The sequence below is a fragment of the Mesoplodon densirostris genome, chromosome 16 (genome assembly GCF_025265405.1).
Source record: "Mesoplodon densirostris isolate mMesDen1 chromosome 16, mMesDen1 primary haplotype, whole genome shotgun sequence".
In the NCBI taxonomy this organism is placed as follows: domain Eukaryota; kingdom Metazoa; phylum Chordata; class Mammalia; order Artiodactyla; family Ziphiidae; genus Mesoplodon; species Mesoplodon densirostris.
Genome location: NC_082676.1, coordinates 70,582,817 through 70,721,127, shown reverse-complemented (window position 1 = coordinate 70,721,127; position 138,311 = coordinate 70,582,817). Strand labels below are relative to the sequence as shown.

At 43.4% G+C, this 138,311-nt stretch overlaps 1 protein-coding gene across 4 annotated transcripts; it reads right to left on the bottom strand.

Annotated features, from left to right (window-relative positions):
* Positions 1 to 21,408: 21,408 nt before the first annotated feature.
* On the bottom strand, positions 21,409 to 134,999 carry KIZ (kizuna centrosomal protein). 4 transcript variants are annotated; one of them, XM_060120287.1, is made up of 14 exons: positions 134,845 to 134,999; positions 129,492 to 129,554; positions 125,657 to 125,819; positions 116,950 to 117,042; positions 93,036 to 93,681; positions 92,340 to 92,655; positions 66,390 to 66,503; positions 59,070 to 59,220; positions 50,798 to 50,963; positions 49,870 to 49,935; positions 38,537 to 38,641; positions 34,703 to 34,799; positions 23,224 to 23,267; positions 21,409 to 21,547 (listed from the first exon to the last, which is right to left on the bottom strand). In XM_060120287.1, the coding sequence occupies exons 1-14, from the start codon at positions 134,931 to 134,933 to the stop codon at positions 21,441 to 21,443; spliced, it is 2,220 nt and encodes a 739-aa protein (XP_059976270.1). In that variant the 5' UTR covers positions 134,934 to 134,999; the 3' UTR covers positions 21,409 to 21,440. The 4 variants fall into 4 exon arrangements, with proteins under 4 accessions (XP_059976270.1, XP_059976271.1, XP_059976272.1 ...); XM_060120288.1 differs by lacking the exon at positions 134,845 to 134,999 and adding an exon at positions 134,456 to 134,572; XM_060120289.1 differs by lacking the exon at positions 66,390 to 66,503.
* Positions 135,000 to 138,311: the final 3,312 nt, after the last annotated feature.

Below are 138,311 nucleotides of genomic sequence, written 5' to 3'. Positions count from 1 at the left end.
TTTTGTTGTGCAGTGGCGGCTAACACAACATTGTAAAGCAACCATACTCCAATAAAAATTAATAAAAATAAAGTAGAAATGGAGATGAATTACTGAGGGGTTCACAAACCTCATTATCTCCCTACATAGTCCTTAAGTTCAATTATGATAGAGTTGTAGCTGTCTCTCCCTTATGCCAAATTGTTAACAGAGTCCAGTTTTAGAAACTGAAAATCAACATGAATCAAGAACATCCACAAAAACTGTCTGACTTCTCTGTAGGAACTGAGGGGGATCCAGGCTGTGATTCTCTCTTCAGGGACTTGCAGTAGCAGACGATATAAGGTGTAATCACATTTAAAATTAAGTAGCAATAAGCAATTTCAATAGCAGTACAAGAAAAAAAAAAAGGCCATGGTTACTTCCAAACAAATTAAACAGAACTTACTCTAAGAGTTCAGAGGAGAGAAAGAAGAAAAGGCTGTTGTGGGCAGGGAGTCAAGCAAGACTTCATGGAGAAAGTGGGACTGGGAACAAGTCTTGAAGGAAGAGCCAGATAGGTAAGATTTTCACTAGAATGACGTGCATTAATTAACTCCAGGCCACAGGGATCCCATCCCCCCCACACGCACACACGAATGCACACACACGCACTGTCCTCTCCCTTCTGTCCACATGCTTCCTGAGCCATGGCACCCACACTGCTGTCCATGGTGCTGCAGTGCGGGGCCTCTATGTCACAGGTTGCAACTCACCTTCAGACAAGAGGACAAGCACCTTAGGAAGGTCTGTCTTGTTTCCTCTGCCTTGTATGGCATTTTGCCCAAATACAGTTCTTTTTTTTTTAAACCAGCTGCGTTTAGGTATAATTTACATACATTAAAATACTTCCATTTAAGTTCAATGAATTTTGACAAATGGACGTACTTGGGAAACCAACACTACAACAAGGATATAGAACAATTCCATCACCCCCAAAAGTTCCCTGTGCTCCTGTGCGTGCGGTGGCAACTCCCTCCTCACCCCTGGCCTCAGGCAACTCTTAATCTGCATTTTGCCCCTATAGATTAGATGAGTTTTTTCGAGAGTTTCCTATAAATGAAATCTACCGTTTATAGTCTTTTGTCTGACTTCTTTTCCTCAGTATAATGTTTTTGAAATTCATCCATGTTGTGTGAATCTGTCCTTTGTTTATCGCTATGTAGATGTACCACAATTTGTTGGTCCATTCACCTGTTGATGGATATTTGGGTTGTCTCCAGTGTTTTGGAATAAAGCTTTCTGTGAACATCCATGTACAAGTTTTTTTGTGTGTGTTTGCAAATACACTTTAATTTCTTTGGAGCAAGCAAATACTGGGAATAAGGGCTGCTGGTAGGTATATGTTTAACGTTGTAAGAAATTGCCAAACTGTTTTACAAATAGTTGTACCATCTTACCTAAACATACATTTGATGATTATAAGAATGGCCTCCATGAGCATTCTTGTCATTGTCAAAAACCTTGGGAGGATCTCTGATTGCTATAGAGTGGAATTGATACTCCTCAGACTAGCATCTTTGGCCCTCTGCCATCTGCCCTTATTTTGCTTTTCCACCACCCTAGTATATGCTTACTTCACTCACTCACACACCATTGAACTACTTGCTCATCCACAACTGAGCCAAACATAAGTGACAGTGCTTCCAGGACTGCACATGGATTTGCACTAGTCCAGCTCCTCTTTTTGCCTCGTTGTCCATGTGACCACATACCTACCAGCCAAATGGTCAGGGTAAGGCACCACCTTATATGTGTGACATCACATTCTTAAGGCAAATTTCACAGACATCATTAATCTTGAAATTTTGTCTGTCTCTAAACATTCCAAACATGTTTCTAGGATTTCAGAAATCCTCTTTTTGAAGGGAAGGGAGTACAGAGAGCATTCTCTTGACAGATTCAGTCTACAAACATTTAGTGAGCATCTACTGGGAGCAAAGCATAGTGGGAGATACCATTTGTAGAGTCTCTATAGGATGGATGTGGGTCACTGCAGCAGTCTAAAAGGGGGAAGTAGCAGACGGCTCTAAGGGAGCCTGAAGTAACCACATGGGCTGATGCAATTTTACCTGAAGCACAAATGGGAAAACTGGAATATACAGTTCATGACAATTACGAAGAGGAAGAAAAAACGAGCAGCCCACCCTGTCTCATTATTCATTCATTGTTTAAGCAAATAAACCTCACGTGTCCATTTGGTGCTGCTGAATTGCAATGGTGTCTATTGCCATTAGGAACATCATCATGGGGACTTCCCTGGTGGCACAGTGGTTAAGAATCTGCAAAGCAACTAAGCCCGGGCGCCACAACTACTGAGCCTGTGCTCTAGAGCCTGCATCCGCAACTGCTGAAGCCCACGCACCTAGAGCCCGTGCTCCACAATAGGAGAAAACACCACAATGAGCAGCCCGCGCACCACAACGAAGAGTAGCCGCCGCTCGCCACAACTAGAGAAAGCCTGCGTGCAGCAACGAAGACCCAACACAGCCAAAAATAAATAAATAAATAAATAAATAAATTTTTTAAAGAAAGAAGCATCCATGAAAAGGATTTGTAATGTCTTCTGGGCTCAGATGCAGTCTCTTCCAGGTAAAGCCAATCATGAAGATGAAAACAGGATGGAGGGGAGAAGAATCGTGCATTTACAAAATTGCCAGCGGCCCATTTTGCTTGTTAAGACAATGTCAGTTTGAAGGAGAAAATACATTGGTATAGGAAGTGTGCACGTGCCATTTTTTCTTCTATTTTTTTAAACCTGATTCCCACTGTTCTGCAAATCCTCATGTTCTTTTCTGAAATGAATCTTCCACCTGGACTAGTGCATTTCTTTGTCCTAACACATTACTCAAATAGAATCACTGAAGAAACTTGAATAAAAACTAAGACATAGAATTGGATGCTTGTGTGGTGCAGAGATGAGTCATGATTTGGCTTCTGGCTGCACGATGTGGGAGTTAGTCCAGCACCATGGGAGAGCGCCTTAAAGTAGTGCTCTCAGAAAGTTAACAGAGGTAAGAATCCAAAAGCTTTTCTGTGTGTGAATGGCAGTCACATGTTTCTATCTTTCTATCGTGGGATCACTTGCTTAAGGAGAGCTGGCTTAGAAACTTCTATCTTTTACAGAGAGCAATTTAGCCAGTGGCCAGGGAAAACAGAGGCTTTTATGATACCAAAGACCAGTAGTATTTTTCATGCAGCTGATCCCACGACCCAAGGTAAATGAAATAAAACTCCAAAGACTGCATTTCCCTCGGTCTAGTACCCAGAGATCCCGCAGCATGCGAGCCTGACTTTTACTGTCCAATTCATAATCTCTTTCTAAAATCTCATTCATTTTTCCCAGCCAGCCAGCACTGTCAGGCTAGGGATGCTACAGTCCTAAAAGATGCTGCATTGGAGAGAGGGATAGACACCTGGAGCTTTAACTTTACCTAGTGACCCAAGTCACAGACCTGGCTCTAGACCTACTGTTGTGTGGCCTTGAACGATCCTCTCGCCTCCTTGGGACCTCATGCCCTCACCTGTAAAGCGAGTTGCTAAACCAATCACCTCTGAGGATCCTTCCAGCTCTATCCATCAGCATTAGACGCCACTTTCCTTGTCTGAATGCCTGTGTCATCATCTGTGGTCAGTATTTAATATGTTGACATACACAGCTTGTTGCTACTTGTTTTCAGCTGTGTCGGGCTTCCCTCCCTGGAGTCATTTGAATGCTTTCAGTAAGATTTGACAAATCTTGACTGTGCAGCTGTGTGCCAGCCTCTGTTGCAGGTGCTAGGTGTTCATCAAAAATTGCCTATCCTCCTAGATTCTACAGTCTTGCTTAGCATGGGGAGTGGGGTGGGAGAGAGACGGCAAATAAGTGAAGAAACAACGTATAATACTGTGTTGGGTTGTGATAAGTGCTCTGGAGTAAAATAAAACAGGGTGCAGGGATGGGGAGTGGGGCCTCTATTTTAGGGTCAAGGAAAGCCAAATTTCCATTTTTTAAATTGGGGTATAATTGACATATACGCTTCTGACACCAATTTCAAAGTGTAATTGCAATTCTCCATCAAGCAATGCTCAGACACCAGCTGGGTGTCCCACAATTCAACTCAATTCTGACACTGTCTACCTGGGGATGGTGTCAGATCCCACAGGCTGAGGGCTCAGTCCCCCAAGACTGCCCCTCCCCCCACTTCAGATGCCCTTCGCAAGTCTGGTCGTCACCTGTGCTTCTGACCCACTGGCTGTAGATCAGGGGTTCCCATGACCTCCTCCTCAGGTTAGACTAATTTGCTAGGGTGGCTCATAGAACACAGAGAAGCATTTTACTTACTAGCTTACCGGTTTGTTGTAAAAGAACACAACTCGGGGCTTCCCTGGTGGAGCAGTGGTTGAGAATCTGCCTGCCAATGCAGGGGACACGGGTTCGAGCCCTGGTCTGGGAGGATCCCACATGCCACGGAGCAACTAGGCCCGTGAGCCACAACTACTGAGCCTGCGCGTCTGGAGCCTGTGCTCCGCAACAAGAGAGGCCGCGATAGTGAGAGGCCCGCGCACCGCGATGAAGAGTGGCCCCCGCTTGCCGCAACTAGAGAAAGCCCTCGCACAGAAACGAAGACCCAACACAGCAAAAATAAATGAATTAATTAATAAACTCCTTCCCCCAACATCTTTAAAAAAAAAAAAAAAAGAACACAACTCAGGAAACGGCCAGATGGAAGAGGTGCACAGGGCAGGGTGGGGAAAGGGCGTGGAGCTCTGGGTGTTACCACCCTCCCCAATTTCAACATATTCATCAACTCGGATGTTCTCCGGACTTGTACTTTTGGGTCTTCTGCAGGCTTCATCTAGTGGGCATGACGGATCATTGACTGCATTTCCAGACCTTATCTCCGCCCCTGAAATCAGAGGGTGGGACGGAAAGTTCCAATCATCTGATCAAGGTTGGTTCTCCATCCTCATTAACATCACAAAAGACACCCCTATCCGCTCTGGGAAATTCCCAGGCTTTCAGGAGCTCTGTGCCAGGAACTGGGATGAAGACCAAATATATATTTTTTTATAGTAAGTCATAATACTACAACCTACCATAAGATGAACAGTTCTCAAATGTTCAGCCAGTGAATTTTGGCAATTGTGCAGATGTGTGGTAAAGTTAAAACGTGTCTGAACATTCCATAGCACTCTTCTCATCACTTCCTTCCTTTGAATTTGGACTGGTCTTAGTGACTTGATTCCAAGGCATAGAATGTGGCAGAGGGGACAGGATGTGACTTCTGAGGCAATACAGCTTCAACCTGGAGCCCTATCTCCCTCTCTCTCTCTCAACCCATCCACCAGGCTGTGAGGAAGCCAAGCAGCCACATGGAGAGGCCAGGAGTAGCCGTCCTGGCCGACGGCCCCAGCTGAGGTCCCCGCCAGGGGATATTGGTTTTCTCCTTATCACACCTGACGGGTGAGGAGGTGGGGAATCTGAGCACAGAGCTCAGGGAACCCCAGGCAGACAGCCTCATGAGGGAAGGGTCGGCAGAGGCCAGGGGCAGAGTGCTGGTGGCTGGGGACAAAGGTACGGGGGCTTCTCCCCGACCTGTGGTCTGCCTCTCTCGGGCCAGGGAGCCTCCCCTCCCCCCACCCCCATGACGGGAATGTGGCCACCCCAGAGCCCCTGTCTGTAACTACCAGGGTGGGGAAAGATGGCCATGACCCCAAACTGCAGCTATTATAATACTTGACATTATTAAAAATCTCAGAATAAAGCTTTCTGATGCCCTAAAAAAAGGAGCCGGTTGTGTTCGGCAAATGGATGCAGAGTTAGGATGGAGGGGTCAGGAAAGGTCACGGACCAGCTTTGCAACTAAGCCATGCAAATGGGGACCCAGTGTGCTATTCTGTACTCACGGGGGCCAACGTCACGTCATCATCTCCCACTTTCTGACAAGAGAGGCTTGGAGTGAATTGAACTTTAGGCTTCTGAAGGAAATGATAGAGCAAGGCGCTGTGATGAATGCTTTTCTGGACCGGGCAGCAGGGGCAGCATAAAGATGAAAACGCTCCACATTTGATGATGAGCTCGTGCCAGGATGGGCCTCCAAGGGGAAAGCTGAGTCTCCTTCTGCTCACTCGAGCAGGGCTCGAGTGTCCTACTGGGCTGAGAGGCTCTTCAAAGATCTCAAGTTTGCCCAGCAGGGGTAATACTGACCTTCCTTTTTTTTTTTTTTTTTTTTATTTTTATTTTTTTTGCGGTACGCGGGCCTCTCACTGTCGTGGCCTCTCCCGTTGCGGAGCACAGGCTCCGGACGCACAGGCTCAGCGGCCATGGCTCACGGGCCCAGCCGCTCCGCGGCATGCGGGATCTTCCCGGACCGGGGCACGAACCCGTGTCCCCTGCATCGGCAGGTGGACTCTCAACCACTGCACCACCAGGGAAGCCCGAGAATTCTTCATGTCTATGAAAACCAAATGCAACGAGCAAGGCTTGGTGGCTCCTGGAGTTAAAAAAACATTATAAGAGAAATTTGGGGGGCACAAATGGTGAAATTAGAATAGGGACTATATAGTGGAGGGCATTACGGAATTAATGCTAGTTGTCTTAAATATGATAATAGTGCTGTGATTAGGTAGGATATGGCCTTATTGTTCAGAGATGCAGGCTGGAGGATCAGATCATCAGGGAAGAAGAGGGGACCACAGGGGAAGGGAGAATGAAGGTAATGAGAAGTCCCAGCTGGGCTGCTCACGACCTCACTCAGCCAGACAGGAAACATGCGGTTTGGAGTATCTATCGCTGCACAAATCCACCAGCCCCAAACACAGAGGCTTAAAACAACAATTGCTTATTTGCTCCCAACGTGGACTTCAGGCAGGCAGCTCATCTTGGCTTCACTCAGACTCACCAGCTCTGGTGCTCACAAGGCTGGAGGCTGAACAGAACAACTTGCTTTTGGCTGGGTTTCTCAGTTCTAGTCCACGTGTCCTGCCCACAAGGCCAGCATCGGCTCCCTCACAGCTCAGTGTGGGCTCAGAGCAGCCAGACTTCTGACACGGGCCCTGGCTTCCCTCAAAGTGCCAGAGTGGAAGCTGCCAGACCTTCCTAGGCTTGAGGCCTGGAACTGTGTGGATTCTGCCTCAGGTCACAGGGCCAGGCCAGATTCAAAAGACTTAAATACCAGGGAGAGAGGGTCACTGGAGGCCACTAGATGGACAGTTCACCACACACAGGGATGTGGGGCTGTGGCCAGCGGCAATTTCCTATAGGCCAGCCAGCAACCACAGGAACAGGGCACATGAGAGATGGCGGTGTTTCAAGCACCTTCGGCTCCTTGATTACATCAGGGCCACTCTGTTGAAGCGCAGAGATCAAACTGCTCCATGAAAAAAAGGGTAAACAAAGGTTTCCTTATGCAGCACCTCCCCAAGGATTTCAGAAGCTCATATGAGTGGGAGGTTTAATATAAAGTGTTTCCTGAACCTATTTGACCATGGTGCACACTTAAAAAAAAAAAAAAAAGACTATCATTTGGTACATTAGGACTGTAATGACTCCAATTTAGTTGTTTTTTTCTTTTAATTTAATAACACTTTTAAAAATTGTGGTAAAATACACATAACAGAAAATTTACCATCTTCACCATTTTTAGGGGTGTTAAGTTCATTCATATTGCAGTATAACCATCACCACTGTCCCACCTCCAGCACTCTTTTCATCTTGCAAAACTAAAACATTAAACACTAACTCCCCTTTTCCCTCTCCTCCCAACCTCCCAGGAGCCACCATTCTACTTTCCATCTCTATGAATTTGACTACTCTAGGGAACTCATATGAGTGAAATCATACAGCATCTGTCTGTGACCAGCTTATTTATAGCCACCCCTGCTCTCTTTTGATTGCTCTCTGCGTGGAGTATCTTTTTCCATCCTATCACTTTCAACCCATTTGTGTCTTTAAATCTAAATTGAGTCTCTTGTACGCAGCATATAGTTGGCTCATGTTTTTTAAAATCCATCCTGCTGATCTCTGTCTTTTGATTGTAGAGTTAAAGTCGTTTACATTTAAAATAATTACTGATAAGGAGAGACTTACTTGTATCGTTTTAACTTTTTTTTTTTCTATATGCCTTATAGCTTTTTTGGTGCCTCATTTCTTGCATTACTGGCTTCTTTTGTGTTGAGTTGACTTTTTGCAGTGAAATGTTTTAATTCCCTTCTCATTGCCTTTTGTGTATATTCTGTAGCTACTTTCTTTGTGGTTACCACAGGGATTACATTTAACATCCTAACATTATAGCACCAATTGGAATTTATGCCAACTTAACTGCAATAACATAAAACAACTCTGCTCCTACACAATTCTGTCCCCACCCCTTTCCGTGACTGATGTTACAAAAATGTCTTTACACGTTGTGTGTCCAAAACATAAACTAGTCGTAATTTTTTATGCATTAATTTCTTACATTGTGTATAAGAGAAAATGTGGAATTACAAACAAAAGTTATAATAATAGCTTTGAAGCTAATATTTTGAAAAATGTATTAGTCTCTTCAATCATGTGGAATATAAAAAATTGAGTTATAAACCAAGGTTAAAATAATACTAGTGTTTACAATTGCCTACATCTTTATCTTTACTGAGATCTTGATTTCTTCATATGGCTTCAAGTTACTGTCTAATTTCCTTTCATTTCAATCTGCAGGATTCCTTTTAGCATTCCTTGCAGGAAAGGTCTAGTGGCAACCAACTTTCTCAGCTTTTGTTTATCTGGGAATGTCTTCATTTCTCCATCACTTTTGAGGGACAGTTTTGCTGGGTATAAGATTCTTGGTTGACAGTTTTTCTTTCAGTACTTTGAATATAACAGCCCCACTGCCTTCTGGGCAAAAGTTTCTGGTGAGAAATCTGCTGATAATCTTACTGAGGATCCCTTGTATGTGATGCATTACTCTTCCCTTGCTGCTTTTAAGATCCTCCTTTTGTCTTGGCTGTTCTATAGCTTGATTATAATGTGTCTTGGTGTGGGTCTCTTTGAGTTCATCCTATTGGAGTTTGCTGAGCTTCTTTTTTTTTTTTTTTTTTTTTTTGCGGTATGCGGGCCTCTCACTGTTGTGGCCTCCCCCGTTGCGGAGCACAGGCTCCGGACGCGCAGGCTCCGGACGCGCAGGCTCAGCGGCCATGGCTCACGGGCCCAGCCGCTCCGCGGCATATGGGATCCTCCCAGACCGGGGCACGAACCCGCATCCCCTGCATCGGCAGGCGGACTCTCAACCACTTGCGCCACCAGGGAGGCCCATGCTGAGCTTCTTAAATGTTTATAGTCATGTCTTTCATCAAATTTGGGAAAATTTAGGCCACTATTTCTTCAAATAATCTCTCTGTCCCTTTCTCTCTCTCTCTCTCTCTCTCTCCTCTTTCTGGGATGCCCACAATGTGTTTGTTGGTCTAGTTTATGGTGTCCCACAGGTCCCTTAGGCTCTGTTCACTTTTCTTCAATTTTTTTTTTCTGTTCTTCAGTCTCAATAATTTCAAATTGTCCTATTTTTGAGTTCACTGATTTTTTTTTCTTCTGGCTGCTCAAATATGCCTTTGAATCCCTCTAGTGAATTTTTAATTTCAGTTATTGCATTTTTCAGCTCCAGAATTTCTTTTTAGTTTCTTTTTTGATATTTCCATTTTGCTCATACATTGTTTTCTTGACTTTCTCCATGTCTTCCATTAGTTCTTTGAGCATCTTTAAGACAGTTGTCTTTGTCATCTAGCAATTCTGCCATCTGGTCTTTCTCAGTGATGGTTTCTGTCAGGTTCTTTCTTCCTTTGAACAGGCTGTTCTTTCCTGTACACCTTGTGAATTTTTGTTGAAAACTGGACATTTGAATCTAGTAATGGAGTAACTCTGGAAATCAGATTCTCCCCCTTCCTCAAGATTTGCTGCATTTTGGTTTTGTCTTGTTGCTTGTTGTAAGCTGTGTCTCTGCTGGGGATAAGCCTGAGGTATAGACGTCGATCTTCTCAGGTCTTTTTGTTGTTGTTGTTGTTATGTTGGGGGTAGGAGTTTATTAATTAATTTATTTATTTTTGCTGTGTTGGGTCTTCGTTTCTGTGCGAGGGCTTTCTCTAGTTGTGGCAAGCAGGGGCCACTCTTCATCGCAGTGCGCGGGCCTCTCACTATCGCGGCCTCTCTTTTTGCGGAGCACAGGCTCCAGACGCGCAGGCTCAGTAGTTGTGGCTCACGGGCCCAGTTGCTCCGTGGCATGTGGGATCCTCCCAGACCAGGGCTCGAACCCGTGTCCCCTGCATTAGCAGGCAGATTCTCAACCACTGTGCCACCAGGGAAGCCCCTCAGGTCTTTTTTTAAACCTGCATATTTCCTTGGGCATGTACCTTTCTCTGGTCTTATGTGTTGACTTTATAAATTCCCCTGTATTTGTGGTTTCTTTTCAAAGTCCTAGACTTTAAATGTCTGGCTCCCAAAAGGGAAAAGCAGAAAAATGAATGGAAGGGGAAAAAAGGGGTGCTGGCCCTTTAATTCCCTTGGAAGTTGCTTCAGCTGGAGGGGGAGGGGCTTGCCACCGAGGAGGGGTTCCACATGGGCCACCTGCCTATGTTTCTGCACCTCCAAGATCAGAAGCAGCAATCAGCAATCAGAACACAGAGCCCCAGTTTTTGGAGGTCAAGGTCCCTATTGCCCACTCTGGCTCCCCAAAGCTGCCCATAAGCTGCTCCAGGAACTCATGCACAGCTGCCTGCCATGTGGCTAAGGGTCGGGGGTGGGTATCAGCCACTATGCTGGGAGCTGAAATTGGCTGGAATTAACTGCAGTTTACCATCCAAACCCTCCCCTGGAAGTTGCAAGCCTTTGGATAGGCTCCAGAATTCAAACGCAGTTACAACAGCCACATCCTGCCAGTGCAGTTGTAGTCTGGGCGAGGAGACAGAGTCCTGGGGCTTCCTACCCCACCACCTTCCCAGAAACCTCTCTCCTCCTGTTTGGACTCTTGTCCTCCAGGCGTGGAGGATGAGTTTCCCATTGGATCATAATCTTGGCTTTTCTGCTGCCTGTCCTCAGTGCCAGCATGGCACCTGTGCCCTGATTCTCATGATGTACATTAATAGTCTTTCTTCTCCCACATCCTCCCAAGGGGATTTGCTGAGGTTCAAGGTCACCTTGGCTCAGAATGTGAGACATGAGAGCCTAGCATGAGCTCTCTTGTTATATGAAAATTCTAATTGCTCACAGGTAAATATGATCACCTTGTCATGAACCTCCCTTGGCACACGCATGCCCGGAACTACTGAGCTCCCAGCGTCCACCTGCTAAACTCCTACTGGTTCTCTGAGGCTCACCCCAAAGGTAATGTCCTGATTGAATCCATGCACAGGCAATCTATCCAATCCTTTAGGTGTGTTTCCGCAGAACAGCAAATAATACCGTTAGATAATAGTTACTGTGTGCCTTTGTTAAGTGAGTGATTGAATAAATCGTTACTTCTTATATTATTGCCAAAATATCTATGAGACATGTTTGAGCTGGAGACCGGATGCAGGCACCTCTGAAAAGGGAGAAAGAACAAGTCCTTGGCAAGCATTGGAACAAGGATGCAAGACTGACAGCATTCCCGTGGCTCTGGAGGGAGTGATGTGGTCTGCTTTCGGTTGATTTCATACCGTTGGCATAAGTACACTCACAAGTGCTAGGAAGGCCTGGCAACGGGACCCTGCAAACGCCACTTAGTAAACTACTATGGTGATTAAACTGCAGGATGCCGCAGAGTGCCTTCTTAGCTCTTTTCTCTAGCATGTTCCCTCAGTTGGGAAGCATCCGGCTCTAAATTTGGGAAAGCAGGAGATGGCAGGCGTCCTGTCCATCAGCATCATCTGTCACCATCTTTGAGCTGCCAACATGACAGCTGGGGAAGAGCGGGTTCAAGTTGACTGGCAGAACAGTTTACATCGAATGAGTTTGTGTGGAATAACAGTATAATAAATAAGGCTCTAGAGGAACCCCGTTATCACTTGCATTCCAAAAGTGAGATGTGGCCTCACCAGGAGCTCACAGAGCCATCTGTCATCAAATAGTCTTTGTGTCAAAGGCTGGACTGGCCTGAGGAAATGGAAAACATCAGCAGAGGAAAGCAAATGACGACACTGTGTCTTTTCAAAAAGATTTACAGGGAGCCACCTCCAGGAGCCAGAGATTTCCAGACGATTTTGAAATAAATATATAAAACCACTACCCAAAGCGGTGAGACTTGAAATCCTGGCTGCTGAATGCTAATGAGTCTTCCCACTGGATGAGTTCAGTTTCTGTCACTCGGGGTACGTTCTTGAGTAATATAATCCTTATCTGCTTGGATTTGGGGCTGGGATTACTGTGATCTCCTTTAATGTGTTTTTGCCAGTTTGATATATCAAAATCCGATCGTCCCCGAAGCACTCTGCTGATGACACAACTGCTGGTGACAGGAACACTGAAAGTGGATGAAATCTTGAGAATTGGAGAAAAGCTGTAGGGATTTGTGGTTGTTTGGTTTCCTCGTTTTTTTTGTTGAGGAAAAGGAGGAGGGAACTTACAAGCTGACGCGATAGAGAATTGGGCGTAAGCAACACCTCATGGGTCAACAGCACAACCACTAGCTGAGCGCCACAGACCATGTGTCAACGGGAACATCTGGGAGGGCAGAGAGGCGCTCTGGCCATTGGAAAAGGAAATGCATTAGAAGAGCAATTCATTGAGATGAAAAGTTCAAGGCTAGCCAAGTCCCAGGGGCAGCAAACGCGGGAGATTTGATAGGCCTTATCTGCATAAGGTCTTCACCCTGGACTGGCCCTGGTAAGGTTTAGTCCTGGAGGATGTGTGAGGTCCCACTGTGATGGGAGACCCTGCAGTGGCCGCCCTTGGGAATTACAGGGATGGGTCCCTAGGGCCAGAGTTCAGTGAGGTTGACTTTGGTGGTTCAAACTCACAGAATTCGCCTCTGATCGGGTTTCCCTGTTTGGAACAATCCTTCCCCAGTGTATCCCTGGACAAGGACCAGTGGACATTTACAGCACGGATGGCAGGGTGGTCCCCACCTCCATCTGCCCCCTGCAGGGCGCCTCACTGCGTGGCAGAGCCTGCAGAGCTGAAAACGGTACCCTCCAGCCTCGACTAGAGTTCGGCTGTGATTTAGGGCGGTCCTACCAATCAGACGGACCTGTGTGAGACTTGGAGACTGGTTTCGTTCTGGTGGCCAGGAACGGGAGTTACTGCATAATGGGGACAGAGTCCCAGCTGTACAAGACAAAAAGAGTTCCGGAGACGGACGGTGATGACGGCTGCACAGCAAGGTGAATGTCCTTAATGCCACTGAACTGTGCACTTAAAAATGGGTAAGGTGGTAAATTTCATGTTATGTGTATTTTACCACGATTAAAAGTTGTTTTTTTAAAAATAATTTTTGGCCTCGAGGCTTGTGGGATCTTAGTTCCCTGACCAGAGATTGAACCTGGGTCGCCGGCAGTGAAAGCGTGGAGTCCCAACCACTGGACCACCAGGGAGCTCTAAAAAAAATTTTAAAAAAAAATCATTCCACTCTTGTGCATATATAAAAAGGAAACTAATAGGCCGAATCAATAAGTTAATGCTTTTCTAAAACTCACGCACGTGTAGAACTTACTCCTTCTAAATCACTTTTTGATTCAGAGTCGCTGATGCCGAGGTTTACCAGCATCACCGGTCTCAGTGCCACGAGCAGCGCAGCGAGGGTGAGGCAGCCTTTAAGGCCGCTCCACCGTCTCCAGGTTGTTCATCCAGGTTCCTGACGCCCATTCTGCAAGTCCTGATGCATCAGCGACACCCACGCCCTGACTGCTGACTGGCCAGCACGGCATAGCCCAATCTCAGAGTTGTTAAAACATGGGGAAACAGTGTGTGCCAGAAGCAATGAAATACTCTTCTTCACTTTTATTAGCTGGCCTGGATGAGCCTAAAACGAGGCTGCCAAAACGCTCCCTCTAAATGGAAATCTCGTCCCCTGTTTAAAACCCTTCAATGGCTTCCGAACATTGACCAAAAGAACAAAGTCCAAGCCCCTCTGCATGGGATACAAAACTCTTCACGACCTGTTTCTTTAAAAAATTATTAATTATTTTAAGCACACAAACGTGTATAGAACAACATAACATAAATAATGTGGCACAAGCAACCAGATTGGACAAATATGACAAATGTTTGCACTTTGCCATATTTGCCTAGAATATTTGGTTTTTAATCTAAAGGAATAAGCTGTTCCCGGTGCATCGATGTTCTCTGTATGCACTGCTCGTCCTATTGTCTTCTTCTTCCCAGGGCCAATCGCTCTCTGGAAGATGTGACACACCCCTTCCATCCAGGTTTTACACTTTCACTTTATCTGAACCCTTTCCTCCTTCGCTGTAATAACACACTGGATTGTTTTGTGTTTTTCACTTTTATGTATATTTTATTAACTGTCTAAATCCTCCAGCAATGTGTGTTTCTCATCGTTTTCCTGTTGGTGGGCACTAATGTTTCCCAATTTTTACCATTTCAAACAATAGGGCAGTTAACATTTTGAGCATGTCTCTTTGTGTATGATAGTGAGAGTTTCTCCACAGCAGCTTTGTTAGTAGAAATATAATAAAGCCCCAAATGAGAGTTATATATGTAACATAAAATGTTCTAGTAGCCACATTAAAAAGTATAAAAAGAAACTGATGAAATTAATTTTAATAACATATTTTAACCCAACATAGCCAATATATCCATTTCAACATATAACCAATACGTTAATGAAACACCTTACAGTGTTTCTTTTTTTAAAAAAATTTTTATTTATTTATTCATTTTTGGCTGCGTTGGGTCTTCGTTGCTGTGTGCGGGCTTTTTCTAGTTGCGGTGAGCAGGGGCTATTCGTTGCAGTACACAGGCTTATTGTGGTGGCTTCTCCTGTTGCGGAGCACAGGCTCTGGGCACGCTGGCTTCAGTAGTTGCAGCACGTGGGCTCAGTAGTTGTAGCTCATACGCTGTAGAGCGCAGGCTCAGTAGTTGCGGTGCACAGGCTTAGTTGCTCCACGGCATGTGGGATCTTCCCGGATCAGGGATCGAATCCGTGTACCCTGCATTGGCAGGTGGATTCTTAACCACTGCGCCACCAGGGAAGTCCAGTATTTCTTTCATAAAGTCTTCAAATCCAAAACGAATTTCTCAGTTTGGATAAGCCACACTTCAAGTGCTCAAGAGTCACACGATGCTGGTGATTACCGTATAGGACAGCGTGACTGTGAAGTATGTATTTAGAGATGGAAACATAGGGTCACAGGATATGACAGGCCATCTGCAACCTTGCTTGATATTATAAACGTGCTCTTCAAAGTGTGCAAAAGTCCCCCTTCCCTGGTGTCCTTCCCGACACTCAAGAGTGATCTGCCTGCCAATCTTGGCTCATCTGTTGGGTATGAAAAGGCACCTAATTGTACTTTTCTTTGTTTGCTTTCCTGGTAAGTTTGAGTACTTTTTCATGTTTACTGATCACTTGGGTTACTTTTTCTATGAATTTCTCATTCTGATCCTTTGTTCATTTTTCTGAGTTAATTTTTCTTGTTGATACGTGGTTCTTTATATATTCTAGCTACAGAGCTTTGATGGGCATGTATCTTACGAACGTCACTTTCTAGCCCATGATTTGTCTTTACATTTTGTCAGCATCTTTGTCATACAGAAAATTTTAATTTCAATGTAATATTAATCAATATTTTCCTTTATGGGTTTGTGCATTTTCCGTGTTGGTTAAGCAATTCTTCCTTGCTTGGAAGTCATAAAGACACTTGCCTATTACTTTTTTCTTTAAGAGTTTTAAACTTTTCCTTTTCACATTTAGTTCTTTATTCTAGCTGGAATTTTCTTTGTGTTAAGCTTGATGTAGAAGTTTTACCACCTCACACCCAGTAGGATGACTGCTATCAAAAAACACCAGAAAATAACAAGTGTTGATGAAGATGTGGAGAAATTTGAACACTTGTACACTGTTGGTGGGAATGTAAAATGGTGCCACCACTGTGGAAAACAGTATGGCAGTTCCTCAAAAATTTTTAAATAGAATTACCATATTCCACTTCTGGGTACATACCCAGAAGAATGGAAAGCAGGGTCTCCAAGAGATATTTTTTATGCTCAAGTTCACAGCAGCCTTATTCACAAAGTACGGCACATACATACAATGGAATATTATTCAGCCTTAAAAAAAAGGACGTTCTGGCACGTGCTACAATGTGAATAAACCCCAAGGACGTTATACTGAATGAACTAAGCCAGTCACAAACAAGGCATACTGCATGATCCCACTTATATGAGGTACTTAGACTAGTCAAAATCACAGAGACAGAAAGTAGAACGGTGGGTGCCAGGGCTGGGGGGAGGGGAGGATAGGGGGTTATTGTGTCATGGGAACGGAGTTCCAGTTTTACAAGATGAACTGAGTTATGGAGATAAATGGTGGTGACGGTTGCACACCATTATGAATGTATTTAATGCCAATGAACTGTACATTTAAAAAATGGTTAAGATGGTAAATCTTATGTATATTTAACCACAATAACAAAATAGAAAAGGGAATTCCCTGGTGGTCCAGTGGTTAGGACTCTGTGCTTTCACTGCCGAGGGCCCGGGTTCGATCCCTGATTGGGGCACTAAGATCCCACAAGTGCACAGTGTGGCCAGATAAAAGAAAAAGAAAGGAAAAGAAAAATGTACTGGGGAAACTGGGAGGGCTTCAAATGTACCGTGAATGAATGAATGAATGAATGGTGGGAGAGAATAAGGCAGCGAGGGAAGGAGAAGGGACTTTAATCTAGAGAGAAGATGCCAGATGTGAAGAGCTGACAATGGAAGGAGGACTGGGAGCTTCGACCTCAGTCTCAGCAGAACAGGGGCGAGGCCATCTCCTGACCAGGGGAGGGCGAGGCCATCTCCTGACCCGCGGAGGGCAAGGCTCGAGGTGTGGGTGTGGGGCATGCTCCCCTCGGGAACGGACAAAGAGTCACTACAGATGCCACTATCCACTGAGAGATAAATCGAAGCAAAATAAATACTTTATGATTGCCATATAACACATTTAATTTTGTGTTTTACCATGTGGATTGCCAACTGGTCCAGCATCATTCACTGAAAAGTCTGTTATCGCCTCATTGATTTCTCAAACATCTCTCTGTACCCAGCTCTCACGCCTGGGACTTTTTCTGTGGCCTCTATTCTGCTCCAAGTTTCTAGCTTTGAGCTGGGACCACAGGCCTAAGTACGATTTTTATAATAAATCTTGACATTTGCTATGGGGAGACCTTCTCTTCTTTATTCTTCAGAACTGTCTCGGCCATTTTGGACCTTTAAATTCCTTCCGAGTTTAATGAGTAGCTTGTCAACTTCCGGAAATGACCTGTCGGGATTTTGATTGAAATAGCATTGACTTTTTGGATGAGCCCGGACAGAACTCGTGCTTTTAAGATGGAATCTTCCCATCCACGAACATGCAGTTCTCTGCTGTCAATGGATGTTTAAAATTTTGTCCTTCACTAATTTCTTAAAATTCTAAAAGATTTTTGACATGTAATTTTTATTACTGTAAATGGCATCTTAAAAAAAATTATTTTCAGGACTTCCTTGGCGGTTCAGTAGTTAGGACTCTGCGCTTCCATTGCAGGGGGCGCGGATTCGATCCCTGGTCGGGGAGCTAAGATCCCACATGCCGCGTGACATAGCCCAAAAAAAATAAATTATTTTCAAACTGGCTCTCCTGGTGTGTCACCACACTGCTGATTTTTGAAGTTGCTCATAAGTTGCTCTTATATCAAAACTCTCACTGGTTTGAAGGCTCTGCTCCAGCGTCTGGATCTTCTTTGGGGACAACCGTATAGCCCGTCAACCACACACACCTTGTAGCTTCCCCCTCACCCCCAATCTGCAGCCCCACTTTCTCTCGGGCACCCCTCCAGCCCTCATCCTTGCTTCACGTGTGTCTTGCACTAGCCTCCCGTGAGGATTCTTTCATTTGCACAAGTTCTGTTGTGCCTCTGGGCTTTGTGGGGGTCATTTCTCTGCCTGGAGTCTCCTAGCTCCACCAGGTTTCGTGAAAATGTCACCTCCCACGTGAAAGGTCCCTAACTCAGTCGTGGGAGGAATAGTTTCTTCATTCCTCAGGACTTCGGGGACAAAGGCATCTCCCGTAAGGGATCTTGCACGACGTGCTGTGCTTCAGGCTTTGTCACCCTTGTTGGAGTGAGGGAGCCCGAGTTCGGTGACTGTGTCAGATCCAGCTCTGTACTCCCAATGACTGGCCCCCCAGAGCCTGGCACACAGGAAGCGTCAGGAAAGGCTTGCTCAAGCTATATCCGAACTTCAGTTGGTAGAGCTGGGATGGTGGTTACCCCAGATCTAGAGTTGTATCCTTAACTCTGTGGGTTCCAGGGATTGATTTCATCACATTAACCAACCTCACAAAGTTTGATTTATAAGTTGGAAGACTAGTGTGAGAAAAATGGATTGTTAAATATATATTGATCTCTGACCCCGGTTCCTGACACAGAGCTCCTAAAACCCTTGGAATTTCATGGGTAAATGAATCTTTTTTTTTTTTTAATGAGATGACTCGGGTGGCGGGGAGGGTGTGGTTCTGAACAGCTTCAGGAGTGGGGCTGGTCACTCGAAAAACCAAGCCATGATTAGAAGCTTGGGACTTGCAGCCCCCTGCTCCCCTTGTCTGGAGAGCAGAGAGGGGCTGGAGGTGGAGTTAATAATCCTACCTCATCATGCCTACCTGAAGAAGCCACCATAAAAGCACCAAGGATTTGCAGAGCTTCCGGGTAGCTCAACAAACACATGGCAGTGCCAGGAGGGTGGCGCAATGGCGGGGACAAGGGAGCTCCGTGCCCTTCCCCCAGACACCACTCTATGCATCTTTCCATCTGGATGTGCCCTAGCCTTCATCATATTCTTTCATCATAAACCGGTAAATGTAAGGAAGGGTTTCAGTAGGTCCTATGAGCCATTCTAGCAAATTATCTAACCCAAGGAGGGGCTGTGAGGACCCCACCTCACAGACCAGTCAGACGAAGGTTTTGGGAATCTGGGACTTAACTACCTGTGATTGGCGTCTGAAGTGGGAGTTAGCCTTATGGGACTGAGCTGTGAACCTGTGGGGACCACACTAACTCCAATTACTGTCAGAACGGAACTGAATCACAGGACAAGCAGCTGGTGTCAGAGCATGGGTTGAGATGGGGAAAAAACCCCACATCTGGTGTCAGAGGTCTTGTGAGCATGGTAGTTGTCTGAGAGTAAAGGAAAACACAGTCTATTAACTTAGGCTGTGACTTTGCTCTTACCTGGGAAACAAGACAAGCCATGGGCCCACTGCACAGCCTCCCCAAGAGCTCAAGCCCACCGGAGACCCGAAAATAGATGAGGGAGTCATAGGTGAGCAGAGCTCCCAGCTCCAGCCGGCCAGCCTTGCCCTCCTATCACTTGTAGCATCATTTTCTTTGTATATACATATTTTTTTAATATAAATTTATTTTTGGCTGTGTTGGGTCTTCGTTGCTGCATGTGGGCTTTCTCTAGTTGCGGTGTGCGGGCTTCTCATTGCAGTGGCTTCTCTTGTTGCAGAGCACAGGCTCTAGGCACACGGGCTTCAGTAGTTATGGCTTGCAGGCTCTAGAGCACAGGCTCAGTAGTTGTAGCGCACTGGCCTATTTGCTCCGCGGCACGTGGGATCTTCCAGGACCAGGGCTCGAACCCATGTCCCCTGCCTTGGCAGGCGGATTCTTAACCACTGTGCCACCAGGGAAGCCCCTCTTTGTATATTTTTTAGAAGTCAATTATCTCCTTTCCCCTAAAATGTATTTGAAAAGGTAAATTTATACCACTTCTTTACATTTTAAACCAGGGTCACCCGAGATAAACAGAAAGTAACTGAAAAGAAAAATAAATGCATTAAAGTTTAGCTGGAAAGTTCTGCCTGCTAACAGTGCTGGGGCCCAGGCCTGCCCTACCTACCACGATTCAGTGTAAGACACATTAGTGCTGAAGGCCAGCACCAACCGAGGCTTCCTCCTGGACCACCATTAGTGGTCACAGCATGTGGTCTCTAGGAGAAGCTGTTCAGAGGCAGGACTCTGTATACTCCATCAGCGTCACTGGCTATATCTAGTGAGCGTCCTGACTGAAGGGCTTCTTTTGTTTTCTTGGTGGGTATAAATCATTTAAACCTGGTAAGATTTAGAATTAAAATCAGAAATGTTTACAAGAACTTTTACAAGGTTTATATACATAGAGAATGCTTGGAAGAGTATCGCCCAAATGTCACTAATGTTGACTGCTGGACTTGTGTGTGTGGGGGGAATAATTTTAGATTTACAGAGAAGTTGCAAAGATAATGCAGAGTTCTTATGTACCTTTCACCCAGTTTCAGTTTCCCCTAATGGTACATTCCTCTTATCTCACATTTCTGTGGTACATTTGTGAGAACTTAGAAACCAACACGGGACATTACTATCAACTAAATTCTAGACTTTATTTGGATTTCACCAAATTTTCCATTAATGTCCTTTTTTCTGGTTCAAGGATCCAACCCAGGGTCCCACCATCTCACTGAGTTGTCATGTCCCCTTTGTCTCCTCTGGTCTGTGACTGTTCTGTCTTTATTTTAATGACCTTGACGAGTGTTCTTCTCTGTTGTTAGTGCTTTGAGTGTCTTATCTAAGAAACCACTGCCTAATTCGAGGTCACAAGGGTTTTTACCCATGTTTCCTTCTCAGAGTTTGATTGGTCAGCTCTTACACTGAGGTCCTTGACCCATTTGGGGTTACTGCTTGTACACAGTGTGAGGTAGGGATCCAACTGTTCTTTTGCGTGAGGCTGTCCAGTCATCCCAGCATCATCTGTTGAAAATATCATTCTTTCCCCACTGAACGGTCTTGGCACCATTACTGAGAATTAACTGACCATAAATGTGAGAGTTTATTTCTGGATCATCAATTCTAGATTACATATAAATCAATATTTCATGCAGTACCACACTGTCTTAATTACTGCAGCATTTTAGTAAGTTTCAAAACTGCGAAGTGCGAGTCCTCCAACTTTTTCAAGACTGTTTTGGCTATTCTGGGTCCCCTGAATTTCCATATGAATTTTAGAATTAGCTTGTCAATTTCTACAAAGAAACCACCTGGATTTTGATGGGCATTGTATTCATCACTGTGCTTTTTGATAACACGTAAAAGCAAATATGCCAGTTCATAGTTATGTCATGAAATTTCACTGGAATAACAATATGGTCCCAACTTTTCATATTAAAAAATTAGAAAACTTAAAGGGACACGTTTATTTTGAACATCACATCTGGACACAGGGGGTTAGTTTGTTTAAAGACTTTATTTCTAACAGATGTTACAGCTTATAAGTCATAAAAATCATCAAAATCATCGGTGGACGTGTTATGGTTTCTAGGACGTAAGGCAGCTTCGATCTCTGAGTTACTGTCGTCAGACTCGCCCCAGAAGGCTGGAAGAGAAAACCAGACAGCTGCTCAGCATCTCTGCAGTCTGATTAGCTCGGCTTACTCAGCTGTGGTCTGCAAAGGGCCTCCTGGGGGCCCTGCATGGTGCACCTGAGCGGACGCGCCTGGGGCGCAGGCCAGTGTTGCACCTACGACTCGCTTCTGCGTGCTCCACGTGCTGCGATGGGAACTCATGGCAGAACACTTGCTCCTCCCTCCCGCCCGACTCTGCACTGTAGGATGGGAATCTGTAAGCAGGGTGAACATGGGGGCAGGGCGGCTGGGTGCTGCTCTACCAGGCCCGGTAACGGCCTGCCTGACTGCTCCTCGCCGTGAGCTCCCTCTGTTCCTCAGCACGGGGACACGGTGGAGGAACAGCAGTGAGGTCTGCACTGAGACGAGGGCGTGGGTACACACAGTTCACTTGGGAGGTGACCCTGGGCGGGATGGGGGGTGGAGAGGGTGTTAACCAGGAGAAGGGCTGGCAGTGGACGGCTGGGGTCAGTCCTGCAGGGGCCTCGGAGAGACTGCGGAACACTCCTCAGATGGCCCCAAAAGCCAGCAAGGAAGTGGGGTTATTTATCCACCAACTCCCACCCTTCAGTGGCTGGGGGTTGTTCTCAACCAGGCGTCGACTCCCTGGAGCTCCTGGCTCCTGTGGCCAGAGAAAACCCCCCGGGTGGAGCCGCAAGCTGCCCGACAGGGAGGCCTGGAGCTCCAGGGTGTGGTGGGCCCACCGCCTGCGCCACTGACCACCCGTGACCCCCGTATCTACAAGGCACGGCCTGCCACCGCCGCAATGACTCCTGAGATGTGACCCCATCTAATCCTCGCACCAACCTGGCGAGGTGAGTACAAACACCTCTGTTTTACCACGGCTGAGAGGGTAAGTACTTGGCCCGATCATGGCGGCAGAGGGTGCTCAAGCCCCAAGTCCCACCGGACCGGCTGGGAACAGGGTTTCAGAGGCAGGAGTAGGGGCGGCCCAAGCTCGGCAGGGGATACGCCACTGCCAGTGTGGAAGGAGGGTGTTGAGGGATACATAGGAGCTCCCTGGGCAGAGGAAAAGGGACAGGAATGTCACAGAGAAGGAAGGGCGTGAGCGGAGGCACAGCGGTACGAGGTGGAGCACAGGGAAGGCCGGCTGCGGCTGGACCCACTGAGGGGAGGACGAGACCTCGGAGGAGCAGGGCTGGGAGCAGGGGCCGGGCCAGACCACAGGGGTACGTTCCAGACTCTACCCTGCAGGTGGCGGGGGCGCTGGCCCTGCTTCCCCAGCGGGCAGACGTCAGGATGGGGATTCAGAAGCCAGGGCTGGGGGAGGGGCGGGGGAGGGCTACCGCAGGAGCCCTCAGGTCAGAGCAGTGGGTACCTGCGGGCAGTGGCAGCGAGGACAGGGACAGAGGTGAGGGCGCTTCATGTGGAAGACATGGGGGGGGGCGGGGGGGCGGCCAGGATCCCCTGCAAAGTCATACCTGCAGATTAAAGCGCTGGGCACCGTGGACCCCGGGACCCGTGTTCTCAGGAGAAGCCCCCAGTCCGCCCCCAGGAGAGCTGCAGGGCCCGTGAGCACAGGCAGGCGCCTTCGCCCGCCCCCAAGGGTACCTGACACCACAGGTCACAAACCACCCTTTTAGCTAAAACACAACATGAGAGTCTGGTCTCTGGTTGTTTCTCTTACCTGTAGACTTTAAATTGGCAGCTAGTTTCTTTTTGTTTTCATGCCTGGAAAATAAAGAAAGAACCTAAGGCCTGAAAAAATAAAGACAATCAGACTAATAGTTTTACAAGGAGCGCGTTAGGGAAGAAGCACACATGACTCACCGGGAGGCCAGAAGGTTTACATTTACTCCCGGAGTTTTTTTTTTTTTTTTAACATCTTTATTGGAGTATAACTGCTTTACAATGGTGTGTTAGTTTCTGCTTTATAACAAAGTGAATCAGTTATACATATACATCTGTTCCCATATCTCTTCCCTCTTGCGTCTCCCTCCCTCCCACCCTCCCTATCCTACCCGTCTAGGTGGTCACAAAGCTGATCTCCCTGTGGCATGCGGTTTTAAAAGCAAAAAGCCCTGTGGATGCTCTGGTGGGAGGGTCCCGGGCGCATTGGGCCGCACGCTGGGCGCTCACTGGGGAGGCCACCAGGGCAGGAGGCAGGCCCTGGGACGCACCGAGCAGGCAAAGCTCAGCGCTGCCAGCTAAGCTGAAAGCAGAGGGTCTGAGGAACAGGGAGAAGTCAGCCAGGAGGTTAAAACACTTACCTTGTCAAGCCATCGATACGATTCTCAACTGCTTAACAAGGAGTTCAAAATAAACTGTTTGCTTAATTAAGGGTATTAACTCCTGGTAGAGAAAAACGCAAGAATCCTGTCACCTGTGTTGAGGTTTCTGTGTGTCACACACACGAAAGTGCAAGGGTCCAGGGACGCATCTAACACCGGGTGACTCGCTTACTAAAAACCCACTGGACCGAGAAACTGGCTCTGCGGGAGACTGTCCATCTGCGTCACCGTCTCCAGAGCTTTCGCAATGGTCATGCGCATGGAAGTTCCCTCTCGGAGCACCATTTCAGTTTCTTATTACACTTAAATTCTTTAAAGTTCATCCTAAATGGTCAATGAGATGTTAAAAAAGAAACAGTCACTTGTGTATGGCTTGACATTTTGATGTTTTTCTCATGCTCCTGTTGAAGTTTTCCCTCTCGTTTACATTTGCAGATTACTCCGTGAACGCAGATTCCAGCCTTTAGGTGGGAAGCGTGCTGAGAAAAGACAAGGACACATCGTGCAGCAGCACTGCTGCTCTCTCGGCAGGACCCTGGCCCTCCTGGTGCAAGACACCCTGGGAACACATCTCTGTCACTTTGGGTCAAGTCTGGCTAACCTATGGTTTGAAAATCTGCCTTTTGCCATAGCATAATTTTCTTGGCAGTCTGTGCTCTGTCAGTGCTCCCTTTAAACTTGGTGCCTGTTTCTTTGTTTTGATTGAAATATAGTTGATGTACAATATTATATAAGTTACAGGTATACAACATGGTGATTCACAATTTTTAAAGGCTATACTCCGTTTATAGTTACTGTAAAATACTGGCTGTACTCCCTGTGTTGCACAATGTATCCGTACCTCTTAATCCCTTCCCCCTGTCTCGCCCACACCCCAGCCCCCTGCACTGGTAACCGCTAGTTTGTTCTCTGTTTTTTTTTTTTTTTTTTTTTTAAATTTTTATTGGAGTATAGTTGACTTATAACGTTGTGTTAGTTTCTGCTGTACAGCAAGGTGAATCACTTATACATACACATATACCCATCCTTTTTTAGATTCTTTTCCCATATAGTCATTACATTACAGAGTATTGAGTAGGGTTCCCTGTGCTATACAGTAGGTCTTTATTAGTGTTCTCTGTATCTGTGAGTCTGTTTCTTTTTCTATTACATTCACTAGTTTGTTGTATTTTTTAGGTTCCACATATAAGTGATATCATACAGCATTTGTCCTTCTCCGACTTATTTCACTTAGTGTAATACCCTCTAAGCCCACCCATGTTGTTGCAAATGACAAAATTTCATTCTTTTTTATGGCTGAGGAGTATTCTATTGTGTATTTATGTACCACATCTTCTTTATCCATTCATCTGTTAATGGGCACTTAGGTTGCTCCCATACCTTAGCTGTTGTAAATAGTGCTGCTATGAACATTGGGGTGCATGTGTCTTTTCAAATGGTGTTTTCATTTCTTTCAGATACATACCCAGGAGTGGAACTGCTGGGTCATATGGTAGTTCTATTTTTAGTTTTTTGAGAGACCTCCATACTGTTTTCTACAGTGGCTGGCACCAATTTACATTCCCACCAACAGTGTACGGAAGGTTCCCTTTTCTCCTCGCCAATATTTGTTATTCATCGTCTTTTTAATGATGGCCATTCTAACTGGTGTGAGGTGATACCTCATTGTGGTTTTGATTTGCATTTCTCTAATAATTAGCAATGTGGAGCATCTTTCCATGAGCTTGTTGGCCATCTCTATGTTTTCTTCAATAAATTTGAAAAATGTCTATTCAGGTCTTCTGCCCATTTTTTAATCAGGTTGCTTTATTGATATTGAGTTGTATGAGCTGTTTATATATTTTGGATATTAACCGCTTATCAGTCATATCATTAGCAAATATTTTCTCCCAGTCTGTAGGCTGTCTTTTCATGTTGTCAATGGTTTCCTTTGCTGTACAAAAGCTTTAAGTTTAATTAGGTTCCATTTATTTTTGCTTTTATTTCCTTTGCTTTAGGAGACAGATCCAAAAAAATATTGCTACGATTTACGTCAAAGCGTGTTCTGCCTGTTTTCCACTGCAGTTTTATAGTATGCGGTCTTAACATTGAGGTCTTTGATCCATTTTGAGTTTATTTTTGTATATGTTAGAGAATGTTCTAATTTCATTGTTTTACATGTGGTTGTCCAGCTTTTCCAGCACCACTTGTTGAAAAGACTGGTCTTTTCTCCATTGTATATTCTTGCCTCCTTTGCTATAGATTAACTGACCATAAATGCGTGGGTTTATTTCTGGGCTCTCTCTATTCGGTTCCATTGATCTATGTGTCTGTTTTTACGCCAGTAATGTACTGTTTTGATGATTGTAGCTTCGTAGTTAGGGAGTGTGATTCCTCCAGCTCTGTTCTTCTCTCTCAAGATTGTTTTGGTTATTCAGGATCTTCTGTGTTCCCATATGAATTTCAAAATTATTTGTTCTATTTCTGTGAAAAATGCCCTTGGTATTTTGATAGGGATTGCACTGAACCTGTAGATTGCCTTGGGTAGTATGGTCATTTTAACAATATTAATTCTTCCAATTCATGAACACAGTATATCTTTCCATATGCTTGTATTGTCTTCAATTTCTTTCATCAGTATCTTACAGTTTTCCGAGTACAGGTCTTTTATCTCCTTAGGTAGGTTTATTCCTAGGTGTTTTATAATTTTTTATGCAATGGTAAATGGGATTGTTTTCTTAATTTCTTTCTGATAGTTCACTGTTATTGTATAGAAATGCAACAAATATCAGTATATTAATTTTGTATCCTTCAACTTTACTGAATTCATTGATGCGTTCTAGTAGTTTTCTGGTGGCATCTTTAGGGTTTTCTATGTATAGTACTATGTCATCTGCAAAGAGTGACAGTTTTACTTCTTCCTTTCCAATTTGGATTCCTTTTATTTCTTCTTCTTGTCTGATTGCTGTGGCTGGGATTTCCAATACTATGTTAAATAAAAGTGGCAAGAGTGGGCATCTTTCTCTTGTTCCTGATCTTAGAGGAAACACTTTTAGCTTTCCTTGGTGAGTGCCTGTTTATCTGATGTGACCAACTAGTGGCCTATGCCATTTCTCCATGAAGAGTGGATGGCCCCACAGCCAGTGCTGACTGTCATGGAGGCCGCCAGTCAGGTGGCTGCTGACAGTGTAAACCTGAGTCCACCTTCTGTAAGAGTGCATGCACACCCACACACACACACAAAACACAATTGTGGGTTGCGTCTACTCTCTATCCAGCTCCCACTTCATGAGGACACCAGGCTCAGTGCGGGGTGGGTAGGCAGACATAACAATGCTGTAAAGATGCAGAGAGACTAGTTTGCTAGCTGACGTTCAAATAGTAAGAGCCACGTGGGGTTGTGGGGAGACGGCAGGAGCACCACAGGCAGGAGGCAGGCAGGAGGACTGAGAGAACAGGTGGATGATGGGGCGGGTGGTGGTGTGGCTGCAGGATCCCAGAGGAAGCAATGCACTCCCTGGACTCTACTGTGAGAGCTGGAAAGGATTTCCAGGCCAGGCCCAAGGCAAGGGCACAGAGGCAGGCGAGCACATGCCAGGTCCTTACAGCCTGGCCCCTGCTCTGAGCTCCACATGCATGTCCAGGGCTCACCTGCTGGCTCCAACTTGGCTGCCTCCAAAGAGTCTCACGGCCAACACGCCCATCCACAGCCAAACTCAAGCTCCCCCACCAAACCTGGGCCCTCCTCCTGTCTCAGCTAATGCCACCCCAAGCCTCGAGTCCCTCCCAACCCCTCGCCACTCCTCTGCCCTCCCACACCCAATCAGCCCCTAGGTCCTGCCAAGTTTACCTCCCAGCACTTCCAAGGGTCCTCACCCGTCCCCTATGCACTGCCACCGCCTGGTCGACCAAACCAGCATCTCTTGCCTGGACCTTCTAACAGCCCCCTAACTAGTGACACCACATCCACCTTGTCCCCTCCGACCCACTTTCCACTCGGCAGCAAGGGTGAGCTTTCGAAACACAAATCTGACCCCTCTGCCTCCTTGCTGAAAACTCTTCAGTGCCTTCCCATTGCTTTTGGCAAAAGAACTAAATCCTGAACAGCGTCTCCAAGGTTGACGCCCAGGCTTCGTTGGGCCTCCTGCTGTAGCCTCCCCCACACCCCACCCTCGACCCCCGAGTCCTCACTGAATTTACTACTTCACAGCCATTTCTGTCACTAACTGACATGTGACTGCCCTTAGGCTGTCAGCTCTATGAGAGCTGCCACCGTACCAGTTTCAGTCCCCGGGGTACCCGATGCTCTGCACTTAGTAGGTGCTCAGTGATACGTGTGGAAGGAATAGGTGAGCCTCGCTAAGCATAGGGCCTTGCCTAAAGGCACGTGATCAACATTTGATGTTAGACTATTTAATTGGCATGTTCCTACTTCTATCTGAGTTCAGATCAAGTTGTTCAAGTGTCTTCCCAGAAACATGTTTCAGAACTAAACGCATGTGTTCACCCTTGAGGAAGGTGGAAAATGCGTCCAGGTGTTTCCGATGCCATCCTCACCCCTTAGGGGAAGTATTTTTCCCTTTGGGAAATCGTCTCTGCTAGTCGATGTGACACTGCAGTGGAAGGTTGATTTTTATTACACATGACTCATAGGGTCAATATTTCTTTCTCCAGGTCACACCTAACGTCTAAAGCTAAGTCAAGGGGCTTCCCTGGTGGCGCAGTGGTTGAGTATCTGCCTGCCAATGCAGGGCACACGGGTTCGAACCCTGGTCTGGGAAGATCCCACATGCCATGGAGCAACTGGGCCCGTGAGCCACAACTACTGAGCCTGTGCTCCGCAACAAGAGAGGCCGCGACAGTGAGAGGCCACTGCACCGCGATGAAGAGTGGCCCCCGCTCGCCGCAACTAGAGAAAGCCCTCGCACAGAAACGAAGACCCAACACAGCCATAAATGAATGAATGAATGAATGAATGAATGAATAAATAAATAAATAAATAAAATAAAATAAAAATAAAGCTAAGTCAAGGCCAAAGGGGATGGTGAGAGATCTCGGAGTAGACAGAGCCAACTCGTTTAGCTATCATCGTAAACGAGAGAGAACCCAAACCAAATGCACGTAGGAAAGCATAAGAATGCGAGAGTTCAGGTTATAAGCCACGGGGCATGGTCCCTGTGCACCATCAGATGTGCTTGGACTCCGACGGCCTGACCTTCCCTGACAGCGTGGACGTCACACCTCCATTGTGTAAGGCAGAGGCAGCGAAGGTGAGCTGTAGAGAGCCAGTGAGTTAGTGGTTCAGGTGTTGTGGTCTCTGTCATAACTACTCTACTCTGGCTCCTGTATGAAAACAGCCACGGACAATATGTGAACTAGCGGATGTGGCTTTGTTACAAGCAAACGTCACTCAGAGACACTGCAACTTGAATTTCATATAACGTTCAGGTATCGTGCAGCATTATTCTTCTTTGGATTTTTCCCAACCATTAAAAAACATAAAACCTCTCTCAGCCTACAGGCTGCACAGAACCAGGAAGAGGCCCAGGGCCAGGGCTGCAGAGACCTTCATGAAGCGCTGCCACCACCTGATGCCCGGCAGCAAGCCAGGGAGCCCGCCCTCCCCGGCCTGCTCGTGGGCGACTCCTGGAATCCAAGAGAGCAGAGTTTTAATTTTTTCCCTAGAACTTTACAATTAGTCTGGAGGTCCTATTTCCAAACAAACCACTTTCAGGTAAGACACCACAGGTAACTGATTAGATTAAGGCGTGAGCATGCTCTGCTGGTCTCATTCACGGGACACCGTCTCTGCGCAGTGTCCTGGGAGGTGTGGCACCTCCCCCTCTGCACAGTGACCACCATGTGCCCACCAGTGAGATGCTCCCTGTCAACATTTTGCCACACTGGCTCTGTCGCATGTCTTCTCTCTCTGTCTGTCCATCACACCATCTTAGTTTTTGATGCTGTTTATAAATTCCCTTGCTATTGATAAGGAATTAGGACAGACAGGTAAGGACAACTCTCATCAAAATCACTTTTGCTCCCATCCTTGCTACACATAAGAAGTTATCATCAGCTGGGGTCTTAACAGCAGGTTTTATTCTAAGCACAGCACCTAGTGAACACCTAGGATGTGATCCTGCTGACACGGGTGCTAGAGAAAGAGTCAAAATTAAGAGTGTCGACTGTTCATTTAATTTTTAAAATTTTTATTTTGTTTTTAGTTTTGGCTGTGTCAGGTCCTAGTTGCAACGTGCGGGATTTTCCGTTGCAGTGCGTGAGCTCAGTAGTCCTGGTGCGTGGGCTTAGCTGCCCTGCGGCATGTGGGATCTTCGTTCCCTGACCAGGAATCGAACCCGCGTCCCTTGCATTGGAAGGCAGATTCTTTACTACTGGACCACCAGAGAAGTCCCTCAACTATTCATTCTATATGAACAAAAGGCTAATAATATCGCTAGAAATAGGCTACACGGTCAACATAAGTACAAAGTTAGGGGGCAAGGATGTCTGCCAGGATTCAGGTTTGCTTTGTGGGGCCAGCAAGTAGAGACAAAAGTGAGGCATGGAAAACCTACGGTTCCTAGGAGACTCATCATAAAGTCACACCAGGGCTCAGGAGGCAGCGCGCTGTGTGAGGGGTGACGGAGGCTGTCGGGTGAGCACAGGGACCCAGGGAGGTGGGCCACAGGAGCTCCTCAGAGCCGTGGGATGTTCTAAGGTTAGTAACACAGACTCTCATGGTTGAGAGTAACATATTTTTGAAAGAAAAACATATCTACAGCCCATTAACAAACATACCCAACTTATTGTGGCTTTGAGGGCACGTCCGTCAAGTTTGGCAATGATTTGAGGGTCCTACCAAGAACATGGCCTATGGTGTCGGGGGCGATGAGGAAGGGCCCCAGCGGGAAGACCCCTTGCAGTTCTAGAGTCTTATCATAAGCCTGAAAAGATTAACTAACTTATGAGAAGATGTGGTCTCTACACTCTGAATTCTGTACGTTTAATGATTTTGACTAAGCTAAAATCAGTATTAAAATGTCTCACACAGCATCTTCAGCTAGAATTTTCCTCAAAAAAGACATGTTTCTGAAAAGCACAAGGCAAAAAAAAAAAAAAAAATCGGAAAGAAAATAAAAACTCCCAATCAGTGTACCAACATATCCCTGTAAATCCTCAATTTTAAGTGTCAGAGGCAGACGGGTCTGAGACAGCTTTAATTTGGCAAAGTCTGAGTGCCCTCTGATGGTCAACCAGGGGCCCTGCAGCAGATGCCATTTTTCAGGGGTCCACTTCTTGACTCCTTCCCTTCAGCCAATCAAGCAAAGACTGTTCTTTCGTGCTGTGTCAAAAAAATAAAGTAGGCGGGCTTATGACAAGAAACGTGGAATGCTTAGGAAGCTGCTACTTGGGTAGAATTGATGGAGAATGTAGTTTGCTAAACCGGAGACAGAGACTGGGGCTTTTATACCAGAACATAAAGGACTTCCAGAAAACCCCCACTTTTATGTCTCTGGACTACTGGTTCCTTGTGATCACCTTATCGTCCCAGGGGAAGCGGCACAGGATCAGCAAGAAGAGACAGGACGGCCGCACTGGAGCAGCAGCTGCCGCCTGGTGCCCTCCGCTGGCCACTCCCATGGCTGCAGGGCTGGCACCAAATGCCACCAGCGGCCCTGCCAGGGGGCGGTAGCTGGGTGACTTCTGCTACCTTTTCCCCAGGCAATTATGTGGCAAGCCCACATCTTTTTCTTTTGGTAAAACGTTATCTCAATCCAAGCAGTAAACCGCCGTTACATGGCAGGCGGTTAAAATACGCTCTCTGTTGAATAAATGGATCCGGGAGAGTGAAAACGGCTTCCCGGGGAAGGTGGGGCGAGACAGTGTTTGCGGAGGAGAGGACGCTCTGGCATGCACCTCTCAACAAAAGGGAACAAGTGGTCTTTACTCAGAGAACAGCTTCCTATTAGGACTCACTCCTTCGTACATTATGCCTTTCATCCCCACTCAACCACAAAATGATTTTGCTGAGGCAAATACAATGGTAGAAAAAGATTTACACTGAAAGAATCTTTAATAATAAACTGTTGCCGATCTGCCTACTTGCCCGTGGTTTATAATACAATAAACATCGGATGCTATTACGGCTCATGCACTGAAGCCGCTGCTCTGGAAAACGGAATATGAAAGCACGGGGATCCCACCACCATCACAATGAAATGAGCATGGATAAATGTGCTAAGAGTATCTCTTTGCATCTTTTATAGCTTGTGTGTATTAATCTGTAACGCTTATTAAGAAAGTCATTGCTATGCAAAGCAGCACCCAATCCCTTTCTCTGGCTTTTCAACAGAGTGCACTGTTTAGCCAATAGGACGGACCCTCTGGTCCTCATTCTGCATTCATCACAGGCAACATTTGCACAATGTATCTCTCAAAGGCGGCTGAAAGGAAGGCCTTAATACTCATGTAAACAACTGCAAACCAATTACTTAATGAATCAGGCCCACACATAATGAGGTGCAGACAAAGAGCTATAAATGCATTTTTGCGCCCAAGCCCCTGCTTTAAAGTAAAATCCCTCAGCTGTAGTTTGGGCTTAACTAGCACATCATAATTATTGTCTCTAGGACATCAGAGGAAGCCATTTTTTTTTTTTTTTAAGGTCCAGCAGGGTCTTTTTCTTTCTTTTTTTTTTTTTTTTGAGGTTGCTCATCAGCTCACTGACAAAATAGAGCAAAGAAGAATTTTTAAAAGTGCTACAGCAGCACTGCACTGTTACGTTTATTCTCAAGTACTGGGTTTCGAGACCACTTGTAAAAGCAATAAAGCACGAGGAGTGACTGCAGTAAGTGGGATCCTTAAATGTAAGCCTCTAAGAAATTTCAGTGAATCCAGGCACAAACAGCGAGCCCGGGGCTCTCAAAAGCCTAAGGCGGCGTATGAACACCAAACCCAGCACAAGAACCAACCGTGGCAAACAGCGCGCCAAACCCACACACTCCATGCCCAGAATTTTCATCTCTGGATTATTATCAACTGTCGAGAACCAAGGGTCCCTTGAAGGCCTCTTTTTTTTTTTTTTTTTCCGGAAAGGGGATGATGTGATTACTTATAATTTAGGAAATTAATTTCATGCAGAAGCAACAGTAACAACAAAAGGCTCCTGCCTAAAACTGAAAGGGAGGGCTTCCCTGGTGGCGCAGTGGTTGAGAGTCCGCCTGCCGATGCAGGGGACACGGGTTCGTGCCCCGATCCGGGAAGATCCCACATGCTGCGGAGCGGCTGGGCCCGTGAGCCATGGCTGCTGGGCCTGCGCGTCCGGAGCCTGTGCTCCGCAACGGGAGAGGCCACAACGGTGAGAGGCCCGCGGAGCGCAAAAAAAAAAAAAAAAACAAAAAAAAAAACTGAAAGGGAAATGAGTTTGATTTTGTAATGAAATATAGATGCAAGATGTGAAATGTCAAATGATCAGACTGAGAAAATATTCTACAGAATCCGACTGCTTTCTAAATGTGTTTAAACATTACTCCAAGAATATATATACACACACACACATATATATATAAATAAAAGTTTAAGAAGAATTGGTTTTTTTAGTGCCTCTAAAATATAAAGAAAATAAACACTTCTAACAATCTTGAAAACCTAAAGGGAAGTATTATTAAGCCAAATGGTGACATTAAACCCTAAAAGCTACCTGTAGAATTTATTATCTTTTAAAATTTATTTCAGGAGACCTAGAACTTAAATTTATAATATAATCATAAAAATATAATACTTTAACACTCTTCCTGTCCCATAATTCATTATCTCTCACTTCCTTCAAAAACAGAGATGAAAGATATTAAAGGTAATAATTTCTAAAGATTAAAAGAGTGATTCCCTAAAATTGAACACACCAGGTTTCTAAAAGTAAGAACTTAATATCAGAAAACCAATCTCATTTAAATATACCCCAGGTCCTAAAAATACTGTAGTGTTTTTCAAAATAGAAATGAAAATGAGATTTTTTTTCACTGTAAAAATACCACATTTCTGAACAAATAATTTTATCTTACAGGACATTACAAACGTAAAGTTCCTGTTTTAAAATTTCATCAGAGCGAGCAGTTATTTCGAATGTAATGCAATCATCCACAGGACATCTTTTGAGGGGAAATGTTATTACAAAAGGCAAACTTGTGTTGTTTTAAATGCTATTTAGCCCAAAGCGGAAAGGTAGGTATGTATCAGACAACTGCTTCTACTCCCATCCACAAATTCTTCCTAAGTGACTCAATGCCGTTGCACGATTAGTATTTCATGTTGATGACTAATCTAGCACACGACTCACTTATCACCGCTCCAAAAACTTACAAGGAGTGCTACAGTTTAACAAACGTGAAAAGATAAATTTTCACATTTGAAAATAAGCAAGAAGGTATCAGAGAGGGAAAGAATAGTCCAGCCCAAATACTTGGTAAAAAAGAGGAATACAAAAACAAATATCCAGCAATTGCTTGTATATATCTCCGCGGTCTCAGAAAGAAGAAACAGGCCACTTTATTTCTTTTAAGGCCTGGCTCTTTCTCTCTGCCCTCTCCGACACCCTCCATTGTGTGGTTTCTAAGCAGCCCTACTGCGAGCAGCTGTAGACGCTAATTTGTGGTTCACTGAGGTGTCAATTGAGTCTTAAACCAAGGAAACAACAGCTGCAAAACAATACTTGGCTCTGGTGCAAATATTTTCAAAGGTAGACTAAAGTTTCCACTGTCATTTCAGATAAACAAAAACCCAAACCATAACCTTCCATCAAGTCACAGAGCAAAATCATCTGCAGCCAGAGTTTAATGCCCCGAGGAGTGACATTTCCCGTCTTGCTGCCGCTATTCAGAAAGGCTTGCGGGACTTTACCTTGACAAAGGACTGCCTTCGCTAGACGAAAAACTCGCTTCTGAAGAGATCTTGTGAGTTGTCTTTGTCTTGAATGTACCGCTGCCAATATTCAAACCTGTGACAAGCACAAGCGTGGAGAGTGAGCGTGGCCATCGCAGTGAATGCAGAAGCGGCCTCACGATAACTTGTAAAACAAACATCAACAGAGGAAGAGCTGTGCACAGAAAGCGAGGGGCTTCTGAGGCAGGGAATGACACGGAAAGGAAGGGGGTGGCTTCCCGTGATAGTTACACAGAGTACGTAAAAAGTAAAATCATTCAAAGGGCACCATTTTATTTTTTATTTTTTATTTATTTTTTTTTCGGTATGTGGGCCTCTCACTGCTGTGGCCTCTCCCGTTGCGGAGCACAGGCTCCGGATGCGCAGGCCCAGCGGCCATGGCTCACGGGCCCAGCCGCTCCGCGGCATATGGGATCCTCCCAGACCGGGGCACGAACCCGTATCCCCTGCATCGGCAGGCGGACTCTTAACCACTGCGCCACCAGGGAGGCCCAAAGGGCACCATTTTAAAGGCCATGATTCATATGTGAGAACATGGGTCTCCACCGTGGCACTAAGCTCTGGATAATTCGAGTTGTTATAACATGGGAGCAGCGCTGGCTCACCGAGCTAACAGGAACTCGGAACCAGTCTCAGAAGCAACTGGTACCTCTGGATGACACTGCTGCCCACCCGCCTTTAATCCCCTCTGCCAAATCCTCTCTTTTTCCCTCTCGCGGAGGAGAATGAACATCCACTGAAAACCATCGAGGCTACTCGTTAACTAGACTGAAAAGGGTGATGGGGAAGATGCACAGTCCACCCCCTTTCCCTGGAGCCTGGGGAACCAGACCACCCCACAGTGCTCCCAGCTTGCAGGGCGATCCCTGACCTCTGCCTCCTGGGCGTCCTCACCTTGGACATTTCCGCTACAAGTCTGATTCTTAACTGGCAGTCAAACAAGATTGCGGATAGAGGGTGCATAAGCATCGCCTCGAAAGGCACCTGCTGCATTCCTAACCTGTAACCTGCGTGCCTGCTCGTAACCTCTGAAGCAAAGTGGTTCTCTTAACAATGTGTCCATGTTCGGCCCCTAGAGGGTCTGCACCCGCTTAACAGGACCAGGTCTTTTCAGACATGAAAACAAAGTGGCTTCCTTAGAGACAGGTGTGGAGACAGAGATCTGGCGCCTGACACAGATGAGCCACGTGCCTCCTCATCTATGGTTACATCTGGGGTGGCTCTGCGTTCAGTGTGTGACGTTCCACACTGGGCATGTGGCTCTCCCACCCACCGCCTGCTTCTCTTGGGAGCTCAGAAAAGTCCCTAGGGTCAGGGTGAGGGCGAGAATGAAAATGTGATGCGTGACCAAATGCACAATAAACTCCAGAGCCAGCATCTACCTCCAATGCCATCCAGCACTACCAGGAGCAGCTCGAGGATCCCAATGTCTTACAAAGCACACGGTATGATTTTGAGTGTGGAGGAAGGCAACCGAATCGAGGGGTGCTTGGCTGTACAACCCGTGTTGTGTGGATCACGTCATATGAACAAACTCGTATGCTAATCATTAGCATATTAATAGTACTATAATTTTTGATACACATCCAGGGGACTACAACTTATGTCAAATTTACTCATTGTTTGAGCCTGTCCTATTAGCCATCCAAAATATACTTACCAAAATCACAGCTGTAGAGTCACCTTCCAAACCATGTATGCCTGCTAATGGGTTGTAATGCTCCAAAAGAGGCATTACTCTCTTGGGTAATTTGTACAATGAGGGGGTTGGATAAATACTTTCTGAGATCCCTCTGGATTCTGGTTCTGTGATTCAAATGTGAAGATAGTGATGAAAAGCAAACAGTGGATAGGGCTTCCCTGGTGGCGCAGTGGTTAAGAATCCGCCTGCCAATGCAGGGTACACAGGTTCGAGCCCTGGTCTGGGAAGATCCCACATGCCGCGGAGCAACTAAGCCCGTGCACCACAACTACTGAGCCTGTGCTCTAGAGCCCGCGAGCTACAACTACTGAAGCCCGTGTGCCTAGAGCCTGTGCTCCGCAACAAGAGAAGCCACCGCGATGAGAAGCCCACGCACCGCAACGAAGAATGGCCCCCACTTGCTGCAACTAGAGAAAGCCCGCGTGCAGCAATAAAGACCCAACGCAGCCAAAAATAAATATATCAAAAATAAATTAAAAACAAAAAAACAGTGAAGGGCTCACAAGAGCTGTACCTTTCTAGAGTGATGCAGACCTCCATCGGGGCAGAGGCCTGTTTATACCTCAACAAACGACAATGTCTCATGTTTGCTGAGTTCAAATCACCACCACCACCAACATGGCCAGCCCTCCCCAGGGGCTTTTCTCTACCAGGCACTGTGCTGGGCATTTAACCTGCACTGGCTCACTGAATCCTCACAACAACCAAAACAAATTTTGCAGTAACTAATTCTAACACTAATATTACCTAGGAAATAGCTCTCCAAAGACAGACAGCTAAGTCTGATGTACCATAAATATCTCCCTCAAAAAAATGTCTGTCTGATGAAGACATCTTTGAGACAACTGAGAAATCTGAATATGGACTGGGAATTATGTGATATTAAGAAATCATTCTGATAGGTGAAATCATTCTGATAGGTGAAATTCATTCTGATAGGAGAAATTCATTCAGATAGGTGAAATCCCAGCATGGTGGTTTATATAAAAATTAGAGCAGGGACTTCCCTGGTGGCGAAGTGGTTAAGAATCCTCCTGCCAACACAGGGGACACGGGTTCAAGCCCTGGTCCGGGAAGATCCCACATGCCGCAGAGCAACTAAGTCCGTGCGCCACAACTACTGAGCCTGCGAGCCAAAACTACTGAAGCCCACGCTCCTAGAGCCCGTGTTCCACAACAAAGAGAAGCCACTGCGATGAGAAGCCCGCACATTGCAATGAAGAGTAGCCCCCGCTCGCCGCAACTAGAGAAAGTCCGCGTGCAGCAACAAAGACCCAACACAGCCAAAAATAAATTAATTAATCAATAATAATAAAAAAAAATTAGAGGGAGTTGCCTGACAGTCCAGTGGTTAGGACCCGGTGCTTTCACTGCCATGGGCCTGGGTTTGATCCCTGTTCGGGGAACTAAGATCCTGCAAGCTACGCAGCACAGCACCCCCACCCAAAAAAAGCAAGTCGTTAAAGTATACTTCCTTCTGTTATTAATCCATTTACTTTCACAAAGGGAGTTGAGGTGACTTATACCAAAAAAAAAAAAAAAAAGAAAAAAGTGTAATAAAGTAAAAACCACTGAAAAATAATAAAAATACAATAATAACGTATAAGAAAACTAAGAAGATTACAATTAAAACAAAAATCCTAAATTGAAGGAACTACATTTAAGCTTAAAATTGAGCTCTTACTGGGATTTACAGTCTTTTCATTTGAAGAACCCCAAATCTCCCATCATTCAGGCAAGGGAGGTAGCCCAGATGACACTCCCCACTGCTGATTAACAAACTGGGAAGAGGTGGGAAGGGAAAGAATTTGGGGTGTCTGTGGTGCTTAGCGACAAGGTACCATTGTGACACATCAGGCAGAACCCAAGGGCCTTTAAGGCCATCGCCAGCACACATCCTGGAGGGAAGCTTCTTCCAAACTCCTGTTCATTAAGGACTCGAAAAGTACTGGCTCCTTCTGAGATGGTGACAACTCGTTACAAAGCAAACTCCAGAAACCTCTGACAGCAGCGCATCATAACACTTCCCTGCACACAGCCCTGGCCGTAGCCCTGGGTCTCCCAGATTATGGCTTGTCCGCCCTGCTTACCTGACAGCTGTGATGCAGAGGCCTCGGCCTTCTGGAATCCGTCTTCAGCTTGGTGTGCACTGTCCTGAAGGGTAGACTGTTTCAGCATCTGGTAGGCTTTCGTTTCTATATATGAGAAAAAGTCCCAGGTAACAAGATACCCACAGGAAAAAGAATGAAGTTGGGCCCTTACCTTACATCATACACAAGAATAACTCAGAAAGGATTAAAGACTTAAATATAAGACCTAAAACTATTAAGTTTCTAGCAGAAAACGCAGGAGAAAAGCTTTAGGATATCAGATTTGGCAGTGATTTCTTGGATACAACACCAAAAGCACACTCAACAAAATAAAGACAAACAGGACTACAGCAAACTTAAACAGTTTTACATGTCAAAGGAAACAATCGACAGAGCCCTCAGCCCTGCTCTAAGTTAAAGTGGGGAAGACTGTTGGGAAGAATACTAAATAAGGGTCCCGTGAAGGACCTGAGTGACACAAGCTTCCCCATTACCTCAGGTCTCAAGGACTCCTGGGCAAAGCGGAGGATGCAGAGTTAGAGTTTCAGCAGAGACACAGCAAAACAGCACCCATGGCCACACTCTCAACATGGCCACTAACTAAAGGATTCCCATGTCAGCTCCAGGGGCTGGCCATCGGCTGCATTCCTGGGTTTGCTGGTTCAGTTTAAGAACTGAACTACAAGGCCCGTTATTACTGGTTAAAGCTACCATCATGCTGAAGGAGAAAAATATAACTTACCCTGCCCTACTGAGAATCAGTCAAGATAAAAAATAAGTATTTAAAATGAGCATCATATTTTTGAGTAGTAAATGCTATGTAATTAAAATATGCACACATCAGGGACTCTTAACTCTGAAAATAATAAATCCTAAGGCAACATTTTTTAACGTTGCTGGATTGTGAAATCAGTGTCCATTGGAACTAGCATCGATAGTTTGAAAACTTTCATAAAGAAAACACCAGATGCAGTCAATGCACGAGGGGAAAGTACTGTTTTGTGCAACATCTGTGTGTGTGGGGAGAAGTGGCCTGGGATAGAAAGTGTTTCTTGCTGTAGGTTAGTCCCACTGTCCCAGGGTGGCTCCGAAAGGAGTGCATCATAACACTCACCGATTAATCCTAACAACCTGTCACCTCAGATTCACTGTCAGGTAATCTGTTGAGGGGGTAAGGTATTAATAAAATCAAAGGTGGAGTGTCTGAATTCTAAATAGGTAAAGAATCACTGTAAAACATGAAAATGCTGTTTTGTTTTCATTTTAGAAAGATCAGCCAAAAAGATTTTCAGCTTTTAGGATACAAGTCCAGATTTTAATGACCATGTGCTATTTCTGCATTCAGTGAAACTTATTTGGTCAAGGAAAAGACGGCAAAAGATAGAAAGAAATTTTTTAAAGAGAAATGAAGGAAGGAAGCGGGGAAAGAGGGGAGAGAAAGAGAAAGGAGAGCAGCTTCTTGATGAACAAAGGCTCCTGGTGGCTGGAAGCTGGAGCTGGGCTCTGCTGTCTACCGTCTGAAGGGAAATCATTTGACTCCAGTAAGCCAGCTCTCAGGCTTCTCAGAAACCAGGAAAACATGTGCTATTTATTTTCAGGAGAGGATTTTTGTGCAAAATATCTATCAGGTGATTTCAGATTGGGGGTGGGGGATTAAGTATTCTGTCCAAATACAAGACGGAATGTATCTCATCTCCGGTGTGAGCCTGGAAGGGAGGACCGGGCAGCTAGTCACCCCAGCCCAGGGGCCATCCTAGTGCTCAGAAATCAGCTCCACATGTCTCCCATACTGGGGCCTGCCCGTCCTTCTCGAAGGACTCGGACTCTCTCACTGGGCTGCCCGTCCAGGCTGCCTCAGTCTGCTTTCAACGGTACAACAGTTTGGAGGGAGAAAGCTCATCTCTCCCGCCCACGCAGCCAGACCCCACCCCCTTCCCACGCCCGGCTCCTCACGGGCGCTTGATCCTTAAACCTCCTGTGCTCCTTCTCCAAGCACAGTCACTGGCGGCCGTCCTGACAGTTTTTATGTGGGATGTGGCGGCCCTGACCCGAGTAATCAAGGGTTGGCACGATCCAGCTGAGGACCGCCGGGCACATGGCCCTCCCCCACCTCCAGTGCATGCTTCTTCTAATGGATTCAGGGCAGAGTGAGGTTTACAAGGTGAACGGATTACGTGCACTCCCTTGGAGGAATAAACACTAACTGAGGCAGGACCAGCGACCCCAAAGCAGCCGGAGGGGTTGGAGCAGACGCTCAGGACTGGAGTCGTTCTCCCACGGCACCTGATACCCTTATGCACTGTTACTTTAGCAGAAGAGCTGCACAAAACAGCAGACGAAGAACTGAGAGATGACCCAGAAAGGAAAAACAAAATCAAGGTTTGGTTAAAAAAAGGATCAGGAGGGCTTCCCTGGTGGCGCAGTGGTTGAGAGTCCGCCTGCCGATGCAGGGGATACGGGTTCGTGCCCCGGTCTGGGAAGATCCCACATGCCGCGGAGAGGCTGGGCCCGTGAGCCATGGCCGCTGGGCCTGTGCGTCCGGAGCCTGTGCTCCGCAATGGGGGAGGCCACAACAGTGAGAGGCCCGCGTACAGCAAAAAAAAAAAAAAAAAAAAAAAAGGATCAGGAGAGGTTACAGGCTACACAGCCTGTGTAGAAACAAGGGAAGAGGGGTTCAAGTACACAGATTCTGCAGCAGAGAGGAAAGGGCAGGACTGTCAGTGCAGACACTCTCTGGGGCCCGGCAGGACCACACATGTGACTCTGGCCAGATGGGAGCGGTGGGAGGGGCAGGCTCCGCAGGCCGGCGGGAGAGCTCACGCCCTGTCCGGAGGGGACAGCTGTTCTGTGGCCACAGCCGACTGCTGCCAGCCGGGAAAGTGGGCCTAGTCTTGCCAGACTTCTGGCTTTAAAAAAAATTAAAACACTGCACAGGCCACACAGAACATACTTGCAACCTTGAAACTAGACAGCGGTGAGCAATTTTTTCTGTGTTCACTGAATGTGGCACAAGAACACTCAAGAGAAAAACTTCAGCCAAGGGATACAAGCTAGACGTTAAGGATAGCCTTCTCTGCTAAAAGAGCTGACACAGCCCGGGACATAGGATCAAGGAGACTGCAACAGCTGTCTGGAGATTGCTAGGACGCTGTCTGTATCAAACGGACCAGATTCCAGGATTTTTGGAAGCAAGAGTATACTTTTTGCTCAAACAATTCAGACATTCTCCTGGAACAGCCTAGAAGACTTGGCCAGGACACCAACGGCATAAAGCAAAGCCACAGAGTTGAAGTCTGTGGCACTTCAGGCCCAGGCTTTCCTGGAAGGAAGAAGGACAGTGAGGAATCAAGTGGCTGAAAGCCGCACGGTGCAGCCCTGCAAATTCAGCTGTTAAATGAATGAGTGAACAGACAGAGGAGCGAAAGGAACAAAGCTGGAGGTTCCAGTTGGCCTGCTGTAAACAAGGTCGGGACGAGGGTCGTATCTCAATATTTCCAAGGTGAAAAGACCTGAGTCTTAACAGCAGGGACACCGTAAGTCTGCAAATTCGAGGACTGGGTGGCCCCTTAAGGCTTCACTTTGTAGCCTGCGACTCAGAACTCCAGAGAAATCAAACCCTCAGAAAAAAACTGAGTAGTGCCAACAATGAGATAAAACAAGCATTTCTAAGAATACAATGACTTTCAACTAGATGCTCTGGCACACACAGAAGTAGTGTACACGCAGGCGCAAGCTTCCAGCTCTGGGCTGCTCAGTCAGGCTTCCATTACACACTCAAAGCTGCGTCAAGACTGAGTTTCAAAAGTAGAAACTATTGCGGCTGAAAATACAAAATAAGGCAAGGGGTCCAGGGGTGAAAATCTACCCTTAGCTATCAATTCCAGACCGACGACACAACGAGAGAAATATATTTTTCCTTACTCTGTTACACAAGCTGGCTGAACCCCATCACCTATCTTCCTGCCAAGTGGTGACGGATCACCGAGATTGTTTTTTTCTTTTTGATACGCATTTTGTCTAGAAAATGGGAACAGAGAAAGAAAATGAAAATGTGCTGAATAAAGGGAGGCAGGAGAGGGATGATGCTGAGGAGAGAAAGGAAAAGCCTCAACTTCTTATCTTTCATTCTCTTTTATATGCAAATGTACACCTGCTAAAATACTTCTAAATCTACCAAATAAAAAGAAAAAGAAAATATCTGGCGAACAAGTGCTTTTAACAACCCATTACAAGAGCCAGATAAACACGTGGTTCCCCAGCCTCTGAGGGGTGTCTCCGTCTCCAAGGCAGAGGCTCGGCCTGGCTGGCCTGGCTTTCGCAGAAATCCCTGGTGAAGAAAAGAAGAGAGGGAGTAACAAAAGGAGATGCAAACAATGCCATACTACAGCTAGAAAAGCAACCCTGAACCGACAAAGAACTGGGCATCTCTGAGTCAGGAAGGATAACTGATTCCTGTAGGAAGCTTGTAGAAATTCTAAACTTAAATTCGAAAAATAGTTTCTGCCCACGAGTTTCCCAGGGCTAATGCTTTTCATGTATTTCTGCACCCATGCCACTTTTTCATTCACACTGCATTAGATGTGCTGCTGGTGGAGCAAACCCAGTTGTCTTTGCAAAATAAAACAAAAATTGTGGGATGTAACTCTAAAATTAATTCTAAAGGTAAATACTATTACTTAAAACCCGGAAATCACTTGTCTAGCAATCTACTCAAATTAAAACAAGAAACTATTAGGCTAAGGGTGCTTTCACAATTCTGAAAATACAGAAAACTCATCTATGCTTAGGAATTAAAAAAAAAAAAAGCCACACGGGACTTCCCTGGTGGCGCAGTGGTTAAGAATCCACCTGCCAATGCAGGGGACACGGGTTCGATCCCTGATCTGGGAAGATCCCACATGCTGCAGAGCAACTAAGCCCGTGCGCCACAGCTACTGAGCCCGCGAGCCACAACTACTGAAGCCCACGCGCCTAGAGCCCGTGTTCCACAACACGAGAAGCCACCGCAATGAGAAGCCTGCGCACTGCAACTAGAGAAAGCCCGCGCACAGCAACAAAGATCCGATGCAGCCAAAAATAAATAAATTACAAAAAAAAAAAAGAGCCACACGTCTAGGTGAACGTGAGAGGCACACAGGTTGACTCCATAACCAGAATTACTTTTCATATCTAGACTTTCCACGGTAACCACCACTCTACCAGCAATCCTGGGCCTGGGAGCCTCTTGTCCAGGTTTCCTCTGTCCTCACACAGGGAGGGCAGATGCACGGAGAAGGGAAAAGCTCCCCGTTCAGATGAGCTGCCTGGAGATGCTTCAGGAAGTAGGTGTTTCCATCACATTCTGAATTTCTATGGGGCGATTCAACAATTACACCTGAAAATAAGTGCCAGGCTTGTAACTGACCTTTAATGAACGTTCAAAAACTGAACTGAAACAGTTTTGCTGATACTACTTCACATGAAAATTCGTAACCATGTAACACTGCTCAGCCATGGGAGGTGAATTTTCAACTCTCAAGGTCATGGAATCTTTAACTTTTGAGTAATTTTGATCAGGAAGCTGTATCTTAATGGCATAGTTAAATAGTCTTTAAAAGCAACTTTCTAGCAATTTGTACTCAATGATTTATAAAATGAGAAGATTTGGAAATAAAGACAGTAATATTCTCATCATCATCATCATCATCATCTATAGTAGGGCCAGGAACAACCACTGTACACAATGAACCAGAAGCTGGCAGTGTGAAATATGAAGAAATCCCTCCCCACCCCCTGTACCGGGTTGACTAGTGTTTCCCCCAAATTCATGACCATCCAGAACCTCAGCATGTGACCTCATCTGTAAACAGGATCTTTGCAGATGTAATTAGCTAAGGATCTCAAGATGAACTCATCCTGGATTTACACTGGGCTCTAAATCCAACGACTGCTGTCCTGCTGGGAAGAGGACACAGAGACAAAGGTGGCGGCGACTGGAGTCACGCTGCCACAAACCAGGAGCCACCAGAGGCTGCCACAGGCCAGGAAGGATGCTCCTGGGAGCCTTCAGAGGGCCCTGTTGCCACTTGGACTTTGGACTTCTAGCACCCACAACTGTGAGAGAAAACATTTCTGTGCTTCTAGGCTCGTGGCACTTTGCCACAGCAGCCCTAGGGAAATCACACCCTCCCTGACCCCTGATTATACTGAAATATCTAAAGCCCAACCTCTCCCCTCTCTCCACTCAAGTCTCTTGCATAAAATAAGGGTGTTTCACACTATGACCTATAAGGGCTCTTTCGGCTTTGAGATCCCCCGCTCCATGGTTCTCAAACCTGGGGAGTCACCTGGTGTGTTACACAAGACTGATGCCTGGGGCTCAGGCCTGGAGGTTCTGGGGCACCCAGTCCAGGGTGTGGCTGGGGTGTGGGTCTGTTTTAAAGCTCCACATGGGATGCTGCTGTGCAACCACTGAGGAGAATTTCTCAGGCACTTCTGAGTTCATTTCCTTGAAAGCACCCAATCAAGAGCTCTTCAGAAAGGTGCCTTCCATTCTTCCATGACCACGTTAAACAGGCACCACCAGCCTGCAACGTCCTGAGTGAGAAGTTCTCTGCTGTCATGAGCAGCTGGACCCCTGCCACAGAGACGGGGCCAGGGCCAACCCAGTAGCACACGGTGCTTCCCTGGGCTCCCTTCCCCAGGCACAGCAGGTAAGGCATCCTGACCTGACTGTGCATTCCCATGACAGAACTGGTGAGGCGCAGTCTCAGGAAAGCCTCAGGAGTAGAAGTACTTTGCCACTGGACTCCGCAGTCCTCAGTTGTCACTGCAGTTTTCTCTCCCAGGATAAATCTAGCCACTGGTGACAACGCGGCCATCATGTATTTCCAGCCTTTTCCCAATCTGATGCAAAACTCAAGCCATGATGTTTGGGGAAGCCCTGCCCACAGCCCCAGGAGCACCCTGCAAATCTGGGCTGACCTCCCACAGAGCTTCTAAATGGACGTACCTCAGTCTGACCTGGAATATTTCAGCTTGCCAAAGAATATCAGTGAGAAATGGCACAGTCAGGCAACCACTTTCAACACAGCTTGACCAAGAGAATTGGTGTCAAAAGAATGAGAGGCTGAATGGACATTCTTAGAGGCTTAATCCTCTTGAGATAAAAGCTGAGAGCCCTTTTCACATGGAGCTTAAGGAGATGAGTTTTGCCAGGATGGGCACGTGGGTGGGAAAGTACCGGTGGAGTGACTGATGGAAAGAGATGGTGTTCTGGCCTAAATCAACAAGCGCTTAAGGAAACTCCTTAGTACTTTCATTTTTATTCATTCGTTTGATGAAATGAGTGCCCATTGTGTGCCAGATACTGTGTCGGGGCTGGGTTTTTATGACATTTAGCATAAGCTGCATCATTTACTAAAATTAAAACTCACCAAGTCCTCAAAGGTAAATTTAGTATAAATACCAATAAAATTACCAATGTGGGAAATTTTACTTTGGGGGTATAAGTAGTTCAGAGGGAGACTTTCTCTCATAATCTAGACAAGCATGGCTTCAATTCTGGCCTAAGTGCTCCAGGGAAACACTGACCTGACTGTGCTGTACCCACTCATGGTCTCAGGCTCGCCTAGGGGTACAGACTCACTCCGCTTTACAAGGGCCACCCCAGGACAGTTCACACTCAGAAATCCTCAAGAGCTGCCCACCTCTCCAGGCTTTGCTCATCATCACTCTCAAAATCGTCCTTGCAGGGCTCATCTTTTGTTAAGATACAAACCGATGTTTAACTGGTCCAGACGCCCTGATGCAGGCGCCTCTCTTATAAATCAAAAGAGGCTGCGTGGTGGGATGCAAGGACTTCAGGGCTTAATTCCTGAAATTTGAGTGTGATTCAAGATCTGACACACTGGCTATATGGCCCTGAACAGGGCTCTCAATCTTTCCAAGTATGCCGGACCATCTGTAGAACGATTTGCTTACCTGCAGGGCTCCTGAGACGATGGAGGCTTAGGAGGGCAGGGACCTGGTCTTTGGCTGTCCCTGGTATTCCCTGGACTCAGCCCAAGGAAAGGTGTAACATATATGCAAATTATATATTATTCTTAAATAAAGAAAACCACACACTCATAGATAATCACATTAATCTTTGATTTCGACCTGGATTCTTTAGTGTGAACAACCAGACTAAAGGAAGAGGTAGCCTGTGTTTGTTAACAAGCAGATCACAGGCTGTGGTTGTGTGCGTGGGTGTGTGTGCAGGAGGGTGTGTACATAGGTCTCCGCACAGATGACAGCAACTAGTGTGAAACTCACATTCCCCATGACAGTGACTAACAAGGCCGATGCCTTCAGAGTGACAGCAAACTCTTTTAAGTGGTGGGGATACGCAATAAGAAGGGAAATGAATGAGAACGTCAGCTCATTTGATCCCTTCACTACGGAATGAGAATCACAGGCTTAGCATTAGAAGCAATGTCAGTGCTCCCAGAAGCAAGAACCCTTCCACGGAGCCCCTCTAGAGAGCAGGTTCCTGCCACGGTTCAAGCCCTGGCACAGAAGCTCATGCATGGAAGACACCCGACTAAAAAAGCTAGAGAGTTCTGCCGTTACTGAGTGTGGATTCCTTCACTGCAACACTCACTAACAGGGCCCCCGAGCTACACTCTATGACTATGTTCGGTAAATCTGGCAGCCCCGCAAATATTTAAGGATAGCTTTTGTGCCCTTCTCAGGTTAAACTTTCCCAGGACCCTCATCATTCTGAAAACGGTGTAACTTCAGAGCTTCTGCCCAGTTTCCTGTGCCGGACCCTGATTTCCCCGTGGCCTCTCCCTACCATATCCCTTGGGAGATGGCTATAAAGCAGAATCACACAGAAGCAAACACACTGAGGATGAGCACTTCTGAACTGTCCAAAGTCACTACTGTAACCTGCTGGCAGGAAGCAGCTTTAACAAGTCACTTTCAATCCTGACATCACCAGGGTTTAGTTACACTAAAGTAGCCCAGGTCAGGGGCTCAGACGGGTGAAGAAACAGAGCAGGAAGTAAAGAGCTGACAACGGCTGATGCCAAAGCCCAGGATCCACCACCACGTCTCCTCAACTCCCAGTGGGCAGCCTCGCAAATGTTCCTTCTCTTTGAAATATTCCAGAAGGACTGTGGCCCATACAGACAGGAGAGCCTCAACAGAACTATTACAAAGGAGGAGGTGGCCTCTATTATCTTAAATCAAACGAGACATCTGCCTTACTTCACCAAAGGTCAAATCTCCAAATAATCATGGCAAAAGACACAAACATTTAGTAAAGAGATGAAGGTCAAGAACTTGGAGATCAAAGCAGCTGCAACGACAGACGCAGAGACCATGGAATATGCAAAGCAGAGGTGCACAAGCAGGAACTTGCAGGGACGTGCCGAGGAGGAGGGGTGTGGTGGCAGGGCGCAGAACGGCAAGGCTCCCACTAAGAAAATGCTTCGGAAAGCTTTTTTCACATCCCCCAGGTTATTTTATATGCCTACTTCTTTGGCCTATAACAGGCACAAAGCATTTTTTTAACTGCGAACTACTGATGGATCAGTGACAATTTCTTTAAAAAAACCTTCATGGCAAATAGTCCGTATTACTTCTAGGTACATCACACCTCTTCCCACGTGAAGAAAAGAAAGACTTGAAACCCTGGCACTTGACTATCTCCTCTCTTATGAAGAAATTCTGAGATATACAGAGAACAGACTGGAGATGACTGGTGGAGGGGTAGGGGGTGAGTGATACAGGTGACGGGGGTCAAAGGGTACAAACTTCCGGTTATAAAATCAGTAAGTCCTGGGGATGGAATGTACAGCACTGTGACTACAGTTAACACTGTGGTACCGCATATCTGAATGTTGCTGAGAGCGTAAACCTTAAAAGTTCTCATTACAAGAAAAACAATTGTAACTACATGTGGTGACGGAGATTAACGAGGCTGACTGCTCTGATCATCTTGCAACGTCTACAAACAGTGAACCATTACCTTGTGCACCTGACACGGATGTAATGTTACATGTCAATAGTACCTCAGTGAAAAAGTCCCACGGGAAGACTACATCTGTATTAATTTGGGGACAGTCACTGACTCATACTGAACAGATGAGGAAGAACAGGCAACGAGGTCACTTCCTGGTTCCTCCCCAACAAGCCCTTAGGATTCCAACTGAAACAAATTCAGAGGTCATTAGAGATCCTGCACTCAAAGGTAGATGCAAAAGGAAAGCATTCAAATGGCTTCTTGGATATCTGCAGTTTGGGATCATCTACACTTCTATTAACTCTACTAATAAAAAAATAAATCGGGAATTCTATCAGAGTTTTCTCAAAATGAAGAATAAAAATGCAATAAACGTATCACCAGGGAAAATGTTTAAAAGAAAAGAAAACCTCTGTATTTTGGAGTGAAATATTATCTGATGCAGAATATATACAATAATTGCTCTACTATAAACTCCTTTTTCAAAATCAGAGTTCATTCTAGATACATGGGTTTAAAATTAATCATCAGGCCATGAATCATATTGCCATAAAAGAAACCATTCTCTTCTGCTTATAAACAACAAAACTAACACATATGCAGATGCATGCCTCAGTACCTCGGTACAATGGTGTATTTACTTGCATAAATATTTAAAGTCAGACCTTTGAATTTACAATGAAGTAGCACACCACTTTACAAAATAAGGTACTAGTAAATTTAGATGTACGACAAATAAGAACTCTGTTCAGAATACTAATTGCTGCTGTTGATATTCTAAAACTAAAATAAGTAATGACATTTAGACTTCACCTAAGCAAACCTAACATATGTGCAGAAATCTTAACAGGTCTTAATGAAACTTTACTGCTAACATTTTTAAATGATCAGATGGGCTTTGTAACTGAGGCACAAGCAAGCTTCTTGTCCAGCACTGTTTTTTTTTCCTGCTCTTATTACAGTATAATGATACATTCAATTATTACAGGAAAGAAAAGAGGGAAATCAGAAACATCTGTAGTTGGCCATATAATGACTGGTGTTCCCCATGGGGACTGACCTTTTCACACAGACCCAGGTGCTGAAAGGCTCATGGGGGGGGGTGGGACACTCACACGTGTAAACATGCAACAATTTTGAAGGACTCAGCAGACAGGGTTATTTTCTACCTTCCTTTATGTTAACCTAAGCTCACACCTCATGCTCTCAGGATTGATCCCTTGCTACAGCACGTGGTAGTGGAATGCACTTGCTCTTGCGTGGAGTCCACAACCACCAACCTGAAATGTTCTGGTTACATAAGAAAGTTGAATCTGAGGCCCTCAGGCAGCCACGACCTTACCTGTGACTGGCATCCTCGCTGCCACGCTTTCTTCTGCGCTCTCGTCTCCGCAGCCACTGGAAACTTCTAAAAATCGAACACATGAGGATAAAAATGTATTTCAAGGTTATATGGATGGAATAGGCCTTTGTCTGTTTGGTTTTTTTAACTGCCATTCCTTTTATTTGCATTGTCTCCCCATCTTTTTTTGGTTAGTTTATCTCATCTGAAATGCACTGTTACTAAAAGAAAACCTATTCGAAAGCTAAGGTATCTCTATGCTGCTTTCATGCAAAATAATTTAGCCTTACATCTACCAGACTTGTGTGGGGCTTAACACAAGTGGGCCTCAGGTCCTGTGCACATTATCAACTTCTGACCATATCCTGAGCAACTCACAGCTGTCTTGGAAATGCCATTATAGCGGTTTACTGGCACGTCTTAACAGTAACACTAAAATAATCACAATTTCTAGATACTAAAAATTGCTTATTAAATTTTGGGATCATAAATTCATTGATTCTTAATCATCTGTTTAGACTTTTATAAGGTTCTATTATAATTAAAAAGAATGTTTAATAATTTTGAGTACATTCTATTAGGTGATATCAAAACCTTCAGTTCTTTATGGTATCATTTTAATGGAATCACCTTCATCTTTGTGGGATGATCAAAAAGTATATACTGTCAATTGTTAATTTTGTTAAGATTTCATAACTTACAAAAACATAGTTTATTGGAAATTCAGCAGAACTGCAGACCTACGATTAGATTTCCCATTCTTGAAACACCTATTTCCGGAAGGTGGTATAAAACAAGTAACATGTCACGCATATTGAATCACAGGTATGCCTTAGAAGCTTTATTTTATGGGCACACCTTGAAAAAGAGGGTGTCACATTGATTCTGAACGCAGTTTCGCTGTGGACAGACCCTTAACAATAGCTACCTTGTTCCCTTGTAGGAACACTGCTGAGCCACAGAGCAGGCTTTCCGTTCTTCATTCCACTGCTGTCATTCAGAGTGGATGGCAAGCTGCAAGATGATTCACTGCTGTGAACAGCCGACCTATCCTTATGCTCTCCTGTGAGGCCTTTTTTCAATAATGCTGTTGCCTACGGTGTATAAAAGAAAGCACAAAGAAATGAAAACAAGTCGTGGTCACATTCCCCTTGGTCTCAAAGACCCAGCCTTCAAATGTTCTTTTAGGTTAAGCTTTACTTAGGATTTAATTTGTCTCCTGACATTTAACTGAAATTAAAATGTCTTCAGGATAAAATAACACCTGATTATTTTCCAGCGTAATTTAATTCTTTACAACGACTTACACTCACAAGAAGACATTTTTTGAGGACTGAATCTTATGTAATGCAATGTTTTTCTACTTGGGAAGTATGTATATGAGACGTGACCACCTCTGTTAACCTGGGTGGTTTATCCAAGATCTACTCTTTCATTGCACGAATCCTGTTTTTCAGGCACGTGAGGACAGAGGTGGTTTGGACTAAGAAGGAGATCTGGAAAAATGTGACCTTATGGTATCCCCATTCTTCAAGAAATGACCCCTGAACTTCCCCTCAATGGGAAGATTGTGGAAAAACTTCGGGGCGGAGGAGGATACACTAAAGCAAAAAGCGAGCCGACCTTACTGGAAATCATAACCTTCAATGAAGGATAAAGACACTCTGCACTTTGCCACTAAGCCTGCCGGGGAGCTTGGGGAAACCCAGCTGCCACAGGCCTACCTGCTTTCACAGGGCACTGAAGTGTCGACATCGCCCGAAGTGTCCTGGGCAGGGAGGTGGACAGGGATTTTACCACAGCCAACGTGAGAGGCAGAGAAGAAGGGGCACTGAATAGGACAGGTTAATACTCATGCCAGCGCATTTCCAGGTCAGCGCTCCTCCCCCGAGAAATAAACGTATACCGGTGACCAGAGCTGAACAGCCATCAGTGCTGCTGTCCCGTTGCCAGAGCACAAGCCTCTCTCTCCCCCTACTCGGAAGTGGAGGCCTGCCCCAGCGGCGCGAGAGGAACGCTAGGTGGTGGCACCGACCTCCCCCCGGCACCTGATGACAGCAGGTAAACACGGGGCAGGGTCCGACCCACTGTGTGGGGACCTGAGACCCTCAAGTGAAAGGGAAGGGGGAGCTGGGCAGAGGCGCCCTGGTCATGGTCTGTGCAAGAGTGAAACGGTAACAGTGCAAACGTCTAGTGGACAAAGGGGAAGATCATACTCCTTCCTTGTCATCAACATGAAAGGATGTGAAGAATCGCCGAGGCCAAACCTTGAAGATTGAGCCTTGTGAGTCTGGCCGAGGCCACTGTCATCAGCCTTGACATCCCTGCAAGGCTCTTGCCTTCGGCCCGCCTTAGGACCAGCTGGCCTCCAGGACCCATGGCTTACCATAGGGGCCGGAGGTGGACTGAAGGGGACTTAAGGAGTTCTAGTCTCCTTGGCCAAAAGACCTGGTGTCAAGTTAGCCTTGCAGCCGAGACCTGTCTGCCCAGTTCTTGTAACCAGAAGCTTTTCCTACATTTGTATAAAGTGGGCCTTGGATTTTAGTCCAATTGGGATAACTCTGTGGAGTGAACTGAACAGGATCCCTGTTTCTGCCGACTGGGGTTCAGGTGTACCATCCTCCTTTGAAGCTCGGGCCAGGGCTGGTTCCCATCACTGGCTGCCATAGTGCCCAGTCCCAGCTGCCCACGTAAACCACGGCACTGCACTTGCTTCTAGAATCTGTCCAGAAGGACAGGAGCTGCCATCTCGCAACCATCAGGATGCTCTTTGGACCATCCCAGCGTGTCTCATTTCAAGATCTCTCTCTGCCCATCCTGATCTAGTCTGTCTGTTCCCACAGAGAGCGAGCTCCTATTCTGTGCACCCAATAATTCTGGATACATAGAAAGCATTTTAGAAGATGAACAGAAAGAACTGGCTTAATCTCTGTAGTTAAAACTATAATTTTCTTTTTCTGATATTTAAAATAATCCAAACTTTTGAGAGGCCTCAAGTATGTATGTCTTCCTCATATTATCTTATGTGATAGCTGTAACGAATAATTTCTTGGCGTGACTTCACAGTAGCCACCGTCTTAACCCACCGTTTGAGAATAAAGTTGTTAAAGGACTGTTGAGGCTTTCTACACTTTATACTGTAGAATTTGCGGACGATGGAGATTGTCCTAGATTTTCAATAACTCGGGTTACTTCTCACTAGCCCCTCCTTGATGACGCACAATCAACATCACTGTCTTGCACATCCCTTTCGTGTACGAACTTTGTTTGCTTTAGCTGGGTCCCACGTGGGCTTCAAAAGAACGCAGACTGAAGTGCTATAATGATACAGCACGCGTCCTCCTAACAAGCCCTTGCAAGCGTGCTAAGAATACCACCAGTGCTACCAGCCCTGTCCTGAGCCCTCTTTCTTCACCACGGTGAGCAAGTGTGGGGCACACTGCACGTTTTCATTTCTTTCCTATATTTGATCCCATTTACCTTCACTACTTAATACTCATATCTCTAGGATTTCTCTTACTCATTCTGGAGATAACTTCTCAGAGATGAGTATTTTATATCTATGAGCGTTTTTGACAGATGGTCAAATGACAGCATGAGCATGGTTGCTTTGACTCTGCTGGACCATGAAGCCAACAGAGATGGTGGTAGATCTGCCCAGCGGGCCATCCGCAGAGGAATTCACAAGTTAAGTCCCTAACAAGTAGGAAATAATGACAATATGGGACAGAAGCAAAAGTCAGCCTGAGACAAGGAACGGTAGGAAGGTCCATTCAAAGGACCCATCAAAAATAACTTATGTAGAGTCAGGAAAAACATCTGTGATACGTTCTTAAGAGGTACTGTTTGCAGCTCTTTGAAAAGGTGCATTTCTAAGGAAGGCCCCAAACGGAAGGAGTTTGCAGTGTGACCCGCGAAAGAACCAAAGCTAAAAGAGTGAGCAAGCTGCCCTGCACGTCCCACCTGTGACTGAAGGGCTCTGCAAAGTGGGGCTCTCTATCTGAAAAATGCCACCAAAGATGGACCTTCTGATGGTGCTTATGAATGGCCCGCGCTTGGGTTCCAACTTGTTTGTTAGGTAGTAAAGGCTCGCTCTCAGCTCATGCATTGGGAGCCCAGTGGTGTTGTAAGTGGTGGTGGTGCTGGAGACTGCCTCATCGTTCCCAGCAGTCTGCAGCCTGAGTCAACGCCAACGAGCCAGTCCCTCACTCTTCTAACCTTCCCAGGAGCCAGGAGAAAGCGCTTAGAAATTCAGTGCCAAGGCACACACTGTTTACAGGATGACTGAGAGTGATACCTCCGTATTTCAGGTCCTATGAAAGAAAAACTGTCCTAAGAGTTACGCTCAGCAGGACACCTAGGATTAATAGGCTCATTTTCTCAAAGTTCTGTCTAAATAAGGATCTTGCTAGGTCTAGAACCCTAAGAGTCATCTAGGCTGACTCAATTTACATCTAGAAACTTATCAATTGTGAAATTCACATGCATAAATAGATAAATGAAGTTATTAATGGAAAAGGCTTTGTACCCAAACACCATTCAGAAAAATGAAAGGTGAAAATCAAACTGCTCAAAATATTGTAGCAAATAATACAAATTCATATACAAAGAGTTCTTAAAAGTCAGTAAGGAAAAATATTACTAACCTAATAGAAAAATGAGCAAAGAATGTGAACTGGCAAATTACCAATATAAAAGAAGAAATACAGATGGCTAACAAATAGGTGGAGGGAAAAGTGTGACTGCAATTTGACCTCCTTTGCACTTCTCAAAAAAAAAAAAAGTTGATAGTATCCAGTTTCATAAAAGCTCAGAGAAATGATATTTTCCTCCATTCCTGGTAAGTGATGGCCCTTCCAGGGTGAGATCTGACAGTGCAGAGCAGAAGCCTGAGAGAGGCACAGACCCTTTGACCTAACAGATCTACACTTAGGAAATCATTCTCAGGAAACCGCATGGGAATCTGTAAAAACTGAACTGCTCAGATATTCTGTGAAACCTTTTTACTAGAGAAAAAATTAAAAACTTAAAATGTTTAACACCAGGAGCCTGGTTAAAGACACAGTGGAAGAGCCACACAGGGGTCTCTGTGCAGCCGTTAGAAAGGATGTAAAACACGTGACGGCATGAAAGGAAGTTCACCTGTGACAAGTGGGGAACACGGAGGCCGTGCACACAAACAGTAAAACCCACGTTTGTCAATACGTTAAATATTAAAGACCATACACCGCAGTGTTAACAGGGTTCTATGTGGACAGTGGGATAACAGGCAATTTTCTTCTTTTTGTTTACCTTAATATTCCAAGTTTGTTTTTTTCCCCTGTTACCTTTTTAAAGAAAACATATGCTACCTCTAGAAGAATACGGTTTCTGCAATGGGTGCTACAAAAAGAAAATGAACGTGAAAGCACTTAATGAAATAAAATTACCTTCCATATGTAAACCAGTGCTGTTAATGCAGACACAGAAGAACAAGAGAATGAAATACCACGGATGTTGACAGCATGGATGTTTCCCCTCATACACAGATTAACTGACCCTTCCTCAACAACCTTCCTCCTGCACACCGGAAGTAATTTTTCAGTGTTTAAAGAGAAACACAAGTTATCATTACTTAAGTTTTATCTGAGTTATAGGAGAGGAAGGGGATTTCATCGATGTAGCAATGAAAAGAAAGGGGAAGTATTCATATGAGCCAGTGAACGAGTATTCAAGAGAGAAGAACAGAACACCAGTCCCTCATTTCAGGAGAGGGGCAGGGGTTTCTGTGGCTGTTCCCACCTGCTCTGCAAGTGACGCCGGCAGGCTGGGCTGCTTTGCCTGCAGAGGTCCCCCTGGGTGGAAGCAGGCTTCACTTGGGAGAAAAGCAGTATTAAGGTACTCTGTATTTTAATGAAGCACCCAACTACTTTTTTTTTCACATAATTACAAATTTTCCTGATTTAAAAGCATGCAGCTCAATTATGTAATTGCCTAATAGGTTATGCGGGTGCTGTGGATCTTATCTAGCCTCAGGGGGACATAATCCAAATTTCAGCAGCTTTAATGATGTATTTACTCAGGAGACGGGTTGACTCCAGATGACAGCAAGGGACGCACAGGTAAACATCATTTACATGTGGCTGTTTAATTAGCCATTTACCCAAGAGATCAAAGTAAGTATTTCTGAGCTTCATTAGACTCTTAACCAAGTGATTTCTAGTAGTGCTTTCTTAAATTTTGAAAATCTCCTACTTTTAAGATTTTATTTACAGAGAAACACTGAACCCATACTATTTACTAAATGTATATATTGTTCGAATACAGGAAAACAACTCAAAGACACTTGACTATGCTAATCATTAAACGATTTGTGAATCTAACAGTCCTAGAGCCCAGAAAAGCATTTTGTTCTCACGTCTGTAAGGCTTGCCCCTGCCCACATCATTCTGGTAACGTTAGTCTTTAGGGCCGTGCATTTTTTCAGTCGCAACCTATTTGAGAAACTGACTGCTTGCTTCTATTTTTTTTTTTTTTTGCGGTACGCGGGCCTCTCACTGTTGTGGCCTCTCCCGTTGTGGAGCACAGGCTCCGGACGCGCAGGCTCAGCAGCCATGGCTCACGGGCCCAGCCGCTCCACGGCATGTGGGATCTTCCCGGACCGGGGCACGAACCCGTGTCCCCTGCATCGGCAGGCGGACTCTCAACCATTGCGCCACCAGGGAAGTCCTTGTTTCTATTTTTAAGGAAGGATTTCTTTTTTTGGCCATGCCACAGCATGCGGGATCTTAGTTCCCCAACCAGGGATTGAACCGGTGCCCCCTTCAGTTGGAAGCATGGAGTCTTAACCACTGGACTGCCAGGGAAGTCCCTTAAGGATGGATTTTGTCATTCATTTATTAGTAATTTTTATGGTGTCACTAAGATGATTTGAAAAGGAACAAGAAACCTACTAGGGGAGGAAGAATATCATTTGACTCATAAACTATTAATTGGGCAGCCCCCTTCCCATTAATGATGGAGCTATTATTTGAAAAATTATGAGTGAACTGGTTGTCTGGAACTTGGGATATGTTTTCCTGATACAAACACCACCTTCAGAAAAAAAAAAAAGACGATGAGATGGCAAATGGCAGGAGACCAATACTTATTTCACCCTTGACATGGCTGAGATGTGGGGTAGCTGCAGTGAGCAAGAATGGAAAACGATGTCGTTACAAAACAGTACTAAATACGATGGATAATAAAACCTGAAAACAAAATCCTTTTTAGGATCTACATTTATCAATAGATATGGAACGGATCTAAAAAGCACAGGTTCTGTTCCTCCTAAAGAATACTGTTCTTTCTTTAAGAACCTTCACACAAATGGTACCATACCTCAAACAAAACAAAACAAAACTAAGGGTTATTTACTGAGTCACACGCAACGCAGTAAAATGAAAATGTGTGCAGGAAGCATGCACACAAGGTTACCTTTGAAAAGGGCAGGAACTGTGAGGGGCGCCCAGGGGCTGTATCTATACCTGCAATAATTTACTCCAGGAGGGAAGTGGGGAAGGAGGAGGCGAGGAGGGAGAGCAGAGAAAGGGCAGGGTTGGGGGGAAGGAGGAGGAGGGCGAGGGAGTCCGGAGCAACACGGTGCCGGGGTAACACATGTGCAGATGTGGGTCAGTGGCGTCACTGTATCACTCCACGTACGTGTGTTTGAAATGCTTTAAAAAAAAAAGTCCTTTTACTCTCTTTTAATTAAGGGGGCAGGGAAGGGGGGCTTGGGAAGGCTGGAGGGTGATGCAGAGGCTCTGGACTGCACAGGCTATGGCTTTGGGACAGAGGGGAAAGGTTTGCCTCCAGAGGGGGCACATGAGGAATCCTGAACACTGTGCATAATAAAAATAAAAACTTTAAAAGGATCAAAAAGCCTGAGAACCCTATATTATGTGTAAGGATGAAAAAACATACTTGGAGGGAATTCCCTGGCAGTCCAGTGCTTGGGACTCTGCACTCTCACTGCCGAGGGCCTGGGTTCAGTCCCTGGTAGGGAAACTAAAATCCCACGAGCCACGCAGCACGGCCAAGAAAGAAAAAAGAAAAAACACACTTGGAAACGACAAACTCCCAAGACATTAAGCTCAGGAGAAGAAAGGCCATGTCTCTGGGGCGGCCACTCTGGACCTGTTCTTCCACACACCCCCCACCCCCACCCCCCGCGTTTCCCCAGGAATGGCTCCATCAGCTCATGTCCAGCATCTCACGCTCTCCCTGGTGCCAGGTCGTCAGTCAGCCCCCAACTGTCCTGGCTGAGCCACGACAGGGTTGGCCATCCCCCTCCCATCCACGCAGGCTAAATTCCCTGAGGCCCTGCAGACCCTCCTGCAGCCTGGCTCAAGGGGCTCCCTCCGTGGCTTGCCAAACTCTGCTGAACCCGTGAACACCGGCTCCTGAGCTGGGCCAGACCCTGCATGGTGGGCGGTGATCCCTAGAGCTTCTCATCCCCATCCCCAGATGCAGTCCACTCCCCAGCCACAGAGAACAGCTCCGTTTCTTGGAAAAGTGTGGGCCTTCTTGGTCTGTTCTTGGGCTCCTAACAGCCCTTGCCCATCGCCCCGCCCTCTGAGCCTGTCAAAATCCTGCCTGTCTTTTAAGGGTCACCTCACACACCCCTGGGCTCCCTCCCTGTTTCTCCAGATGGCCTGGCTCCCTTTCCTGAGGGTCCATACCCTCTGCTGTGTTCTTACTGCAGGCATCCCATTATGCCATTCCCCTGAAGGAGGGACCACGTGGGATTTCTCTCTTTCCCTCCAGTGGATCTGGGCTGCTGCCTAATCCACAGAAGTGGATTAATACGTATTTGCGGAGCTGACATAAATGACCATACAGTATTTTTAAAGGATGGAGTGGAGAAAGAAAACCAGAATTCTACAATATGCTCCTAAATTCCCTGGGCAAATGTTGTGGTAGCTATGTTTAATTAGGTTACCTCCAGGACCTGGGTTAACTTTATATAAGGACTTGAGATGCCTACATAAAACACTATGCAAAAGGCCTGAGATCAGACAGTTCAACCAACCAACCAACCAACCAACCAACCAACCACAAAACCTCACTTACAACTTATCATTTTTTTCAAATATGTTAATCATTGTTAAGAACATAAATAGTTCCTCAAATGACTAACTTGTACATGTTGAAACTTATTTAAAAAAATAAAAATGACTAACCTTTGTCCTCCGGTCCACGTTTTTGACTGGGAAAACTTCAGACAGCTTCGCGACCACCTCTTCTTGGATAGAATTATCATGTCTTTTCAAGGTGGCAACACGCTGACCCGATGGTGTCCTCCATAAACCTGAGGCTGGTGCTTGTTCAAACCTATGAAACAGAAACAGGAGACCCATTAGACGTGTGCCGCGCTGGGTGACTTATGAACCTCCCACATTGTTAAAGGCCCCCATAATCAAGGTAGTATTAGACAATTTATCCAGAAAAGTCTGGAACCTAATATATTCTGGGCTAAAGGAATTTCCAGAGTGCAGTACTAAAAGGAACCAGGCCCGCTTAGAAAAATGTGTTATATTCCAGGTCTGGGGCAGGAAATGCACCAGATGAGTCCGGAGCACCTTGTCGTTCCAGGAAGTAAGGAAGTTCTCAGACTTTTGAGTTGTGTGCAAAGGCCTTGAGGGTTCTCTTGAAGGGGCTTCCCCTGGCCAAGGACAGGACAGTTTGAGAACCAAAAGGATAATGACTACCACAGACTGATACACAGCAAATATATAAAAATACATGAGTTCGTTTGAAAAATAAATAAGTAAATAAAATTTTAAAAATAATAAAAACCTTTGGATTCACAGGCCACAACACAGATGAATCTACAGACATTCTGCTAAGTGATATAAGCCAGTCACAGAAAGGCAAATACAGTACGATCCCACTTACATAAGATGCTTAGGGTAGTCAAAATTCACAGAGACAGAGAGTAGTGTGGTGACTGCCAAGGGCTGGGGGAGGGAGAAATAGGGACTAGTTTAGTGGGCACAGAGCTCCAGTTTTGTGAGATGACAAAGTTCTAGAGATGTGCTGCACACCAATGTGAATGTACTTAACACTACTGAACTGTACACTTAAAATGGTTAAGATGGTAAACTTTATGTTTATGTGTGTTTTTACCACACAAATATAAACAAACCAACCTTTGGATGCTGCTAGGGCAACAACTCGTTCATTATTCTGGAAACTGGTTAAGTAAAGGGATAGAATCAAGCATTTACCCTGCCTCTGTGGTTGAAAAAAAAATTTCAGAGTTACCAAGTAGCTGATGGGAAAAGTTTTTCCAACTAATAAATCCAGAAGAAAGAACTGAGTTAGAAAAGTCACCATTTTCTAAGTCCAAGTGAATGAAATGCATCTAGGAAAGGATCTTAATTTTGAGAAAATTGCGTGATGGAAGCTTTATATCAGAGGCATCCATCTGCCAACGCTTGAGCCCACGGCCCAGCCTTGGCAGCACACCTGCCGCCTTAGGAGGTGGAGTAAGAAGGACCAGCACTGGCTCGGATGTCATTCTGCCAGAATAACCCACCTGGAATGTAATCCCGGATCCGGGTCCAACCACCAGTTTACAGGGAAATCATTTGGATCCTGATTCAAACACAGCAAATACAGACAGACATTTTTTGAGAAAGCCAAAGAAAACTGACAAGGACTAGGTAATAAAGAATCTTCTTAAATGGTAAGGTATTTAATCCTTGTACGTTAGAGATGTAAGTATTTGTGAGAGGAAAATGTCTGTTTTAAACTACTCAAGAAAAAAGTGTGGGTGAGGGAAGGAGATAAAATAAGACTGGCAAAATGTTGACAACTGTGGATCTGGGTGAGGGTACATGGGATTTCATTATACTCGTATCTGCTTTTGTGGATGTTTAAAAATTTCGAAGTACAAGCTAAAAAATAGTGTACTAATATCTGCAACCTACTTGGAAATGCAGAAAAATAACAGATTGGAACTGATGGATGGATGGATGGGAAATGGAGAGAGACAGATATGGGAGTGTAATAAAATGTCAATGGTAGAATCTGGGTGGTGGGTATGTGGGTGTACAGTTCTTTTTACTTTTCTGTATGTTTGGAAATTTTCATAACAAAATGTGAAAAAAGTTAGTCTAGGTACAATCCAGAACCTTTTAAAATAAATCTTGTTATAACCTTTGCCTGACCTAACCCTAATTTTTCCCAAGACTTGAATAAAGTGGGATGATGCATCATTGGAATCCTGGAACTTATTTAAACACTTCCCCAAATGATTCCAAGGTTCCAGGCTGGTTTGGCAGAAAGCCCCTTTAGCAACTTGCCTCTCCTGGTGATGTCTAGATCCCACTGATGTCATAAAGCCCCCAGTTCCTCTGTTCTGTTCTGTTCTATGTGAATGAAGCAACCTTTGCATCTGTACTTGGGTTTGCAATAGATTTATTTCCCTCCTAGGAAAATGCACTCACAGGCCATCGGCAAACCCTAGTCCAGTCAGCAGGTATACTTCTCATAACGAGTAAATCAATTGTGTTTTTAGCCTGAAAGAATGTTTAGTTAGGATGAATTAAATTTGAAAACAAGTTTAATGAGGATGAGTTAAACTAGTTAAGTTAGTTGGGATGGATTGAATTATCAGAGACCAGTCTCTCTGGTGACTGATACACATGATTTCTGCAGAAGCAAAGCCAAGGCAAGACTCGGGTTACTAACACCTCTGCCAACTGTAACCATCCTTTGGGTCCTGGAGTGAAACAAGTAGCTAAGGTTTCCTATAATTATTATACCTGCTTCACAAAAGGACGAAACCTACGGGGTCAAAAAGCAAAGAAGCTCCTGGAGCAGGTCGAGCACTAGAACCTGTGACTTCTGAACAGCTAAACCAACACTCGGCAACAAGGAGGGCTTGGGCCATGGCTGGCCTTGTGTGGAGTCCCGCCCCTGGTTCTACACAGACATACAGAATCAGAGCATCTACACAATGGCACAAAGGACTTAAAGAAGTTTTTTCCCCTTTTGTCCACTTCACTTCGGAAACTTTACAGTATCAATATCACACGGAAAAAACAAAGTGTGATGTCAGCTAAATTATATACTCCTCTAATTAAAGATAAGTAAAGCAATAGACTCTAAATAGTCTATAATTAATTTCATATACTTGGAATGGTTTCCAATGAGAAAACTGCAATTTAAGCAAATGTACCAGCATTTCCTAACTACAAATGATTTACAACAGATTGGTAATTTGACAAAAGTTTTAAATGCAGACAAAGTAATAAGTACCTTGAATTTTATTCTGAACATAAGCAGAATAAAATAAAGAGATTTCTACATACTATGCTCCAAACACTATAAAGCTGACTCAATTGTTCAGCATTAGCTTGAGAGTACAGTTGGGTGACTCCATCTGAAAGTAGCCACTGACAGAGACAATTAATTGCACCTGGACAAACATAAGCTCATGGGTGGTCTCATTATGGTTTTCATATAAGATAAAGTGATTAAGTAATCACTTTTGTGTTAAAATATATTCTCCAGGAGGCAATATGAACAGATTTTTAAAATCAACTGCCCCAAGTGACATGAATCACATTTTAAAAACTCATAATTGTCTAAAATAATGACTTGGTCCTCCACCTAATAATAGTAAACCTTTCATATGAAGGACTTTCAACATTTAATCATTGATATAACAAAAATTAATAATAACGATGATAGGAATGGTTTTGTTCTTTTTAAAGATGCTTCACCTTGTGATAGAGAATTCAGAAATCTTCACACTATCTTTCAGAGTATGCTATGGGGCAGGTGTCCCATTTTCCAGATGGGATTAAAGCAAAGAGACAGATGTCGCCTGCCGAGGTTTGGTCAGGGGCTCAAGCAGGGCCACGACCACACCAAACATGGCTCTATTCACAGGCCTGCACGAGTCCATAAGCTGTTAGAGCCTTCCCATTCTGCCCGGCTTAGAATTCTGTGACATCAATGTCATTAACAATTAAGGAACAAAAGTATCATTCTCTCCAAGTCTGTGTTTCTGGAATGACCAGCTGACTGTTTCAGTCCAAGGGATATCACAAGGCAGAAGGGAATACTTCACTTCGGGGAATACCTAGCAACAGCTCCTGGGTGCTAAGGGGCACAGGAGGTGGGAGCGCACAGAGGGCAGGGGGAGCGTGACACTGGGGTTAAAGCCTGTGAGACTATTGTAAATAGTGCTGCAATGAACACTGGGGTGCATGTGTCTTTTTGAATTATGGTTTTCTCTGGGTATATGCCCAATAGTGGGATTGCTGGGTCATATGGTAGTTCTATTTTTAGTTTTTTAAGGAACCTCCTACGGTTCTCCATAGTGGCTGTATCAATTTACATTCCCACCAACAGTACAAGAGGGTTCCCTTTTCTCCACACCCTCTCCAGCATTTATTATTTGTAGGTTTTTTGATGATGGCCATTCTGACCAGTGTGAGGTGATACCTCGTAGTTTTGACTTGCATTTCTCTAATAATTAATAAAGATGTTGAGCATCTTTTTATATGCCTCTTGGCCATCTGTATGTCTTCTTCGGAGAAACGTCTGTTTAGGTCTTCTGCCCATTTTCTGACTGGGTTGTTTGTTTTTTTGATACTGAGCTGCATGAGCTGTTTGTGTATTTTGGAGATTAATCCTTTGTCCGTTGATTCATTTGCAAATATCTCCTCCCACCACTCTGAGGGCTGTCTTTCATCTTGTTTATGGCTTCCTTTGCTGTGCAAAAGGTGTGAAGTTTCATTAGGTCCCATTTGTTTATTTTTGTTTTTATTTCCAATAGTCTAGAAGGTGGGTCAAAAAAGATCTTGCTGTGATTTATGTCAAAGAGTGTTCTCCCTATGTTTTCCTCTAAGAGTTCTACAGTGCCCCATCTTACATTTAGGTCTTTAATCCATTTTGATGGATAAAGAAGATGTGGTATATATATACAATGGAATATTACTCAGCCATAAAAAGGAATGAAATGGGGTCATTTGTAGAGATGTGGATGGACCTAGAGACTGTCATACAGAGTACAGTAAGTCAGAAGGAGAAAAACAAATATCACATATTAACGCATATATGTGAAATCTAGAAAAATGGTACAGATGAACCAGTGCACAAGGCAGAAATAGAAACACAGATGTAGAGAACAAACGTATGGACACCAAGGGGGGAAGGGGAGGTGGGATGAACTGGGAGGTTGGGATTAACATATATACACTAATGTGTATGGAATGGACAGCTAATGAGGGCCTGCTGTATGGCACAGGGAATGCTGCTTCACTTTGCTGTGCAGTAGAAACTAATACAACATTGTAAAACAACTATACCCCAATTAAAAAATAATAAAATAAAATATAAGGAGCATTAAAAAAATAAAGAAATAAAGCCTGTGAGAAAGGACTGGCAGCTAAGACCTGACTGCTTGTCTCTCAAAGGTCAGGTAGACACGTGGGCCTTTTTCCGAGGATAGAGAGGGAACCAGTGACAATCAGTGTGCACTGAACAGCTTCCTCAGTCACGGGGTAATTCTAATTGTAACAGAACACAACAGGGACATTATAATGGAACCATTCCTGACTTCTTTATCTGGCTTTAAAAAATGACTGTGGCAAAGAAACAGTTCCGAAGGACCCAGATATTAATTTTAAAATTTGTGTTGGTCATAAAGAAGGATCATTTCTTCTGGAAGGCTGATTTATACATAACTGTAGATCAACAGTCATGTAAAAATGCAACTTCTCATAATGGAAACCAATGCTCTATTTATGCATGTTGAGAAACTATAACAAACATTGGTGTAGTTGATGGAGATATCATATCTTATCACCCACAGTCACAGTTTGGCAGCCCAGGTTAAGAGAGTCACACGATGAATCATTTAGTCTAACAACTCAGTTTGCAAAGAGAATTATAAATGCATATATGCTTTTTATGCGACATACCACAACTGTGGTTTATGCCAAATAGTATATCAACAGACACACAAGGCAGTGAGAAAGAAGCCGGGGTCCAGCTGAAGAGCCTTACAGTACACAATCACCAAACAACCACAGACTCCTCCCCAGCCAGCTTCTTCCACACCCCTGGAAAGGGTATTTTAAGACTGCCTTTTGTCACTTCACATGATAAAGAACATGGCAGAGGATTTTCATGCACTGCCCTTTACTGCTGTTAAGTTGAAAAGCTACTGACCCAGGAAGGTCATGTCTAGCATCCTCTGTAGTCTGGAGATCACAGCATGATGCAGAAGGGAATGTAAACACATTCCGGACTTGTGAACCTCACCTTGTGGTCTGTGGAATGGAGCCCTGAGATTAGCCAAGTTTTCTTGTGACAAGGTCCTTTTAGAGGCCATTACCCTGACTTCTCCTCACGCCCTGATGGGACCCAATACACGCTGAATTCTACTCTGAAAATCATGTTATCCTTCCTGTTTATATCATTACATAAAAGTGCCTGTGTGGCATGTGGAAGGGAGAGAAGACGAGGCCGGATGTTAGACAACCAGACCCGAAGCCCCTCTGGCTCTCCTGGCCAGTCAAGGCCCTTTCAGATGGCTGACCACACCTGAGCTGTCATTTGTTCTCTGCTGCAAAACGGTGGGGACCTACTTCATAAACAGGAAATGTAGTTAGTCCCCAGAATAAAAATAGGGGTTAGGACACTGGTAACATTCACGTACCATGAGTCAAGCACCTACCAGGGGCCAGCACTGGACAAACCATTACACATACTACACACCTGTAATTTTGCAAATTCAATTAAGAAGCCCAGATGCCACGAAGCTTCTGAGGCCATGCGTGAGAAGACACCTAGAGTGCCGAGAAGGTGGGTGGAAGGATCGATTTCTATCTGATTTAGGAAGGACGTACAAGAATCATGGTTCGTATGCGCCAACCACCCTGCAAATGATTAACCCCCACTCGCTCACCCCAGCTTTCTAGCCATTTAAGGCACGTCCTCCGAGCGCTGCTCTCGAACTTGAGGAAGCAGAGTTAAACACTCATTCAAACCCTGCATGGCTGGGCCCCACCTCCAGACTCCTGATTCAGTGGATCTGGGGTGGGACCCGAGAACGTGCATTTCTAATAAGCTCCCAGGGCTTGTCGATGCTGTTGGTACAGGAACATACTTAGGGGTCTGTATCACTAGCATGACCTTGGAAATTTAGGAACCTATCTGGGGTTTGGACCTGCTAAGGACATCCCTCTAGATGGTGGCTTTGCTGGATAACCTGGGTATGCTAACATGCCAGACAAAGCCTACCCATCTTCCCTCCCCCCAAGTAAGCCTAAAAATGTTGCTATGGGCAGGGGTTGAGTAGATATATCCAATTAACAATGAAAAACAGACACATTCACAAAGAAGTAGATGGTGAAGCCACAGTTAAATTGATGCTACAAGCGCCCAGCACAGTGCTGATCATGTGGACCAGTGTTTTGAGACCCTTATCTGGGAACAAGGGCCGACCCACCACAGCAGCAACTTCACAACAGTCATACCTGACTTGCTTTTCGTCGCCGCCACCCCCAGGGGAGAGTCTGGGGATCTGGTGAAGGACAGCTGCTTCACAGGCGTCAAGGTCTTTTCTCAGAATGTCACTGTGATTACAGAGCCTATAAAATAAAACAGGTGCTGCAGGAGATGTTTATTTAAGCACAGACGGCCAGCTTCTAGAATCTATGGTGGCTCCTCATGGTTTACTGAAATATATCTGTAATATAATCTAGACATAAAAACGCAGCAACTAGACTGTCTCTCGACAGAGATGTAAAACGGGGTGGTTTGAAAAACTTGTTTGTGTGTATGTGGCAGTTTTAAATCCATCAGAGGAAGTCGCTTTTAACCCTTTGAAGACTTTAACGATGTTCAAATCCACAGCTGTGCAATCTCATTCCACATGCCACCTGACTGATAGGAATGCCAGATAATCTTAACAGCAGAAAAGGCTAATTTTACATTGTCAATCATAACAAAGTTAGAGCTCCTCAACTCACATGAAGTTTACTTAAATTGTCACTGTTGAGAAATTGAAAACTGCTGGCTGAAGTACAGGTTACGTCCTCTATTTCTGAATGTAGAAAAATGACTATTATTTCTCCATGCAGATCCCACTGCAACATCTTCTTTATTCTTAGTAAGAACAGGAAGGAGTGGAAAGAGGGATGTAGCCCTCATCATCTGTTTGCAGTCCACGGGGGGACTGGTGGAGCATTAGCAGTTTGGCCACTGTTTTAGGTTAGGTCGGTCATAGGGCCACAACAGCCTCCAAAGAGATTGGCTAGTAATTTCCTTTAAAAAAAAATGTCTGTTTGCACGATTCTAAAAAGCTATGGGAGAAGATATCAAAGACAAAACAGTATTTCTCCTTTAAAGGAACTGATCACATGTGTACTTGGGAAGATTCAATACATACCCCCAAAGGAAAATGAAGCAACTTATAAACCAATGTTCATTAGCAAAGTACTACTAATTTGTAGTTAGTGCAAAGGTTGGTTAAGTTACTAGATCTATTCAATGGCCATGCGCCCGATGATGCAAGGATGAAAAAGACCTGCTCCTCCTGTACACTGGAGGTACGGACCCACCCCCACTCTGGAGCAGGTTTCCACCCTGGGCAGGAAATAGAAATGGGCTCCCAGATTCAAGCCCTGTTCTCGACTCCAGACCACCCTGTCGGTACTCCAGCTCCTTGCCAAGTCCCGAGCTCCTGTCTAAACGCTAAGCCTGGAGTCTCCATCCCTAAGGGCCAGACCCTGTTGGGTCCTTCACTCCTGAGCTCTGCTGCCCCACACGTCCTGGACTCCTGGCCAGTGGGACTGACAGCACCTATGGATACCTGCTTTTCCTAAGGCAAAATCTGGGTCCTGATTCTCGATGGAAGGCTTTATCTTGTCGCCAACCAATTCACAGAATGAGATTGAGGCAGGAGATAGATGGGCTCCCCCCACCCCCGGGGTAAACAGCTGGAGTTCGTTCCCTGTGGACCGATACTCCAAGATGAAAATAGCAGGACAATCGAGAGAAGAGCCTGGGCCCTGCCCAGATAAAAGACCACATATTTCTTATTCTCGAAGTCAAAGAGACCTGCCCAACTAGAAAGCTCCTTGGAGGTCAAAAGGGGAGTGATGCCAACCTACCCACAGGCCTCTTCGCTGGCATCCATCTTGGCTGAGAGATGCGCATGCACATGGCAGGACTCTGAGATATACCAAATATAGACTCAGAATCAGGCAACTCAAAATGACTGGCCAAAAGAAACCTGGAAGAAATGCCCCATATAAGTGATTCAAACTACCACAAGGGCATGACTCTCTCTCTGAGAGTCCACACGTACTGTACCCTTTTTCCTCCTAATAAACACTTTACTTGTTTCACTACCTTCTGTCTTTGTGGGAATTCTTTTCTGCAAAGCTGAAGGGCCAGGGCCTTGTCACTGACCACTGGTCTAGTGGCTAGGATTCAGCACTCTCACTGCTGTGACCCGACCTCAATCTCTGGCTGGGAACCAAAACCCTGTTCAAGCCGCTGCAGGCTGAGGCCACCAGAGATCAAGACCTGCCCTTAAGAAGAGGAAGATAAGCCAATTTCAGAGCAGTAAAGGAGCGCACAAGGGGAAGACAATCAAGAAGTGGGAGGAGGACCTTCTGCTTGGGCAGGATGCAGATGGAGGAGAGATGATAGCTGAAGCCAAGGAGCCACAAGGCAAAGGTGACGGGAAATGCCAGGGTGAGAGAGGTGTGGGGACCAGCAAGGAGATGAGTCTGGCCAGGTGGCGGCTGCAGTTGGTGGTGATGGGATAGTAAAGGGAAATAAAATTCGGTATAAAACTCTGGCGAGGCAACGGAGATAAACCTTGTGGATTCTGGAGCCATGGCTGGTTTCCTGGCAGATGTGCCTGGATAGGGTTGGTGAGGGACAGACTGGCCAGGGGACTGACCCTGTGCTCTGGGTGGCCGGGGAGGAGCGTGCAGGTGTGAGTGCAGTGGGGGAGGACCCAAGCACCCATGGCTGGTGGGCCGAGGATGCTAAAAGCTGGGGCACATGCCAACCTCAAAGGGCCAGTCACCCTAGGCTCCCACTGAGGAATGTGTGTCTCAGTGAGGCTACATCTTTCCAGTTTTCGAGAAGCTGGAAATTCACAATTACTAGTTTTATTTTTATATGCCATCTCCCAAATTTTAAAATGGGGCAACTATTCAAAAGAAAGTTAAATACTGTGCTTGACAAACAGGGCCTTCTGTGGGCTTGGGGTCTCCAGCTTACGATGCTTCTAGACACACTTCCCGACCAGGTGGTAAACCCCGAGCAAGGGCTGTGACTTCCGCACCTCCTCCCAAACCCAAGTACAGCAGGGAACTTGGCAGACACTGGTTAATGCCACTGTGCTAAGGAGGGGTGGGGGCAGCCTCCCTCCAGGGATGAGCATTTTATCTCTGCCATTCTCAGGAAAGATGAGAAGAGAAAGCTGATGAGCGGTTTGATTATTGTTATAAACGCCCTACAGACAATGCTCCCTGATGCCAGCATCCGTGCCCACCCCCCAACCCCTGACACCACCACGGTGGGGCCAGTGCTCCACCACACGCCAAACGCCTGCGTTCTTTCCTAGTCTGATTGGTCCAAACATCAGGCCTGCTTAGACCAGCTCCCCCCACATCTGTCTGGGAGCTTCTCCCACTGCCTCCTTCGCAGGGATCTTTCTCATCCCTGAATTCCTCTAGCACAACGCAGACAGAATCCTACTCTGTACTGCTCTCCAGTTATGCCCTGTCTGCCGAGTCTTCTCAACATGACCAGAGGCCTGTTGAGAACAGCAACTGGACTTGTGATTTCACAAGATGCTGAAGACACACTTAAAGACACTGTGTGTTGGGCCTCCCTGGTGGCGCAAGTGGTTGAGAGTCCGCCTGCCGATGCAGGGGATACGGGTTCGTGCCCCGGTCTGGGAGGATCCCATATGCCACGGAGCGGCTGGGCCCGTGAGCCATGGCCGCTGGGCCTGCGCGTCCGGAGCCTGCGCGTCCGGAGCCTGTGCTCCGCAACGGGGGAGGCCACAACAGTGAGAGGCCCGCATACCGCAAAAAAAAAAAAAAAAAAAGACACTGTGTGTTGAATGACAGGCCAAGATTTAAACACAGATTAGGGAATTCATGACACGCCTGTCCTCACAGCCTGTTTTTACATGTTGGTGTCACAACAGTCTGGGGCTTCCAGGGCTCGGCAACGAGTGATCAACAAGACAGTGATCAATTAGACGGCCGCAAGCACTGTCCCCATGGAGCTACGGCCAATGCCAGATTTAACTCCGAACCTCGACAAGTTGGTCTGTGTTGAGATTTCTAACAGTTATCTCCCCATGGGATAGACTTTAGTTTGCAAAATATCCATCAATCCTTTGCTGAAAATAACTCTTAAATAATTCACACAGTGTACTGAGCTAAAGATTAAAGACTATGTGTTATGAAAATACTATTTTAGAATTCAAGACCCCAATTTGTTTCATGTCTTCTATTTGCATTCTTACCAAAATACTTCAGCTGGAAGGGCAATGGCCTGACAGCCCATGTCCAGTCTTCCCTGGGGATTATGTGGCCTGGCACCAAGGCACTGGGCCCTACCATCTGGTTGTTTTCTGTGAAGTCCGGCAAGTGGACAAACCTGCTGGATGACAAGCAATTGCTAGAAACACAAACAACACTTTAAAATATTTTATCGAATAATAGTTAAGTATACAATAAATAAAATTAGTTTTTGGCTAAATTTAAAGTAATTACTTTTTTAAAATTTTATTTATTTATTTATTTTTGGCTGTGTTGGGTCTTCGTTGCTGTACGCAGGCTTTCTCTAGTTGCGGTGAGCAGGGGCTACTCTTCGTTGTCGTGCGTGGGCTTCCCATTGCGGTGGCTTCTCTTGTGGAGCACGGGCTCTAGGGCGCACAGGCTTCAGTAGTTGTGGCACAGGGGATCAGTAGTTGTGGCTCGCGAGCTCTAGAGCGCAGGCTCAGTAGTTGCGGCGCACGGGCTTAGTTGCTCCGCGGTATGTGGGATCTTCCTGGATCAGGGCTCGAACCCGTGTTCCCGGCATTGGCAGGTGGATTCTTAACCACTGCGCCACCAGGGAAGTCCATAAAGTAATTACTTTATAAGTTTTTGGCTAAATTTAAAGTAATTACTTTCTAAGAAAGCTTCATTTTTCAGTCACACAGAATTTAGGACATAATTTACAAGAAAGCAGTTCCACATCAGGCTAATGTGAGCACTCAAATTAAGGTAGAATTTTTTGTTTAAAGTAAGGGAGAAAAGGTGTTATGCTTTTTCTTTCAGTATCACAAGCTGAGAATGACTTCTTAGCAAACAGAAAATAAACTTTTCCTTAACTGTAGCAGATGACTTTCACACATGCCCGTGGGTCTTATCTTTGGGGGACTCAGCACAGATGCGCTTCAGCTGCAGTGATGCGAGCTTGACTTTCGGGCTTCCTTTTCTCCAGAAGACAGCAGTCAGCATGGTGTGGTCCCCGACTCCAGGTAGCGACAAGTTTGCTTACCTTATTTACATATTATAGTGTTACTTGTTAAAAGTTTTATGAATTACGTTTACTGTCTTTTTAACGAAATTGAAGAATCAGAAAGGAGATGGTTACATCCACAACAAAGTTTTAGGGAGGAAACTGTATTTCAGAACAAGCAACAACAAACAGGCATCATTCGCAGAGGTGGCCGTGGATGGTGAGCCTGTCACTGAGGAATAACCCACACGTGAGGGTGGGAAGGGGACAACCCAGATGGACTGTCTGCATCCGATTCCGGAGCTCGCAGAAACCCCGCCTGGAAACTCACGGCTTCAGTCCTACCTTCCTTTTGAAACATAAGTGGCTTTGATCTTTTCACTAAGAACACATGGTCTGGATAGAAAAGATGATTTAAAAACTATCATTTTATCAGATCCCAGGCCTGGTTTTCTGCATTTGATTCCCACGGAAATTTGTTGATTACAATGAACATTTAAAAATCCTCCTAAGATCCATGAGGTTCTTAAACAGAAGTAACAGAATGCATTCACGTACCTAATGCTCAAAGCCCACAACTGCTGCAAAATATTAACTAATGAACCAAAGCCGACTGTTGTCAGTCAAAACCCGAGCCGCTAATTCAATTTGTGTAGCTTACTGGTCCTCCTGAAGCAACTTAGCACCTTTGCCAATAAGAGAAAACCTCTAGTGACACCCCACCCACAGGTACACAAACACAACCCAGAAGCAGAGAGGCCCGAAGAAGCCCTACCTCCATAAAGATGCAAATTAAGATTTAAACAGGGTAGCAATCGGCCAGCGCTAACCCTTTTACCGAGGTGTAAATGGCTATTGAGAACTGAATTCTGGGCTGCCAGCTTTTGTTGGGTAGTCTTACAGACACATTTCACCCAGGAGCCACGCCAAGCCACCAACTCTGAGGACGACTGATAAACAGTTTCATCAGGCCAGCGTAATTTGTTTGCTTTGCTATCAAACTTCCTGACCATCAATCCAAACGCGTCAACGTAACCAGCATGAAGAATTAGCACCCTGGGAACAGGAACTGGGAGCAAGGATCCCAAGCCTGACGCCCGGTGGCCGGAACAGCTGTAGGTGCGGCCGAGGCAGGGTCTGGACGTGGGGTTTTGTTGGCCACACAAAACGGTTGTAGAAAGGACAAACATGTACATAGTTAAACAGTATTTTTCTTTTCATGGGCTGTCTTAGGAAACCTATGTTTTGGTGGCTACCTCGGCCCCCATTGTGCAACCCCCTGGGTGGTCCCTTCCGGGGGGGCCACTCGAAGGGAGCACAAAGCCGGAGGGAGGGGAGGAGGGGGCGGCAGCACAAAGGCCAGCGGCGGGGGTGGGGGTCTGCGGCGGCCGCGGGCCAGGGGTCACGAACAAGACTCCTCTCTTCACCCGGGAAACAAGGGCTCCTTCTCTTCACCTGGAGGCCGTGTGAGGGCGCTGACAGCTGGGATCGCGGGGCTTGCCGTGTGGGGCACCCGGGCCTGCGAGCGTGCTCTTTATTTAAAGCAGCAGAGGCTGCACGAGCAAAACCCCTGCCTTTTCCCCCTCGCTGGCCTCCAAACAGATCTCCTTATCCTGCCCCACTTCAATTCTCAGAACTACTCCCTCTCCCTGACCACCGGATTTAAAGTTCCTTAATGAGGCGCTGGAAGGCCCCCTTTCTAACTGGTGATCCCCTCCGGCCTTCACAAGAGAGAACCCGCCTGAACCCAGAACGAGTTCTTAGTAGCCAAGAATCTCTGTGGGTCCCAAACGTAACACCCAGGTTGATAAAAATCCACCCTGCTGGGAGGATGAAGGCTGGAAACATTTGCTCCTTGGGTTTCTGTTAAATCCCTGACATGTCACCAGAGGGGTGTCGTCATTAGGGTGCTGGCTGTGCTCTCCAATCTGAGGTGCATACAACAGATTTATGGAGCCAGTTACCTACAGTGACCTGGCTTTAAATCTCTGCTGCCAAAATGAACATGCAGGGTAAATGACTTATTATCAGACAACCTGATGCCTTTCAAAAATTTAATACAATCAGGCCGTGTATTTTGGAAAAGTTTAAAAAATACTATGAACATAGTAAAAAAATTTTTTTTTATTAGACATCATCATTGGTTCTATAATTAAACGTGAGAAGGTGCTTCTGGTAAAGGGGTATCTTTTACTGTCAGGGTAGAACCATCTTTGCTGGGGCTTAATGACTGATGGGGGACCCTAAAACCAAACATCAGACTTTCGCCGTGCTGGTACACGTCTGTCTCCACACGTGTACGTGCGTGTGCGTGTGTGTGTGTGTGTGTGTGTGTGCGCGTATGCGCAGGGGTGCGTCTGTAGGAGAAGAGACCAGGAGGGTCTCCAGCTCAGGCTGGGCCAGCGTGGCTTCACCACCGGAGGGAGACCAGAAGGCATGATGGGTGGTGGATGGGTCGCTGAGGCTCAGGCAACGTTCAGACCCTGAAATAAGTTAGTGTTTATGTCGCTTCTCACCTAGAAGGGACATATGAGACTCCTTCAAGGCCAATTAAGTCTGATGAATGGGAGTGGGGTCCATGGCAGTCACTGACTCAGTGTTCTGGGTCCACCTCAATGATGCCACTGAAATGGCAGTAGCAGCACCCAGGGAGGGACCTGCAGGAAAGAGACTGAACACTTGGCTATTAACGCTTGCCCTCTGCTGTAGGAGTCAGTAGAAATCAAACACAGGACTGCAGGAAAAGACTGTGCCCACTTGCTGCTGGGCCCTTCAGAGAGGCAATACTGTATTACTATGAAGAAGTTGAATCACTTTATTATTCAAATGCTCACTCACCCAAGAAGTTGCTTAAGTGATGCCAAAGACAAAAAGAAGAAACAAGAAACAAGAAAGTGGATGATACCAAATCATCATTGTCAATGAACAAATGGATTAACTGTGGAGGAGAGGCAGGCAGGATGCAAGCAGGGAAACAATCCAAGTTAACTGGCCCTCCTGGGTAGACGCTGGGAACCAGGTGAAAAGGCTTCTCTAGTCAGTGTCGGGGTTCAGGGGATGTCAGACAAGCACATCCCTAATTCCAGGTAAGTGCACTTTTCAAAACGGTGGAAACCAATTCCCAGCATGCTCGTGATTACAGATGTAATAATGCTCCAAACAACCATGGACAGCACATGTCCTTGTAATCTGTATTTCAGCTGATCAGTAAGGACCATCAGTGCCATGATTCAATACCATGAAAAATTCGTTTAGGGATTCGATGGTCCTGGAAAGTAGTGCCTTTCAGCGTTTAAGGTGGCAGAACACCTGGAGTTCACAGAACTTTCTGCAAAACACCAGAATGTACTAATGTACTTCGTTTCATCACACAAATCTGAAAAACTTTTACAAGCGGACAATGAATATATATGTACAATATAAAAATCAAACATATATCCATGATAAAAAGCCAATCTGTCAAAGCTAACAAAATCAGCTGCTTCCATATTTTCGTCCTTATTCATTTGGCACTCTCACTCATTTTGTTATCTCCTAGTAGGCAAGCTATAGCAGGTACCAAAGTTTTAGGGAAATGATTTTGAGAAAGTTTTCAAAATTACAAAGATTCATTTTCTACAAACTTGGAAAAGACCACTTTACTCACTGCAGGGTAATGCCAGTGGAATATGTCTGAGCATCACTGCCATGGAGAAAACCAGTCTAGCATTGCTTTAAGCAGCAGATTTAGACACACATTCAGTCCATCAAAATGACAAGCAAATTAAAACAAATTACCCTGACGAGGGACAGCAGTGAGAAAAAAATGAGAATTAGTTGGAAGCCATAGAAGACGGGGGTTCAGGACTCCTCGTCACAGCTCTCCTGGAGGTTAAGGTAAGTCGCCCAGCAGGGACTGAAAATGGTGAGATCAACTGTGAAAGTACAAGAAAACATATCAAGGCCTCACTTTTTGCTTCCCTTTGGGTTTTCGGTTGTCTTATCTGCTTGGCCTACCTGCACACCCTCCCCGCAAAGCTCCCCTGAAGGGAAGCCTCCCACTCAGGTCTCAAGCTCTGATGTGCTTTCTCTAATCCCACCTTAAAATGAATTTGGTTTTTCCAGAAGCCTATCATCAATGGCTCAAAGACTGTTCTTCAAAGGTGGGAAATATCAGTTAAGGTGATTACGAACAGGGAAGCTGAGCCATGAGGAACCGAAGAGGAGGAATAAAACAGCAACAAAACAGAGAGGAGGGAAGTGTTGATGTTTGCCACCCGACGACCGGAAACAGATCCCAGTTTTGCTCTGAGGACCCCTCCCCATCATCATCCACCCAACTTGGGCAGGGCTCACGGTGAAGTGCAGGCCTGGGTAGAGCCAGTGGGTGCTGCCATGGCCCCAGGGACTGTGCAGGGCGTGGCCACATAGTGCGGTCAGAGCCATGGAGGCAGAGGCCCCACTGCTGGGCCCAAGCACACGAACCTCCGAGTTGGGCAGCCCACCTGGAAGGGGGCCCCCAGGTCCACTTCAGGGTGAGGAGAGGGGACTGCAGTGGGTGCGGAGCCGTCTGCCCTGAGGACAAACTCTGGAAGTGAGCTCTGAATGGAGCTGAATGGGGACTATCAGGGCAGCAAAAAGCATCCTTCCACTTGGAGTGAGGAGGGGAGTAAGAGGCCACCTTGTCGACAAGCTGGGAGAGCAACAGGAGAGGGAGCTCTGGGGCCATGAAACAGGCAGCTGCCCCCCTCCCCACTCAAAGATGACAGAGGTTCTTAGCACTGTTGCAAATATTAGCATAGTAAGTTTATAGAACAACCCAAGCCTATCCCTAAAGAGATATTAAAGATTTCAGGTAGGTCAGGGTGGAGTGTGGAAAACACCACTGTCCCACCCCAGACATCTTCAGGGCTGTCCAGCCCTGGACTCAGCGCTTCTCTCCCCAGAGCGGCGCTGAACACACAACTACCCAGTTCTGCCTCTGGTCTTCCCTTCCCGCTGCAGGCAGACCTTGTTCCCGCTGCTTACACATCCTGGCTTCAGAGAGTCCCCCACAGCTGCTCAGACTAGGGTTTTCCTTTATGATACATTTTCAGCTCTGATTACCTTGTTTCTGGAAGGTATCTCATTTTTAAGGAAAACTTATCACACCCATTTGGATGATTATTTCCTGGGTGAACTCTGAGTTCTGGGGCCTCACTGGGGACCTCACATGCTGATGCGAGACACAAGCTATGCTTACACGGCACGATACCCACCATTTCTCAATGAAAAGGACCAATTAAAATAAAATGTCCATTTTGTCAGGATTCTGATTCTTCGATGCTAGAAATTAGATCTACCAAACTGCCAAGAGTCAGAAGTGGGAGAGACAGAAGCCAAGTTCATTTCTAACTTTAAAAAAAGGTTGGCCATTCCTGTTTTACCTCATGGACATCCCTGAGTCCTGACTTCTGGAACCATCATATCAGATCACCATGAACTAATTAATTATCAGATGCCAACATATGCCAGCCACTGTACCCGGTGCTTGTGGCGAAAAAGTGAATCTGATGAAGGTGATAAATGAGAACTGAGAAGTCAAGTTCGATTAGTCAATGGTGATACCAGCCAAAAGGAGATCCAAGATCACAGTCACAATAGGTTATGGCTCTGCCACTGTTCCTGCAATTTCACGATATGTCTAGAGCAAGGAGAGATCAAGAGAACATTCCAAACCAAACAATTCCTGATTTGTTTCTTGTGATCGTTTCTAGTTCAAGAAAGGGAATCAGGGGCAAGGCTAGCCTGATACGAGAAATAAAATAAGGCAACAGGTTCATATTCTGGGTAATTGTTCATAAATATATATAAAACACAACCACATCCTGAAATAGCATATTCTACGTGTCAGCACATGGTCATCAGTTTGGAAGGCTTTCTAGAAATCACACACAGGAAAACAAGAAAGTATTGTGTACAATCTGAAGGGACAAATTGTTAACAGACTCGAGAGGGCTCATCACAAGGGAAGAAAGATGTCATGCAAGGGGAGAAAGCCGTCCCAGGAACAGATTTAAAAGGTAAAGGGCAAACCAAATTAGAAATGATGTGGCCCAAACTATGCGTTTCATAATTAAAAGTGAAAGCGGCCAAATGAGATCCGGTTTCCTAGGTCTTCAGAAAGGAAGCAGCGGCCAAGCAGAAGTAACTGTGAGGGAGACGGGAGCAGGGGACACGGTGGGGAAGGGAGGGGGAGGCTTGGGTGCTGATGCTGTTTCTTGCCTGGGCGAGGTGACCACGTATTCACCTGTCATAATTAGTAGAGCAGCATATTCAAGATTTGTTCACTTTTCTGCATGCATGCTATCCTTCAGTAATAACACTTATCTTAAAAAGTACCTAAGATAAGGACTTCAGCTTCTTGTTGGTAATGCAAGCTAATCCTTGAATTAAGACCAAAAAAAATATATAAAAATATGTCTTTGATAACATTAGAGAGATAAAGTAGGAAAGAACTACAGGATCAAAATCTAGAGAAAAAGGAAATTCAGAGAGATGAGCCTAACATTTGGGGGCACCTTTTCTTTGAAGGGCACATGTCAATTTCTGAAAAGGTAGCTAATAGTGTGAGAAGCTGAGTGGAGCTTTGGATGACCTCAGAGAGCAAGAGAATAAAAACTCAAGTCCAGGTCCACAAAGGAAGGGGAACCCTAATAAACCATCCACACTTGGCACTGGAAACTCATAGGGCTACTTCCTACAGATAAGGGTGAAACAGATATAGTCTGGCCCTCAGAGGGACCAAAGCCTGGCTTCAACCCATCTCAATCCTCAGACTTGGATGAAAGTAACCCAGGACTGCTTCTGCCCGAGACGCTGCCAGGAGCAAATGTAAATCCTCTTTAGGTTTCTTCCTGAAACTCATATATTTTATATATATAAAAGTCATTCCAAAAAAGAGCAAAGAAGAAAGGGGACATAATTATTGACAAAGTAGAAATTCTAAAATATAAAATATGCCCAGAAATTTGAAAACTTAGAAAATGGATCTCTTTCTAGTACACTATAGATTTTCAAAACTGACTCAAAATACATGAAAACCTGAATATACATATAAGCATTTAAGAACTGGAATAAGTAATCAAACAAAAATGGAGGAAATTTTCATCAGCAGACCTGTCTTGCTGGTGAAAGCGGCTCTTTTGTAACCTTTGCAAGTGCTTCTCAGCATTCCCCACACTGCCTTCGCTCCAGGTCACCTCTTCTGACTGAGGCCAGCAGCCTGTGATGAGATGGCTGGCAAAGGTGGGACACCAGGCTGAGGCTGGCCAATGGAGAGTTCTTTTAACATCTGTATACACACCAGGTGATAATGGCTGTAATTACTGCCTACTCTGCTGACAATCAGGTCTCAGGATTACTACCCTCTTGAAAACCTGGTTATGGACTTTAAAAATTTAAACCAAAACAAAGATAAGTCTCAGATTTTTCAGATCAAAACAGATGAGCTAACAGGAGAGGCACAGGCAAGACTGGAGAATGAAGTGCCAGGTAGAACGTGAAGGGGATGCACTGCCCACCCCACCCCACCCCCGGCACGGGGTTATTTTTTTCCAGAAGTGTAATTCACAGCCTTACTTTGAGAACAAAAGCCAGAATATGTGGAGTGGCAAGAAAAGGCTCAAGGGAGCACCTGTACTGAGGGGCAGAGGTCATGTCCAGGAAAAACAAGCGACAGTGAAGAAAAAAAACAACTGAGAACAGATATCTGAAGGTGCCATCACATCAGAAGGAACACTGCATTTATCAATGTGCTTCCAGCTCCTCTAACAGTGAACGCTGGGTAAATTCTAAAGAATTTGGTTGTAACCTATTACTCCAGGCAACATGATTTCCACCAGCAAGTCTTTCTCAGATGCAAGAATTTCCTTCCTATATTTAACTTCTGAGAGGGGCTAAATTAAAATCACTGGATGAGATTCAATCTATGTGATAGCATTTTTAGGACCTTGAGAAACCAAGGCTTTCATTTGACTTAGCTTAAAAGGCAGTATTACATTTAGCTTTCAGGCATGCTCCATGGGGAGAAAGAACAAAGCAACTCTGCAAGTACTTTGTTCAAGCTGGAAGAAAGGTACATAGCACTTCATCAGCTTATTTGAGGCTGGAAGGCACAAAAATCAATATGCACAGAGCCAAAGGTCAAACTGCCGCTGCTTGGTTTTCTTTTCTTTTTCTAATTAAAGAATCTATTTGTTTCTTGAGCTTCCTTATTCAAACTTATGAAATATTATCCTTGATGACACTCCAGTTACGTAGGCAGTGGAGAGAATAATTGACAGACAGTTAAGAATGCAGACTCTGGACCCAGACGGCTGAGTTCAAAGCACACTGAGCCACTTTGTGACTCTGAACAACCTCTCTGTTTCTCAGTTTCCGCCTCTATAAGATGACGATGGCAATAGGAATAAATGGGTTATTATAAATAAAGCTCTCACAACAGTGTCTGGTACAGAGTTGGTGCTACTGAAGGGAACACCACCACCGTCATGGTTGTGATTTGCATGGCAGAGCACAGAAATTAGGAGCATGAATTCTGGCATCTGCCCGCCAGGCTGGACATCACCTGCACCTCCAGCCAGCTGTGTGCCCTAGGAAGGTTATTTAATCTCTCTAAACCCCACTTAAAACACTCTACTTGGCATTTATAGCACAAGCCTGGCCCTCAGTTCTCCTCACCCTTCACTGCAGACTCCTCCCAGACTCCTTTTCTGGTTCCTTCTGATCTTCCTGACCTTGAATGTGGAGTCAGGCCTTGGGCTGCTTTCCTATGTATGCTTACTTCCTAATGGTCCTCTCAGGGCCCATGGCTTTAAAACGCATTTATACTATGATGATTCAGTAGAGTTGCAGGATACAAAGTCAACACACAAAAAATCAGTTGCATTTCTATACAATGAACAATCTAAAGGGGAAATTAAGAAAATAATCCCATTTACAATAGCATAAAAGAACAAAACAGGGACTTCCCTTGTGGTCCGGCAGTTAAGACTCCGTGCTCCCAATGCAGGGGGCCCCGGGTTTGATCCCTGGTCAGGGAACTAGATCCCGCATGTCACAACTAAGACCCGATGCAGCCAAATAAATAAATAAATATTTTAAAAAAAACCTGTTACTCCTGTTACGTTGTTAAAAAACAAAAAACAAAAAGAACAAAATACTTAAAAATAAACTTAACCAAGGAGGCAAGTTGTACATCGAAAACTACAAAACTCTGTTGAAAGAAATTAAAGAAAACACAAATAAATGGAAAGACAACTTGTGTTCATGGGTTTGAAGACTTAATGCTGTTAAAATGTATACACTACCCAACATGATCTACAGATTCAATGCAATCCCTCAACCTCCCAGTGGCATTTTTTACAGAAAAATAGCAAACAATCCTAAAATTCATTTGGAACCACAAAGGACTCTGAATAGCCAAAATAATATTGAGAAAAAAGAACAAAGCAGGAGGACTCACTTTCTTGTTTTAAAACATATTACAAAGCTACAGTAATCAAAACAGCATGGTACTGGCATAAATATAGACATAGACAAATGGAACAGAATAAAGCCATGCACATACAGCCAACTGATCTTCGACAAGAGTGTCACGATGGGGAAAATACACTATGGGGAAAAGACAATCTCTTCCACAAATGGTGTTGGAAAACTGGATAGCTACATGCAAAAGAACAAAGCTGGACCCTTATATTACACCATACAAAAATCAACTCAAAATGGATTAAAGACTTAAATGTAAGAACTGAAGCTGCAGAACTCCTAGATGAAAACATAGGAGAAAAGCTACCTGACACTGGTCTTAGCAAAGATGTCTTGGATATGACACCAAAAGCACAGGCAACAAAAGCAAAAATAGACAAGTGGGATGATATCAAACTAAAAAAATTCTACACAGCAAAGGAAGCCAGCAACAAAATACAAAGGCAACCTACTGAATGGGAGCAAATATGTGCCTATCATTTGTCTGATAAGGGGTCAATATCCAAAATATATAAAGAACTCATATAACTTAACAGCAAAAACCCCAAACAATCTGATTAAAAATGGGCAGAGGGGGGCCTCCCTGGTGGCGCAGTGGTTGAGAGTCCGCCTGCCGATGCAGGGGATACGGGTTCGTGCCCCGGTCTGGGAGGATCCCATATGCCGCGGAGCGGCTGGGCCCGTGAGCCATGGCCTCTGGGCCTGCGCATCCGGAGCCTGTGCTCCGCAACGGGAGAGGCCACAACAGTGAGAGGCCCGCATACCGCAAAAAAAAGAAAAAAAAAAAAATGGGCAGAGGATCTGAATAGACATCCTTCCAAAGAAGATATACAGATAGCCAACAAGTACATGAAAAGGTTCTCAACATCAGTGATCATCAGGGAAATGCAATAAAAACCACAATGAGATATAATCTTACACATGTTAGAATTGCTATCATCAAAAAGAAAAGAAATAACAAGTGTTGGCAAGGAGAAAAGGGAACCCTTGTGCACTGTTGGTGGGAATGTAAATTGGTGCAGCCACTATGGAAAACAGTATGGAGGTCCCTCAAAAAATTAAAAATAGAACTACCATATGATCCAGCAATTCCAGTTCTGGGTATTTATCTGAAGGAAATGAAAACACTAACTTGAAGAGATATACACACCCCCAGGTTCACTGAAGCATCATTTGCAATAGTCAAGATATGGAAGCAACTTAAGTGTCCAGTGATGGATGAGTGGATAAAGAAATTGTGCTATATACTCACAATGGAATATTATTCAGCCATAAAAAAGAAGGAAATCCTGCAATTTGTGACAACATGGATGGGACTTTGAGGGCATTATGCTAAGTGAAATAAATCAGTCAGGGAAAGACAAATGCTGTATGATCTCACTTATATGTAGTATCTTAAAAAAAACCTCAATTAATAGATACAGAAAACAGATTGGTGGTTTGGTGGTTGCCAGAGGTGGGCAAAGGGTGGGAGGAGGCCAAATGGGTGAAGGCAGTAAAGTGTACAAACTTCCAGTTATAAAATAAGTTCTGGGGATGTAACATAGAGCATGGTGACTATAGTTAATAATACTGTAGTATATATTTGAAGGTTGTTAAGAGAGTAAATCCTTAAAATTTTCCCAATAAAAAAAATTTTTAACTATGTGTGGTGCTGGATGTTACTAGCCTTACTGTGATGATCATTTTGCAATGTATACCAATATCAAATCACTATGTTGTATACCTGAGACTAACATAAAGTTATATGTCAATTATATCTCAATAAAAAAATATCTTCAAATGAAAGATAACCAGCCCCCCAAAAGTTAACTTTTCATCAACATGCTGTAACAAGTGGACATCCACATGCAAAAAAAAAAAAAAAAAAGAAAAGAATCCAAACACAGACATACCCTTCACAAAAATTTACTCAAAATGGTTCACAGTTCTAAACGTAAAACACAAAACTATAAAACTCCTAAAAGATAACATAAGAGAAAACCTAAATGACTTTGGATATGGCGATGACTTTTTAGATACAACACCAAAGGCATGGATCCATGAAAGAATTAATTGATAAGCTGGACTTGATTAAAAGGATAAACTCATACTCTACAAAAGATAACGCCAAGAGAATGAGAAGACAACCCACATACTGGGAGAAAATATTTGCAAAAGACATGTTTGATAAAGGACTATTATCCAAAATATATAAAGAACTCTTAAAATTCAACAATAAGAAAAATAACAGCTCAACTAAAACTGGGCCAAAGACCTTATGAGAAATCTCACCAAAGAAGATGTACATACAGTAAATAAGCATATGTAACGATGTTCCACATCCTATGTCATCAAGGAAATGCAAATTAAAACAACAATGAGGGGAAATCCCTGGCGGTCTGGTTAAGACTTCATGCTTCCACTGCAGGAGGCATGAGTTCAATCTCTGGTCAGGACCCTAAGATCCCACAAGCCACATAGAACAGCCATACATACATACATACATACATACATACATACATACATAAAACAATGAAATACCACTGCACACGATAAGAATGGCCCAAATCCAGAACAATGATAACACCAAATGGTGGTGAGGATGTGGAGCGACAAGAACTCCCATTCATTGCTGGTAAGAATGCAAAATGCTACAGCCACTTTGGTAGACAGTTTGGAAATCTCTTACAAAACTTACAAAAGTAATGGGAATACTAGAAGATAAAAGAGAGAAAGGAGCAGAAGGAATATCTGAAGAAATAATGGCTGAGAATTTTCCAAACCACAGGTCCAGGAAGTTCAGAGAACACCAAGCAGGATACACACCCAAAACAGCACACCTAGGAATATCATAAAAATCCTTAATGTGTATGTATGCAACAACAGAGCATCAAAATACATAAGCAAAAACTGGCAGAACTGCAAGAAGAAACAGATAAATCCACTCTTACAGCTGAATACTTCAACTCACCTACAACAGTAACTGATATATCTAGCAGGTAAACAGTCAGCAAGGATACAGCTGAACTGGAGAGCACCATTAATCAACTTGATCTAACTGACATATATAGGACACTTCATCCAACAACAGCAAAATACACATTATTCTCAAGCTCACATGGAACATTTGCCAAGATAAACCACATTCTGGGTCATAAAACACACCTCAACAAAGTTAAAAGAACAAAAGTCATAGAAAGTATGCTCTCAGATCACAATAAATCAATAACAGAAAGATAACAGGAAAGCTAAAAATATTTGGAGATTAAACAACATATTCTAGATAGCACACTGGTCAAAGAAGAAGTCTTAAAGAGAAATTTTAAAATATTTTGAATTGAATGAAAATGAAAATACAATTTATCAATATTTATGAGATGCAGAGAAAACAGTGCTTACGGGGAAATTTATAACATTAAATGCATGTTTTAGAACATCTAAAATAAATAATCAAAGCTTCTACCCTAGGAAATGAGAAAAAAGAGCAAGTTAAATCCAAAGCAAGCAGGAGAAATAATAAAATTTAGATCAGAAACCAATGAAATTGAAAACAAGAGAACAAAAAGGAAAATCAACAAAGCAAAAAGCTGGTTATTTAAAAAAGAAACAAACCAAAATGGATAAACCTCTAGTCAGGTGTATTTGTCTGCTCAGGCTGCCATAACAAAATACCACAAACTGTATTAAACAACAGGAATTTATTTTTCATAATTCTGGAGGCAGGGAAGTCCAAGGTCAAGGTGCTGACTGATTTGGTCCCTGGTGAGACTTGCAGATTGGGCCCTTCTGTGTCCTCACATAGCACAGAAGGAAGAGCTCTGGTGTCTCTTCCTCTACTTACAAGGGCACCACCTCTACAGGATTAGGGCCTCACCCTTATGACATCATTTAACTTTTTATCGCCTCTTCACAGATCTTATCTATAAATATAGTCACTTGGGAACTGGGGCTTCAACATATAAATTTTGGGGACACAAACAAATTCAGTCTATAACACCAGGCTAACCAAGAAAAAAAGAGAGAAGACACAGATATTAGAAATAAGAGACTATCATTATTGATCCCATGGACATTAAAAGGATAATAAAGGAGTAATAAGAACTCTATGCTCACAAATTTCTTAACTTAGATGAAATGGACCAATTTCTTGGTCTACCAAATCTCACACAAACAGATGTAGGTAATATGAGTAGAACCATGTATGTTAAGGAAACTGAATCAATAATAATCTTCCAAAACAAAGCACCAGGCCCAGTTGGGTTCACTGGTGAATTCTACTGAATATTTCAAGAAGAAATTATACCAATTCTCTACAATCTCTTTCAGAGGATAGAAGCAGAGGGAATACTTCCTAACTCATTTTATAAGGCTAGCGTTACACCTTTATACCCAAAACAAAGACATCAGAAGAAAGGGAAACTACAGATCAGTATCTCTCATGAACACAGATGCAAAAATCCTTAACAAAATATTAGCAAGCTGACTCCATCAATGTACAAAAAAATTATACACCATGACCAAATGAATTTTATCCCAGGCATGGAAGGCTGATTCAACATTTGAAAATTAATGAATGAAATCCATCACAACAGGTTAAAGAAGAAAAATCAGATGATCATATCATTAGGTATAGAAAAAACATTAGAAAAAGTCAACATTCATTCATGATAAAAACTCTCAGACCTGGAATAGAGGGGAACTTCCTCAACTTGATAAAGAACACCTACAAAAAAACCTACAGCTAACATTATGCTTAATGGGGAAGAACAAGATTCCTTCCCAATAAGATCAAGAACAAGGCAAGAATGTCCCTTCTCACCACTACTACTCAACACTGTACTAGAAGTCCTAACTAATACAATAAGACAGAAAAAGGAAATACAAGGCATAGATTAAAAGAGAAATAAAACTGCCTTTAATCAAAGATGACATGCTTGTCTATGTGGAAAATGCCAAAGAATCAAGCAAAAAACTCCAAAACCCTGGAACCAATCAATGATTATAACAATGTTGCAGGATATAAGGTTAATATACAAAAGTCACTTCCTTTCCTATACAGCAGCAATGAGTAATTGGGATTTAAAATTAAAAACACAATACCATTTACATTAGCACCAAAAAAAGAAGTACTTAAGAATAAGTCTAACAATATATGTACAAGAACTGCAAGAAGAAAACTGCAAAACTGATGAAAGAAATCAACATCTAAATAAATGGAGAGATATTCCAATTTCATGCATAGGAATACTCAGCACTGTTAAGATGTCAGTGCTTCCCAAGTTGATCTATGGATTCAATACAATTTCAGTCAAAATTCCAGCAAGTTATTTTTTGGGGGGCGACAGTGACAAATAGATTCTAAAATTTATAGAGAAGGGCAAAAGACTCAAAGCAGCCAATGCAGCACTGAAGAAAAATGAAGTCAGAGACCTGACACTTCACGACTTCAAGATTTACTTATAAAGCAGCCATAATCAAGACAGTATGGTATTGGTGAAGAAACAGACAAATAGATAATGGAACAGAATACAGAGCCCAGAAATAGACCCACACAAATATAGTCAACTGTTCTTTTATGAAGGAGCAAAGACAATTCAATGGAGAAAGGACAGTCTTTTCAACAGATGGTACTGGAACAAATAGATATCCACATATCCACATGAAAAAAAATAAATCTAGACACTGATCTTATTTATATCTTTCACAAAAATTAACTCAAAATGATCACAGATCTAAATGTAAAATGCAAAACTATAATATTTCTAGAAGATAACATAAGAGGAAGTCTAGGTGACCTTGGATTTGGTGATGATTTTTAGATATAATACCAAACACACAATGAAAGGACAAAATTGATAAGCTGGACTTTATTAAAATGAAAAACTTCTGGGGCTCTCAAGGTGGCTGGTTGGTGCCTTGAGTAGCTCATACCAGCAGCAGTGGTGGAACTTGTTGCTGGTGCCAGCCACCCCTAGAGTGGCTTCAAAAAAGAAATAAAAGAAAACAAAAACAAAATCTTCTGTTCTGAAAAAGACACTGTCAAGAAAATGGAAAGACAAGCTGCAGACTGGGAGAAAATATTTGAAAATCACATTATCTCTCTGATAAAGGACCTGTATCTGAAATATACAAAGAGCTCTTAAAACTCAACAATAAGGGCTTCCCTGGTGGCGCAGTGGTTAAGAATCCGCCTGCCAATGCAGGGGACACGGGTTCGAGTCCTGGTCTGGGAAGATCCCACATGCCGCGGAGCAACTAAGTCCGTGTACCACAACTACTGAGCCTGCACTCTACAGCCCGTGAGCCACAACTACTGAAGCCCGTGTGCCTGGAGCCCATGCTCAGCAACAAGGGAAGCCACCCAATGAGAAGTCTGTGCACCGCAACGGAGAGTAGCCCCTGCTCACTGCAACTAGAGAAAAGCCCGTGTGCAGCAACAAAGACCCAACACAGCCCAAAATAAAAATAAATCAATTTATTTTAAAAAAAAACCCTCAACAATAAAAAAATGAACAACCCAATTAAAAAATAGGCAAAAGATCTGAACAGACATCTCACCAAAGAAGATATATGAATGGTAAATAAGTACATGAAAAGGTGCTCAACATCCTATGTCATCAGGGAATTGCAAATGAAAACAACGAGATATCATAACATACCTATTAGGATGGCTAAAATCGAGAAAACCGACAACACCAAATGCTGACAAGGATGTACAGCAACAAGAACTCTCATTCATTGTTCGTGAGAATAAAAATGGTACAGCCTCTGTGGAAGACAATTCGGGGGTTTCTTACAAAGCTAAACATAGTCTTACCATACACTCCAGCAATTGTGCTCCTCGGTATATTTACCTAAATGAGTTGAAACCCTGTGTCTACACAAAAACCTCCACACGGATGTATGTCTACAGCAGCTTTATTCATAATTGCCAAAACGTGGCAGCCACAGAGATGCTCTTCAGTAGATGAATGGATAAACTGTGGTATATCCAGATAATGGAATATTATTCAGCACTGAAAAGAAATGAGCTATCAGGCCATGAAAAGACAGGACGGAATCTAAAATGCATACTGCTTAGTGAAAGAAGTCGATCTGAAAAGGCCACATACTGTCTAACTCCAAGTACATGACATTTGGAAAAGGTAAAACTACAGAGACAATAAAAAAAATCAGTGGTTACCAGAGGTTTGGGTGATGGGGAGGAAAGAGAGATGAGTAGATGGAGCAAAGGGAATTTTTAGACAGTAAAACTACTTTGGATGACATTATGCATTTGTAAACAAACATAGCAAAACAAAAAACTCTCAATACATTGCTTCATTCACTAGAGAAAGAACCAGAGGAATAACGTTTGCATGAGAAACAGCTTGTTGGTTAATACAGATGTGCACACCCCCTTTTCTAGGTCCCTACCAGTCTACCCCCTTGCATCCCTGCTCACCTGCATGTGGCCCTGTGTGAAAAGGCACTTGCTCAGATGGTGAGGGTACAGGGAACAGAAAGCACAGGTTATTCTGGCTGCTGGGCTGCTCACTCCGACCCCCTGTCATCCTGTGCTCCCACACTGGACCCTGAACACATCTGATTCAGCCTGTTATGTGTAGCGACTTCTACCCATACAATCCTTGCAAAGTTATAATCCTTGATTCCAGTTCTTCAATTGTATTAATTTCCTATTGCTACATAACAAATTACCACAAATTTAGCATGTAACACAAATTTATCTCACAGTTCCCAGGGGTCTGGGGTCTGGGTATGGGTTAGTGGGGTCTCCACTCAGTGTCACGAGGCTGAAATCAAGGTGTCGGCTGGGATGCAATCTCATCTAAGACTCAGGGTCCTCTTCCGGGTTCACTGGTATCTGGCAGAGTTCAGTTCCTTATGACGGAAGGACTGAGGCCCTCAGCTCCTAGATGCTGCACATCACTTCTTGCCACGTGGCCTCCACAAGATGGCAGGTAAACAGGAGAATATCTCAGCTGCTTTGAATCTCTGAGCCCAGTCCTTTTTAAAGCCTGATCTACTTACATCAGGTCCAATCTGGATAAGTCCTTTTATTATCTGCAAAATTCTTCATCTCTGTCATATGACATCCTAATCACGGCAGGCAGCTCCATCACCCTCGCTGTCCTGTCCACGCTCAAGGCGAGGGGATCATACAGGTGTACACCAGAGGCAGGAATTTGGGGGGCCATCTCAGAATTCTGGCTACCTCATGGGTAAGTCATCCTGATGAAACTAACATCAGATTAATTCTCCTAGATCAAGTGATTCACCATACTACCCTTCTCTCAAAATAGCCTTCAACAGTTCTGCAAAACATAGAGATAACTCTAAATACGTTAACTGGATACTCAAGGCCTTTCTCAACCATGTCCCAGGAGACAATTCAAACCTCCACTCTGACAACCCCTCACGGATAAGCCTTCAGCCACAGCCTCTGCCTGCCCCCTTCCTCCTTGTGTTCTCTGTACCTGCGTTCCTAGTTGCACTCTTCCTTCAGACCTAATCCACCCCTCCCCTCCTCCTCCTTATTCAAACCTGTACATCCTTTAACATGCTGCACAAACACCTGTATAAAACCTTTCCTGACCCTTTGGATTCACATCAAGCTTATCTTTATTTGATTTGTCCTAAAGTACAGTGGTGGGTTACAAAAAATGACGATAAACTTCTCGTCCCTGGATACACACCCTTTGCAACGCAACTCTGCCACTCACCTCATCAAGAGATGGGCTGTCTTTATCTACCTTCTGACACTGTGCTGGGCCCTGTGAATGTTTTTAGCCAATGGGACATTAGCAAACATGATGCAAGCAGACACTTAAGAAGCATCTGTGCACTGGCCTTGCCCTCTTGCTGTCTTGGGAACTCTGCTACCTCCACCAGGTGACTGAGGCTGGACTAATCTCCCAGATGAGGGACAAGTGGCCAAGTTATCCCTGTGGCCCCAACTGACACTGGGCCAACCACCTGTCGCATGACAAATAATAAATGTCTGGTGTTTTAAGTCATGGGGCTTTGTACCGACATTTGTAGCAAACTACTCACTCCTTAAGAAAATAAAAGATTCAGGGGCCTCCTTTTCAACATTTCTTTTGTGCAGCTTCATTGTAGTAAGCGTTCTTCTGAGAAGAGTTAATTGCAGCTTGCAATGGAGGGTCAGCTCATGTGCATGAATCACATGCTCAATATCTGGTAGCCATGGGAGCAGGCCATGAAGCTTCTCAAAGTCACTTGGCTTTTAAAGGTGGAAGCAACCCCAGTGTCCATCAACAGATGAGTGGATAAACAAAATGTGGTTTATCCATACATTGGACTATGATTCAGCCATAAAAATAAATGAAGTTCTGAAACATGCCACAACACGGATGCACTAGGGAACCAAAATATTCGTGTGAGTCGCCTTCTCAAGAGACTCGTTTTATTGTGTCCTGGAACCAGAGTGCAGTATCTCCCAGGTGTGTCTGAAGTCATCATCATTACTCTCATCAAATCAGAGGTTCCAGTTTCCTGTTCAAATCCTTCTGTGTGTCTTCCTTTGTCCCACCTCTTCACCTTTGTTAACTAAAATCCCTTCTAGTAATTTCTCTTCAGGCCCTCAACAGATCCTAAAGTAAACTGAGAACCTCTGAGGTCAGAGCGGTACTCTGTAAGTATGAAGTCACAGGCTCAGGTTAATAATCAACCCTCTGAGCAAAGAAGAAGAGCAAATGCTAGAGAGGAAAGAAGAGAATGCAGGCCCCTCAAGAGCAGTGGGGAGTCGGCAAGTTAGCCAGCACCATTTAAAACCAGCATCAACCTATGCCTGGGGAGGACTTTCACCACAGAAAATCAACAGACTCAAATTTGGTAACACGGACACAGAAAACCACCACTGCTGACTGACCTTTCATTCTGGGGGCATTCTATTAAAACAAACTTTCAAAAATTCCCCAAATGCCCCTATTTTCCAACAACTTTTGGAAAACTATATCCCAACATTTCAAGGAGCTTGGTTTTAGGGTCACAGGAAACAGTCATTCACATAGGAGAATAGGAGATAGAAGGTTCTTAATTCTATACACACTCAACTTTTTTCATCTCAGAAAAGGACTGAGTCCTGGGTAAGTACACTAGTCCTCCAGTTAGCCTACCAAAATACTAACTTGTCCAATGAACTATAAAAAGAAGCCTGCAAATACAAACCTAAAATAGAAACATTCTCTTTTTAGTAATAAAGTTTCTAATGATGTATTAATAGTATGTAATACCCGTACTTCCTTGATGAGAGAGAAGTATTATTACTAGAAAAACCCATCTGGCTTGCCTCTGCAATAAAGCCAGCCTCCCAAGGACAAGAACCACGTTGGTTCTTCCATCCACGGCGCAAATACTTTGTACTTGGATGCTCTTAATAAGTATGTCTTGAACATCAGTTTGGAGGCAATCAGACTATAAATTAAACTTTTCACCATAAGTAGGTAATGAGTGGTAAGAGGCAATATATTAAAAGGTTCAATGGTGCTTTAAAAAGAACATGCACCCATGCATACAAGAACACCCGCCTGGCTTTCCACTGTTGCTGGGACTGCTGGAAAGACACAGACAGATGGTATCATAGTGTAACAACATTCTGGGGGTGGGGTGGGGTCGGCGAGGCTGGGTGGAGGGTCAGCCCCCATGGCCTATGTGCCACTCCTATGCCCCTGGCCTTGGTATCCTCAGTTTAAAAGGCGAGCTCTACCTCGGGTTGTGTACTTAAGTTCCTTGTATCCCTAAGAGATTTGATGCTATTTGTGCTTTTATTGCAGAATTGGTTCTCAACAGTTTCCATGTTTTCTACAATTCCACTATCTCCGATCAACAGTAAAAAATCATATATGAGCTTTTATGACTTGGATATTATAAGTGTTCAAAATATATAGCACCGATGTTCCTATTTACCCTTAAAGACTCCAATGTCCTCACTTTTACCTTCAGAAAATGAAAGCTGCCTTAGATATACAATTACAAAAACTTATTAATGCATATTTAATTGTATGACGAAAATGACACTCTGGCAAGGGATAGAAGGATTAAGCAAATTAATTAGATACAAAGTTCTTAGTCTCAAAAGCTGAATTCCTAGGAAGTTTAAGTGTTTGTCACCTGTGTTACTACAACTCCAAAATGACTGATTTTCCAAAAGGATGGCAGGTAGGGGGTGGGGGGAATGACTTATGAATTAACCAGGGATTCTTTAGATATAATTATAAACTGCCAATCACCATGATTTCAATGATATTCAGGCTTTTAAAGCTATTTCATAAAAAAAAAAGAAATTAGTCCTCATCTAAACGACTATTTATGAGACTTAAGGAACTTATATACATTCATGGCTGAGTGTTCAATAATATACTCCCAGTGGAATGGTCTCTAAAAATGTCTATAACTAAAAACAGAACAGTGAAAAAAATTGAATGGCTTACTCTCTTGTTGGCGAGTTAGTGGAGGATTCTTTTTTTGAATCTGGAGAGCTTAGGGTTTGCAAAATACAATTATGTTTTTCAGTGGACGGGGCGTCTCTTTCTTGCTTGGAGCGAATTAAATTTAAGGCCTCTTTTCCATCTTCTTCCTCCACCGTGTCACCTGGATTTGGCTGTGGTTCTGGACTCCTTAAAATCAGATCCTCTTCACTTACAGAAACTGTGAGGTCACTGCTGCTGCTCTCACTCTCCTCCTCCTGCTCTTCCCACATTTTTCTGCAGGGCTCCTGTGCCTCTGGGTCCCAGTGAGGAGGATGATCTGTAATGGGGATATGAACAGATTACTGATCACTGACTTCAGGCGGCAGCAAGGGGTGAGACGTCCTACCTCCCAGAGCAGAGCTGCTCATCTGTTAGAGACGTGTATAAACAATCCACAGCGAACTACAGTATTTTAAGACCCATGAAAAATATTTTAAAAATATCACAGTGGGTTTAAAAATCAGAGAATTTGCTTGCAAAAATATTTCCATGTACATAGTTAAGAACTCATTAGAATGGAATTTGTTGGCAAAGTCACTACTTTGTTTTTTGACAGATACAATTAGACAGTATTTTGTATTCTTACATAAGACCATCACCACCCAAAAAACTAAATACCAACAAAAATCAGCAAACCATTTCAGCCTCTCACCCCACCTGAGGAAGCTTCCCAGGCAGGATGCTTCTCTTGAGAACACTCGTTTTCAGATGCACTGTATTCTGAGCCTGACGGCAGAGAGACTGGCGGTCTGGCTCTTTCTTCCTCGACTTCAATATGCTCCCGTGTCAGTATTTCTCCCTCTGATCCCTCTGATCTGCTGGAACTGTCACACTTTAAATCAGTGGTTCTGTTCTCTGGACTTAATCTCTCCTGTAACGGGGAATGGAGTTCGGCAGACTTTCTGCCTTCAGATAAATTACTCTTGCCCTGACGTGCGTTGCTTCCTATCTCCGAGCAATGAGTTTGTTCCTCCTCAGACAACGCGCTGGCTGTGACTGGCATTTTCTCACCCATCTGAAGAGATGTCTTTCCATCTATTCTGTCAGACTTATTTAAGCACTGTGTGTCACTATGAATTTGTACTACATAGCTGTCTGTCACATTACTGCTCCGGGCTGTCTGCTGGTGTGAATGTGGGTCAGGAATTGAAAAGTTCTTTGTGGGTTGGGGAGGTTTCTGCTCTGTACTGAAATCTCCAACGCCTGAGACGGCTGACATTTGGCGGCCCATAAAGATTGTTGCTGGTTGATACAATCCTCTTGACGCGGCGGTCCCTGAGTTAATTTCTGCCGGCATTACAACCTGTACCACCAAAAGACATGAAAGTTAAACAGGTTGTGTATGAACAATGAGGTTATTTAGGTTGTTTTCAGAAATGAAATTAGGTCAGGAAGCAGGACCAATGAAAGCAACACCTGCCATGTTCTATAAACCTCATGGCTTCCTACAAAATGAATGACCAAAAAACAGTACAGTCCACGCTATTTAATTGTAATAACAATATTGGTTCACAAAGCAAATATGGTCAGGGAACTATGGAATCTGTATTTTTCAAAAAGAGATACATACATTGCATTGTACAGCTATGTGAATGTATTTAATGCCACTGAACTGTACACTCAAACATGGTTAAAATGGTAAATTTTCTGTTATGTATATTTTACCATAATTAAAAAAATAAACTTTGAGTTCTAACCACTTTCCACAGAGAAGTGGATCTGATGAAGCTAGAGAGGTACTTGAACAAAAAAAAGTGGATATATAAAGGACTATTGGGGGTTTCAAAACTCTATTTCTAGTAGTGTGTGTAATATTAAAAAACTTCCAATAATCAGATATTCAAGATTGCATTAAAATATAATGCATATGTGCAAAATAATCTAATTTCCTGTCAAACTGAAAATAACAGCAGTTTTTTCCTGAACAACTTCAAGTAATTTTAAAGACATTTAAAGCAATTTAAATTCACTGGCACGTCTATGGGGAGTATGAGCATTGTCTCTTCCTTAAAAAGAGAGAGAGGAGGGGACAAGGGTGGGATGGGAAAGAGAAACAGAAGCAACTGGTTCAGCGGCTTGATCAAGGACACACAATGGGAAGCAGAACTGGAAGTAACAATCATAAAGCCTTGAAGAAGTTAAGTGTTTTTCTTCCAAAGGACCAAAGCATCTCCACATACGTAACAGCATTTAGTCCACAGAGCACTATAGGTTGATGGGGAGATGCATCTGCACCCCTCCTCTGCAGATGGAAAAACTGAGGCCAAAATTTTCAGAGAAAATGTCATTCACATAGCTGAAACAGAATCTAGGTCTTACTTCTCTTCAAACATACTGTCTCTTCTATTTCTAAAGATAAAACAAACAACTTTGAAGCAAAAACAAATGAAAAGGGATGTCAGAGAAATGGCGGAATAAGGACCTCTCAAAATTCTCTGCTCTGTAAAAGAAACAATAACAGTGGAAAACATCTTCAGAATAACTTTTCAGAACTCTGGAAATTAACCAAAGGCTTGCAGCAATCTGAGAAACATTTATTCAAGAAAAGTAGCTGAATCTTGGTAAGAACAGCAGTATTTCACGGTGTTTTAACTTGCCCTATTCGCATTTCCCCCTCCTCCAGTCTGCAGTAACCTTGAAAATCAGCAGCCTGTAATCACAGCCTGTAAACCAGCACCCTTATAGACACTGAAAGGAGTAGAAAAGGATTGGAACTCTTTCAAAGCCCCATTCTCAGAGAACTGCCATTATTTGACCTGTCTAGTAGCTCCCTGGAAGACCACCCTCACAAGACTGTCTTTATTTGACCTGACTTGGAGCTGACACAGCACGAACAGCCTTTCCCTGGGGATTATCTGTCAAAAATAAGCAGAGGCAAATTGTTTAACATCAAGGCTGCCTAAGGCAGTGGATAACAGTTGGGCAAACAATAGGCTAACTAAAATAACTTAAAAGGAAAAGCTGGTGAATGAACTGTCCACAGGGGGCTTTGAAAAGCTCCAGCATATTCCTGGAAACCTAGACTGTGGGCATGCTCAATAAAAGTCCTGAGGGGGCGTTGGTTCTGGAAGGAGAGAGATTTGCGGCCTGTGCATGCGCAGTTTGCTGCCCGGGCTGTCCGGCTCCGGCCGTGGCAGTTCGGCACCAGCACGACTTCGGTGCCAGACCCAGTTTCCCGCCACCTGACCATGCTCCTGGGAGACGCCCCACCTCACTGTCACTCGGAGTTTTGTGGGGGTCAGGCGTCCAAGAGGACTGAGATTTGCTTGATACGTGGCGTGTGCGAGACTCCTGAGGGCGACTCCAGAACCATGGGCCTCCAGCATCCAGGTCATTGAGATTCCACATATAAGTGACATCATATGATATGTGTCTTTGTCTGACTTACTTAATGAACTTTTAATGAATAGCATCCATGTGGCTGACAGGGTCTCGGTGCTCCGGCCGGGGGTCAGGCCTGAGCCTCTGAGGTGGAAGAGCCAAGTTTAGGACACTGGACCACCAGAGACCTCCCAGCCCCACGTAATATCAATCGGTGAGAGCTCTCCCAGAGATCTCTGTCTCAACGCTAAGACCCAGCTCCACTTAACTACCAGCAAGTTCCAGTGCTGGACACCCCATGCCAAACAACTAGCAAGACAGGAACACAACCCCACCCATTAGCAGAGAGGCTGCCTAAAATCATAAGTTCACCCCAAAACACACCATCGGATGAGGTCCTGCCCACCAGAATGATAAGAATCAGCCTCATCCACCAGAACACAAGCAGAAGTCTCCTCCACCAGGAAGCCTACACAACCTACTGAACCAACCTTAGCCACTGGGGGCAGACACCAAAAACAACAGGAACTATGAACCTGCAGCCTGAGAAAAGGAGACCCCAAACACAGTAAGTTACGCAAAATAAGAAGACAGAGAAGTGTACAGCAGATGAAGGAGCAAGGTAAAAACCCCACCAGACCAAACAAATGAAGAGGAAACAGGCAGTCTACCTGAAAAACGATTCAGAGTAATGATAGTAAAGATGATCCAAACTCTTGGAAATACAATGGAGAAAATACAAGAAACATTTAACAAGGACACAGAAGAACGAAAGAGCAAACAGTGATGAACAACACAAGAAATGAAACTAAAAATTCTCTATAAGGAATCAACAACAGAATAACTGAGGCAGAAGAACGGATAAGTGACCTGGAAGATAAAATAGTGGAAATAACTACTGCAGAGCAGAATGAAGAAAAAAGAATGAAAAGGATTGAGGACAGTCTCAGAGACATCTGGGACAACACTACATGCACCAACATTCGAATTATAGGGGTCCCAGAAGAAGAAGAAAAAAAGAAAGGGACTGAGAAAATATTTGAAGAGATTATGGTTGAAAACTTCCCTAATATGGGAAAGGAAATAGTCAGTCAAGTACAGGAAGCACAGAGAGTCCCATACAGGATAAATCCAAGGAGAAACATGCCAAGCCACATATTAATCAAACTATCAAAAATTAAATACAAAGAAAAAATATTAAAAGCAGCAAGGGAAAAGCAACAAATAACATATAAGGGAATCCCCATAAGGTTAACAGCTGATCTTTCAACAGATACTCTGCAAGCCAGAAGGGAGTGGCAGGACAGATTTAAAGTGATGAATGGGAAAAACCTACAACCAAGATTACTCTACACAGCAAGGATCTGATTCAGATTTGATGGAGAAATTAAAAGATTTACAGACAAGCAAATGTTAAGAGAATTCAGCACCACCAAACCAGCTTTACAACAAATGCTAAAGGAACTTCTCTAGGCAGGAAACACAAGAGAAGGAAAAGACCTAAAATAACAAACCCAAAACAATTAAGAAAATGGTAATAGGAACATACATATCAATAGTTACCTTAAATGTAAATGGATTAAATGCTTCAACCAAAAGACACAGACTGGCTGAATGGATACAGAAACAAGACCCATATATATGCTGTCTACAAGAGACCCACTTCAGACCTAGGGCACATACAGACTGAAAGTGAGGGGATGGAAAAGATATTCCATGCAAATGGAGACCAAAAGAAGGCTGCAGTAGCAATACTCATATCAGACAAAATAGACTTTAAAACAAAGGCTACTAGAAGAGACAAAGAAGGACACTACATAATGGATCAAGGGATCAATCCAAGAAGAAGATATAACAATTGTAAATATTTATGCACCCAACACAGGAGCACCTCAATACATAAGGTAAATGCTAACAGGCATAAAAGGGGAAATTGACAGTAACACAATCATAGTAGGGGACTTTAACACCCCACTTTCACCAATGGACAGATCATCCAAAATGAAAATAAATAAGGAAACACAAGTTTTAAATGGCGCATTAAACAAGATGGACTTAACTGATAGTTATAGAACATTCCATCCAAAAACAACAGAATACACTTTGTTTTCAAGTGCTCATGGAACATTCTCCAGTATAGATCATATCTTGGGTCACAAATCAAGCCTTGGTAAATTTAAGAAAACTGAAATTGTATCAAGTATCTTTTCCGACCACAATGCTATGACCAGATATCAGTTACAGGAAAAAAACTGTGAAAAAAACCCAAACACATGGAGGCTAAACAATACACTACTAAATAACCAAGAGATCACTGAAGAAATCAAAGAGGAAATCAAAAAATACCTAGAAACAAATGACAATGAAAACACGACGACCCAAAACCTATGGGATGCAGCAAAAGCAGTTCTAAGAGGGAAGTTTATAGCAATACAATCCTACCTCAAGAAACAAAAAACATCTCAAATAAACAACCTAACCTTACACCTAAAGCAGTTAGGGAGAGAACCAAAAACACCCCAAAGTTAGAAGAAGGAAAGAAACCGAAAGATCAGATGAGAAATAAATGAAAAGGAAGTGAAGGAAACAAGAGCAAAGATCAACAAAGCTAAAAGCTGGTTTTCTGAGAAGATAAACAAAATTGATAATCCATTAGCCAGATTCATCAAGAAAAAAGGGGAGAAGACTCAAATCAACAGTTAGAAATGAAAAAGGAGAAGTAACAACTGACACTGCAGAAATACAAAAGATCATTAGAGATTACTACAAGCAACTATATGCCAATAAAATGGACAACCTGGAAGAAATGAACAAACTCTTAGAAAAGCACAACCTTCTGAGACTGAACCAGGAAGAAATAGAAAATATAAACAGACCAATCACAAGCACTGAAATTGAAACTGGGATTAAAAATCTTCCAACAAACAGAAGCCCAGGACCAGATGGCTTCACAGGCGAATTCCATCAAACATTTAGAGAAGAGCTAACACCTATCCTTCTCAAACTCTTCCAAAATATAGCAGAGGGAGGAACACTCCCAAACTCATTCTATGAGGCCACCAAAACCTGATACCAAAACCAGACGAATATGTCACAAAAAAAGAAAACTACAGGCCAATATCACTGATGAACATAGATGCAAAAATCCTCAACAAAACACTAGCAAACAGAATCCAACAGCACATTAAAAAGACCATACACCATGATCAAGTGGGGTTTATCCCAGGAACGCAAGGATTCTTCAATATATGCAAATCAATCAATGTATATACACCATATTAACAAACTGAAGGATAAAAACTATATGATAATCTCAACAGATGCACAAAAAGCTTTCAACAAAATTCAACACCCAGAGGCTTCCCTGGTGGCACAGTGGTTAAGAATCCACCTGCCAATGCAGAGGACACGGGTTCAAGCCCTGGTCCAGGAAGATTCCACGTGCTGCGGAGCACCTAAGCCCGTGCGCCACAACTACTGAGCCTGTGCTCTAGAGCCCTCGAGCCACAACTACTGAGCCCACGTGCCACAACTACTGAAGCCCGTGTGCCTAGAGCCCGTGCTCCACAACAACAGAAGCCACTGCGATGAGAAGCCTGTGCACCACAACGAAGAGTAGCCCCCACTCGCCACAACTAGAGAAAACCCATGCGCAGCAACGAAGACCCAATGCAGCCAAAAATAAATAAATAAATAAACAGAAATTTATTTAAAAAAAATCCAACACCCATTTATGATAAAAGCTCTCCAGAAAGCAGGCATAGAGGGAACGTACCTCAACGTAATAAAGGCCATATATGACAAACCCACAGCCAACATCGTTCTCAATGGTGAAAAACTGAAACCATTTTCACTAAAATCAGAAACTAGACAAGGTTGCCCACATTCACCACTATCATTCAACATAATTTTGGAAGTTTTAGCCATGGCAATCAGAGAAGAAAAAGAAATAAAAGGAATCCAAATTGGAAAAGAAAAAGTAAAACTGTCACTGTTTGCAGGTGACATGATACTGTACATAGAGAATCCTAAAAATGCTAAGATGCTACCAGAAAACCACTAGAGCTAATCAATGAATTTGGTAAAGTAGCAGGACACAAAATTAATGCACAGAAATCTCTTGCATTCCTATACACTAATGATATCTGAAAGAAATGATATCTGAAATATCTGAAAGAGAAATTAAGGAAACACTCCCATTTATCACTGCAACAAAAAGAATAAATACCTAGGAATAAACCTACCTAAGGAGACAAAAGACCGGTATGCACAAAACTATAAGACAGTGATAAAAGAAATTAAAGATGATATAAACAGAGAGATATACTATGTTCTTGGATTGGAAGCATCAACATTGTGAAAATGACCATACTACACAAAGCAATCTACAGATTCAAGGCAATCCCTATCAAACTACCATTTTTCACAGGAGTAGAACAAAAAATTTCACAATTTGTATGGAAACACAAAAGACCACAAATAGCCAAAGCGATCCTGAGGAAGAAAAATGGAGCAGGAGCACTCAGGTTCCCTGACTTCAGACTATACTACAAAACTACAGTAATCAAGACAGTATGGTACTGGCACAAAAACAGAAATATAGATCAATGGAACAGGATAGAAAGCCCAGAGATAAACCCACGCACATATGGTCACCTTATCTTTGATAAAGGAGGCAAGAATATACAATGGAGAAAAGACAGCCTCTTCAATAAGTGGTGCTGGGAAAACTGGACAGCTACATGTAAACGAATGAAATTACAACATTCCCTAATACCATACACAAAAATAAACTCAAAATGGATTAAAGCCCTAAGTGCAAGGCCAGAACTATAAAACTCTTAGAGCAAAACATAGGCAGAACACTCTATGACATAAATCACAGCAAGATCCTTTCTGACCCACCTCCTAGAGAAATGGAACTAAAAACAAAAATAAACAAATGGGACCTAATGAAACTTAAAAAGCTTTTGCACAGCAAAGGAAACCATAAACAAGATGAAAAGACAACCCTCAGAATGGGAGAAAATATTTGCAAACGAAGCAACGTACAAAGGATTAGTCTCCAAAATATATAAAGAGTTCATGCAGCTCAATATAAAAAAAACAAACAACCCAATCCAAAAATGGGCAGAAGACCTAAACAGACATTTCTCCAAAGAAGACATACAGATTGCCAACAAACACATGAAAGGATGCTCAACATCACTAATCATTAGAGAAATGCAAATCAAAACTACACTATCACCTCACACCGGTCAGAATGGCCATCATCAAAAAATCTACAAACAATAAATGTTGGAGAGGGTGTGGAGAAAAGGGAACCCTCTTGCACTGTTGGTGGGAATGTAAATTGATGCAGCCACTATGGAGAACAATATGGAGGTTCCTTAAGAAACTATAAAGAGAACTACCATATGACACAGCAATCCCACTACTGGGCATATACCCTGAGAAAACCATAATTCAAGAAGAGTCATGTACCACAATGTTCATTGCAGCACTATTTACAATAGCCAGGACATGGAAGCAACCTAAATATCCATCGACAGATGAATGGATAAAGAGGATGTGGCACATGTATACAATGGAATATTACTCAGCCATAAAAAGAAACAAAATTGAGTTATTTGTAGTGAGGTGGATGGACCTAGAGTCTGTCATAAAGAGTGAAGTAAGTCAGAAAGAGAAAAACAAATACCATATGCTAACACATATATATGGAATCTAAAAAAAAAAAAAAAAGGTTCTCATGGGGCCTCCCTGGTGGCGCAAGTGGTTAAGAGTCCGCCTGCCGATGCAGGGGATACGGGTTCGTGCCCCGGTCTGGGAGGATCCCATATGCCGCGGAGCGGCTGGGCCCGTGAGCCATGGCCACTGGGCCTGCGCATCCGGAGCCTGTGCTCCGCAACGGGAGAGGTCACAACAGTGAGAGGCCCACATACCGCAAAAAGAAAAAAAAAAAAAAAATAAAAATAAAAAAAAAATAAAAATAAAAAATAAAAAGGTTCTCATGAACCTAGGGGCAGGAGAGGAATAAAGACGCAGATGTAGAGAATGGACCTGAGGACACGGGGAGGGGGAAGGGTAAGCTGGGCCGAAGTGAGAGAGTGGCATGGACATATATACACTACCAAATGTAAAATAGTTAGCTAGTGGGAAGCAGCTGCATAGCACAGGGAGATTAGCTCGGTGCTTTGTGACCACCCAGAGGGGTGGGATAGGGAGGTTGGGAGGGAGACACAAGAGGGAGGGGATATGGGGATATATGTGTACGTATAGCTGATTCACTTTGTTATACAGTAGAAACTAACACAACATTGTAAAGCAATTATACTCCAATAAAGATGTTAAAAAAAAAAAGTCCTGAGAAGGACCTAAGCTGTCACCTCAGGCTTACCTTTCAAGGTAAGCTCTAGGCAAGCACTGACATGAAGGCTAAGGTAGAGTTGTAAACTGCCCGGATGAGTGCCAAAGCCCCTTGACAAAGACTGAGAATTACAGGTTTCAGACATTTGAAGAAAGCTCTGTCTAATCATTAGCTGGTTACTAAGCTAACTGAACTGAAACTTCAGTGACCACACATGATGAAGAATACAGACTTTACACAATTCAGAAAATCACTAAGCAAGCAAACAAAACAATAAACTCTAGGAAGGGGTGAATCTGACATTCATTTTATTATTTAAAATGTCCAAAAGTTAACCAAAAATTATGAGATGTTAAGAGAAACAAGAAGGTATGATCCATACACAGGAGGAAAAAAAGCAGTCAATAGAAACTATCCCTGAAATCCTGAGGAAAAAGAACAAAGCAGGAGACATAACCCTCCCAGACTTCAGACAATGCTACAAAGCTACGGTAATCAAAATGGCCTGGTATTGGCACAAAAACAGACACATGGATCAATCTAACAGAATAGAGAGCCTAGAAATAAACCCACACACTTACAGTCAATTAATCTTCAACACAGGAGGCAAGAATATATAATGGGAAAAAGCAAGTGGTGTTGGAAAAGTTGGACAGCTGCATGTAAATCAATGAAGTTAGAACACACTCTCACACCATACACATAAATAAACTCAAAACGGCTTAAAGACTTAAACATAAGACATGACACCATAAAAGTCCTAGAAGAGAACACAGGCAAAACATTCTCTGACATAAATCCTACCAATGTTTTCTTAGGTCACTCTCCCCAGGCAACAGAAATAAAAACAAAAATAAACAAATGGGACCTAATCAAACTAACAAGCTTTTGCACAGCCATAAGGAAACCATAAACAAAATGAAAAGACAACCTATGGAATGGGAGAAAATATTTGCAAATGATGCGACTGACAAGGACTTAATTTCCAAAATATACAAACAGCTCATACAACTTAACAACAAAAAAACCAAACAACCCAATCCAAAAATGGGCAGAAGACCTAAACAGACTTTTTTCCAAAGAAGAAATACCGATGGCCTATAGGCATATGAAAAGATGCTCAATATCGCTAATTATTAGAGAAATGCAAATCAAAACTATAATGAGGTACCACCTCACACCAGTCAGAATGGCCATCATTAAAAAGTCTACAAATAACAAATGCTGGAGAGGGTGTGGAGAAAAGGGAACCCTCCTACACTGTTGGTGGGAAGGTAAGTTGGTGTAGCCACTTTGGAAAACAGTATGGAGGTTCCTCAGAAAATTAAAAAATAGAATTACCATATGATCCAGCAATCCCACTCCTGGGCCTATATCTAGATAAAACTATAATTCAAAATGACACATGCACCCCTATGTTCATAGCAGCACTGTTCACAATAGCCAAGACATGGAAACCATCTAAATGTCCACTGACAGATTAATGGGTAAAGAATATGTGGTACATATATACAGTGGAATACTACTCAGCCGTAAAAAACAACAAAATAATGCCATTTGCAGCAGCATGGATGAACCTAGAAATTATCATACTAAGTGAAGTAAATCAGACAAAGACAAATATCACAAAGTCTCACTTATATATGAAATCTAAAATATGACACAAATGAAACTACCTATGAAACAGGAACAGACTCGCAGATATAGAGAATAGACTTGTGGTTGCAAAGGTGGAGGGAAGGTGGGGGAGGGATGGAGTGGGAGTTTGGGATTAGCAGATGCAAACTAGTATATACAGAATGGTTAAACAACAAGGACCTACTTATAGCACAGGGAACTATATTCAATATCCTGTGATAAACCATAATGGAAAAGAATATAAAAAAGAATGTATATATGTATAACTGAATCACTTTGCTGTACAGCAGAAATCACAATATTGTAAGTCAACTATATTTCAATTCTAAAAAAAATTTTTTAAGTAAAAATTAAAGAAATTATCCCTGAGGAAGCCCAAATGTTGGACTTACTAGACAAAGGCTTTAAATTAGCTATTTTAAACATGTTCAAAGAACTAAAGGAAATCATGTCTAAAAGAACTAAGGGAAAGTATGGGAAAAATGTCCAAATAGAGATGATTAATAAAGAGAAAGAAATTATTTAAAAGACAGAACCAAATAGAAATTCTGCAGTTGAAAAGTACAGTCACCAGAATGAAAAATTCACTAGAGGGGCTCAGCAGCAGATATGAACAGGCAGAAGAAAGAATCAACATACTTAAATACAGGTCAATTATGATTATCTAGATTGAGGAAAAGGAAGAAAAAATAATGAAGAGCAATGAACAGAACCTCAGAGACCTATGGGATACCACTAAGCATACCAACATATGCATAATGAAAGTCTCAGAAGGAGAAGAAAAAGAAAGACTCTATAATTTTGATGAAATAATAGTGAACTCTCCCCAAATATAATGAAAAACATTAATTTACACATCCAAGAAGCTCAACAAAGTCCAAGTGTAATAAATTCAAAGAGATCCTCACCTAGACATATCATAATCAAACTACTGAAAGCCAAAAAAAGAGAGAATCTTGAAAGCAAAAACAGGGAAGTGACTCCTTACATAAAAGCGATCCTCAAGAGTAACAGGTGACTTATCATCAGAAACTGTGGAGGCCAGTAGGCAGTAAGATAACACAATCAAAGCACTGAAAGAAAGAGACTATCAGTCAAGAATTCTATAGCCACCAAAATGTTACTTCAAAAATGAACGAGAGGAATTCCCCTGGTGGTCCAGTGGTTAAGACTCTGCACTTCCACTGCAGGGGGAACTGGTCGGGGAACTAAGATCCCACATGCAGTGCAGCACTGCCAAAAAAAAAAAAGGCGAAATTAAGGCGTTCCTCACTAAACAAAAACAGAATTTGTCACAACCATACCTTCCCTATATGGAATACTACAAGGAGTCCTTCAGGCTGAAATGAAAGGACACTACACAGTAAATCAAGTCTGCATTAAGAAATAAATAGCACTAGTTAGGGTAACTACACTGGTAAATATGTATTTAACTATGTTGGTACATATAAAAGCATAAATATATTTTTCATGTAACTTTAGTCTTGTCTTTTAAATCATATAGGAGAAAACAAGAAAACATTTTTAATCTTACAGTTCAGTACCTTGAAAAGTACAGTAGTACAGTACAACAGCTGGCATACAGGGGCTGGCATCGAGTGAACAGGCAAGAAGAGTTACTGACTGGAAGAGGGAGAGGAGGCGGGAGATGGTAGAGCTGAAGGATCACCAGCAATAGGAGACGGAGGGCAAGCTGCAATTTCACTCATGCCTGATGCTGATGGAACACACGTTTGCATCTTCGAAAGTTCAAAACTTGAAGGTTCGTATGTAGGGAACTTACGGTATATAGAAAACAAAGAGCAAAATGGCAGATGCAAATCCTACCTTTTTAGTAATTACATTAATTTTAAATGGATTAAATACTATAATTAAAGCCAGAGACTGGCAGAATGAATTTAAAATATGATCCAACTATATGCTGTCTAATGAGACTCATTTTAGATTCAAAGACACAAATAGATTGAAAGCATAGGGAAGGGAAAAGATATATCAAGAGAGCCCCATGGAAGAAAAAAATATACTATGCAAACAGTACCAAAAGAAAGCCGAAGTGGCTATGTTAAAATCAGACACAATAGATTTTAAGACTCAAAACTGTAACTAGACACAGGACATTTTACAATGATAAAAGGGTCAATCTGTGAAAAAGATATAACAATTAGAAACATGTAAGTATATCTAACAACAAAGTCCTATTTGAAGCAAAACCCAACAATAATAGTTGGAGACTTACATACTCTACATTCAATAATGGTTAAAATAACTAAATAGAAGACCAATAAAGAAACAGAGGACTTGAACCAACTATAAACCAACTAGATCTAACAGACATAGAAATAAGACTCCACCTACCAACAGTAGAATACTCAGAATATACATTCTTCTTAAATGTACATGGAACATACTGCAAGATAGACCCATATGTTAGGCCATAAATCAAGTCTCAATAAATTTAAATGGATTAAAATAAAGTTCTCTGATGACAATGGAATGAAATTAGAAATCAAGAAAAGAAGGAAATTTGGCAAATTCACAAATATGTAGAAATTAAATAAGAAACTCCTAAATAATTAATGGGTCAAAGAAAAAATGACCAGGGGAATTAGAAAACAGTTTGAGATTAATGAAAAGGACAACACAAGATCCTAAAGCCTACGGGAAGAAATATTTAGAAGGAAATTCAGAGCTGGAAAAGCTTATTAGAAAGAAGAAAGAACTCAAATCAATAACCTAAACTTCCATGCTAAGAAAGTAGAAAAAGAAGAGCAAATTAAATCCAAAGCAAGCAAAAGGAAGGTAATAATAAAATTAGAGCAGAAATAAATGAATTAGAAAGTAGAAAACCTGGAGACAATCGACAAAATCAAATGTTGATTCACAGATTTACATACCTTTAGCTAGACTGACCAAGGAAAAAACAAGACAAGTTACTAAAATCAGAAATGAAATTGGTACTTTGTTACCAACCTTACAGATATAAAAAACGTTAGGGAATACTATGAATAATTGTTTGCCAACAAATTAGACAACCTAGACAAATTGGACAAATTCTTAGAAAGACACAACTACCAAAACTCACCCAAGAAGAAACAGAAAATCTGAATAGGACTAAAACAAGTTAAGCAATTGAGTTAGTAATCAAAAAACTTCTCACAAAGAAAAGCCCAGGACTAGAAGGCTTCACTGGTGAACTCTACCAGACATTTAAAGAAAGATTAACACCAGTCCTTCAGAATTAATACCAATCCTTTATAAACTCTTCCAAAAACAGGCGAGGAAAAACTATTTCACAACTTATTCTATGAGGCCAGCCATAATACCAAAACCAGACAAAGACATCACAAGAAAGAAAACTACAGACCAACACTTCTTATGAATATAGTTGTAAAAATTCTCAACAAAATGTTAGCAAACCAAATTCAACATAATATACAAAGGATTATATCCCATGACCAAGTAGGATTTTTCCCAGGAACGCAAAGTTAGTTTAACATATGAAAGTTAAGTGATATAATACATCATGTTAATAGAATAAAGAACAAATAAAAAACCCAAATTATTATCTCTATAAACACAGATAAAGCATTAGACAAAATACAACATGTGTTTATGATTTTTAAAAACTCAGCAAACTAGGACTAGAAGGGAACTCCCTAACCTGATAAAGTGCATCTATGAAAAACCCATAGCTAACATCGCAGTCAATGGTAAAAGACTGAAAGCTTTCCTTCCCTCAGATCAGAGTTAACACAAGAATGTCTGCTCTTAACACTTCTATTTAACACCATACTACAGATTCTAGCCAGGGCAGTAAAAAGAAATGAAAAAGAAATGAAAGGCAAACAAGATCAGCATTCTGTGTTCAAGCAGCATGAGACATAAAATTGTTGAGATGGCAATACTCCCAAATTGATTTACACAGTTAATACAAACTCCAGCAAAATCCCAGCAGGCTTTTTTTGCAGAAATTGGCAGGCTAATACTAAAATTTATATGGAAATAAAGGAACCCAGAATAGCCAAAACAATTTTCTAAAGAAGAGAAAAGCTGGAAGACGCACACTTCCCAATCTCAAAATTTACTACAAAACCAGGGGTAATTTAGACCGCACTAGCATAAAGACAGACACACAGATCAGTGGAATAGAACTGAGAGTCCAGAAATAAATCCATATATCTACACTCAATGGACTTTTAAAAAGACATTATTTTTAGAGCAGTTTTAGGTTCAAGGCTAAAAGGGGCTGGAATTGTTATTTCCGTTCCTCCACGCAGGAGGCTAGCACCTTCTGGAGCTGGGTTTTTCCTTCCCTCAGGTCAGTCAAGCTCTGGCTAAACAGCTTCTCCTGAGGGCAGACCTTGTTAATAACAGAGCGTTCTGGCCCCGCTCCCCCTTCCCCTCCCTGACAGTCACTGTGAGGACCTGGTACAACTAGGGGTAAAACTCACAAAAGTGTGGGGGGCCCCTGTGGCTGGGTTCCCTGGAGTTTCTCTCGTGGATCTGCCCACACTGAGCCTTGTCAGTCACAGTTCCGGTTTCTCTGTCCAGCACTGCGTCCTGCAGAGGCGTCAGCTCGGCTCTGGGAAGCTGTCGCTCTCTCTAGTCATCTCTTGGTCTCTCCAGAGAGAGACAGCACATTGCCCTGGGACCTCACTTCTCTGTCAGATCTAAGAAGAGTTGTTGATTTTCGGTTTGTTCAGCTTTTTACTTGTTAGGATGGAGTGGTGACTTCCAAGTTTCTTACCCGTTGTACTGGAAACTGACTACATTGTAATTTTAAGAGTTGCGTATTAACCTCTCCTATAGGTGTTCCATAAATTATTTAACGAGTCTTGTTTTCATGGACCTTGGTTTGCTTCCCACCACCTACCCTTCCAAACCATGTGCAATAATTATCCCTGAGTGTATGACTCTCTGCACACATGTGAGTAGGACAGCCTCCTAGAACAGAAGTTGCTCCATCAAGACTACCTTATAGGATACTACTGTCCAAAGAGGCCATTGTGTCATTATTAAGAATGTTTCATTATACCACATGGTTTAAACAGCAAAATTATATTAATCAACATTCTGATTCATCAGTATAAACAGTATTTGTGACATAATATGTGACCTATTATCAGTAACAAAGAAGTCTTAAAACAGGCGAAAATCACCAATTACCACTACCCTAATCTAACAACTACTTTCATTTTTCCTGTACTCAAACAAAAAGTTATTTAAATAGATGGCTCCAAGTGATGGGTTACTGTGGAGAGCTTCACTAGTGAATTCTACCAAACATTCAAAGAAGCATACATACCAATCCATCTCAAACTTTTCCAAAAAAACAGAAAGGGAGGTAACTCTTCCAAACTCATTTTATGAGGCCAGTATTACCCTGATGCTAAAACCAGACAAAGATGCCACAAGAAAAGAAAGTTACAGGCCAATATTCTTGAACAACATAGATGCAAAACTCCTAAAAAATATTAGCAAACTGAATTCAACAATATATATATATTTTTTTGGCTGTGCCACACGGCTTGTGGAATCTTAGTTCCCTGACTAGGGCTTAAACCCAGGCCACAGCAGTGAAAGCACCAAGTCCTAACCACTGGACCGCCAGGGAATTTCTGACAATATATTAAAAGGCTCATATACCACAATCAAGGGGAATTTATTCCAGGGGTACAAGGATGGTTCAATATCTGCAAATCTGTAAATGTGATATACCACATTAAGAAAATGAAGGATAAATATCATATGATCATTTCAATAGATGTAGAAAAAATATTTGACAAAATTCAACATCCATTTATGATAAAAGTATCAATAAAGCAGGTATAGAGAGAACACACCTCGACATAATAAAAGCCATATAGGGCAAGCCCATAGCTAACATCATACTCAATGGTGAAAATGAAAGCGCTTCCTCTAAGATCAGGAACAAGACAAGGATTCCCACTCTTGCCATTTTTATTCCATACAGTATTGGAAGTCTTAGCCAGTGCAATTAGGCAAGAAAAAGGAATAAAAGGCATCCACACTAGAAAGGAACAAGTAAAACTGTCACTATTTGCATATGATATGTATTATATATAGAAAACCCTTAAAGACTCAATCAAAAAACTGTTAGAACTAATAAACCAATTCAGTAAAGTTACAGAAAACAAAATCAATATGCAAAAATGTTGAGTTTCTATACATGAATAATGAAATATCAGAAAGGGAAATTAACAATCCCATTCATAACTGCATAAGAAATACCTACGAATAAATATAACCAAGGAAGTGAAAGATTATATACTAAAAGCTATAAGACATTAATGAAAAAAATTGAAGAAGACACAAATAAATGGAAAGATATTCTGTGCTCATGGATTAGAAGAATTAATATTGTTAAAATGTCCATACTACTCAAAGCAATCTACAGATTCAATGTAATCCCTATTAAAATTCCAATGAAATTTTTCACAGAAACAAAACAATCTTAAAATTTGTATGGAAATGCAAAAGGCTCAAATAACCAAAGCAATCTTGAGAAAGAAGAGCAAAGCTGGAGGCATCATGCTCTTTTATTTTGAAATATATTACAAAGCTACAGTAATTACAACAGTATGGTATTGGCATAAAAACAGACACATAGATCAGTGGAACAGAATAGAGACTGCAGAAATAAACCCACACATATGGTCAATTAATTTACAATAAAGGAGCCAAGAATATGCAGTAGAAAAAAAAAGTCTCTTCAATAAATGGTGCTGGGAAAACTAGACAGCCACATGCAAAAGAATGAAACTAGATCACCATCTAACACCATATACAAAAATTAACTCAAAATGAATTAAAGACTTGAATGTTTTACTAAATCATAAAACTCCTAAAAGAAAACATAGGAGGTAAACTCCTTGACATAAGTCCTTGGCTATGATTTTTGACTCTGATACCAGAAGTAAATGCAACAAAAGCAAAAATAAACAAGTGAGACCAGATCAAACTAAAAAGCTTCTGCACAGAAAAGGAAACCATCAACAAAAAGGCAACCTACTGAATGGCAGGAAAGATTTGCAAATGATATATCTGATAAGGGGCCAATATCCAAAATATATAAAGAACTCATACAACTCAAGAGCAAAAAATTATCTGATTAAAAAATGGGCAGAAAAATCTGAATAGACATTTTTCCAAAGAAGACAGAGATGGCCGAAAAGTACATGAAAACATGCTCAACTTCACTAATCATCAAGGAAATGCAACTCAAAACCACAATTAGATACCACCTCACACGTTAGAATGACTATTATCAAAAAACAAGAAATAATAAGTGTTGATTAGTAGGTGGAGAAAAGGGAACCCTTGTGCACTGTTGGTGGGAATGTAAACAGGTGCAGCCACTATGAAAACAGTACAGAGACTCCTCAAAAAATTAAAAATAGAACTACCATATGAGTCAGCAATTCCACTTCTGGGTATTTAACTGAATAAAATGAAAACACTATCTTGAAAAGATATCTGCACCCCGATGTACACTACAGCATTATTTACAACAGCCAAGATATGGAAGCAATCTAAGTGTCCAATGATGGCTGAATGGATAAAGAAGTGGTAAAAATATACAATGGCATATTATTCAGCTATGAAAAAGAAAATCCTGCCATCTGCAACACCATGGATGGACTTTGAAGCATTATGCTACGTGAAATAAGTCACACAAATACCATATGATCTCTCTTACATTTGGAATCTAAAACAAACAAACACAAACCAGGTTCATAGATACAGAGAACAGACTGATGATTGTCAGAGGTTGGGGGTGGGGGATGAAAGAAATGGGTAAAACTTTTTTTAGTTTAAATAAATTGAAAACATATTGGGAGCTGGGGAAAGTGATAGCAAAGCAAATGAATACAGTTGAAAATATTTTTAAAATCAGGAGTTCATCTTTACTGGCGGAAAGGGGAGAGGACATGCTGATGGAGCCAGCAGCAAGTTAAGAACTACTGTAATGGTGTCTCAGTTAATAATAACTGCTTACAGCTTTCAAAGCAGGTGGATCTTGAACATTATTGTACTTTGAAAAATATATTTATGTTATACTTCATGTTTTGCAGAATACTGCGGTAATTTTATTTTTTCTTATTATTTTTCCCCCACAGACGAGGGAATTGGTAAGTATCAAGATAAATGCAGAATGGAAAAATGGAGCTGTCAAACCCAATTTCCAGCTTTTCACACAGTACAATTACTGCTCTTAGTTTCTACATAAACAAGTTCTTAAGTCACATTGAGAAGATTTCCAAAAATCCCTTAAGAAAAATTTACGTATAACAATCCTGAAGGAATTATTTTACTTTATTGTGTGTTATAAACTGAATTGTGCCCCCCCCCCAAATTCTTATGCTGGAGCCCTCCCCCAATGTGACTATATTTGGAAATGGGGCTTGGAAGGAGGTAACTAAGGTTCAGTGAGGTCTACTGATCCAACAGACTGATGTCCTTAGAAGAGGAAAAGACCCGAGATCTGCCTCTCCACACACATGCACAGAGAAAAGGACACACGAGGACCCAGAGAGAGAGGACAGTCGTCTGCAAACCAAAAAGAGCTCTCACCAGAAACCACCCCAGCTAGCACCTAGATCTTAAGACGTCCAGCCCCCCAAAGCGTGAGAAGATAAATTTGTTGTTTAAGCTACCCAGAATGTGCTATTTTGTTATGGCAGCCCAGGCCGACTAAGACACCATGACAATGTGATTTTTAACTCTTCATTTTGCCAATGGGTTAGATTCAAGACTCAACCAAATTTTCACAACTGAGGCCAAGAGGAGATGTTACTGGCCACTAAATCCAATAGAGGTTAGAACTACCTAAATTTTTAAATGGGTCCATTAAATTCAGGCTTCAAAGGTATGTCCTGTAAGTTATTCTGTATTATAATCACGCTAAAATCATCTATTATGAGTTGCTACCACCAAGGGCTTTACTTCTCGTTTCCTAATTGGTAGGTAGCCTCTCTGTCCCCACTGCCATTGATAAGTGGTAGAAAGCCAGGGACACCCTCATACAGCCACCCCAGTGGAGAAGGAAGATGGCTGACGACAGTGACAGTGGGGACAGAGGCAAGAGGATCACTGAACACGTGCCAAGCACTTACCAGGTGTCAAGCAGACTTCTATTCATTACCTTTTTAAACCCTCAAATCAACCACTGTTATTATACTCACTCCAGCAAGACTTAAAAGGTTGGACAATTTGCTCTCGGTCACAGGATCCAAACCCAAATACGAGGATTCCAGTGCCCATCTCTTATGCCACAATACTCAAAACTGAATGAGTTAAACTCAAATTGTGTTACTAAACCACAGCTTTTTTTGAAAAAAAAAATCCCCAATAATGAATCTGAAGTGTATGTCTAATTTCTTACTCAATTCAACCAGTGCAAAATCAGATCTCACTTGATTCAGCTGGACTATTATACCACTAAGGGAGACCATTTCACTCTTTCCCAAGGTTAGGTGAAAATGCAGCATCTAAATGAATAACTGAAATATTTCACATGATATGGCTAGGCTGTTTTTATTTGACCAGGAATTTCTCCCAACTTTCGAGGAGCATTTCACCCATACTACCTTGGAAGGCAGTGTAGCAAGATGGCTAATAACATGGACGCTGAAGCCACATGGTCTGGGTTTGAATTTGGGCTCTGCCTAGCAGTGTAGTCTTGGGCAAGTTAACCAACCTCTTTGAGCCTTCCTCTAAAATGAGGATATGACAGTATCTACTTCCAGGATTGCTGACAGGATTAAATGAGTTGATGAATATGAAGTGCTTAATGCTGCCCCTGACAAAATACGTGTGCAGTCACTGTTCCCCATTGTTAATATTAGGATTAGAAGCAGAAGTAACAAGCTGCACAGTCATTCTCCACGTGACCCTTGCAGGGAGGTTTACAACAGTGGAAGTGGAACTCCCCAACCAGCCTTTAGCCCTGTGATGGAATTTTCTGGTCCTCCACATTCTCTAGCCCTGGCAGAGTATAACCTTTCTGTGAAGTATCCAGCTCACTTCTGCTTTTAGTAGAACATATTTCACAGTGTAACAGTTCAAAGAAACTTCACAAATCCCACCTCAAGGTTTATGCTCTCATTCACAAATGCCATCTCCACCTCTCCTGGGTGCATATGTTTTGATGTGTCTTTATGTGTATGCTCTAGTCACTGCTGATACAAAAAAGCTGGGCAACAAGAAGAACATGCCTAGAGACCAATGGAACGAGGGTTCACCCCAAAATCAAAAATGGCAACGTGTAATAGAAGAGAAGGATTACTATATTATAGTAAAATTTGTGAGGAGTCAAATGGAGACCGGAACTTTGTCTTTTCTGTCTATTAACAACAACAACACAAGAGTTTACTAAGTAGACTAATATTAGAAACAAGCTTGGGGGGTGAATAGATCAATGATTACTTCTCTTCAGAGAACACATGACTCTGAAGAGCAGCCATTGGATGCATGAAACCACTGGACTACTATTATAAAACCGAGCTTAAGTTCTACATTGAAAAAATAGACAATTACTACCTGATCCTTCTTAATAGCGCATCCAAGCTGCTGCTTCTGGTTGAAAGTTGCACAACCACTTTTTAAAGCTATCTTTTCATAACTCAGAATTATCATTAATTTGACAGCTCCTCTCCCCTTCATTGGCGTTCTCCCCCTCAATGGCCACCCCAACTCAGGCCTTCGGTTCATTCCTTGCGTCTGAATGAACCCTGGTTTTCTCGCCCCATGAGCTCCTTCCTCCAAGGCATCCTGCACAGCACTGCCAGCCCTGCCTTCCTGCGCCTGTGATGTAACTGCTCTGAGCCCCAGTCCTTGCTTCACCTGCCCCATCATGCACGTGCACACACACTGATTCCAGGGGGAAATTTTTAATCCTCGAGCCTTGGACTGAGTTCCACGATGCCCCTTTCCAAGCTCTTTTTCTCCCACTTCCCTGCAAGAATGTTCCCCTTTAGCCAGACTGATGGCTTCCCGCTGGGCTTCCTGCTTCCACTCCTTCACTCACAACATCTTCAGACCCAAGAATGTCTATCGAATACTCAGCGACTGGCACCCTCCCCACCCTTCACCCCAGCTCACACACCACCTTCTCCCCTAGGCCATGGAGGACTCAGTGCAGAGGAAGCAAACTTTCTTTCTCCATGTAGCTGGGACTCAGTACACCCTATCCCAGCCCTCAGAAAGAACATCGCTTTGTGGGAAGTGCCTCGAGGGCAAGCATCGTGGCATTCCTAGAGGGACCTGCTGCAGCTTCTCAAACAGCACTCACTCAACAAAGATCTGCTGAATTCAACCACCGTGCTCAGGCCAGTCCCTGGAGACCAGCGCTCTGGGCACAGAGACTAACTCATGTGACTGCTGAAAGATAAAACATACCCCATACGGTAAGGAATTGTTCTGGTTTAGTGTATAATAAGTGTTAACTAATTCAGGGTTCTGCTGAAATATTTCTACCTTTTAATTGATAGAATATCAATGGGAAATTGAAAAAGGCAAGCTATGTCTCAAAATGTTACCTAGTTGAGTCTTACATACAGTCAATAGTCAAAGCTTTTAAGGAGATGACACATTCCAGTAAAAAGGAAACACTTCTAATTATTCTATGTAACATTTTAAGGAGTTGTCAGCTATATGTCTCTTGCCCTAATTTTAAATATGACTTAAAAGGAAACTATATAACTATATGTAAGGTAAGGAATCAGTAGTGCAAATATAAAAAAAAGTCTCCCGTTTTACTTAAGTACCATTGACACTGTCATACTAACAAGGTGTCTATAAGGAACAGCAAAGAAAGAACAAACTGGATTATAGATTAAAAAACACATCCATTATTTCATGACCAAATGTCAAACAGAAAACCTGCCTGAATGTCTCAGAAGTCTATCACATCATACCACATTTGGTATACCTCTAATGGCAGAGAAATCATTTATCATTAAAGGCCTTTTTATATAGGTCAGGGTTGCTGGGGCTTGGTGTTTTGTATCTTACAGTTTAAAGAATGCTCTAAAGTTCTAGGTTTTTTAACTTTTTAATCTCTGGGAAGGAAAACTAAAACTTCCTATAAACTCAGATTAATGCCTGTTAATGCACGGAAAAAAGAAAAACTAAAACCTTGCTCCTACTATAAAAACAAAATAGTGTGGCCTCTGTTTCTTTTCTGATAAGAGTCTTAAATACCAAACAGTTAACTGCATAATAACATTTACTGGCAGCCCAGCAGCCTGCTTAGCAGATATATAAAACAGGTAAAAGGAGAAAAAGTTAATTTCTTGGCTGAATGATTCCATCGGTAGCTATAGGGCAAACCTGAAAGTCTTTTAGTAAAGTAGCAGTTGATTCTTCTATCAATCTGTAGCACACATACTCTTCCAAGGAAAGCATTAAATATGAAAATCATATCCCGTTATCATCTGTTTCCAGCTTTCAGCCCAGTAAGCTTTTCTTAATGAATGCTGCAGCCTAAGGAGGAAGCACGCTGTTGGCTTCTCTGAATAATGGAGTGATGCTCCCATTTTTGCTTATTACAATATCGACTGGCTGAGGGGGTTTCACACATAGTCACAAGTGACTACTCTTGCCAGCATGCTCCAAGTTATTACAAGATGTTTTTAGACATTTCATCTAAAAGAGCTTTACTGCTTTTAGTGAAGAAAACATCTATGGTCTTGAGCAGAATCATTTATATGGAGATAGGCGGGAGGATTAGAAGCCTGCATTACGGCAGATACATAGCAGAATTTATTTAAGTATTCCTTGCCATTCTTTTTTGTCTGTTGCTGAGATATGCAATCCTTTCTTTCCACTTTATCTATGAAAAGGTTAAAATGTACAAAATTATGTATACAAAGAAAAGAAGCAAAATGCCACATTTCATTTACTTCTCATTTAAAACATTTCTGGTACTAAGAAAAAGGCAGCTACAAAGCATTATTTAGAAAAACAAAATTTCACCTACTAACAACACTGAGGTTTTCTTTGGAATCTCTCTCTTACAGCCACAGTGACTGCCTTTCAGAAAATTTAATTGAATTATACATTAAAGCAATACTCTATAATCAAATGTCTTTAAATAATCACTTAAAGTTTAATCAAAAAGATCTTTGTAATAAGACGATTTTATTTACAACAGTATCCTAAAAGATGAACACGCCAAAAATCCTCTGTTAACAGAAGTTTATCATTTTAATTTATTACCTTTTCTCTGTCTTCATCTTTCAGTTCACCTTTTTTTCCCAGGCTATCTTTTGAGAGTAGATGCATCTTCTTAATTTGAGTCTCATATTCAATCTAAATATAAACAAAGTTTGATTTTGTGGAGGATATTATTACAACTAGCACCTATTTATATTTTTCAGACTTTACAGCATAAAAGGAACAGTAAAGAGAAAGTAAAAACTGATACTGCTGAGAAATTCAATTTATCTTAGAAAACAGACAATTTCACAAACAACACATCAAAAGCTGAATTCTATAAAATGTTACATGTTTTAAATAAAATAACATTTGATGGATTTTCACTTAGTCCTTCATCAATCTAGGAAATAAAACCTAGATATATTAAGCTATCATGAAAAATCCAGTTACTTTATCATGAAAGTTACACATTTGATGGTGCTTCTTCTGAAAAGTTCTGTCCTAAAAAAAGGAAGAGAAAGCAATCCTCCTGATTTCTTATCTGTATGGTATCCACATAATATCATGGTCCTACTTGTCATAGCAACTGAGTATATTATTTGCTAGATCATCAACTGGAAACGAACTCCATTTTTTTTTTTTTTTTTTTTTTTTTTTTTGCGGTACGCGGGCCTCTCACTGCTGTGGCCTCTCCCGTTGCGGAGCACAGGCTCCGGACGCGCAGGCTCAGCGGCCATGGCTCACGGGCCCAGCCGCTCCGCGGCATGTGGGATCTTCCCGGACTGGAGCATGAACCCGTGTCCCCTGCAAACTCCATTTTTTATGGATACAAATACACTGTAGATGTCAATGATCAGCACCATAGGCATCAAGTTTGCTCTCGTGCTAATAACTCATAAAGATGTCTGTGTCATTACCACACTATAATTGATGAAAGTGATTCCATCATAAAATGACTTTTTCTTAAAAGCAACGCATAAAAAGCACTTTGATTCATATGTTAGTAAGTAAAGCCTTAAAAAGTCTCTGCTTGTGGTCCATCACAGATAAGTATCAGAACATTTTCTAAATGAGGCAGTGATGTACTGCAATTGGAAACACACCTATAAGATAACCAAATTAGAGAACTGTTTTCTTAGTTCTCAGTCTGAACATAAAATAGGCCCGAACTTTTGTTCTGACACACAAAAAGTGAACAGACAATAACCAAAATTGACTTGTCTCCCTCAAACTATCTTAAAAGGTATTATATGCTGCCCCATTTTTAATATGTTAAGCAGGGATTTCTTTTTTCTCTATCAGAATGCTATTAACACAGCAGATCGGCAGTAATGACATAAATAGAGACCTAATTAAATCAAAGTTTCATAAGGCCAGTAAAAATGACAAAACAAGCCAAGAAAAGATAAAGAAAGAAGGCAATTAAGGAAATACAATTTACATCTCTCTGTTCTATATCTACTCCTTTGAACTCAACAGATATTTAATTTTTAACCCCAAGAGCTTTAAACAGGCACACTCTACAAATTCCAAGAGAAAATACCTTTAAAAAGACATGAGGGGTGATTTACAAAATAGACAAACAAAATAAACAGAGGTTTATTAAGTAATAAACCTTAAGCAAAAATTCTTTGTTCCTGTGGCTACAAATGTCTTCTTAGGCTCTTTGAGATCAGTTATAAACATGCAACAGGCATTGTACCTGATTTCCTCATTATGGGATCATTTCAGAGCCACAACTCCAAAAGACAGAGCATTTTCTCATGGAAATATAAGAGTATTATTCAATTCATTTTACTGAGGAAAAAAGTGCTAACTGCTTCAGGACTTCATAAAGAACAGCAAGGAAAGTATCTTCAAGAGTCCAATGCAGGGTGACCTCCCTGGTGATCCAGTGGTTGAGAATCTGTCTTGCAATACAGGGGACGCTGGTTTGATCCCTGGTGGGGCAACTAAGATCCCATATGCCGTGGGGCAACTAAGCCTGAGCACCACAACTACTGAGCCCTTGCACGCTGAAGCCCACAGGCCACAGCTAGAGAGAAGCCCACTCACCGCAATGAAGAGCCACGTGCTGCAAAAAAAAAAATTAAAAAAAAAAGAGTCCAATGCAGATTGTTCTCAGTGCATCTGAAACATCTGAACTGTAGCTACTCTTCCAAATTAATGATGCAAATAAACATTGTACAATGTACTTGAAATTTTATAAGTTACTATGATAAACTGATAATCGACACAAACTGTAACTCTGCATGACCTAGGACCGTGGGTTTGTACCTACAACTGTCTTTGCTCTCCTTCTTTGCCTTTTATTTATATACACAGTACTTGGTTATTATACATCCAATCCATCTCCTGAACACTGGAGAGCAGGGACTCTCAACCCACAGGGCTCCCCAGTTCTACTTCCTCCTTTATCTGCATTTAAACAAAGGGTTATACTATGTTTAAAAGGTTTTTTTTTTTTTTAAGTTTGGGAAACATTGCACAGATGAATCTCTCCAAGATTTTCCAGCTAAAAATGCCCGATGAAGCAGTAGAACACGTGTCCTCATGCACATCTATTTCTCTGACCATCAGTCTTTCACGTCTTATTCCCTATTTCTTCTCTGAATCAGGTCCCATGGGCCTCTTCCATCTCCACAATACAGGAGGGCTTGCACTGCATCCTTTCTCTTGGGTGCAGACTCAGGTTCCTGTTCCCTTCTTGCCACGTGGCCTAGATTCCGCACAGTCAGAGTTGCTGCTTCAGAGGCCAAACGACTCACGTCTCGGTAGCATCTGCTGGCCTAGAGCCTCTCTAAGGACAATCCTCTCATCTCCCAGTCAGGAACTTGCTCTGTCCTGTACTGCTTCACAGCACTGGATTTGCTGCTGCCCACCTAAATTTAGGAGGCCTTTCCTCCTCACTTCCTTACTCTGCACAGGTGATTCATTTCAGCTCAACGAATGAAATCTGCTGACGGTAATCTGGGGTCGTGGGAAGAGGAGGTGGAGGTCCTGGCATGTCTGGGATCTCTCCATACTCACACGCGCCCCAGTTTTGTTTCCTTCTTTTCTCCTGTATTCTCACTTACATTCCTTCAGTTTTCCCTCGTCACATCACCACTTGCCTGAAAGTGCCACTATTACCTTTTTCATAAGCTTCCTTTTTTCACTGGTCTTTGAAATTGTACAGTAATTCTCAGTTACAGAGCTGAATTGACATTGAAGATCAGCTGGCCTGGCCTCCGCACATTACAGTTGAAGGATGGCTTCAGAGAGTTAAATAAACTGATGTGACTCTCAGATGAATATGAGAGATTCACAGTCTTTTTGTTTTTCCCTCTCCTATTTTTTTCCAGTATATGGGCTTCCTCTTAAATGTGGAACTTTTACCAAAAGATATGGAGGAATATTTATTTATTCAACTAGGACATATTAACAGGCAAAAAAATGGGATTTGCTACAGACTTTGTCTTCCAGGAGCCAGAAGGTCATGCTCTGCCCACAGTGGCTGTCACAGTGCTTAGCAGGAATTGAATGAGAGCTCAAAAGATTTGTTCTCTTCAAATTTTATGCCCTATAGGCACATGTAACCTGATGACTGAATTTTCAACAAGATCACATCTTTAAATAATGACATTATGTCTTCAAAATGCCTCTGCTATCAAACACAAATGCTCCTGGGTGGTTTGCCATGGGTCCAATCACACACGTTCATCCTCACATAGTTATTTACGGTCCATAAGAGAACAAAACAAGAATATGGAAGAATTAGTTTTCAGTCAGTGCTTACTAAGCACTTACTATGTGCCACTGAGAGCACTGAAATAGTAAGACAAGGAGCTCATGGTGAGGTGGGGAAACAGATACGCAACAATGACAGTACCGTGAAGGAGGTGCTTATGTAGATCGTATGACATAGACCTATGGCAGCATAGAGGGAGCGAGGTCTCCTCTATGTCCTCCTAGTCGAAGGACATAGGAGAATGTGGCGCATTCAAGGAACTGCAAACCGTTCAGCACGTGTATAGCAGAGAGAGTGCAGACGCGCATGTGTGGGAGATAAAGATGTGGAGGCACGGTGGGAAGACATGGGGTGGGAGAGAGAGGGGAAGAGATGGGGGTGTGGAGGAGGGAGGGGAGATGGCAGGAGGAAGACTGGGATAGGGGAGCAGGGGAGACAGGAGCGAGGGGTGGGGATGGAGGGAGAGGGTGAAAGGGGACAGGGTGGGGAGAGAAAATGTGCACATCTGTATAGTTGTGTGAGAGGGACAGAGAGAGAACAGAACTTGTGTGTGGTCAGAAGGCTGAAGCTGTGGGTAGTTGGCAGGCAGAGATCAGCGCCTGGGCTTTGTCCCGAGAAGGCTGCGCACTCAAGGATTTCAGGCACAGGGGAGACATGACCAGATGATGACCCGCTCCCGGCCAGGGACCCTCCCTGAGCCCTGACATGCCAGCCCCAAGCCCAGCACTTGAATGCAGGAGGCCAAAGCAGATGCTGGCAATGCTCCACACGTGACCGTGGGACCTTTCTCAGTGCTCCTAAGTTCCAGTAACCCTGTCTCTGTGCTTAAGGCCCCTCAGAGCCTGGGGAGGCTGCTCTGCCTACAGGAGCACACGGTTAACGAGCTCCCCACACCTGTGCCCTTCCCCCAGCAGTCCTCAATCAGCGATGCTCAGGAGCCCAGACTATGCATCTCCCAAATGCTCTGAACCATTTGGTGGAGTTCCCCTGAGGAATTAAGCTCCAGGTGCCGACTGTGGTAGTTGACTTAATACCCCCATTCCGGCCACTTGTCCTTCCCTGTCTCAGCTCCCCACTTGCCTCCCGGCATCCTTGCACTTCCCAAATAAGCCACTTACACCCGAACCCTTGTCTCAGGGTCAGCTTCAGAGAAAAGCCAACCGGAGACAAGAGCAAAGGGCACCTGAGGAAAACCGCTCTAAGGACCAGCTGGGCCCTTCCACTAAAGCTGCCAAGGTGGGGAGTGCGAGGAGGGAGGGGAAACAGAGGTGAAGTGGGCGGGGTGGGGAGAGGCGGTGAGGGGCAAGAAGAGGGAGAGAGCGGCACCCTCTTCACAGCACCGGTGATTCTCCTATTTACATCCGTGAACTGAGTTTATTCACCCTCTTTATCCATCTGACAAGTAGCAATATGGCCACAAAACTGTATTTACAAAACTACATGATATATCACTATCCTTATAAAGCCCTGAAAATTATTATAGGCCCCCAATAAAGTAGTATAATTCATAAAATCAGTTGAAATGGCTTTTCAAAAAAAGTTTTTTAGCCCATTTTAAAAGATTTTAACATTCTTCAATTAAGTGGGCCTAGTCTTACAAAGAGGGAGAAATTCACTTAATATAACTTGGGCAAAATCCCCACTTCTCTCACAATGCTTCACCTTGTTTCACTTTCTGGACTTCCACCAGTTAGAAGTTCATTCGCACTAACTATACTCTAGTCAAGGGAAAACGCCCCGGGGCATTCTGGGGTGTGTGGCAAATACACCACGTAGGTGCTGACCAGAATACCTCTCTCCTAAGACTTCTGCGAGGTGAAGATGTGACTCGGGAGTGGGGCGGGATTAAGGGAGACAAGTGGCTCTGGTACTCCTAAGGCCACAACTGGCCGTGGCACAAAGGAAGAGGCAGGAAGAAACAGGACGACCCCCACTGCTTGGACACTCCGCTCACTGCACAGCTTGCTGAGTGGGTGGTGTCACGGGCATCACTGGCTGGTTCACAGCCAATGCAGTTTTCCACAGAACACGTGTGTTTCCCAACTGCAGCTACATGACCTGCCCTTTTATGCCATCAGCAGATTTTTAAAATGGCATTCCTTCTCCAAAATTCAAAAAGGAATATCTGTGTCATTTTTAAATGGTATTTATGAATAAAGCTTTACATAGTCCTAGAAATACAGTTTATCATTCTCCTCTTGAAAATGGTCCCCTATGCTGATATTCTTTAGTAGCTCATGAGACAAGTTTTTTTTTTAACATATCATACTATACACAACAAATGCTCTCAATATTAAAATACTTACAAAGGATGATACTTCCTTTCAAATTCCTCCCTCTCACATTTGGTTATAATGAGAACTCAACAGTTAAGTAAAGCATCAACATGAAAATAAGAGGAAAACTTCTATTATTTCCTTTATTCCACTGGGAAGAAGAAATTCCCTGCTTTGTCCACCACTTTTATTTTCTCTTTGAACTCTCTGAAAAGAAAAGAGGTTTACAATGTTGATAACAATTGCTTTTCTAGCCTTAAGCATTCTACTTGAACACTAGGAGGAAAAACCTGGAGTGCTGTAGCTAAGACTCACTATTGCTTGAGCACATCTAGCCTCCAGATCTTGGTTTCTAAATACCCCTTCCCACCCAAAGGAACCACAGCTCCTCAGATAAGAGGCTAATTCCAAGTCTGAGGCAGGGAAGTATAAGGTAAACCTGTCAAAAGGACACAGGAGCCAACTCGAAGAGACTCTCACCGGCAAAATTTGGGAGACTGTAAGCAACAAAAGAATAATTACAGTAATTGATAATATAATGACTAAATAAAGATTCACAAGCCCAGAGTGACATTTAGACAGAGAGAGGGAGAAAAAGAAGGAAAGAAACCTCTTCTTCATAGAAGAATGCCAGCTAACAAATGTAAAAGATGAGATCAGATTAGAAAATCACCATTTCAGAACCTCCACTATAACTGATTCAGGCATCACTAATGGAGTCTAAAACCACTAGGCAAAAGGCTGTTGAGGAACAAGGTATTCCCAAGATGTCAAGCCACCACTCCACAGATTATTTACTAATTTACAAAGGGAAAAAAGGTACCTTACAATAGAGAGACCTAGAGGTCACCATGTTAACAAAGGCATCAAACTCAGCCTGGCTCAAACAAGACCACCTGACATCATGGCTCATGAGCCTCCTGACAGGATGCAGTAGAATGTATAACCTCAGCTGTGACTATTTAAATTTAATTAATTAAATTTAACACAAAAACTCAGTCCTCAGTGTCACAAGCTACATTTTAAGTGCTCAGTAGCTATGTACAGCCGTATTAGCATCAGTACCGAGACAGAAGGTTCCCATCACCACAAAGTTCTACTGGGCAGTGCTAGTCTAGACCAAATTTCCAGTTTACAGGAAACACAGGGAATGCTACACAAGTTAAAATAACCAGTCAAATTCAGAATGTAAGTCATTCTACAAGCAACTGGCCTGGCTTCTTCAAAAAGCCAGTATCATTGAAAAAACAAAACAAAACAAGGAAGACTGGTAGGAAACCAAATTAGATTAACAGACTAAAAAACGCACAATAACAAATGTAATGTGTACCCTAGGTGGCTTCTGGTCTGGAAAGACAGACTTTTGAAGGGAACTGTGGAAACTGAAATATTGGCTGAATATTAAACAATATTATGGAATCATTAGTAATTTTCTTAGGTGTGATAATGGTATGATTATGGAGGAGACTGTCCTTGTTCTTAAGGGATCCACACTCAAGTATTTAGGGGAGAAATGTCATGGGTTCTGCTGCATACTTTCAATGGCTCAGGAAAAAATATACATACACAGACACAGGCAAAGCAAATATAGCAAAATATTTACAACTGTTGCATCTGGTTAGATCATGAGCTGTCTTAGTCCATTTAGGCTGCTGTAATAAAACCGCACTGGCTGGGTGCCTTATAAACAACTGAAATGTATTGCTCACAGTTGTGGAGGCTGGAAGTCCAAGATCAAGATATCAGCACAGCTGCCTTCTGGTGACAGACCCCTCCTGGTTCAGAGCTACCACCTTCTCACTGTGTCCTCACCTGGTGGAAGGGGCCAGGAGCACCCTGGAGCCTCTGTTACAAGGCACTAATCCCGTTCATGAGAGCCCCACCCTCGTGATTTAAGCACCTCTCAAAGGCTCCATCCACTAGTAACATCACTTTGGGAGGTTAGGATTTCAATATATGAATTTGGGCAGGGAGACACAAACATTCAGACCACAGCATGAATGTTCATTATAATAATTCTTTTCCTGTGTACTTAAAATCTGTATTATACAAGGCTAGGGGAAAACTGTGAAAGGAAAAAAAAGAAAGGGAAGTGCTGAAGCCAACTTCTCTGGTAACCAGTATGCAGGTGGGTTAAGTTGGGCAAAAGCCCTGAGCAGCACAAATGGTGAGAAACAAGGCCTAGCCCTCCATGCTTGACACAGTTTGTAGAGCAGAAGGCTGCCAGGCAGCCTAAGGGAGTGGGGTCCAGGGTCAGAGAGGGCAGGGAAGGCGTGGCTGTTCTGGCTTGCAGAGTCAACGGGCATGAGGGTGAAGTCCTTGGGCCAGTTCTCCCCCACAGTCTCCCCCTGACACCTGGCCTGCCCAGAACAGAGGGGCTCAGGCCACAGAAAAAGAACCTCTGAAGGACCACAGGGAACCTGATGTTGCTCAAATTCAGTCCTGAGGCCAAGAGATCCCACGTGCCAGGCGCCAGGTCAGGTGTGGCCAGAGGCCGTGCCCGTTTAACTACCTGTGTAGAGTAACAAAGTACAGATGTTCCAGTAATTCCTCAACTAAAGTAGAAATCTGAGAAAATGCAATCTCAAGTTCTCTGACCAAAATCTGGACACATGGTAATTAATTCCCAGAGAAAACTGACAGTTAACTTACGGGTGAACAACTGAACATCAGTGACTGCCACGGACCAGAAACTTACTGTTCACTAGTCCCAATTTTAGCTAAAAAGGACAAAAGAAAACAGTACAAAATGAGATGTCACCTTCAGTTCTTGCAGCTTCTCTGAACTTGTGGTAAAGTGTCCAATGTGAGCCTGGACCCGCTCAAACCGCTTTAAATATTCTTGGTTTCGAGTACGAGCCTTCTTTTCTGATTCACATATTTCTTTCAGGTATTTCTTTAGTTTTACATACTTCAGCTTAACTCTAGAAGAATAAAAGCAGATTTTTAAACAATGGAGTTAGACTTGAACAACTCTAAGGAGGAGAATTTAACAAAATTGTTAATGAGACAATGTATTCTAAGATATTTTACCCAAACACTGCAGCCTAAAGGACAGGATGCATATGCATTTTTAGAGAGGAAATTAATGCAACATCACTGAGGTATCACCTCTAGGCATAACTCTCCTGAGAAATGGATACCAGACCACATTACACCACTCACACATAAAGATTTATATGGATTTCTTTCTCAAAATTAAGTGTGGTGTCAAGAGCCATGCCTAGGTGGCCCTTTTCAGATGAACAGCCCAATGGCATTCTTTTATGTGACAATTTCAAAACCACCTGCTCATATAGAAACAGAATCAAACTATGCACCACAATCCATAAACATTAAGAAATTTTGAAATTTAAAATGCCCCAGAAGTTCTCATTTAGATATTTAAAATTTTTTTTTAGAAACTGCAATAACATACTGTATTATGAAAATATTTTATAACAATATATGGATTGTCACTCTACTCAAATTGTGAAGAAACCTTTGGAGACTCTCATCCAAAATGCAGTATCAAAAGACACAGCGGGCGGCTAGAACTGTGCAGCCCCTCTCCCCTCATTACCAACACTGCTCCTCTCAGCTCTTCTTCTTCACAAGTATTTAAGTCGTAAGAGTACCTGGTATGTAGCATTTCCACTGTTGGCTCAATTAATTATTCAACATTCTCTCAAGCGAAAATAAGTTGAAAACTATAAAAATGTTCACCCTCAAAAACAGATTTGCAGAGACGCTGGAGATGTTAAAAATTAATCAACAATAGACCTTGAACTCCCACCTCTAAGCCAATAATTTTCAAGAAACTCTTTATCGTGCTAATAATTCTGTGCTTTGACCTTGGTTGGCTGTCCCCATTTTTCCTTCTGAACAAAAAACTCAGGACTGGGTGTACGGCTGCCCATGCCTGCCGTTTTCGACACAAGTGACGGTAACAGAGGTGGAACCCGACATACTTTCCCACGCAGGCACTTGGGGAGGCTGCTGGCTGTGACCAGAGTCCACCTGGAGTAGGTACAATAGGAACCACGCCTTCTCCACCCAAAGTCTAGCTTCACTCCTGCCCTCACGTTAACCCTCGAAGCTGACCACATCAACAAGTCATCCAGCCCTCCATGCCGTCATTCATACAGTCAGCACTCTGCATACGAAAGCCATGCAGCTTGGGACAACAGGGAAACAAAACTTAGATACACACAATATAGTGTGATGGCTGCTATGAGGGAAACTGCAAGGGACTCTTTTTTTTTTTTTTTTTTTTTTTGCGGTATGCAGGCCTCTCACTGTTGTGGCCTCTCCCGTTGCGGAGCACAGGCTCCGGATGCGCAGGCCCAGCGGCCATGGCTCACGGGCCCAGCCGCTCCGCGGCATATGGGATCCTCCCAGACCGGGGCACGAACCCGTATCCCCTGCATTGGCAGGCGGACTCTTAACCACTTGCGCCACCAGGGAGGCCCGCAAGGGACTCTTAAAGACTGGGCAATGTGACCTAGCTGAAGGGGCCCAGGAGGCCTTCCCAGTGGAAATTAATTTTCAGCTGAGACGTGAAGGGTGAATTAACAGTTAACCCAAAATTGGGGAAAGCAAGAGTGAGAAGATGAGGGGAAAACATTCCAGCAGAGGAAAGAGCATGTTGGAAAGCTCAGAGGCAATAAATAAGAATAACACTGATACTGACAAACAATGGTCATAAACAATAAATTATTGACTCTTACTCTGGGTCAGACCCTGCTTTTTAAGGCTCTATTAAGTTCTCATAACTATCTCTATGCCCATTTGACAGATGAAGAACCAGAGGCACAGAATACTGAAGTTACTGTCCCATGGTTGCCTGGCTAAGTGCTGGCAGGGCTGAGACTAAACAGAGGCACCTGGCAAGAAAGCCTACCTGCTTCACTATACGAGACCTTGTCACATTCCAGAAACCGAGGATTCAGTCCATGCAGAATTTTAGGGAGAGGCTGGCAAGAGACAGTAATGATGAAAACTAAACAGGGGCAGATAATAGAAGCTCTGGTACACCACCGCACCACCTCACCTCCTCCTGGCCTAGCTTTTCTTCCTGCAGCCACGGCTGCAGCAACCTGGCAGCACCTGCATCCGCCGCCGCTGGTATCTTGCTTTCCCGGGGCTGCTTTTCTGAATTGGCAGCAGGGAAAGCCTGGAGGTGCGGAGGAGTTAACACCTCCTGAGATGGCCCTGACCAGTGGGGGTCAGGAACCGATAGGTAAAGAGTCCCCCTCTTCCTTCCCTTGAATGGACACTTGGGAGGAGCAGAGAGATGGAGCCGCAGGTGCCCACAGCAGTTACCAGCTCCTACTCCATTCTTCCCAGCCCTTTATGTGACCACTTCCTAAAATAAACGACCACCTACACACTAACCCTTGTCTCAGACTCTGCCTTCTTGGGGAATCAGGTTGAGGCAGCCATGTTAGATGGTTTGGATTTTATCCTACGGGCAAAGAAAGCATATCTTTAGCAAACCATACCCTCTGTCTTCCGGGAAACAAGAGGCTGAGAGAGGGGGACAAATTCAGCCAGCCGAAGCTTGGTGAAGGTTCCCACTGGTCTCTCATCTTACCCGGCCTACCGCCATTATGCCGGGAAGCCACCTGAGAACGGGCTGTAGGAAGAGTCTATGCCCTGTCTTCTGTCCCTGTAGTCAGGGGCTAGAAAAATGGCAACTGCCACGATCCTCTCAGACTTGGGCCCACTTCTGAGGCCACAGCATCCACATCACTGCTACGTCTTCCACTGTCTTACTGACTCTCCCTGTCTCTTTTGGAGCCGCTAGAAACACATGGCTGTCTACTCCGACTGGTAGCTTTGCAAGTATGGACACTAAACAAAGCGAAAGAATCATTTTGGAGATGAGGAAAAATGGACCTGATGGGTGCTTTGGTTTTAAAGTATTCTTGGCTTCTCTCTCTTCTGGATGAGATGTTTTCATTTCTCACTCGTACTATGAAGTGGATACGTCACAAACTTAACTCTATCACAGCCAGAGAACTTTCCTATGAATAATATTGGAGGTTACACCATATATTTGGCTTAAGGACAAAGTTCAGTTTCCTTAAAATATAATTAAAAATATTAAATGTTTGCTCTTAATGTTAGAGTAAGTAACCTAAAAAGGATAATATGTATATTATCCACTGCTCAGAATAATTTTAACAGTCCTTGTCATACACCCATGAACAAATGAGACACCACGTAACCCTGCCTACAACAGTTTGTTGAAAGGTCAGCTATAATAATTATGACTTAATCATTCACAGATTCAATGTGTTTAAATTGTGACCAAAAAGATAAGTAAGACTCTAATGTGTCTTATTCTTAAGCTTTTTAAGCAAAAGATTCCTGAAATAACACAAATATCAAATAATGAAAATACAATAATTTTTATCTTATACGTTCATCAAATTTATTCTTACACTTAATAGTGATTGTATTAAATTGCAGTGTTTACTTGAAACGATTACACATTAGAAATAAGGAACGGCAACAGGACTACAACTATGGTATTTTTAACATATATCGATATTAGGGTTAAATTTTGATTAATAGAGGCAAATTGGTTTTAAAACTTTGTCATATCTTACCTGCATGTATCAGATTGATTATATTCATAGAGTTTCCCTTCCAGGTCCAATCTCTTCTTTTCACTATAATACAGAAAGAAAATATTTTATGAATAAATTACACTGATCGGTAACAGGCAGGCAGATTTAGAACACAATCTCCTTTGTGAGAATGCTTCTCTGGTCTAAGAAACAGAAAATGCCAGCTGCATTTGAAACTCAAGTCACAAAAGTACTTAGCAGTCACTAGGGAAGTCTAAAAGGCAAAGAGGACACCAATATGAAGCGAAAAGAACAAGATTCTCAAAGTAAATGGGGAAACGTAGTGAGAAAAGGCTGGGAAGCAGGCTCATTCATTCAGCAAGTTATGTACTGAGTGCAGTGGTGAGCCAGGCTCTGCTCTAGGTGAAGACTGACCTGGTAAATGAGCCAACCAAGGTCCCTGCCCTCAGGCAGTGACATTCAAGGGGGAAGGGCAGACAATAAACAAGATACATACGCAAAATACAACATGGCCAGCATCTCTGAGAACAATGGGGGTTCCACACACAAGGCTTCCATAAATCCATCCTGGACTGAAGGCTGGGGACAGGCCTGGGCAGGGCCACGTGGCTGAGTGAGGAAGAGATCTCTGAGAAGCAGACTTGGCCTCACTCACATCTGGGGGAGACCAGGTCCCCTGACACCACTACTTGGAACTGAAGGCATTTCCTTTTATAACTTGATAACATCGCCATGACTCGTCACTGACCACTAGTCCCCGGAGGTACCGCCAGTAGAGACAGCTTGTGATGTTCAGGTAAGTGCTGGCAGGAAGCTAGAGGACAGGGCTGACATGCCCACCTGCACACCCAGCCTGGGCAAGAAGCAGGGGAAACTGGGCAGCAGAAAAGGTGGCAGCAGCCAAAACCAAGGGGCTAGAGGGTAACACGGCTGAACAGGAAGCCATCCCAGTCTCAAAAAGAGCCCTTGGAGGTTTAACCACAGATGGCTCTGCTCGAAGACCACCAAAGTACAAGCTTCAAGTGAAGTCAAACTGGTAATCTAAGTTAACATTAATTAAACAAGGCTGAATGAGAAATCACATAATGTCTAAGAGAAAAATGCTAAAAAAAAAAAAAAAAAAAAAGACTGTGAATCAAAGGAGTCCAGTGGAGGATGGGCGCTCAGGCTGGCCTCCTGAGGGAAAGGGCCGAGGCCACGTCCACTTGGGAGCCCTTAATTATTAGCTTCTGTTTTCCTTCAGTCATTTTTTTCCTTTAAAAAAACCCCCAAAGTTACACTGTTAGCTATATTATAGGTTCAGTAAATTTTTCTGCTTATTGTAATCTAGAATGGAAACCACTATTTAACCAAAATTCTTTCAAAGGGAAAGTGGTGTCCAAAATCCAAACACCTAGTCTTTGCTTGGGGAACACAATCCATTGGTTGGGGTGTGCCTATGTTTAAACAAGAAAAAAATTACAGAATCACAAATTTTTAAATTAGGAGCTTCACACAGATCTTTACTTTCTCATTAAGAAGACTGGACTTGGAAGAGAAGTGAAGGAAATGTGGTATAACTGCTTCCCTGTTAGAAATATTTATTCCCCTTCTAAGGTTTCATGATCAATATGATAATGAAGAGTGATTGACTGGACAGTGTAAGCAATTTGCTGTTAAATTATGGGGACAGAAAGACCCTTAAATGCAGTTGTGACCTTGCCCCTGATGTCATGATTCACTTCTGTGGTATTCCTGCCAAGAAAACACGATCACTGTCTGGTCATGAGGAACCATCAGACGGACCCAGGTTGAGGATCACCCTCTGGGATGAGAGCTTTATTCTATGAAACTGTCAGGAACACGAAAGACAGGGTAGGATGGAGGAATGGTTCCAGACTGGGATAGAATGGAGAGACATGGCAACACGGGTTCACAGGTGGGTCCTGGACCAGAAAAGGAAAAAGTGTTAGGACAGTTGGTGAACTGTGACTGGGGCCTGGGGATTGGTATATCAATGCTAGTTTCCTGATTAGAAGGGTTATATAGTGATCATGTAAGGGACAGCATATCTGCAATTCTCAAATGGTTCAAAGAAGTCTCATGCTTTTACATGACAGGCAGAGAGAGAGACAGAAAGGGAAAAAGAAAATGTAATAAAATGTTAAGGAGTTGAGGAATCTGGGTGAGGGGAATATTAGAGGCCTTTGTCCTATTCTTGCAACTTTTCGGTAAGCTTGAACTTTTTTCAAAATAATTTAAAAAATTCGCCCGTGACCTCGAACGATAAAGGACCACCATCTTTATGGGAATCCATCACCTCCCAAGCAGAAAGTTCTTTTCAATAATGAATGTAAAACTTCCTTGTTCCTGCTCTGTCTTCAGTATATACAGATGTCCACTGGTCATACTTCTCTACTGCAACCCTTCAAACACTGAAAAATCACAAACACCTCTTGGCCTTCTAATTCCAGGCAAAATGATGCTGATCTCATTAACTCTTCTTCACAGGCCCATTTTCTAAACACATCCAAGCTGCAGTGCCCCCGACACTGACTTTCATATCTATTTTAAATTCAAGACTTAAAACGAGATATTTACCCCAATAAAAAGCTAGAGAAAGGCTTATTGGGAGGATCATCTTAGAACTGCTGCATCTTTTTTTTTTTTTTTTTTTTGTGGTACGCGGGCCTGTCACTGTTGTGGCCTCTCCCGTGGCGGAGCACAGGCTCCGGACGTGCAGGCTCAGCGGCCATGGCTCACGGGCCCAGCCGCTCCGTGGCATGTGGGATCTTCCCGGACCGGGGCACGAACCTGTGTCCCCTGCATCGGCAGGCGGACTCTCAACCACTGCACCACCAGGGAAGCCCGAACTGCTGCATCTTAAATCTCTATTTCAGAATCTTTAAACACCCAGCCCTGAGATGTGTATCCATAGGCCCCGGTTTCAATCACCTGCACCTCTGACCTGGACCTTTCAAAGTTTTACACAGCTGGGTGGTCCTTAAACTATAGCCACGGCATTTAGTTTTCTCCTTGTAAGCTGCTTATTATTCTATTTTTGTCTCAATACCATCTTCAGCTTTACTCAACTAATATCTCAGCATCAATTTCTGGACTATTATGATAGCTCACTCTGAATCAATATTGGCATTGAAAAAACTGGGGCTGGTTAATGGGCCTTTTCAAGGGATGTTTTTATATAATTCTAAGAGTCGATTCCACTTTCATGTTGCTACCATGCTTGTGGCACTGAACACACTGTAACAAGTCACTCCATCAGGCTCTTTTAGATTCAGTGACTGGCTTTTGCCATGATGCAGAGAAAACACTGTATACAAAAAGGAAAAAATTCAGAATATAAAATTACATCTATGTGTGGGTGTGCTAAGACAATTTGGGTTAGAAATACGCCACTTACAAGGGGAGGGCCCAGTTATTAGACCAGCTAACATTGCAATAACCCACCTCTAAGAGGACTGAGAAAGGGCAAGGTGTTTTTCTCTACCATTCCCAGGACATTTTCAGACTGACAAATCAGCTGTGACTACCCGAGGTTGCAGCCTTTAAAATGATTCTAGAGTTTTAAGGAGATAAAGGTCCTTATGGTCACGGGGATTGGTCAAACAAACAGGTACATACAAATACTCAGATGGGATACAGGCGGTAATATTCATTGCTTGCTGCTTTGCAAAACTAACAGCTTTCAACTTTTTTTTTTACTTTAAGGCTCATTGCTCTACTAGAGAAAAAAAATCTGTGGCCTCACTTTACGTAGTATTCAAGGCCCCTCATTTCTGGTGACGAAGGCAGGTCAGGGGAGCTGAATGACCAGCTCAAGGTCACACAACTGTTGGTGGACTAGAACCTAGGTTTCCACAGTTGTCCTGCACTGTTCTTTGTATCCGAAGTTATTTGCCTCTGTACTTATTAACTACACATTAGAGTTAGTTATGGACTTTTAAAATGAAAAATGAATACACACAATAACAAATTTGTACTGACTTAAAAATGAAACAAACCTCCAAATGCAGAACCATGAATAGGCTGTAAAATTTGACTCAAATTCCTTATATAATTTCAACAGCCTCACCTTGCTTAACAGTGAAAGCATTAAGTGTTAGACATAAAGTGAGTAATAATCATTACACAGAAATTATACCATAAGGACTATAAACAGCCAGGTGTTCCTAGCACAGGAAGCAAAAATGATAACTCACAATTAACTTAGTTTTTTTTTAAAATGCCATTTGAACCAGTAATATTTGAAAATTAGAACTTGGGTTAAGAAATACAAATAACTAAAGGCCTGGGGTAACTAAGCCACTCTTTTAACAGAACACAGAGCACTATCTTGTCTCTTAATGAAGGCACTGCAGGAAGTGATTTTTTTTTTAAGTTGGAGGTGAGGTGAGTGGGTGGGTGAGTAGTGGTATGTCAGAAAGAAAACAGGATGTAGAAAAGGGTTCAGAGGTAAATAGTGAGAATGATTAAGGAGGCCGCTTGTAGATGCTCTATAAATATTAAACAATAAACCTAGCATAGGTTGAATATAATTCCTTTTCAAAACCAGTAACTTCTGTCTTTACCTTCCATGTAATTATTGTCATTTTAGAATCATCACACACAGCTCTCTTCACTAAAATGATTTTGTAACTTTTAACACTCATTAAACGTTTTGTTTATCAAGAGATCCAAAAATCTATTTCCTTTCTTGTCAACTAATGAGATTTCCAACTCCAATTAATTTAGCAGCCGAAGAATAGTTTCAACAGCCTTTTATGTAGTTATTTATAGTAAAATGCTTTATAATTTTCTCTCTTTATGTGATCAAGCTGTTTTTCTGTAGTTCTCATCTTTCACGTCTTAATCAAGGCATCATGAACCCTCTGAAAGCTGACTTCTCCCGCTGGAAATGTCATCCCTTCGCTGGAGATCTGGCCCCACAAAAAAAGTCTCCTACATTTAAACAGGGCACATGTTTGACAAACACACACACTCACTCTCCCGCCTGCGTTCCTGGACTTGTCATCACTGATGCAGCGCAGCTGTCAGGGTGGGATGACAATGTGAAGTGCCGGGGAGGACGTGTGGAAGGGGACTAGAGAAATTCACGGGCTGCATTGAGAGTGACAGGCAGGACACTCCCGCTCTCACTTCTGGGCACATTCAGTGACACGGCCGCACGCTCCCACGGGACACTGCCCATAAGGAGGTGTCTCTGGTAAACTCCGTCCTCCTGGCCCCTCCGGGAGCTCGAGGCGGGGCGTCGCAGAACTGGACCCGGGCCCAGGGGAACCGCGGGCGGGGGCAGCAGAAAGGAACAGGGGGCAGGGCTCCGGCGGACCCTCGGGCCGGCCGACTCCCCGCCCCCGCCCCGGGTAGGCCGTACCTGTCCCGCAGCCCGTGCTGGAGGCGGCCCAGCCTTTCGTAGTAGTTGGGGCTCGCCAGGTGCGCGGACGGCGCGGAGGCCCGGTGCATTCCGCCGCCGCAACCGCTCCTCACAGCCTCCGGGCGGCCGGGGCCCGGGTTGTCCGAGGCAACGGCCCCACCATGCACCGCGGGTAGACGCTGCGCCCCGACGCCGCACGGGGTGGGGCCGGACGCCGTGGAGGGGCGGGGGCACGGCGCCGTGAAGGGTGGGGCAACTTCCTGGGGTCCTGGCGCCATGGAGGGGCGGGGAAGAGGCGGGGCAGACGGCTAGGAGGGGCGGGGCGCCGTGGGAGAGGGCGGGGTGCACGCCGGCGAAGAAGAGGCGGCATTGCGACTCTGTGCCCTGGCCTCTTTGCTTCGAGACTGGTGTCTTCTTCTACCCCCAACCGTTCGGAGTTCTCGTGGGAGAGACCCTGGCCCTCCTTCGGGCGGGGCCCTTCTCTGAAGGCCAGGTCTGAAGCCGACCCCGTGATCCCTGCCCCTTGGGTAGAGGATGGAGGCTGGGCGGGAGTAATCACGTGATCATTTTTGTCTTTGGCATCAAACTGCTTTAACTTTACCAGGTGCATTCTCTCCTTCCTTCCCTTCTTCCCAGTATTTGCTGAGTGCTGGGCACAGTGCTGTTTGTTTTCCTACCAGCGCTTAAAAGCAAAACAAAACACAAAAAAGACAAAATCCTCAGTCCTAAGCAGCTATGCTCAACCCTGACAGTAGACCCCGTTAGCTGTAAGCCCGCGCTGACCCTGAGGCTGTGGCTAAGACTGCAGATTGCTGGCTGGTGAAGAGGGGGAAGTTGCCAGCAAGTTGCTTGCAAAGCTGACATTTGTGCAGACAGAGCTCAGTGGACAAACGCCCTGTACCATACTTCATCAGGGACTCTGGAGCCCGCTGCCTGAGCTCCAATCCCTTCTTCCACTGCCCAGCTGTGTGACCACGTACAAATCACCCTCTTTACCCTCAGGGTTCCTCGTATGTCAAACTGGGAGGCTGTTACTACAGGACCCACCTATGTCGTTTCTATAATGATGAGATTCATTAATGTGTGTGTTTAGAAGGGGTCCCAGCACATAGGAAGAAGCATCAGTTTTTATCATCATCATCATCACCAACTTGGGGGAAAAGCTTTCTGAAGAACCATAACTATATTCTAAAACCCACAGGGCAGGAAAAAAGAAACTATAGAATTTCTTTAGTCTCTTATTCTTCACTTCTTTTGTTTTTTCTTTGTTATTAATTTCACTTACTTGTGTGCTAGGTGTGACAAACTAGGAAATAGATCATCAGCAAGAGAGATGGGCCATTCAAAGGTCTGCAGTGTAAAATGATGATGTTACTCAGCCTTCTCTTCACATTTGCTAGGTCCAGGGCAAGAGGATGAATGGAGACCCTCATGCCATCCGTCGAAATATTAAACAATTATAAATCAAGATGACAAATTGTAGATAAAATATGGTCCCTCCTACCTTGACCAATGTGCCTTCATAAAAGAGGAGAATTCATACAGGGGAATTTAGTTTTCTGACTCCTTACCCAGCCTTACCGGTCCCCACCCCAGTATCCCCCTCCCCCATACCAGTCCACAAGTCCTAGCTCTGTCCTCATCCCCACCTCAGCCTCCTCTTGGCCACTTCTCAGGCTGAAGAGTAAGCACACCAGTGATGGTCACCCTAGCAAGAAGGACCCAGGAAAGAGGTCTTTAAAGGCCTTGGAAAGGAGCTTAGGCCCCTTTGACCAGAGGATGTCAGGGTGATGAACACTTGGAGTGCGTCCTAGAAGGACGTGTGTGTGTGTGTGTGTGTGTGTGTGTGTGTGAGAGAGAGAGAGAGAGAGAGAGACCTCCAGGCAGGCATGTCCTCTGACCCTGGGGCCTCCTTGCCTTGTATGGAGTGGCATGGCCAGACAAAGTCCAGAACAGGCTCTGTAACATATAGAAGCCCAGGTAGGGCCTCTTGCCTGAATCTAAGGGTAGTACTGATGTTACTTTTATTTAGTTGTTATATCACATTATACCAAGTTGATCCCATGGTAGTGAGCAAAGGTTTGCTTACTGATTTTAGTGCCAACAATATTTTACTACAATCCTGGCCAAAAAAATGCATGTATGGCGATATTTTATTTAGGACCATCCCTACCCATATTAGTTTTTTAAGGAAAAAAATCCCCAATTAATATAACTAATTATTTTCAGCAAATATACAGAGTAAACAGATGAGGCAGTCATTTAGCATCCAAAATTTTTATTCGGCCATTTTAGGAGAGTCTAAAATTAAATATAATTAAGCAGTAAATAGATAATTCAAAATAATTATAATTTGCATTCTTTGGTTGATTTATTAATGACATATGACACATCTAGATGCAGGATCCATTTATTAACAGTAACATCTAGCAAATTAAATGAATATTTCTAGAGTATTTATGCTAAAATTATGCATTCTCAATGGTGACAGACTTTTAATAAATTCAGAGTTCTTCACTTTGAATATTTAATTTGCTGGTGCACTCTCCTTTAACATTGTTCTTAAATCCCCTTATATTAGCAGAGCTGATTTCTGTAAGCAGCTCTGCTTTCAGCTTACCTGGACCACAGGCCATCAAGTCTTCCTAGATGGGCAAGGTTTCTTTTAAGCCAAAGAATGTCCTAGCTGGAAGTTAGTTAAGGAATGTAGCCTCACTCCCTTATTTTTTAGAGGAGGAAAATAGTTCAGGGCAGACAAGGGACTTGGCTAAGGTCATACAACCAGTCATTTGTGTAATATTAATGAGCCTAGTTCCAAAGATAGGTCCCTAATAGCCCCATTAAGCAAACAGCAAGAAAAGCCAATGTTTCATCCCGGTAGTCATATGGATCTTAGGGTGGCCCCTATGAAGTTGCTGTTTTTGTAGCTCTAAAACAGTTGAATTAATGGATGGAAAATTGATTTTGGAAATATGTTGAAATTAGCATTTTACAAAAATGTGAACACCTGCAATTTAAAGATTAAATTCTGTGTATATGAGTCAATAACTGCTTGGATATTATATTAGTTTCCTAGGGCTGCCATGATAGAGTACCACAAACAGCATGGCTTAAACAACAGAAATTTATTGTCTCATAGTTCTGGAGGTCAAAAGTCTGAGATCAAGGTGTTGGCAGGATTGGTTCCTTCTGAGAGCAGTGAGGGAGAATCTATTGCATGCCTCTCCTCTAGCTTCTGGTGGCTTGCTGGCCATCTTTTGCCTTCCTTGGCGTTGTAGATGCCTCACTCAATCCCTGCCTTTATCTTCACATGGCATTCCCCCTGTGTGCATGTATGTCTCCAAATTTCCCCTTTTATAAGGATACCAGTCGTATTGGATTAGGGGTCCACCTTCCTCCAGTATGACCTCATCTTAACTAATTAGATCTGCAATGACCCTGCTTCCAACGAAGGTCACATTCTGAGG

Coding starts and splice junctions, on each gene's coding strand:
- KIZ (XM_060120287.1), bottom strand. CDS start 134,933: ATGCACCGGGCCTCCGCGCCGTCCGCGCACCTGGCGAGCCCCAACTAC. Junction 38,642..49,869: donor AGCGAGGATGCCAGTCACAG/GTAAGGTCGTGG, acceptor TCTCATATATAG/AAACGAAAGCCTACCAGATG. Junction 34,800..38,536: donor CTCTGCATCACAGCTGTCAG/GTAAGCAGGGCG, acceptor TGCTTGTCACAG/GTTTGAATATTGGCAGCGGT.